Source organism: Diabrotica virgifera, chromosome 10 (genome assembly GCF_917563875.1).
Source record: "Diabrotica virgifera virgifera chromosome 10, PGI_DIABVI_V3a".
In the NCBI taxonomy this organism is placed as follows: Eukaryota; Metazoa; Arthropoda; class Insecta; order Coleoptera; family Chrysomelidae; genus Diabrotica; species Diabrotica virgifera.
In genome coordinates this window covers 47,682,346-47,826,524 of record NC_065452.1, presented here as the reverse complement: position 1 = coordinate 47,826,524, position 144,179 = coordinate 47,682,346, and the positions used below count along the sequence as shown (strand labels likewise).

At 33.5% G+C, this 144,179-nt stretch overlaps 2 protein-coding genes, 1 long non-coding RNA gene and 1 other non-coding gene across 5 annotated transcripts in view; all 4 read right to left on the bottom strand.

The window, feature by feature from the left end:
- LOC114330740 (antifreeze protein Maxi-like) overlaps nucleotides 1-13,265 on the bottom strand; it is a 14,036-nt gene extending 771 nt beyond the window's left edge. Inside the window, exons 1-4 of the mRNA XM_028280153.1 lie at nucleotides 13,170-13,265; nucleotides 9,773-9,814; nucleotides 2,183-2,430; nucleotides 470-586 (exon numbers count right to left, since the gene is read on the bottom strand). Coding sequence (XP_028135954.1) covers nucleotides 470-586; nucleotides 2,183-2,430; nucleotides 9,773-9,806 — 399 coding nt within the window. The 5' untranslated portion in view covers nucleotides 9,807-9,814; nucleotides 13,170-13,265. The remainder of the gene's footprint in view (nucleotides 1-469; nucleotides 587-2,182; nucleotides 2,431-9,772; nucleotides 9,815-13,169) is intronic.
- Nucleotides 13,266-68,590: 55,325 nt separating this feature from the next.
- On the bottom strand, nucleotides 68,591-128,023 carry LOC114330738 (lysine-specific demethylase 7B-like). Of its 2 annotated transcripts, none has more exons than XM_028280151.2 (12): nucleotides 127,570-128,023; nucleotides 127,428-127,513; nucleotides 108,672-109,092; nucleotides 107,996-108,284; nucleotides 100,954-101,099; nucleotides 88,537-88,738; nucleotides 88,276-88,485; nucleotides 78,629-78,885; nucleotides 78,285-78,569; nucleotides 75,769-75,929; nucleotides 75,464-75,684; nucleotides 68,591-68,817 (listed from the first exon to the last, which is right to left on the bottom strand). In XM_028280151.2, the coding sequence occupies exons 1-12, from the start codon at nucleotides 127,761-127,763 to the stop codon at nucleotides 68,608-68,610; spliced, it is 2,682 nt and encodes an 893-aa protein (XP_028135952.1). In that variant the 5' UTR covers nucleotides 127,764-128,023; the 3' UTR covers nucleotides 68,591-68,607. The 2 variants fall into 2 exon arrangements, with proteins under 2 accessions (XP_028135952.1, XP_028135953.1); XM_028280152.2 differs by having other exon boundaries at nucleotides 75,769-75,926.
- On the bottom strand, nucleotides 93,501-93,583 carry Trnal-uaa (transfer RNA leucine (anticodon UAA)). Its single transcript has one exon. It is a non-coding gene; the product is annotated as a tRNA-Leu (tRNA).
- Nucleotides 128,024-135,893: 7,870 nt separating the features above from the next.
- LOC114330734 (uncharacterized) lies at nucleotides 135,894-138,502 on the bottom strand. The gene is made up of 2 exons (XR_007701200.1): nucleotides 137,995-138,502; nucleotides 135,894-137,923 (listed from the first exon to the last, which is right to left on the bottom strand). It is a non-coding gene; the product is annotated as an uncharacterized LOC114330734 (long non-coding RNA).
- Between the last annotated feature and the right edge of the window lie 5,677 nt (nucleotides 138,503-144,179).

Here is a 144,179-nt window from a genome sequence, read left to right as displayed (position 1 = left end):
GGCATTAAAATAAGCTCAAACCAAACAAAATTTTTAGTCATAACCCACATCCAGATACAGACCTTCAATTGAGTGAATTCCAAGTTAAAACTTTCACAAAATGACATATTTGGAAACGGTCATAACAGGCCAAATAGATCCAGACATAGAAACAAAATGCAGAATACCAAGGACTAAAACTATTTTTATGAAAATGATAACATTTCTTTGCGATAATCATCTCATTTTAGAACTAAGACAAAGAATGGTTAAGTCCTATGTTTGATCTGTACTTTGTATGGTGTAGAAGTGTAAACACTAAAAGTATCAAGCATAAACAGAATTGAAGCATTCCATAGACGGATGCTGAAGACACTTCAACAAGACAGCAAGAAGAACTAATGAGGAAGTACTAAGGACGGTCAACAAAGATAGTGAACTGCTTAAGACTGTTAAACACAAAAATATTTGTAATATATCTTTATTATACCTGCATAAGTTGCTGTTTTTCTCCCATTAGAGCAGTTTGAGCATCCCTAAATTGTTGTTCCATTCCTTGAAGAAGAATTTGTTTTCCTGCTAGGGCGGCTTGAGCAGTAGCTGAGGCCTAAAGTGTTAATGACATATTACTATAAAAATTAATATTAGATTTTCTTGATAATTAGTATTAACTAAAATATATTATAATATGTAAATAGATGGAATATTTTTAACCAACTTGAGGACTTGGAATTTGCAGATGATATATGCCTTTAAACAGAAAAAAGACAACGCAAAACTGGAAAAGTAGCAGAGGCTAGGAAGAAAGTCGGACTTAACACAAACGTCAGAAAACTAAGATAATGAAAATAAATACACCAAGAAAAATGGGAATATCACTAGGAGGCACGGAATTAGAAACGGTAGAGAAATTTAACTACTTGGGCAGTATTTTCACAAACAAAAGGATTTAAAAGGATTTAAAAGGATCCACGGACCGAAGAAAAACAATATCAAGTGGAAAATTAGAATTAATTATAATTGTCAAAAGTTAATGGAAGAGAAAGATATAGATAGCTTTGCTAAGTGTAGTAGACTAGCTTGGTTTAGAACAGAAGAGATAGACCTATAAAGCAATGGTTGCAGAACGTGTAATACGATCTGACAGTGATACAGATCAGTCAGTGAAGAGATGTAAGTAAGAACAGATTATACTAGAGGCAAATAGCAACAGTTGTTGCACAAAAGATGATGATGATGATGCTGACAGTGTATCAAATATAAACTAACAGGAATGCAGGAGTAACTACGGGATCCCACTCTTATACATAATTTGAAAGTTTTGTTAAAAAGTTTGTAAACAACTAGTACAAAAACAGAAGGGAATTATGGAAATAGTACGATGGGAGCGCAACACATACTGAATAGGAAAAGTTATACAGATCCAGTATCAAAGTGTCATAGTGAGAGGCTTAAAGTAAAATTTAACCAAGACGATTACGGAAGTTTCTAAAGACAAAGAATATCCTCCTCCTCCCAAGTGCCTTCTTTATTTCTGATGTTTCGTAGCCAGGATTTTTTCTTTCTTCCTATACCCCTTCTACCTTTGATTTTGCCCTCTAGTATTACCTGGAGCTGCTCTAATTTCCTATGGCGCATTATGTTTTCTAGATATGACGTCTTTCTAATTTTGATTGTATTGCCCAGATGAGGACGTGTGTTCATTATTTCCAGTACTTCTTCATTCGTAGTTCTGCTGGTCCAGCTTATTCTTAGCATTCGGCGGTAGATCCAGATTTCGAATGAATTCAGTTTGTTGACATCATACAGTTTTAATGTCCAGGTATCACAGCCATATAGTAATAGAGACCACACATAACACTTTAGTGTTCTCAATCTTATTGTGACTGATAGCTTGGGGTTACAGAGCATTTTACGCTTGTTTATGAAGCCAGACCTTGCTATTTAAATGCGTCTTCTAATTTCTTACGAAAAGAATTCTTATTTCGTACGAATTCTAGTGCTTGAATAATAGGCATAAAAATAAAAGAAATGTTTTTATGAAATGGTATTTAGAAGTATATGGCTGAAACAGTTATCAATGATGATAGTCAACAGTACGACTAGGAGGCGATGAGAGAAACGAAAGAGAGTATTACAAAGAAATAAGGGTTGAGTGAAACTTCTTTAAATTACGATTGCTTATAATAAAAAATGTTCTTACTGCTGCTGCAGATTGAGCAAGTGTGTTTTTGGCAACATAGGCTGCTTGATGTCCAGCAGCGTCTTGATTATTGACGGCATCGTCAGCGGCGTTTGAAGAACCTTCTGCTATACTCCTCAAACTACTTCCAGCACTGAAACCTTGCTTCTTCTTGGGAGTTGCTTGGTTATCTGCTAGCTGTGCGAACTGTACATCGTAGTTTGTCAATATGTCTATGTCATCGTATTCCAGAGATTGTTGTATAGGAACTAAAAGAATTGAAATTATTATTAATATGAGACATTAATTTTCATTAAGTTTTATTGTTTTTTTATACCTTTTAACCACTTTTTAGAAGTTATTCACACTTTTTTCCCATTTTTCATACATCGCTCCCACTTTTTTACCATTTTTACAAGTTTTACCCACTTTTGCACACATTTCTCACAGTTTTTTTCCATTTTTATAATTGTACTTTACGTGTTTACCTTGTTCTCCCAACATGAAAAAAATATGCTAGACAACACTTAAAATCAGGGAAATATGCTGTATGACCCATTCAGGTAACTCATATGACTATGAGTTACCTATAAGGGGTGGGCCAAAGAAAACAGTCCACCTCGATATTTGGCAATTTGGTAGTAGTTATTAGATTTTAAGGATATGACGAAACAGGTCGATTTTTGTTCTAAGGGGGACACATTTTTACGATACATACATCTGTCATTTGTCAACCCCCTCACTTCCACTTTCCCAACCCATATTTTTTAATAGGGAATATACCATGTGCGGTAAATCATTAGAAAGGCATTAAGATGGAGTATTCAGGCATAACATCGTTCACGATTTTTTTTTAGATATTTGTACCGTCTTTGCAAAAAACTGTCAATTCATTTGATGTACAACACCTACTAAAAAAGTAACGTAACGTCTATGGTTTGCTAACATGTAGTCCTTCCTGTCACGTCATATTTACTTTTGATGTGACAGAAAAAATGACATATTAGCAAACCATAGGCGTTACGTTTCATTTTTAAGAGGTGTTGTACGTCAAATGAATTAACAGTTTTTTTTGCAAAACGGTGCAAATATCGAAAAAAATCTTGGATGCTCGTTATATCTGAATACTCCATCTAAATGCCTTTCTAATGACGGTCGCACATGGTATATTCCCTATTTAAAAATAAGGGGTTGGGGAAGTGGAAGGGAGGGGTTGACAAATGACAGATGTGTGGATCGTAAAAATGTGTTCCCCTTAGGACAAAAATCGACCTGTTTCGTCATTTCTTTGAACTCTGATAACTACTGCCAAATATCGATGTGAACTGTTTTCTTTGACTCACCTTGTATATGGCTTTTGGTGCCATGACTTTTGTAGAAAAGTCTCCAGATACAGTAAAACAATTAGAAGATAGAGATGAGAATTTATGGACAAAAATAATGTCGTCGAGGAAAGTAGAATTAGATGAGTGCATGGGCAGCAGTGGAGAAAATCCCAGAAAAGGTTTCCAGAAAAGAAAATTCAAGTTTGCAAGTAAACCACAGTTGGAAATCAATATACAATACTTTAAACTTTTAAACAGTTAGATGTAAACACATGATGTAAATCATGATGTAAAAACAATGAAGAGCTAAAAGAAAATGTATAAATTTATCCACAAGGGTAATGCAGTAGTTTAAAATTCTAATACGAATCTGAGGCATAGACTGGAATAGGCTGGTGTCTGATAAGCTATGATAAGCTGGTGTTTTCTCTATGGGGAAAGGGTACGGCAAAAGATAAGGGCTTGCTAGTCGAATACTCTATGGAAAATGGCATTTTAAAGGATCAAACAATATGTATATACCAATAATATAATTTTGTTTGCGGTACTTTAAATCAAAAAATATTATGGAACTTTGTAATATAAATACAAAATTTCAGTTTGCGGATTTATCAACAAAAGAGCTTCATAAAATAAAGTTTTGCAATAATAGAGATAAGTTAGGATTGTATTACCTAGTTCAGAGAGGCAAATTTTAAATTTGATTTATTATCGAATTGTAATGCTACTGTAGAGTAGTCCAGATAAAACATTTTCTACCCTGTGAACAATCAGCACAATAAACAAAAATCAACAATGCATAAGAAATATTATCCGTTAAATTTAAATATGACCACAAAACCATGGTTTCTTAGTTGTACTAAAGATGTAAGATAATCAGTCAGAGAAAAGTTAATGAACCATTTGATTATGTGATACTTTCAGAAATGCTCAATTGATTCGTATCACTTTTTACAACAGAAGTCAACTGTAAAATTAGACATTATATCACCGAACAATATTGTCTGAACTAATCAATTAGGACAGTACTCGAATAACAAATACTGAGATTAAAAAAAAGCAAGTAAACTCTCTGTTGGTAATAAATATTCCAATGAACTGTGAGAACTTTTTGCTCATCAATATGCGTGACAATATTGTACCAATACCATTATTACCAATAATACATGTCCAAATAATTTGACAATAAAAAGGACTTTTAACAATCTGTAGTTTTTTAGTCGATTAATATCATTCTTTTAAAAAGATAAAGGCAGTTTTTGTTTTCATTTCATTCAGAGTTGGACCACCATCTCCATATAGCTATTTCGGCATCTATGCATCCTCAGTGGAGTTATGTAGTCACAACTCTAAAGCAAAATCAAAAAACCCTGCCTATTTAAGGGAAAACATCGCGATGCAATGATTCCACCTTTTTGAGACGCAAAACAGCGACATCTCTCGTAATACGAGGAAGACGAAAAGCCCCAGATGCAAAGTTTACTACTTTTACACAATTAGAATAATTGAAATAAAAATAATAGACAATAATTTAAATCCAAGACTTTTCGTTAAGAAACTGCTTTCTGGTTGCATCCCGTATCTACGGCTTTCACAATATATAAGCACAAGAGACGACGAATATAGAAGAAAGCAAATAAAGATTATTTATTTGCTTTGCCACGTATTTACCTTCTTTTCCTAGACGAAAAAAAGGTAAATACGTGACCAAAGTGTCCTTTATTTGCTTTCTTCTATATTCGTCTTATGTTGTGCTCATACATATTGTAAAAGCCGGAGATACGGGATGCAGCCAGAAAGCAGTTTCTTAACGAAAAGTCTTGGATTTAAATTATTGTTTATTATTTTTCTTTCAATTATTCTAATTGTGTAAAAATAGTAAACTTTGCATCTGGAGCTTTTCGTCTTCCTCTCATCCTTTTAGTTTTTAAAATTTGTATTTGGAAAGCTTTTCATTTAGTTTATTTGTAAGTAATTCGCATTTTATTACGTATAACTAGAACAGCAACAGAGAGAATACAAAGAAATTAATAAACGAATTAAAGAAAAAATAAGAGATACCAAAAATAAATGGATTAAAAACTACGAGGAAGCAAAACAAAGATTATTGCTCTTTTAACTTCTATAAAAGAAACTCAAAGAAATAGCAAACACCTTCAGAACTATACAAACTCTGACAAACATATAGGTACTAGACCTATTATTATTATCTGACGATCGTAACTTTTATACTACGAATCAAAAATACAGACTTAACTGGCCGACCAATATTAAAATCATCAATGGAATCTGTGATCGCAGGTTTACAAAATAATAAAGCTATAAGACCTGACAACGTAAATGCGGAAATAGTTAAACTCTTCCTTATCTAGTACATAAGAAAACTCTTTAATAAACATATATCCATGGTGTTTTCAAAATCCTTTTATAGCACCACATCACAAATGCTTCCAACTTCTTTATATTATCTACTTTTAGTGTCCAGCTTTCCGTTCATCATCATCACGTAGCGCTACAACCCTGGGTGGGTTCTGGCTGACTGTACAACTTTCTTCCAATTTGTTTGGTCTTCAATCAACCTAGCGTCAAATGGAATGTTCATTTTCCGGAGATCTGCTTGTATGTTATCTCTCCATCGCATTCTGGGACGTCCGAGTGGTCTTTTGCCTGTAGGAATCTCCTCCCATACCAGTCTTACAAGTCTCTCGTTATGAAGTCTGTGCACGTAACCTGCCCATCTTAGTCGCTGTGATTTAATTTCTTAGACAATATCGGCGTCATTGTAGGGTGCTTTTAATTGGATATTGCTTCTGATCCTATACTGGTTTGTGGTGATGTCGTGGTGAGGTCTAAAAATTTTTCTAAGTATTTTTCGTTCAAAACGTCTGAGCTTTTCTTCGTTTGCTTTGGTCATTGTCCACAGGTTCACGTTTCGCATTCATATGTTAGTACAGGTCTGATGATGGATTTATATATTTTGATCTTTGAACTTCTTGTAAGATTTTTTGATTTTATAAGCTTATCCAGTGCGAATAGACAGCCATTTGCCGATTAGATTCTGTCCTTTATTTCTTCAGTAACATCGTTGTCAGCTGTGATTACCACGCCCAGATACTTGAAAATTTGCACTTTTTCGTAATTGAAGGTGTTAACCGTCACATTTTGTCCTATCCTGTCCCTTCGTGTCGTTATATTTATACACTTGTTGCTCCTACTTCACTTGTTGCTCCTTCCACCTTGTTGAAAATGTTTTTTATAGATAGGATGGAGTCTCCAATGGGAGCAATGTCATCTGCATATGCTAGTAATAGCTTGGGACCTTCAACTGATAGCAATTCTCTTTTTATTTCAGCCGACCTCATCGCTTTTTCTAATATGTACAAGGTTAAAAAGTAGTGGAGATAATGCATCACCCTGTTTGAGCCCACTGTTGATTTTAAAGCAGCCAGACAGTTTATCATTTACACGTATTTTAGATATTACACCTTCCACATAGACTTTGGTCATCCGAATGAGTTTCTTTGGTATTGAGAACTTCGCCATGGTATTCCATAGCTTTCCATTGCATTAAAAAAAGTCGAGAACACGTAGAGGAAGGCCTCGATTAACAATTATTTTTTCATTTTTATAAAAATGTTTGTCTTGCATCTTCAATTCGTGTCCTAATTTCTTTACCTTGGTCATTGACTTTATCAAGTGTATCCAAATATTGTGAATTACGTTACTTTTAGTCAGTGTCGGATTTACCACTAGGCCGACTAGGCCGCGGCCTAGGGCCGCAAGCAAAAGGGGACCGCAGCGTTTTGTAAAAAAGAAGTTTTTGGTAAAAAATTTTATTAATTGAATTGAAATCAGTAAACAATTTTTCAAATAAGAGAATGGCTATTCTGATAAACACGTGGTACGGTATTTTACAACGTTTTGACAAGAGTAGCAAAACATTAACTGCTACATACTTGAATGTGACTTGCAGCATACAAATCTCTAAAGGAGTATGCATTGAGTCTGAGAGACAACTTTGATTCCTATGAAAAAAGAGGAAAAGAGTTGTCTAAAAATGAAACCTATATTCTTGAAATAAAAAGACGTCCGAAAAGAAAGCTCTCCCTGGCTAAGACAAAGAAGATAAATCCACTGAACCCCACTTTAATGGCAACGAAAACTTAAAGATGCAATGTTGTAATATTTGACACGCTTTATTCAGAATTGAATGAAAGGTCCGAAGTTTATTTCACTCTTAACCCGGCATTGGTCGCTAGGTCGGTTGTTACGCGAGTGGTCGCACGTGAGATTTTCTCTCACATATCCAACTTTTGCCAACCTTTACAAAATTTTACAAAACGATGAGGTTTCGTCAACGATAAAGCCATTTGCTTTAAAAAGACACGACGTTTTTCTGTTTTATTATTATTATCTTTATATAAAATGTTACTATTGAAGCCGCCAATATTTAACATTGGAAAATATATGGTAAGTGACCATCTACAACTAACCCGTGTAACAGAATGTAGGATTTTCATATCATCGACCACATCCATGGAGCCTTTTATTACATCATAAAAGGATATTATTTTAAGTTTTAAGGGGAAAAATAAAATTAATTTTTATACACAGTTGGTGACGCCGGTGGTCGCTTGATGAGAGAATCTCTCACATGAAGGGTAGTGACTCAACAATATGGTGATACTAATTAAACTGAGTCACTATCTGAGCGGACGAGTCTATTAGATTGTCGAGGGAGGATAGTTAGGAGACTAGAAGGAACTACAAAGTTTATAATTTCCCAGAAAAAAAGTTGTGCGCCATTTTCTGAAACCGTGAGAGAAAATCTCATATAGCGACCACTGGCGGGTTAATGAAGAATATGGATTTAAAACAACTTATCATCAATTTCCAATGAAGAAATCGGGGTAAACGTTTCTATTTTAACTAAAAAGTATCGAATCGACATAGATGGCGACTTTGGAGAAGAGTTTGTACAGTGCAAAGGCTTTGTTGAAGGTATATGCGGACATATGCGTGGCACCACTGAGTCTTAGATCAATTTTCAGCTTGCCACAATGGATTGTCATGTGGATTGAATTGATAAGAATTGAAAATTATGGTGCAACGTATGTGACACTTAAATCGGCCCTATCTATAAGCTGAGCTGGGTTAAGCTGGAGCTTAATATTTGTTGGTGCAACCAGGCATTAATATTTTTATTTTTCAGTACCGTAGCCTATTACTAGTACAGTTCATATTATTTTGCTTGTTCTTTTACTTATAATGTCTTTTCAACTCGGCTTTTTTTTAGTTTTTTGTTGTCATCTGTACTTTTCCCCCGAATGAAACAAACGGTATTTAATTTTAGCAATTAACTACAATACTAATTATTTATAATATAATAATTTTAGCACTATTAATAATTTTACAAATAACTGCTGTTTGCTAAAATTTTGAATTATATATTTTCTATCTTCTTCTTAAGGTGCCTTCTCCATTACTGAAGGTTGGCTATAACTACAGCAAATTGTTCTCTATCTTGAGCAGTTCTTAGTATCGAATGTGTGTCCATACCTTTCCAGTCTCTCACGTTCTTCAGCCAGGAGCATTTTCTTCTTCCTGAACCTCTTCTTCCCTCCACTTTCCCTTCCATTATGGGTCGTAAAAATTTGTATCTTTCTTCTATGTAAATTATTTCCTAGATAACTAGTTTTTCTGTTTTTTACAACATTTAGGAATTCTCTCTCCGTCTCCATTGTTCTCAGCACCTCGTTGTTGTTCACGTGATCTGTCCAAGAGATCTTCAGCATCCTTCGAAAAACCAACATCTCAAAGGCTTCTATAAATATAAAATTCTTTCTATAAATTTTCTTTTTCGAAATTTCTATAAATATAGAAATTGTTAGAGCTGTTTTGGGGTTTTAGCCAAATTTGCAAACCAAGATTATTTAATTAGTAAATACATTTCAACCTATTTATGTCCGTCTTCAAATAGAACATTAGAGGCATTTCTATTCATTTATGTTATACTTTGTATTACGAATTTTAAAAAGTAAAATTAAAATAAACGTTTTAATTATTATTATTATTATTAAGTCTTTAAGCTTTAATTACATAATCGTGAAGTTATCGGGGGCCGCTCGGGGTAATTTGGCCTAGGACCGCAAATACCCTAAATCCGGCACTGCTTTTAGTATAACTATATAAGTGCAAAATTGAGTTATATGGTCCAGGAGAAATTACGAAGCGCTTATTTTTTAAGATCTTATGTTTCACATTATTTAAACAAACATGTACTTACGTAGAGCAGCAATCAAAAACAGCATCCATATCATGTCCTAAGCTGGAAAATATAAAATTTGTTAAAAAACAAAAAGATATCTGTATTATTTAAGTATTGTTTATATGGTATTGAACCACAGTTATTGGTGTAATGAAAATTACATTTTTAATGTTGCATTGTTACATTTCTAATGTTGACGTTTCGATTTCCACTCCACAAATCGTTCTTAAAAAAATTATTCTAAAAATTCTGGAAAGATTGTATAACCTAGATTTATTATGTTATGTATGTCTTTTCAAAAATTTACATACTTAACCTAGATCTTATAGGCCACAGTAAGTGTGTGGTTGAAAAATTGTTTGAGAGTAATGTAATTACCCTAGGTATATCAAACTGTTTTTTGTCTGATTTTGTTTTGATATATTTGTGTATCTAATGTGTATCATACATGTGGTTATGTGAATTAAGATTTTAAAATTTTTGTACATATAGTGTGTTAGTGTATTGTGTGTTGCATATGTATTGTGAATGATATAAAATGTTCTTCGATTTTCTTTACTTCCTGTGCATCAACATATGCAACACGCAACCCACGAACACACTTTGTAGAAAACTTAAAAAACTTAATTCACACCACCACATCTATGATATAGATTACATAAACACATTAACACGTCAGAATTTGATATACCTACGGTAATTACATCACTCTAAAACACTTTTTTCAACCACACAATTGCTGTGGCCTATAAGATCTAGGCCAAGTCTGTCAATTTTTTGAAAAGACATATGTAACCAAATAAATCAGGGTCATACAGTTTTCCCAGAATTTTTAGAATAATCTTTTTTGACGACTATTTCCGAAGTGGAAATCGAAACATCAAACATTCTTTAATTAAAATCTAATAATTATGTGGGAATATGCGCCCCACCTTCTCTGGATAGGTTGTATGGGAAAATTGCTAAAGAAAGGATGGATGAACAGCTACGGACTTTAGAAAAACATAGTGGTTTTCGTCCCGGACGCTCATGAACTAATTTTATTATTTTCTATAAAGCAGCTCGTAGAAAAAAAACATTAATTATATTCATCGCTGAACTACACATTGTATTCGTTGTTCTTTGAAAGGCCTATGATAGTGTCCCAGTCAACAACCTGTGTAAAGCAACTTAAAATCACGGAGTAAATAACATCTACATAAATGCCGTAAAATCAATTTACGGAGACAATGATGAATGTAGAATAAAAATCAGACAAATCTACTCAGAGCCGTTTAAGGTCGATAAAGGACTTCGACAAGGTTACTGCCTGTCACCAACCTCATTTAAACTTTATATAGATGAAACACTAAGGCTAAGGCTTCCCACGGGCGACAAATTTACGCTATCTATAGCCGTAAAACGAACTTAGGTTCCGCGGAACGGAATAGGAATAGCCGAACTGAACCGACTACGCACAAGTCCTGTAGTCGGTTCAGTTTGGCTATTCCTATTCCTTTCCGCGGAACCTTAAGTTCGTTTTACGGCTACTGCTAGCGTAAATTTGTCGCCCGTGGAGCCTTAGCCTTAGAAACTGAAACAAGAAATATGGGCAGATGGGAGTAAAAATTGACGACAACTTCATCCGTAGCCTTGTGGTTGCTGATGATCAAATAGTTTTAGCAGAAGACAAAGGCGACGTCGTCTACATGATAAAAAAGCTGGAAGAAGACTTTTCAAGCTGGGGTTTGGGAATTAATGATGATACAATACAATACATGATAATTGGAAACACCGCAGAAGATCAGGATCTGAATAACAACTAGACTGAATAGAAGAAGCAAATGAATATAAATACTGGGGGTGACTTTAACAAATACAGGATAAGATGGAGCGAATATATGTAATAAATAAAAAAAAAGAAAGACAACAACACGACAGTAATTACACTCGATTATATGGAGCGGCTATATTTCAAGCAAACCTTTAAACCATTAGTGGAAAGCTGCTCACTTTATGGCTGAGCTGCATGGATGACAAATAAAAATGGGAAATTCAATGGAAACGACGTTTTAGAGAAGAAGCTGCAGATTAATGCTAATGGACAAAGTGCGAAATTAACAAATTAGTGAACTTATGAATGTAAAGGAGACACTGAAAGACGAAATAAAAAAACGAAAATTAATCTGGTATGGACATACGAAAGATGAACTAGGCAATAATACCGCTAAGAACTTGAAAGTGCTAACAGAACGAGCAAAATAGGACGTCCTAGATTACACTGGAATGGACAAATAAAAACAAATGAAGAAGATATATAAACGGCAAACAGAATATGTTTTGTAAAGCTACGAATAGATAAAGTATTTTATAATATTTATTTAATTCATGGAAAATCGAAACCTACTACGATATAAAATCGAAATTGATTGGAAAATAATAAAGCGGGAAGCAAGGTTTAGATATCTGGGAATAGATATAACTAGTTACGGAGATGATGAAGAAGAAGTAGGACAACAAAGCTTAAAAGCAAGTAAGCTGGCGGAATCTCTTAATGACATTCTGAAAGAACAAACACCTAAGACAAGACACAAAAGCAAGAATGTATAAAGCAGCAATTAGACCTATATTGACATACACGGCGGAGACAAGACCTGACACATCTAAAACGAGACGACTACTAGAAACAACAGAGATGAAAATACTTCGACGAATATCAAAGAAAAGTCTGTTGGATAAGGAGAGAAGCGAAAATATAAGAAGAGCATGAAATGTAGAAGACATAAATGGATGGGTGACAAAAACGGAAACAGGAGTGGAACGATCACATTAGGAGAATGGCAGAGGATAGGATAGTACGAATAGTACGCGATAAGTCACCAAATGGACGGAAGAAGTATTGGCAGAAACAGGCTTTAAAGCCTACATACAAGAAAGAAGAAGAAGATTTAATTGATATCTGCAAAATATTTTATCTGAAGCACTAAGAAGTATCAATAATCCGAAAAGTAGAAAAACGTTAAACTCAGAACTGATTGAAAACAACAAAACTACGGGAAACATAAGATGACAATATAGAAAATAACTGAGAACGTATTATCCATCAGTCTCAAAGTTAAAATTGTCCAATATTAAGTGAAACTAACAGTAACATCTTCTGTCACATGTCACCACTTAAACACATCTCGGCACCAACAACGACATTTTCATTTCTAAAAATGATAAGAGCCGTTCACCGTGCTTCGGAGGATACGTTAAGCCGTCGATCCGTCTGGGCTAGTGTTTACATCGACACTAGTTACTTGAAACAGGATTAAAGATGCAGATGGCGCCGGAACCTGTCCGAAAGGATCTCCCCGGCAAAAATGCCATACGATATCATTATTATTACTTAAACACATTTTCACTAACACAATATTCCAATATGTCCACCTACCCGTTCGGAAATCCAACAGTCCTAAATAAAATAGCCACAAGTACCGACTGCACTGCCATTACCCATACTCAATGTTTTATACCGATTCAACGAGTAAAAGCTAAGAGGGGCAGATCTAATAAAATAAATAGTGATATACAAAATCAATCTCTTTAAAATTAAAATTATTTATAACATGTTTTTTACTCAAACCGCGAAATCGAACAGTTTATGTATCGAATCGATTGATTCCAATTTTTATTATTTCTAGTTACGCTGTATAGACAGATTTCTCTTTTAGAGAATTTATTTAATCTTCCGACTTTGAACAAAGTGCGAAAGATTGCCAATTTTATTACAAGTAGACCAGGACATTTAGCACTAAAAACACCCGAATAAATTGATTTTTAAATACAGCACCTAGAGACCGGCAACTTTTTGCATTGTGTTCAGGATGATGTCAGGAAAAGTCTACTATACAAAAATGGGTGAAAATGCATAATTTCACTTTAAAGCGCTTAAAATGCATCCAGAAGTCCATAAAATGTCAAAATCAGGATACTAAGGTCCAAATTTTGTTATTCGGGGCTTTTGAGGTCACTGAATAAGAATACGGTATCATAACCGACCCCTCATTGCCTGGTTGCCAGGGTCACTGCAAGGGACATCATTTTCTGGAGGGTTTTCAGCACTAAATTAATGCAAACGGATTACTCAAGGGTTTTGTAATGGCTAAACACGAATATGCCATCATAATTTACCTCCAGAGTACTTGGTGCTTAGGGTCGCTACCAAGGAACGTCGTCTGCTGGAATTTCGAGTGTTTTTGGCATTAAATTGATGCAAACTAATTACTCATAGGTTCTTGAGATTGTTGTACACGATTATACCATCAGAACTGATTTCCGGACTACTTGGTGCCCAGGATCACTATTGAGGCGCGTCATCTTCTGGAGTTTCAAGGAATTTCGGCATTAAATTGGTGCGCAAACAGATTACTCTTGGTTTTTGGGGTTGCTCTCTCCCGAAAACCCTCCACACTCCAGAAGATGACGTGTCTTAGTAGTGATCTTGTGTTCCAAGTACTTCGGAGGTCAATTCTGATGGCACATTCGTGTTTAGTGACCTTAAAAACCCATGTGTAATCCATTTGCATCAATTTATTGCCGAAAACCTTCAAAACTCAAGAAGATGAAATCCCTTGCAGTGACCCTGGGCACCAGTTTCTCTGAGGGGTCGGTTCTGATGATATATTAGTGTTTAGAGACCCCAAAAACCTTCGAGTAATCCTTTATGTATCAATTTAATGCCAAAAACCCTCGACGCTCCAGAAGATAACGTGTCTTAGTAGTGATATTGACTTCCAAGTACTCCGGAGCTCAATTCTAATGGCATACATTGGTGTTTAGTGACCTCAAAACCCCATGAGTAATCTATTCGCATAATTAATGCCGAAAACCCCCGAAACTCCAGAAGATGACGTGTCTTAGTAGAGATCTTGGGTTCCAAGTACTTCGGAGTTCAATTCTGATGGCACATTCGTATTTAGTGACCTTAAAACCCATAAGTAATTCATTTGCATTAATTTATTGCCGAAAACCTTCAGAACTCAAGAAGATGAAGTCCCTTGCAGTGACCCTGAGCACCAGTTTCTCTGGGGGTCGGTTCTGATGACATATTGGTATTTAGCGACCCCAAAAACCTTCGAGTAATCCTTTATGTATCAATTTAATGCCAAAAACCCTCGACACTCCAGAAGATGACGTGTCTTAGTAGTGATCTTGACTTCCAAGTATTCCGGAGGTCAATTCTGATGGCATACATTGATGTTTAGTGACCTCAAAACAAAAACCCATGAGTAATCCATTTGCATCAATTGAATGCCGAAAACCCCCGAAACTCCAGAAGATGACGTCCCTTGCAGTGACCCAGGTTCCAGGTCCTACGGAGGTTGGTTCTGATGTATTCGTGTTCAGTGACTCCAAAAACTCCCCGAATTACAGAATTTGGCTCTTAGTATACTGATTTTGACATGTTTATGCACATTTTTGGATGCATTTTATGCGCTTTAAAGTGAAATTATGCATTTCCGCTTATTTTTCTATAGTAGGCTTTTTTCCTGATGTCATCCATGAATACAATGCAAAAAGTTGCAGGTCTCTAGATGCAGTACCTATATAAAAATCGATTTATTTTGTGCTAAATGCCCTGGTCTAAAGTGACAATCTATCGATGCAGTAAGGTTTCGATAACACGAAACAATTTAATAAGTAAATGTCACAGATCAATCAAGCGTTACATATTTTCAATGATATTTAAGTAAACTGTAATTATATATCTGAAGATCTATCCATTTCTTCCGACTTTTTCTTCTAAAGATGCCTATCTTCTAGTAATGTTGGCGACCACATTGACTTATCTTATTTTAGACACAGCAGCTCGACATAGATCAGATGACGTTAGACCAGTCTATTTTCTAAGATTAACCAGCAAGGATATACGGCTGCGTCCAGGCCTTTTTTACACTAAAGCTTGCCTTATAGAATCAACTCTAGATGTCGGTATTTATGTACACACAATGTGGCCGAATAAGTAGACCAATTTTCTGTTATGTACGGGGTTAATAGTTTTTTTGTCTTTTCTTAGGCTCTAGAGAATAGTTATATTAACTGTGTGGTGTATATATGAGATTAGACTCAATAAAGCCACAATCGATTAAACTCAGGCATGTGCATGAATACAAAACCACCGGACAGACTTTTTAAAAATTTCGCAGGGACTAAATCAGGGCGATGGGCTGGTCCCAACTTTGGTTAACCTGGCACTGGAGTATGCGGTTAGGCAAATGCAAACTGGGCGAGGAAACCTACTGACCAACCGAACGGTTCAACTGGCCACTTATGCCGATGATATTAATATTATGAGTAGAACATCAGTAGGAGCACAGGAAATATACGCAGAGTTAAAAACGCAAACAAAAAGGCTAGGTCTGGAAACTAACACAGGAAAAACAAAAATAATGACTCAGACGAGAAGAAATATAGTCCCACAAAACATTATACATGAAGATGACATTGAAACGGTTGGAAATTTTACATACCTGGGAGTAGAACTATATATGCCGACAGATTAAAAGATTGAGAAATACGAAAGAGAATAACGCAGGCAAACAGACCTTATTTTGCCCTCTCCCATATATGTCGGTCTAAAAATGTCCACCGAAATACAGAGATGAGAGTCTATAAAACCTTAATTCGACCAATAGCATGCTCTGACAGTGAAGCATAGGTCCTGAAAGAAACATCCAAAAACAAACTCGACACATTCGAAAGGAAAGTACTGAGGAGAATACTAGGACCTGTGAGAGAAAACGGAATTTTCAGAAGTCGATGCAACAACGAGCTTCTTTCATAAATAAAAAATAAGTCTGGCTAATTGGTTCATGCCAAAGCCAATTATATAAAAAAAAACAACGAGCTTTATCAACTTTATAAGGAAACACCCGTCAGACTTTATTAGAATACAAAGATTGCAATGGGCCGGATATGTGATAAGAATGGGAGAGAATAGGCTACCAAAAAGAGCACTGAATGCTAGAATGCAGGGAAAGAGACCGGTTGGAAAGCCAAGATAGCGCTGGGAACACATATTTAGTAAACAGCGACGCACAAGCCCTTTTAGGAGTCCGTGTATGGAGAAAAGCAGCCACAGACAAGCAAGGGTGGAGGCAAAAAATGAAAAAAAGTGGAGCAAGGCTCAATTTGGGCTGTAGTGACGTAGAAGAAGAAGAATAAGTATATGTGAGACCTTTAATTAACATACTTCGTTAGCCTCACACTTCAAGTAGGCACCTCTAACCGTTTGAGGCATCTTCTGTAAAACTCCAGCTTTCTGCTCCGTAGAGGAGGACTTAAAGACGTAACATCTAAGAATTATTAAGCGTATGTTGATACTTTTATAGATAGGTACTATAATTCTGTTCCAATCGTCTGGTAATGTGTTTTGTGTCCATTTTGTTGTATTAGCTTGTTTATTTTTTATGTACCTACTTAAATATCTTTCTCCGTACTTTATTAATTCCACTGCTATTGCATCTTCTCTTGTTGCTTTTCCGTTTAGGTTTTAATTTCTTTTTGTACTTCTTCTGTGGGAACTTTTACTTCGTCGTTATCTTTACTTCTTCATTGCAGTATTTTTCCTTCGTAGTGAATAGCATTTTTTTGTAATATTATTCCCATAATACTCTTGTTTTAATGCTGGGCATATTTTTTGCTGTTCCGAGTTTTTTGGAAAATTGTTTTATTTTGTTTTTTTCTGTATTTTCAATATCCTCCAGTTTTTCATTTAACCAGTCGTAAGAGCGTTAAAAGAGTTTATTGTAATGTTTGCGTTTATGTTGGTGTTCTTACTAATAATTATTATTTTTGTTTTTTTACAATTTAGTTTTTGGCTGTATTTGTAGCGTGTTTCTACAACACTTTCCATGATCTTTTGGAGCCCTAGCGCACTATCTGCCAGCAATACGGCATCGTATGCATATCTAATATTGTGTTTAAGTTGGTCTGTTACTGGAATATATAAATATATAAAAATAAAAATAATTGTGGAAATTACCGAGGAATAGCTGTAACCGGATACCGGATCTAAGAGTCGAATATATGGAAAGGTTTTAAAGAACCGAATCGAGAGAGAAAACTTGGATTATGAAGCAGAAGAACAAGCAGGATTTCGTGCGGGTCGATCCACTATTGACCATATTTTCTCCTTAACCCAGATAATAGAAAAAAAGATGGCACGAAATCAAAAGATTCATATGTTGTTCGTCGACCTACGAAAAGCCTAGACAGCATTCCACTGAAGAAGCTGTGACAATCAATGAAAAGCACGAATATTAATATAGAATTAATAAAAGCCGTCAAAGTGCCATTCTTCTTCTTCTTGTAGTGCCTATCTGTTTCGGATGTTGGCGACCATCATGGCAATCTGTACTTTGCCCACTGCTGCTCTGAAAAGATTTGTGGTGGTTGTGTTGAACCACGTACGTAGATTTTTCAGCCACGAAATCCTTCGCCTTCCTGGTCCTCGCTTTCCCTCTACTTTTCCCTGTAAGACCAGTTGCAGCAGTCCATATCTTTCTCTGTTCCTCATGATGTGACCGAGGTATTCTATTTTGGCTGTTTTTATTTTGATTAACAGCTCTTTTTCTTTTTGCATTCTCAGCAAAACACCCTCATTAGTAATGTGGTCGGTATAAGATATCTTCAGGATTCGACGATAAAGCCACATCTCCACGACTCAACGTGAGAGTCCACGACTCAACTCCGTACAACAGTATAGGAAAGATATAACATCGTAGTAATCTGACTCTTATGGGTATCGACAAATCATGACATTTGAACAACTTTGACATTTTTTGAAATGCAGATCTTGCTTTCTCTATCCTACATTTGATTTCTATAGAATGGTCCCAATTTTCATTGACGTTCGTACCAAGGTAGGTATATGTTTTTACTCTTTCTATTTGTTGACCATTCACACTGATTCGTCCAAATTGCTGTTTGTTCTTAGAGATAATCATACATTTTGTTTTCTTAGTAGGGAGTTTTTGTTGCTACGTAACGTACGCATCTCCGTATACGTAAAGCCACTAACGTGTCGTAGAGGATGTACGTTAAAATAGGTAGTTTTTGTGACTGCCTTAACGTAACGTAAAGCAAATCGTAAAGTATTTTTAAATTCCGTTGACATTAAAAAAATAAAACAATGTTCACACAATATACAATTAATATACAATTAATATACAAATGTAAAAAAAGATAAATGAATGATGAAATTGTATGGTTTTTATTGCTTCTATTTAAATATAAAACTCCCTACTAGGGAGTTTTTGTGCACACAAATACGTAAACGTAACCCATCTTTTTGACATATACGCTTGCGCATTAATGGTTGAACTCCCGTATCTCGATGCGTATTACCTAAAGTAGCGCTCTGATACGTACGTGAGAACGCATCCCTATCGAGACGAAAGTCACCGAATGCACACGAGGATCTTGCCCGATTGGCGATTACCTACCAATGGCTACCAAATGAACATTTCATCAGCGTGTACTACCCGTTTATAAATATTCAAGGTTATATTGGTTATTGGTTTAGTCTAAAATTGAGTAAAATTATTCTGTTTGTAATTGGAAATTGGAACTTCATAATAGATTTAAAATTTTATTGTTTTCAAGTTGTCTATTAATAAAGCAAAACAAACAAATCTTGTATTAATTTAAGAAATACTGTGATCACCACAATTAATAACTTGATAAATAAATGACCTAATTTCTGTAAAATTTTCAAATAAATATGAACAAACTATTTACATTATACTGGAATTCTGATGTAGGTACAATAATTTACAACTAAAAAGTAGGTATAAACAAAAATAAAAAAATTTTAACCTAAGGAAAAATAATATTTTTATATTTAAATAGAAGCAATAAAAACCATACAATTTCATCATTCATTTATCTTTTTTTACATTTGTATATTAATTGTATATTAATTGTATATTGTGTGAACATTGTTTTATTTTTTTAATGTCAACGGAATTTAAAAATTACTTTACGATTTGCTTTACGTTACGTTAAGGCAGTCACAAAAACTACCTATTTTAACGTTCATCCTCTACGACACGTTAGTGGCTTTACGTATACGGAGATGCGTACGTTACGTAGCAACAAAAACTCCCTACTAAGAAAACAAAATGTATGATTATCTCTAAGAACAAACAGCAATTTGGACGAATCAGTGTGAATGGTCAACAAATAGAAAGAGTAAAAACATATACCTACCTTGGTACGAACGTCAATGAAAATTGGGACCATTCTATAGAAATCAAATGTAGGATAGAGAAAGCAAGATCTGCATTTCAAAAAATGTCAAAGTTGTTCAAATGTCATGATTTGTCGATACCCATGAAAGTCAGATTACTACGATGTTATATCTTTCCTATACTGTTGTACGGAGTTGAGTCGTGGACTCTCACGTTGAGTCGTGGAGATGTGGCTTTATCGTCGAAGTGTTTAGTGAAAGTCCGTATCTCTGACTGACCTCCGCGATTCTGTTCATTAACTCCTGCAGGGCTTCAGAACTGTCAGCGAATACCACAGTGTCATCTGCGTATCTTATGTTATTGATACATTTTCCGTTAATTCGAATTCCGGCCTCAACATCGTCCACTGCTTCTTGAAAGATTTCCTCAGAGTAGATGTTAAACAGCAGTGGGGATAGTATACATCCCTGACGGACCCCACGTTTGATTTTGAAATCGTCGGATTCTCCTGCCTCTGTCCGGATAGAGGATGTTTGATTCCAGTACAGATTGCTGATAATCCTTAAATCACAGGTGTTAATTCCAATATTGGTTAATATCTCCATCAGCTTGTCGTGCTTTACTGTATCGAACGCTTTATGGTAATCAATGAAACATGCATAAATATCGCAATTTACGTCTCTACATCGTTGAAATAGCACTTGTATACTAAATAGAGCATCTCTTGTACCCACTGCATTTCGAAAACCAAACTATGTTTGGCTGATTTTTTCTTCGCACAGTCTATATATCCTTTGATGTATAATTTTTAGAAATAGTTTTAAAATATGGCTCATTAAGCTGATGGTTCGGAAATCACTGCAGGATACGGACTTTGTTTTCTTTGGTAAAGCAACAAACGTCGACTTCAACCATGTTTTTGGTATTACTCCGCTTAAATATATGTCGGTAAATATTTTGGTTAGGCGTTGAGTACCGTCGGTGTTAAATAGTTTTATGAGTTCAGCATATGCATTGTCAGGTCCAGGAGCTTTGCCATCTTTTAGTTGTGATATTTCTCTTTCCACTTCGTCTGATGTGATTGGTAAGTGGTCATCACATATGTAGGATTGAGGTTGTTCGGATCTAGTATCATCAAAGAGTTCCCTTATGTATTTTGTCCATATGCTGATTTCTTGATTTCTGTCTGTGATGATATTCCCCTGTTGGTCTCTCAATTTGCTAGCTGTGTTGGATTTATGAAGACCAGCTGCTTGTTTCACCTTTTTATGCATGTTAAACGTATCATATTTTTGCTCTAACGACTCTATCTCTTTACACTGTGATTTTAACCAATTTTCTTTGGCCTTTCTTATTTCAGTTCTTATTTGTCTCTGAATCGTGTTGTACATTATTTTGTTGTTTTTTGATTTTCTTCTTTCTTCCATAAGTTGTAGTATATTGTCGTTCATCCAACTTTTTCTCATCTCTTTCTTTTCTATTAGATGTTCTTCTCTGATGCTGTTAAAGGTTTCACATATATTTTGGAGTGATTCTTCGGCATTATATATTTGCTCCATATTAATTAGCTTCTCTGAAAGAATCTGTGCGACTGTCTCTTTTGTTTTCTTATCTTTTAGTATTCTCATATCGCACTTTTTGTTGCTGTTCTTTTTTGCAACCTTCTTGAATCTAAACCTAAATTTACCAACAACAGGAACATGATCTGATGATACGTCAGCAGCGGGGTAACCCTCAACCGATAGGCATCCATTACGGAATCTCTTGTTCACCATTATGTAGTCAATTTGATTCCGTATTACGTTTCCTGGTTGATCTTGCGGGGAGACCCAGGTGTACAAGCGTCTTGGTGGTAGTTTGAAGAATGTGTTTAATATTGCAAATTCTTCTTCTTCTACAAACAGTTTTAATCTGTCTCCCCTTTCATTTTTCTGTCCTAGACCAAAATCACCTATGAATTCACCGCTTCTCCCTTCACCAATTTTCGCATTGAAGTCACCCATAATAATAGTTATATCTTCTTTTTTAAGTCGTTTAAGTGACTTTATCAACAACTCATAGAATTGCTCTAGATGTTCTTCTGGTTTATCGCTCGTGGGGGCATACACTTGTAATATATTTAATTTGACGGGGCTAGTATTCAGTTGGATTATTATTAATCTTTCAGAAATAGGTATATCATTTGTAACATATTGACGTAATTGGGGAGACACGATTATTCCAACCCCATATATATGTTGACCATCGTCATTTCCTGAGTGATATACCATGTGGTTGTCAACAATACAAGCACCACTATTTGGCCACCTCATTTCGCTTATGCCCATTATACCGATTCCGAGTCTGGTCATTTCTTGAATGGTATTATGAATTTTTCCAGCCTGATACATTGTCTTCACATTCCAGGTACATTCCAAAAAGAACTACTTAGAAAATATATGTTATGAAAAAAATTCAAATAAAACTTGGAATGCAATAAAAAATTTAAATGTTCGAACTAATAAAAACTACGATCTTCCCCCTAAATTAGCTGATCCCGAAGCTATTAATAAGTATTTTAAACAATATTTGTCCAATGTTTCTAATAAGGGTAAAAATAAAGTACAATTTTACAATAGTAACAAATTTAATAATAATCTAAATTTCGCTTTTTCGCTCATCTCACTGAATAGCATCAACTTGGCATTGCATTTCATTAAAACAAACTCTTGCGGAGTAGATAACATATCAGCTAAAATGCTTCAACTTTGTAGCCCCTTCATAGATATTTATATTCTCCATATAGTAAATTCTTGTATAGAAAAAACATATTTTCCCTATCTATGGAAAATGGCTATTGGTAAACCATTAGCCAAAAACAACAATCCTCAGACTTTCTATGATTTAAAAATTATAAGTATACTTCCAGCCCTTTCCAAGGTATTGGAAAGGATTCTATATGATCAAATATATCTTTACTTTCTTCTTCTTCTTCAGGTGCCATCTCCGCTACGGAGGTTGGCAATCATCATAGCTATTTTAATTTTTGAGGCAGTAGCTCTAAATAGTTGTTTTGAGCTGCATCCAAACCATTCTCTCAGGTTCTTCAGCCATGAAATTCGTCTTCTGCCGATGCTTCTTCTGCCATCTATCTTTCCCTGCATTATGAGTCGCAGGATGCCATACTTCTCGCCCCGCATCACATGTCCGAGGTACTGTAGTTTTCTTTCTTTAATTGTCAGTTCAACTTCCTTCTCTTTACCTATTCTTCTCAGTACTTCATTGTTCGTAACTCTATCTACCCAGGAAACCCTCATAATTCTTCTATACGTCCACATTTCAAAGGCGTTAAGTCGTCTCATTGTCTCTACATTTAACGTCCATGATTCCAGTCCATAGTATAGTACACTATATACGTAGCATTTTGTTAGGCGTACTTTAAGAGCTAATGTTAAATCTTTACTACATAGGACCTTTTTCATTTTCATAAAATTAGAACGTGCTTTCTCGATTCTGACTTTGATTTCTGCAGTGTAGTCATTATTTTCGGTTATAAGTGTCCCTAGGTAAGTGTACTTTTTTACTCTTTCGATCTGCTGGCCCTCTACTATCAAGATTTCGTTAGTATTATGGTTGTTTTTACTAATTTTCATAAACTTTGTCTTTTTGATATTGAGAGAGAGTCCGTACTCCCTACTACACCTTACTATTTTACTCATGAGTATTTGCAGGTCTTGTAAATTATCGGCTATTATTACTGTATCATCTGCATATCTGATGTTGTTAACTAAGACTCCATTTACTCTTATGCCGACTGTTTCATCTTCCAGAGTTTCTCGCATTACCTCTTCAGAATAAGCGTTAAATAATAGAGGTGATAGTATGCAGCCTTGCCTGACTCCTCTTTTTATTTCCATTTCTTCAGATGTTTCTGTTTTAATTCTTACTATTGCTCGCTGATTGTAATAGAGATGTGTTATTAGTCTTAAATCTCTTTCATCTAGGTTTTTAGTTTTTAGAATTTCCATGAGTCGGTCATGTTTTATTTTATCAAACGCTTTATTGTAGTCTATAAAACAGACGTAAAGAGAACGGTTAACATCCAAACATCTCTGTGTCAGCACGTTGAAGGAGAATAATGCCTCTCTGGTGCCCATTCCATTGCGGAACCCATATTGAGTGTCACTAATATCCAGCTCCAGTTTAGAGTGTACTCTGGCGTGGATAATTTTCAGCAGAATTTTCAAGGTATGTGACATTAAGCTTATGGTTCGGTAGTCACTGCATTCTTTGGCATTCACTTTTTTTGGCAAACACACAAATGCTGATGTCAACATTTCTCTAGGGATGATTCCCGTAGTATAGATAGCGTTGAACAGTTCTACTATTATGTCCAGGTTTTTCTCGTTGACCAACTTTATCAGCTCGCTAGGTAATTCATCTGGACCAGCAGATTTATTGGTTTTCATAGAGTTTATTGCCTGACTAACCTCTGATTTGGATATCTCTGGGCCTACATCTCCGGTTTGGCTATCTACGGATGTACTAGCTTCTCTCTGGTCATGAAATAGTTCCTCGATGTACTCTTTCCATCGTCGTAGTTTTCGTTCTGTCTCTATTATAGTATTTCCGTTTTTGTCGAGCAATATATTTGAGGTTCTTCTTTTTCCTATTCCGGCTAGTTCTTTGACTTTTTTATGTAGGTTGAAGTTGTCATATATGTTTTGAAGTTCTTCTATTTCTTTACATTTTTCAGAGAAGTAGGTTTCTTTAGCCTCCCTAATTTTTCTTCTTATTTGGTTTTGAAGCTGTTTATAGCGAGTCTTATTAATTGTTTTGTTTTTTCTTCTTTCATTCATCAACTCTAGAATTTCCTCCGTCATCCATTCTTCTTTCTTACATTTGGTTGTTGTAAGTACTTTCTTACTTGGCTCTAATATAGAGGTTTTGAAGAATTGCCACTGTTGTTCTACGTTGCAATTATTTCTTGGGTTTCTATCTAGATTTGTGTTGATTTCATGTTTCAAATTTTCTTTTGTTTCTTCTGACTTAAGTTTCTGTATGTTAAGTTTATTGTTGTTGCGGCTTTTTTGCGTCTTTTTTAGTTGAAGTTGAAACCTAGCAATAAGAAGACTGTGATCAGAAGATACGTCCGCTCCTGGATATGCCTTTACTGCCTGAATTGAGTTTCGATATCTGTGCTTTATTAGGATGTAGTCAATTTGATTTCTGACGATTTTGTTGTCTTTGTCAGCTGGCGATTTCCATGTATAAAGGCGTCGCTTAGGTAATTTAAAGAATGTATTTGCGACTACAACATTATGTTCCTGGCAAAATTCTATTAGGCGATCCCCTCTGTCATTTCGTTCGCCAAGTCCATATGGCCCTACATTAGGGTAGCATTTTCCTTCGCCAATTTTTGCATTGAAATCACCCATGATCACTGTTATGTCTCTAGATGCTGTGAGCTGTAATGTTTTTTGAAGTTCGCTATAAAAGTTCTCTATTTCTTCTTCATTTTTGTCAGCAGTTGGCGCATAAATCTGAATTAGGTTCATTTTTCCATGAGCTGTCAATAATTGCAACATTATAATTCTTTCGGACACCGGAACGAAGCCTGTTACTGATCTCGTTACTTTTTCACTGAGGATCATAGCAACTCCATATCTGTGTTGGGTGTCGCTGCTTCCAGAGTAATAGATTCGCCCATTGTCTGTATTGAGTTCGCCAGAACTGACCCATCTTGTATCGCTTATTCCTAATATATCGATATCTAGTCGCATCATCGCTTGCTGTATATTCCTAAGTTTTCCAGGTTCATACATACTTCTTACATTCCATGTAGCGATTTTGTAGGTGTATTTGTATATATTTAGGGAACAGGGATTTCGCTGACTAACGGCCTGGGAAGCCCTGTCGTTGCTGTTGTTTCTTCCCCTGCCGAATCTTGGCATCCGAGAACCATGATTAGTAGGTTGTTGATTGTCATTTCTGTAAGCCATGACGATTTCTAGGGATACTCCATGAGTCTTTAATGCAGTGGTTTCCCGTTGCCTTCTGCATTCTTATACCGTTGACCATTCTGTAGGGTTCATCCGCCTTCGAGACCGATTTCTCAGTCTCAGGACAAAAGAGTGCCCTGCCACTTACCAACTCATCCGCCCGAAGCCGTTGGTCAGTAAGTGGGGGATTGCTTATACCGGCAATCATTCGGTGAAGAGCAGGTAGGTTGTAGAAAGAAATATAGTGACCCGTCTGCCCTCGGAAACCTAATAGCCATTCGGGGTCGGAAGAAGAAGAGGTAGCCAAGAGAGGCCGATAGGAAAGATTAAAGACATTTCACTCAAGACTAGTTGAAAAAGAGTAAAATGTGAAGGCCCTTATGATCCGCCAGGTGCGTTTCATAAGCGTATGAGTATTAATACACTTTTTGTTCCCGCTCATACTTCGGGGTGTTGGACTACAGGCTGTATGGCTCGTCCAGCATGCCATAGCACGGAGGGTAGGGTGCATGCCATTTTACAATGTAAACACCCCAACTCCATGGCCTGACTGAATCTTTACTTTACAAACAATAAAATACTGTCTGATAAACAATGTGGATTCCGGAAAAACTATAGTACAGCTACTGCTTTGGTAACGATTATGGATGAGATCCTAAGAGCATCTGATAAAGGTCAAATAAGTCTGCTCGTTCTTTTAGATTTCTCCAAAGCGTTCGATACCGTAGATCATGAGTTGTTATGTTCAAAATTGCGATACTATGGGTTTGAGGCAGAGTCTGTAAACCTAATACAATCTTTTTTATTAAATAGAACACAAAAAATATCTGTAGATAACAAACAATCTACTCCAATAAATATTCTTTCAGGTGTACCCCAAGGGTCAATTCTTTCTCCATTATTGTTTTTAATTTACACTACTGATATTATTAACTCTTTACAATACTGCAGCATAGTTGCTTACGCTGACGACACTCAATTGTACCTTAGTTTCGATAAAGAAGATTTATTTAATGCTTTGGATAAAATTAATTCTGATCTTGAAATAATAAAAGAACTCTCTGACGAACACAACTTAAAACTTAATTCCACCAAATCAAAACTATTATGTATCGCAAATGAAGTCCAACGTCAACTTGTAAAAAACAATTCAAATATAAAAATCGATCATGTTAGTTTACCATTCACAGCCACAGCTAGAAACCTTGGAATTATATTTGACGAAAATCTAAGATTTCAGGAACATGTCAAAAACATTAACAAAAAAGCTTTTTCATCATTAAAACTCATTTTTATGAATCGTCACATTTTAAGTAAAGACTTAAAAAAGCTTCTTTGTGAGAGCCTTGTCCTGTCTCATTACTCTTATGGTGATTTTATTTTTATGCCATGTCTACTGGAGGCGGAGAAGAATAGGATACAGAAAATGCAAAACTCCTGTTGTAGATTGATTTACGGGATTAGAAAATATGACCACATTTCACATAAAATAAAAGAATGCGGTTGGCTTAATATGAAAAATAGAAGCACATATCATCTAGGTAACTTTATTCACAAGTTACTTCTGATGCCAAACACCTCCACTATCCTTAAACAAAAGCTCGTCCGAAGAAAGGAAATTCATATGCGAGACGTGAGATTGAAAGACACTTTCACAATGCCACAACATAGATCAGCTTGGTTCCAAAGGAGTTTTACCTACAACGCAGTAAAGCTGTATAATTGAATTCCTCATAATACTAAACTATATTCAATTAATCAATTCAAGTATAAATTTCGTTTATATCTTTTTGATAAGCAATAACATTGCTTAACAATTATGTTGTGCATTGAGCTGCATGGACATATTTTTGGTTGGGCTGTTTTGAAAGAATTTTTTTTTCTTAATGATGAGTTTGAAAAAAATATTTTTTTTGGGTACTTGGTTAATATTTAGTTTTTTCCCCACCTTTTTTTTGAAGTTACGTTTCTTTTTAAGTAGTTAGTTTAGGTTTATTTTTAGATTAATTAGAAGCGTCGGGGATTAACATTTGGTTAAGTAAGAGTAGCTTTAGCTAGACTTCGCCAGATGTTATCCCAATAGGGTTTAACTTTTTTTGCTTTTGTCCTATATTCTTCAATGTGCTGTAACTATATGCTTATTTGTTTTACATACCAAATGAATAAAAAGTCTTTATTATTATTATTATTATTATTATATTTTAATAATCAACTCTGCTGTCCTTAGAGACACTTTTCCAGTTCTGTCACAGGGGTTTCGCTGGGTTACGACCTGGGAGGCCCTGTGGTCTAAAGGTAGATCACCTCCCCTGCCGAATCTTGGCTTCCGTATTCCATGATTAGTAACTATTTCCACTTTAGTTGGATTTGCCATGATAGCTTTACTAGAGATGTCATCAGGGACCTTTAATGCAGTGGTTTCTCGTTGCCTTCTACATTCTGATGCCGTTGACCACTTTCTTGGTTCTTCCGCCTTTGAGACCAGTTTCCCAGTCTCAGGACAACAGAGTGCCCTTCCATTTACCAGCTCGTCCGTCCGCCCGAAGCCGTTGGCCAGTTAATGGTGGATTGCTTATCCCGGCAAACACTCGGACGTCAGAGCCTCGTTAGTTGTCTAGCAGGATGTACCAGATGACCATGATCTAGATCACCATACGAGCAGGTGAGGTTGACATTTGAACAGGAGAGGCTATATCTTACGCATCACTGCCCCTTAACATCCCAAAAGTGCTATACAATCAACCAATAACAAAAATAAAAGCAGGGACACAAATAACAACGGGATTTATAACATCAAAAGGATTAAAGCAAGGATGTTGTCTGTCCCCACTTTATTTAAAATATACCTCGAAAGTGCTTTAAAAAGATGGAAACAAAAATGTAGGACAATAGGGATACCGCTCACCAACACTATGGTAGATACGCTCAACTTTGCAGACGATCAAGTAATAATGGCTCAAGATTATGACGATTTAAACTATATGGCACGAAAATTAATTGAAGAGGGGGTCTAGAAGTACCTAAATAAAAATAAAACAGAAAACTTGTGCATTGGAGGAGAACAAGAAGATCTCATATTAGACGATAACACCACGATAAAGCACTGCTGTGACTACAAATATCTAGGTATCACTATTTTACACGATGGAACATTAGACAAAGCCATAAGAGAGAGAAATACGTCAGGGAGAAAAGCCATCACAATGTTAAACAGCATTTTATGGGACCAATCCATCAGGAAAGAAAATAAAAAGAGGATGTATGAGACTATAGTAGCTATAGTAAAAAGTATCGCTTTATACAACTGTGAGGTATGGCCATTGAAAGAATGAACACTGGCAACGCTGAGAGCAACGGAAATGGATTTTTGGAGAAGATGAGCCGCAGGAAGATCAAGAAGAGACAAGATTACCAACGAACGCATTAGAGAAATAATGGGAATCAAACGAACAATCACAGATGACCTAACAACAAGACAACTTATCTGGTTCGGACACATACAAAGAACGGATGAACAACGAATACCAAAAGAAATATTAAAATGGCAACCAGAAGGAAAGAGAAAACGAGGTAGACCGAGAAAAAGTTGGAGCGAAGGAATAAATAAAGAGCCGAGAGAGAGGGCCATAGAAGAGAACATATGGAACAACCGGACGAAGTGGCGGTTGGAAGTTGGAAAACGGCGTAGAACGTTATAAACATACAAGTAATAGTAGTAGTAGTTTTACTGGAATACTATCTTCTGATTCGTTCAAGGCTTCTTTAAAGATGTTAACATATTATGTTAAATAATGCTGGTGACAGCATGCATCCCTCTTCTTCTTCTTGAGTGACTTTACAACTTGAGGTGAGTCTTCGCCGCATCCACTATAGCCCTCCATCTTCTAAGATCTTGCGCTTCCATTTCCCATTTTTGTTCCCTAATCCTAAGATATGGCTTCAACATCATTTTTCCACCTTTTTCTGGGACGGCCTACTGATCTACTGTCTGGTCTCTCAAAAAAGACTATCTTTAACACTCTGTCTTCCTCTGATCTTACTACATGACCTGCCCATCTTATACGGTTAGCTTTTATGTGTCTGACGATCTCTTCAGTACTATACAGAGTCACCAATTTAGCATTACGGCGCCTTCTCCACTCTCCTGTCAATTAATCCCTTTGAGGGCCAAATACCATTCTGAGAACCTTCCTTTCAAATACCAGCAGTTTATTTATTTCCTGCTGATATAGAGTCCATTTTTCACTTCCATAGGTAACAACTGGGCAAATAATTGACATGTACAGTCTTAATTTTGATTTTCTGTTTAACAACTTAGATCTTAATAATGATGATAGGGAGTATAATGCTCTATTTCCCGCAGCTATCCTTGCTAAGACCTCTTTCTCTATGTGGTTGTCATCTATGATTACCGCCCCCAGATATTTAAACTCTTTTGCCACTTAGAAGTATGCAACCCTGTCAAACTCTTTTCCTGAGTGTGAAGATCTCCGACAGTTATTTTTCGAATCGCATTGTTGCTTTTTTTGAGATATAAGTTTGAAATTAGTCTTAGGTATATCCTAACCATCGAGTGCTAATGTTTTTAGAATATGGATTAGTTTTAGTTACATACACTTTTTCAGGCCCCGATGTTTTCATATCTTTAATTTCCTTAATGGCTATAGTTACTTCTTCGTTTGTTATTTCTAGGCCGTCTTCTTCTTTAAGTTCCATCTTCTATCGAAGGTTGGAAATCATCATGGCAATGCGGACCCTGTTGACTGCCGCTCTAAATAGCTCTGCACTACTGCATTCGAACCATTCCCGTAAGTTCTTAAGCCAGGATGTTCTTCGTCCTCCCACATTTCGCTTTCCTCGGATTTTGCCTTGCATAATAAGTTGTAATAATGAGTATTTTTGCCTTCTCATCACATGTCCCAAGTACTCAAGTTTTCGTCTTTTGATAGTATTATTTAGGGTTGATTTCCTATCCTTCTAGTTACTTCCACGTTTGACATTCTTTGAATGCATGATATTCGTAGGATTCTTCTGTAACACCAAAATTCAAAGACGGCCAACTTATTCAAATGAATTTGTTTCAATTTCCACGCTTCCAAGCCATAAAGAAGAGTAGAGAACACGTAAATCGAAGCATCCTTAAGCGTAGTTCTAACCTTATATCCCGACAACAAAGAAACCTTTTTAGTTTAATGAATGCTGCATGTGATATTTCAATATGTGTCTTAATTTCTTTGGTTTGGTCTACATTTGATGTTATCCATGTTACTATTATAAGTATTTGTATAGTTATCATCCGCACTCTCAATTATTACAGTATCTTCAATAGTTAATTGGATGTTTGCGTGTGCTGATTTAGTCATGATCATGCATTTAGTTTTCTTTAAATTCATCTTCAGTCGGTACTCATGACAGCGTTCATTAAGGCGTTGCATTACGTTCTGTAAATCAGTGTTGTTATTGTTATCCGTTATTACTGTATCGTCTGCAAAACGTAAGTTGTTCAAAACTTCTCCATCGATAGATATACCTTCTATTGAATCTGAGAACGCTTCTTGAAATACCGCTTCACCGTAGACATTGAAAAGTAGTGGAGACAGCAGACAGCACGCAACCCTGACGGACTCCTTTCTGTATTTTGATATCTTGGGTGTCCTGGTTGTCAACTCTTACCTTGACTGTTTGATTCCAATATAAGTAACAAAAATACAGGTCATAAATTAAATCACATATTCTGGGACCAAAAATAGTTCGAATGAACCTAACTTACTTTAGTACAAATATGCACATAAAAAAAGTTACAGCCCTTTGAAGTTACAAAATGAAAATCGATTTTTTCGAATATATCGAAAACTATTGAAGATTGTTTATTGAAAATGGACATGTGGCATTCTTATGGCAGGAATGTCTTAAAGAAAAATTATAGTAAAATTTGTGCACCCCATAAAAATTTTATGGGGATTTTGTTCCCTTAAACCCCCCCAAACTTTTGTGTACGTCTCAATCAAATTATTATTGTGGTACCATTAGTTAAATTCAATATTATTAAAACTTTTTTGCCTCTTACTATTTTTTCGATAAGGCAGTTTTTATCGAGTTGAGGCTTATTTTTCAATATGTTTACATAAAAATTTTATGGGGGTTTTGTTCTTTTAAACCCCCCAAATGTTTGTGTACGTTCCAATTAAAATATTACTGCGGTACCATTAGTTAAACACAGTGTTTTTAAAACTTTTTTGCCTCTTTGTATTTTTTCGAAAAGGCACCTTTTATCGAGATGTGACTTATTTTTTAAAATGGTTCAAAATATCCCTAAAAATGTAAATCATAAATAAATGTTCATATTATTACCGAGTCTCCAAAATCGTACTTAACCATATACAAATATGTGGTGGATTTGACAAATATTCGAAATATCTCGATAAAAACTGACTTTTCGAAAAAGTACTAAGAGGCAAAAAAGTTTTAAAAACATTGTGTTTAACTAATGGTACTACAATAATAATTTAATTGGAACGTACACAAAAGTTTGGGGGAGTTTAAAGGAACAAAACCCCCATAAAATTTTTATGGGGTGTCCAAATTTCACTATAATTTTTTCTTAAGATGCTACTGCCATAAGAATGCCACATGTCCATTTTCAATAAAAAATCTCCAATAGTTTTCGATACATTCGGAAAAATCGATTTTCATTTTGTAACTTAAATGGGCTGTAACTTTTTTTATGTGCACATTTCTATTTTTGGTCCCAGAATATGTGATTAAATTTATGACCTGTATTTTTGTTACACCCTGTATATTACATACAATTTTCATATCACGACTGTCAATATTTTTGCTTTTTAATATATCTACAAGCTTTTTATGTTCAACTTTATCAAATGCCTTTTCAAAGTCTACGAAACATAAGTACATATCCTGATTCATGTCCATGCATCTCTGACCCAGCACATTCAAGCCTAACAAAGCATCTCATCGTGTGCTCATACCATTTCCAAAGCCAAATTGTGTGTCACTGATTTCATATTCGAGAGTTTTGACAATTCTGCTGTGTATTATTTTCAAAAATGTTTTAAGTATGTAACTCATTAAAGATATTGTTCTGTGATCCGAGCAGGTTGTTGCACTTGACTTTTTGGGAGTTGCTACAAAGGTCGATTTCAGCCATTGTCTGGGGATTGTGGCAGTCTGATATATTAGATTAAAGAGTTCAACCATTACATCAATAAGTTTTAATAATTCGATGGGCACATCATCTGGTCCAGTAGCTTTGCCCTCTTTCATGTTTTTAATGGCATAGATGACTTCTCTTAATATTGGTGGTCCGGTATCCTCTGTGATTTCTAATGATAGTTCTCCTCTTTCATCATTAAATAGTTGTTGGATGTAAAGTGACACAATCTCTCCTTCACATCAGTAATAATATCCCCTTTATCAATTTCTGGGCCGTAGGGATTATCTATTTCGGTCGGCCTTCTTGCTGTATCTTGAAATAATTCTTGCATGTATTGTTTCTATCATCTTAATGTATTTTAAATTGTAGTCAAAATCTGGACTTCGGTGTCTACAACTATGCCTGTGTTGTGTTATTTTCTGGTATTCTGTACCTCTTTGCTCATTTTGTGCATATGGAAATCGTCATGTTTGCGTTGTAATGTCCCAAGTTCGGTACATTTCTGCATCAGCCATGCTTCTTTTGCTCTTTTTACTTCTTGTAGTATATTATTATGTAACTTTTTGTATTCACTGACATTTCTACCTTTTAAATTTCCTTCGCTCTTCCACCATCTGCAATATTTTAGCTGTCATTTATTCTTGCTACCTTTGGGTTAACGTAAGATTTTGCGACGTTCCGTTGTCGTAGCGTCGTTTTCATATAATTTTTAACGTGTTTTTTTGTTACTATTATTACGCCACCACCGAAATAACCGTAGAAAGTATAGATTCTGGATATCTCCTTTATTTATTTTTTACATAAAAAAGAAATTCTGAAAACTTATATGAAAACGACGCTGCGACAACGCAACGACCTATGGGGCCTCAAGCGCTGGTTTCCTCGAAAGCGGCACCGACAAACTGCGACCGTAGCACTGCGATGAATTACGTCAGATTACGATGAAAAATTCAAGGTTCTTCACTGGGGCAATGGAATGTGCAAACTCGGCAAGCGGTGGCTTCCAACGCATCCTTGGAAACCACCGCTATTATTTTGCATGGTACAGTTTTTTATGACGTCATTCATCGCAGTGTTACGGTCGCAGTTTGTCGGCACCGCTTTCGAGGAAACCAGCGCTTCACTCCAATGCTGTTACGTTGCGACGTCTCAACGCATCGCAGCGCAATGTGCCTCGCCTTTAGTTAATAGACAGCCTTCTCTACTTTTGCCCGTAAAACGGTTGGTTCTGCTCTGTGATAAACATGTTTTTAAGTCTTTGTATAATTATTTTTAGCAGTAATTTTTCAGGGCTCTGTAATGCTCTCTGTTGGATTTTACGTCTTCATTATGGTCTTGAACTCTCAGGGCAAATATTTAACTTATTTATACATATAGTTTATTACTCTCGTGGTTTTAGCGTTGATTGATAAATACGGAAAGATACGAAAGCCTATGCATTATTTTGTTGTCTTTAAAACCTGCCCGTATAGTGGCGCGCCTAGCTTAAATTTGTTGGAACTAGCCTTAGAGGGACGTGTAAAATTCCCCCTACTCAAGGAACTAGCCAAGAACACGCGGTTATTTTACATGGCCCGTATTCAAAATTTTAACGCAGCAGTCACTATCATATTAATCTGTATTAATTTTTTTTGTTTTTGTTTCTGCAAAAATGTTGGAAATATAAATTGACTATAGAGTTTTTTTCACTAGTCTTGACCTCACAAGTAAATACTTTTCGAGTTATTTGCGAGTGAATATATTCATTTCTCAAAAAATAGTACGTTCTTAGACGGATTTTCGCAAATAACTAAAAAAGGAAGTATTTCACCAAAAAAACATTCATAGCAAAAATACAGCTTATCAAAAAGTGAAAAAAATGTTTTATATAAATATGACATATTATGAAGTTGTAGACCCAGTAAAAGCAGAGTTGTAGCTAATGAAAAGTAGGTTCTTATTATTTGTCAAATTCAAAATTGAATATTTCTACATGAAATAACCAAAAAATTATGAACTTTTCGGGGAAAACTCATCATAACTTTTTTAAAAAGTTTAAAAACAGCTTTATTTTTTTTTTGAGTTTCTAGTATCAGAAGTAAACAAGTTGCGCACAAAATAAAGTTGATCCCTCTTTTTATAAAAAAATCTAAAAATCACCTCCTAATTAGCATCTCAAATGAAATTAATCAGTAGCGCTTCATAAGTTACTTTACGTATGTATGCTTATTATAGAGGATCTGTAAGTTTCATCGGTTCAAAGTGCTTATTTTTGAAAGGCTGTAGTTGAAAGGGCTTCAATGAGTCACTAATCACGAGTATATGCAAATTCGGAACAGCCATATCTTAACCAATTTTTGTATTACAGTAAAACAAAATATTCAGAAAACCAAAACCTTTACACTTTGGGATATTTCGTATCACTGATAATTGAAAAATTATTATTAAAAAACTTACAGATCATATGTATTATAAACAATACATAAGTAAAGTCACTTGTGAAGCGGTAACAATAATTTGATTTTATTCGTCTTGAGGGGCCAAACGAAAAACACAAACTACTTTTTTTCTTTTTAAATCGCGTTCTGTTGTGATTTATAGCAAATTTATATCATCTCTTTCGAAATAAAAATTTTATGCAAGTTCCCTTTTAGAGGGTGATTTTCACGCTTTTTTAAAACTATTTTTACAAAAAAGGACCAACTTTATTTTCAGCGTAACGTGCTTACTTTAATGCTAGAAACATTTTTAAAAACAAAAACAAAGCTTTTTAAACACTTTAAAAAAGTTGCGATGAGTTAGCAAATTTATAGCATCTCTTTCGAAATAAAAATGTTTTGCAAGTTCCTTTTTAGAGGGCGATTTTCAGGCTTTTTTAAAACTATCTTTTACAAAAAAGGGCAAACTTTATTTTCAGCGTAACGTGCTTACTTTAATGCTAGAAACTTTTTTAAAAACAAAAACAAAGCTTTTTTAAACACTTTAAAAAAGTTGCGATGAGTTTTCCCAGAAATGTGCTTTATTTTTTGGTTATTTCACGTTGAAATATTCGATTTGGAATTTGACGAATAAGAACTTACTTTTTTAGCTACAACTCTGCTTCTACTGAGTATAAAGACTTTACAGACATTTTTTTTTTAATTTTTATAAAGTATATTTTTATTGAATACTCTTTTCGATAAAATACTTACTTATTGTGTTATTTGCGTAAAACCGTCTAAAAACGTGTTTTTTTTTTGTTAAAAAACGAACATATTCACTCTCAAATAACTCGAAAAGTATTAGCTTAGTGAAAAAACTCAATGGAACAAAACTTGCTACAATTAGTCAGTTTATCCACTTGATAGATACTAGATAGTATTAAAATTATTGATATTATAGCTACCTAGCCTTATACAAAGTGGATTTAGAAAGTCCACATCTACATTAGCCAACCTAGTGGATATTGAATCTGTAATTCATGGGTCATTTGGATGTGATAAAGTATGTTTGGCTTATGGCTATCTTTTATTATATTTTATAACGCGTGCCATTTGGGGATTAGATATAAGAATTCTATTAAGTTGGTCAATTCCAGGAAATATAAAATTTATTAATAATTTCCTATATAGACGAAACTTATTCGAATAAATAACGTTTTTTTAGACTCAAAAATCCAATTAAACGACATTCCTCAATGGTCTACTCGTTGCACTTTTCCTTATTGCCATCAATGACATCGCTAAATCACTTAACCCACTAGTCATTTAGAAATTAGAGAATTGGTCAAACACTACTGGCCTACAATTTTCTCCCACTAAAACGAAAACAATAATCTTCAGTAAAACTCCAAAGAAGCACATTATACTACCAAAAATCTACCTAAAGAATTTCTTCTTTTACTTTTTCTTTTATATAGGCAGTACTGCCTGTTTTTCTTCAACAGTGCCTTTCATTCTGTCCCTAAATTGTCATTCCATCTTTTCCTTGGGTCTCCTATACTTCTTCGGCCTAACGGTGACTTGTCCCTGGCTATTCTTACTATCCTTGATTCAGACATCCTGCTTATGTGTTGATTCCACTCTTCTTTTCTATTCTTTACCCAGGTATTTATATTGTCTACCCCACATATGCATCTGATTTCCTCACTTCTTAACCTGTCCCGTAGTCCTTTTCCAGCAATCCTTCTTAAGATCTTCATTTTGTTGGTATCCAGACGTCTTTGTATTTTGCTTGCATCTGATCTTGTTTAGGCAGTGTAAGTCATAACTGGTCTAATAACTTCAGTCAAATGACTTATATAGTCGGTCCTTTGTTTCCACTCTAAGGTATTTGTTTTTCCAAATTGTGTCGTTTAGGCATCCGGCCGTTCTACTGGCTCTAATTATTAGTCTTTAACCTCTTCTTCGATATTATTGTCGGCTGATAGATTAATTCCCAGGTATTTACTTTTATTGTCTAAGTCCAATTTGCATCTTATTGGTTCTTTGGATATTACTAAGCTTTTTATTTTTTGGGCTGATATTTTCATATTCATTTCTTTTGCGTTAATGTTGAATTCGTGCAGTAATCTTTGTAGGTCGTCTTCGCACTCTGCTACTAACACGGTGTCATCAGCGTAACAGAGTATTTTTATCTCTTTATCACCCATTTTTTACCCTCTTTTTTTCTTCACTTGTTTTATTATTCCATCCAGCGTTATGTTAAAAAGTAGAGGGCTTAGTGAATCTCCTTGCTTGATTCCTGTGTTTGCTTCTATAATATGGGTTCTGTTATTATTCCATTGACTTTCATTTCTATTTTATTTCGTACATAAATGTTTTCTATCAGTTTTATAATATCCAGTGGTAAATTTTTGTCATATAGTAGGTGTATCACGTCTTTTAATTGTATTCTATCAAACGCTTTCTCTAGGTATATAAAACAGAAAAACCCTCGCTTGTTATACTCTAATGATTTCTCCGCTATTTGTCTTATCACAAAAACTGCATCGTTATGATCTTCCCCTTCTAAATCCTTGTTGTTCAACCGATATATTTATGCACGCCATTATTTTCTTCATCAGTATTTTTGTTGGGAGTTTCAGTATAGTGCTCTGTAAATTTATCCCTCTATAATTACTGGGGTCTGCCCTATCACTTTTCTTAATAACGCTATCATCTGAGTGGTACTCCATTCTTCTGGAATTCTTCCTGTATTTATTATTTTACTTATCAGGATATTCAGTTCTTTGTGACGTCTCTCTCCTCCGTATTTTAAAAGTTCATTAGCTATTCCATCTTTCCCTGGTGCTTTTCGATTTTTCATCTGTTTTAAGGCGTTCGTTATATCTTCCTCTTTAATTTCTGTTTGCTCATCCGAATTCTAATCCTGGTTTTCCAGTTCTTCATGATTAGCTGTTTGATACAGGTTTTCTAGGTAAGTTGTCCATGTATTTGTATCAATATGTTTTACTTCTATCAATTCCTTCATCTCTGCTGTTTGACCTCTTATCATTTTCCACATTCCCTTTTGCATCCCGTATAAGTCGTGATCCATCTCTTTTGAAAATGCTTACCAATGTTCTGTTTTCTTCCTTCTTACTATTGAGTTTAACTCATTTCAAACTCTTTTAGATTCTTCACATATGTTTGTCTCGTTCTTTTGAATTTGTATTCTAGCTAGATTTTCTTTTTTTCTTGGCATTTTATTTTTATTTCTTCACAGATCCATGGGGTGTTCTCCTTTTCTTTCGTATATGTTTACTTATCTTAAGTTCTCCAAGTGCGCCCGTTGCTGCCATTTTGATATTATCTCTAATCTTCCTCCAACTTTCTTCTGTCTTCATCTGGTGTTATGTAGTTTTCGTTCAGTACTTTTTGCAGTCTTGTCTGGTATAGATCTCGTGTTGACAAGTCTTGTAGCTGTTCTACTTTTATTCTTGTCTCACATTCAATAGGGTCTTTTTTCCTGTTTTTTGTAGATGTATTCTGATTTTTCCAAGTACTAGGTTGTGATCACTTCCGATATTAGCTGCACTTAAACATCTTATGTCTAGTACTTGAGAATGATGGATGTTTCTGTTTGTCAATATACATATAATCAATATCGGATATGTGTGCTCTTGTATTTTTGAATGTATATTTTTCTTGATCTTTGTGTCTGAAGAACGTATTGTTTATTCGAAATTCGTTCTGAGAGCAAAAGTTAATAAGTAGTTCCTAAAGAGTTTACAATAAATTATTCAGAATTGATTAACTTCTTGGGAATAAAACTGGATAATCGTCTATCTTGGTAAGACAATATACACTCACTCCGACTGTCAGCTCAAACGGGCTTAACTTAATGAAAAATATCTCTCATAAACAATGAGATGTCGACGTCCAGACTCTTATGACTGTTCACTGAAATTTGGGTTTCAACCTGAGATACAGTCGGAAAAATCAAAGAATACCCATGAACGAACATATAAAACACGCTGTATTTTCCTGTCAACATGTCGCAAAGAAAATTGCCCAGCGCAAGTACATGTAATAATAATTATTACATGTACCTGTGCTGGCCAATTTTTTGTGTGACACGGTGACAGGAAAATACAGCGTGTTTTATATGTTCGTTCATGGGTATTCTTTCATTTTTTCTACTGTACAATACGCTAAAGTGTTACGTTTGGCTTGTTCTCTTGTATGTAATGAAAGCATGGATAATAAAGACCAGCTCCACTAACAAACTTGAAGTCTTTGAAATAAGGTGCCTGCACCGAATGCTTAAAATATCATGGACATACTTAGGGACATATTGCGAGGAGAACGATATAGTTGTCGGCAACTGGAACTCGAAGGAAATATAGAGGGTAAGAGAGGTCTAGAAAAAGATGTCATGGCTGGGTAATATTCGCCAAATGATATTAATGAAATTACTCGTACTAGAATAATGCAATCGTGACTATCTAATATCTCACCTGACAATACAATGCACAGTGGACGCCTACGCAGAAATACACGGCACCTTTAAGAAGTAAAGTTAATAATAAATAATTCAATACTTAGTCACTATTTTCCCCCTAACTCGGAAAATATCGACGGCACGAAAAAACTTGGAAGAAATTGTTGGAAATCGCGATTGCAACAATTCATGAGTCCTTACCATTTTTCTCTCGAAGAGTTTAAAGTGGCCGAGCGGGTTACTAAGTCAATTTCATTTAAGTAAATACGTTTGCAATATCTCAAAACAAAATATACAATTATCAGAAGAGACTGAAATTAACGAAAATAACTACCTATTTTTTTATCGAGATTATGAGGCAAATAAGAAATGTACAATATCTAAAATCACCCAGTGAGTATTTTTCTCGTTAAATAAATTTTTTATTAAATAAACTTTATAATATTTAATGATTTGTTTCAAGAATTCAAATTAGAAGACAAATTACAACTACAAAATTATTCTTGCTAATTTAAAAACGAGTTTAGAAAGTAATACATAGGTACACTCCAATAATTATTTTAAAGATTGCCATTGTTATCGTTGAATGAGAACTCAAATTTAAATGCATCAAAAGAATTAAATAATTTTTATTATAATCCGATCGACCCGACCGACCCCAAATTCCGATAACCAAAGCTACCTGAATACGTCTCATCGTTGTCTCAGGTAAATTCAATCTCGCACCTAGAAAGCTGCTAACGCCATCTATTTCTAAAACCACTGGTGTCGTACATAAACGTTCATTTAGTTTCGTATCTTCCAGTATATTTATCAGTCAACGGTTTTAGTTTGCATGTTGCTCCAGTTCTTGACAAAGCTTATTTATAGGATTGTTTTTTCTCCGATGCACATACATTTTATGTTCCTACTTAGCTCCGCTATTTCTCGAGTATTTTTTCCTGTTATGTTGTACCGTAACTATTCTTTTAAGCGGTGTGCACTCTTTTCTCGATGAATGTATTCAGCTTTTTATTCAATTCCATATTTTATTTATGTCGTCTAATATTTGTGGTTTTTCCTTGTTTATGACTTTCCTCTGGAATTCTTCTACATTATTTACTCTTAGTTGTTTTGTCTGATGTATTTTTCTAGTAGTGTGTAGTTCATGTTTCGCAGCTTATGATCTGATCCACAGTATGCACCAGGCATAGCTTTTACGTTTATTACTGTGGTTTTGGACATTGGTATTGGGTATTGGACAAAGGTTAAGAAATAAAACGCCAATTTTAAGTGGAATGTTACTTAATAAAAACAATCAAAAATTAGATTACTAAAAGAATACTGAGATTTCGATAACAATAATAAATAAAATAGGCACACCTCTTTTCAAAGTAATGTTATCGTCATAGATATATATTAATTAATAAAAATATAACAAACAACTAAGTTTAGAATGTCGTTAACTTTGAACATAAAAAACATAGGGATAGACTTTAGTTTTTTACAAATAACATTACATGTAACATACATTCAGCTGTTCTATTTACATAAGAAGAGACACACAAGTATAGACCTACTATTATAAATATTCCTTGCATAACAAAATTTCAAAATTTTATAAAAATTATGTTAGCAAAGAGTAATGCAGATGAAACGTTCCTTCACGGCTTAAAATGCAGTTCTCTATTTCGATGAGAACCTTAAAGGGAGTGCTTAATTGAAAATCAAATGACTGAGTAAATACGAAGGTAATTCGTAAAAAAAGTTTCTTATGCCGCTGAGAAAGAGTGCGACATGTTAGGAGAAATCGGGCAACACTGCCTTACACATCAACTCTTCCTCTCTCTTGCGCCACCACTTCCGCCTTGCTGCATTGCTCAGTGTCAGACTAGCAGCCTTGGAAGAAGGAGGTCCCAGTCTCTGTTAGCGCCAATAAGAAATTCATGCTTTGATACATTTTTTAAATGGAAAATAGATTTCACCTATTGACATTCATCGTCAGTTGATCAAAGTTTATGGGTAAAAGTGCACATCTGTTCAACGTGCTCGCAAATGGTGTAGAGAATTCAGTGAAGCCCGAACGTAAGTTCACCATGAACCATGAAGGTAACAGCGACCGGGACCTTCATCTTCGTAGGCTGCTAGGCTGACACTGAGTAATGCAGCAAGGTGAAAATGGTGGGGTAAGAGAGAAGGAGAGTTGATGTGTAAGGCAGTGTTGCCAGATTTCTCCCAACTCGTCGCGCTCTTTCTAAGCAGCGTAGGGAACCTTTTTTATAAATGGCCCTCGTACAAACCATTTTTAATTTTGAAACAGTGCATCCAAATTCTACTCTTAAGGTATATACTTGTGGGAACTTATATATAATTCTAATCTTTATTTTCAAAGTTAAAAATACCCGTGGAAATAAAAATAGGTATTAAAATATAAAATATTTTAAACATTGTTCTAAATAATGCAAATTCCATCAAAGGAACTAACACTGTATGCCAGAAATCGCATATAGTTTTTTACTGCAAAACGACACTTGTTCAAGATTTTCTAACGTCAGATCATTGCCAAAACATTAGAATAAAATTTGTCATCATGGCCATGTTTCTTGTACAGCAAGAAGCTAGGCATCATTACTTGTCAGAGATATTTTTCTTTGTTGTTGTTTACTGTACAAATAATATTATAATTTTTTATTCTAATTAATTATGTCAATTGGTTTTCATTACTTGTCCAAATATATTAATTAACAACAATATTATCATAGTGTATAATCAATAAAATAGATCATTTTAAATCGCCGCCGCCTACGAAAAGTATAACTCCGAAAAATACCGTTAAGAGTATAACTTTCAATGAGCGCCGCGAAAAATATTATTTTCGATTATATGATCGTGAAAATTATAATCCCTAATAAAATATTAGCGAAAAAAATTATTTTTTGAGGAGTATCAGCAAAAAACATCATTTCTGTTTGTGGGTCCACGAAAATTATAATTACTAAAAAGTTCTCATTGAAAATAATTATTCTTCGATCAACAACATTGAAAAAAATTATTTCTAATTCTGTATTCATCAAGATTATAACTCCTAATAATGCGCGGTGAAAAGTATGATCCTGAATGAATGAGAGCGAAAAATATTTTTTCTGTTCTATACTTTCGAAGACCATAACTTCTAATACGGTGCGGTGATAAGAAAAAGTTCACAATAATTACTTGTAAAAAGAATTATTTCTGATTATGTTTCCACGAAAATTAATATTACTAAAAATTTCTCGGCCAAAATAATTACTATTCGATGAATGACAACAAAAAAATTATTTCTATTTCTATGTTGGCGAAGATTATAATGCGCGGCGAAAAGAATAATCCTAAATATGTAAGTGACGGCAAATTTTATTTTCGTAGCTACTCTACTGGAAAATTTTTGTTTCATGTAAATCTTCGAGGAATTATTTTTCCCGCAAGAACAGAAACGTAAATAATTATATTCGTCGTCATCTATTAAGAACTAGATGTTTTCGTCATTAATATTTTGGGAGTTATGATCTTCGTGGATGTACAGATAAAAATAATTAAAAGTCTACATCAGGAAATAAAATTCGAAATTATTTATCCTCAGCTTTTTAAGTTGGAAAAATAAAGCATAACAGAGTGGCGAAATACTCGACAAGGGAAATCTAAATTGCATTCCACGTCCTGTCATTCACCGTGATAATAATTTTAGCGAACTATTTCCTTTAATATCCACCAAAGGTGAATAAAGTATAAACTGAAAAAAAAGAAAAGATGGTTTAGATTTGATTACAGTACAGAGCCTCTACTATGTGCTTATACGTATTTCGGAATAACCGTTTCCTCATCGGAGCACCTGGGTAGAGGCACTGAACTGAAATCAAATCCTTTCATCCTTTCCTTTCCTTTCCTTTCATCCAAATAATTCATTAATTAAAATAATTAGCATCTTTGGTAATTATTTTGATAATTACCCGGAAAGGATGAAAGGGTTTGATTTCAGTTCAGTGCCTCTACCCAGGTGCTCCGATGAGGAAACGGTTATTTCGAAATACGTATAAGCACATAGTAGAGGCTCTGTACTGTAAACAAATCTGAACCATATTTTCTTTTCTTTTGATAAAAATAATTCTTTTTTGTTGTTCGTAGTAGAAAAATAATTCTTTTCGTCACAAATATTTTTAAACTTATAATCTTTAAGTCGCATATCACTTAAGGACAGAAAAACAAACACATGGATAAGACAGAAAACCAAAGTCACCGATGTGGTACTAAAATCACTAAAATTGAAATGGGAATACGCTGAACATGTAGCTAGGAGCGATCTTAACAAATGGCACAGAACAATTCTAACCTGGAGACCATACGAACACAAAAGACCCAGAGGCAGACCGCCTATGAGATGGACAGATGATCTGAAACGAACTGCCGGGGAAAATTGGCTACAAGTAGCGTACAACAAAAAACAATGGAAAGGAAGACTTGAAGAGGCTTATGTTCAGATGTGGACGTGAATGGCTAGACGAAGAAGAAGAATCTTTTTGGGCACGTAAATAGCAATTATCTTTTTCGCCGATATCTGTAGAGAAGTAATTTTTCCCCACAACCTTTTGAAAATTATAGTATTCGCCGGTGTATATTAACAAAATTATTTTTTTTTGTAGTCACTTATTGAAAAATTATTCCTTCGCTGTAAATCTTCCAGAAATTATTTTTTTCGCGAGAACAGAAAGGGGAATAATTCTTTTCGTCAGCATCTATTAAGAACTAAATCTTTTCGTCATAAATATTTTGGGAGTTATAATCTTCGCGGACACGCATACAAAAAAAAATTGTATCGCCAACACTTATCATAGAATCGACGATCGATATTTTCACTGAAAATGTATTAGGAATCACATAGTTACCAGCGTAATATTTTAAGGCTAAAAATGACAAATGCATAATATATGCTGAATAGCATTTAATACGAGTAAAATATGGTAGGTACACACGAGATTGTTTATAAAGGCTTTGAATTTTGTTATCTACATTATGTGTTCTCAGGTACTTTATTAATATTTATATTACTAACCTAATTTATATTTAATAATTTATATTATTAATATTATATTACTATAGTTATTGGAATAAAAATACGAAAATAAAGAATAAAATGCCTCAACTAGCCAATGAATTTTTTTTATTTGATTAGTATTATGAGACCTGCACTAAAAGAAACAATGGAGCCATGTCATTAGGGAGTGTGTAAGATTGATACACTGTGCTCAAGAGTTTACAGACAGGGCTTGCTCAGGCAGGACCATCTCTATCTGCTTTGATAGCCAGGCAGCGCTAAGGACTTTGGAAGCGCCCAAGATCAGCTCTAAGCTAGTTCTTGAGTGCAAAAGAGCGCTGGATGATGTTGTTCTGACCAACAGGGTTAGGTTGGTATGGGTACCGGGACACACAGGTGTGGAAGGTAACGAACGGACTGACGCCCTGGCAAGACGGGGCTCGTCCACTCTGCCTGTGGGACCCGAACTTGTGATTCGGGTGCCCTTCAGTACTGGTCGAGGTAGTCTCAGGGAGCTTCTGCGGAGGTTCCAGGACTCCTGGGCCAGTTGTGGAGGTTTGAGATAGACTAGGCTCCACATAGTGGGGCCATCCAAATGTCTCACAGCCCAACTGCTTCTTCTAGATCGTAGAAGATGCTCCCTGGTGGTCAGCATGCTCACCAGCCACTGTAGTTCCGACGGCACCTTCATCTGCTTGGACTGGCGGATAACTCACGATGACTTCTATGTAATGAGGAGGAGGAAATCAATCTCCTCACGTATCCTCAGGGAATACCCGGCATTGGCCATCAGAGGTGGCAGATCCTGGGATCGGCATCTAGGAAGCCGAGCCAGGTAAGGGAGTTGCCTCTAAGAGACTTTTTGCTTTCTGTGAGGCCATAAGGTTTCTGGAGGATTAGACGTTCGGAGTGGCAACGACAGATTTGCAGACCCTGTTGATTCTGACAGACATGGGAGCCCGGTGCAGCCTGAGCCCCAGAAACGCCGAAGACCAGGTTTTTATGGACCTGGTCCGTAAAATAGGGGTGATAAAATGGAGCCGCCGTAGGAGGTCTAAGTGTCTGAAGGGCTCACAAGTGGACCCTGCCCCGATGTACCATACCATACCAAGATTGATACACGCTATAAATCATTTAATAACAGTAAATATTATTTTATAACGGTTCCAAAGCCTTTATTTATTTATAAACAATCTCGTGCTACACCTATAATGCAATATTTTATTGCATTGAATTCTATTCAGTACATTTATCATTTTGGCCTTAAAATATTAAATTATCTATTCGTTATTCACTATAATGCTATAATATTGTTGTTCGGTAAGTAATATTTCGGTAAGTAATGAAAAGCGATTGACATAATTAATTCAAATATATAATCAGATATTATTTGTACACTAAGCAAGAACAAAGAAAAATATCTGTGGCAAAAGTAATGATGCCTAATTTCTCACTGTACGGGGAACGTGGCCACGATGAAAAGTCCTATTCTAATGTTTTGGCAACGGTCTGACGTTGAATAGGGCTTTTCAACGCTTCTCATTTGTTTCGGGCTTCTGTCATATGTCGTATATGAATAAGTGCGTTCGCAGAGTGGTCAGGAACTAGTCCCTTACCTAATATAAATAATACCGTTATTAGATAAATATACAAGGTATAATTACTATTAATTAATATTAATAATTAATCGAAACATGAATTAATAGATAAATAATATACCTTGTACATTTATCTATCAATGGTATTATTTATATTATTTTAAAGTGCACATGCGATTTTCTGATAATTTATCACTGACTAGTCGCCAACAGGGTCTGGGGACGCACTGAATATTATACACGGATTATACGACATATAGCAGAAGCCAGAAACAAAAGAGAAGCGTTGAAAAGCCCTATGACGTAAGCGTATTTTTGTAGTAAAGAAACCATAGTTAAGTATTGCAGTCCCTAGGATAATTTACAATAAAATTGGTTTCACCAAACTAGAACATAAACGCTTTGTATAAAATTATCATTAAAAATAAATGAATATAAAGGAGAATATTTAAACTATAAAATAAGTAATAAATACTGGTGATATATGACGATTCGCGTTCATATATTCATGAAATTCATGAACACCGATTAGTATTTAATATCACAACTATAGAAGAATATTAAACTACAGAAATAATCGTCAACGTTTTGTACTTCAGGGTGTTCTAAAAGTAGCGAGACGGTCGCATATTTCGCGAAATGAACATCCGATCGAAAAACTGAAAAATACGTGTTCAATATTTTTCAAAAATCTATCGAATGGTACCAAACACGTCTCCCCCACTCCACCCCCTGGAGTGGGGAGCCGTTTCCCTCAAAATTGTCTTAACTTTCATTTGAGACAATTTTTCGAATTGTGGATAATTGGCGCTATAATAGGAAAAAACGGTTTATCCTGATACACTAAGTAAATTATAGAAACGGTCTATTATCTCGAGAAATACACTTCACTTCCAAATAAAAATACCAAAAAACACGTGTTTAATATTTTTCAAAAACCTGTCGAATAACACTAAACACGACCCCCTACTCCATCCCCGTTTTTTATTGCAGATTTGTATTCCTCATGAAAAAATAAGGAGTACTTATTCGAAACATTTTTAGAATTGTTGATAGATGGCGCTGTAATTGGGAAAATACGATTTATTAGCGCCATCTATCAACAAATTTAAAAAATGTCTCGAATAAATGTTACTTTTTTATGAGGTATTTAAACAAGCAATAAAAAAAGAATGTGTGTACTTTGTACGCACGTAAGAAGTTATACTTCTATTATATGATTTCAACGAAATCAATATACTTTCTCTATTACTTTCCAAAAATTTTTATTAAAACAATACCAAAAATTAAAAAATAAAAGAATAAAACACACACAAACACATTGAAAAATGCCACAAATGATTTTTGAACAATAATTGTTGCCAAAAATTTTAATTAAATACGTATTTTCTGAAAAAAATTATATAATAATATACTTACAATCATAAAATCTATAAAAAAAAATGATATAACTTGCATTGGGCTTGAACCTACTTCCCGTGTATCCCGCCGTACGAGAGTCGAAGCGATTTCAAACTGCACTACCTTCGCGTATACGTCATGTGGGAATATACACAAACTGAACAACTTTTTGACATTTTGTTTATATGAATTTTTATTAGTTTGATTTTTGTCGAATTAAAATACATCAAAATATAGAGTAAGAAAACTTACTTTAGATGAAAATTTGTAGAAAGTTTGTTCGTAATCAGATTATGTAAATTAAAGCATTGCCTACTAGGGGTATAGCATAGCAAGTACTAGGTAAGTACATTATTTTTTTTACATTTTCCAAATAGGTATGAAGATATTTTTTTATTGGAATACAACTGAAACATTTAGAATTACGTACCTGTGGCTTTTCAAAACTATTTAAAAAGTCACTATAATTATAAATTTGATTTTATTTCTGTCCTCACAACAATAAAAATAATATATTATACAACATTTTTGTTTACCGATAACCTCCACATTTAACAATTATTGACAGATCATTTCAACACCCAATCAGAGCCCGTATAAAGACTAATACCAAACTGTCGGTGTGCGCATGCGCGCAGATCAATATAAATTCACCCTCAATCTCAATCGCGCCTAAAGAAGTATAACTTCAAAAATCGGAGTTCCTATTACAAATTTTAAAGTTACCCCCACCCCACCTCCATGGGCTGGACTAGGGAGGTCGTGCTTAGTGTTATTCGATAGGTTTTTGAAAAATATTAAACACGTGTTTTTTTATTTTTCATGTGGAAGGGTATTTCTCGAGATATTAGACAGTTTCTATAATTTACTTAATGTATCATAGACCAGGGCGCATCTGTAAAAATATTAGTACTTTTGGATGTTGAAAGATGACTCATATTTTTTGCAGAAATTGCTTGAAAATAACTCATATAACAATATTTGAGTTATCCTCCCACTCAAAAAGGTCCGGAACATTGTTTAAATAATCAAAATATCAAAAAAGAAGGAAAAATTCGATTTTTTTCTTCGTTTTTTGAGTATAACTTTAAAATTATTCATTTCCGAGAAAAGTTGTACTAACATAAAAGTTGCGTAATTAAATTTCCTACAATATAGGATTAGCTAAAAATTGTAAAAATTGTCACCCTTGTTGCAAAATAGCAATAATTGCGAAAAAACATAATAAAATAAGTATTCGCATTTTACGTTTTTCAACCATTTATGCTAAACTTAAAACCTTCATATTTCATCCAGAAAAACTATATGCTATAGTAAAACAATTTTGTAAATTTCATTAAGATCGGTTTAATAGATTTTGCAATCCAGCTTTCCCAAAAAAAATTCATTTTTTTAAATTTTGCAGGACTGAAAATAAAGCAGATAGCAAGTTGAATTTTTTTTACATATAGAAGAAGACCTTTCATTTGCAATTTGCAAAATTAAAATCGGTTAACTACCACGGCGTCAGGATTTTGTTTTAAATAAACATTAATTTTTGGTGCTACGCGCAGAACAGCGGATACGTTTGCTCTAATTGGGCATTCCAATGACCTTTGAGAATGATTGATAAATTTTAATTTTTAGTACATTTCGATATAAATAAATAAATTTATTTATTGCAAAATAAAAACATATACTTTGTCCTTTGAAATAACACTTTTTCTAGCAAAAACTTTCTTTGATCATATATATTTTAACTAATAAAAGTTTATTATTTTTAAACATATGTAATTGTTTAAACAATAGGCAAATTAGTTTCGATTTTTGTGGAATTAAAATATTAAAATATAACAAAATATAGAGTAAGAAAATAATATATTAGATAAAGATTGGAAGACATTTTGGTGGAAATCAACTTGTGTGAATCGAACACCGCTGTCCTGCGCGTAGCACCAAAAATTAATGTTTATTTAAAAAATTTCTGACGCCGTGTTAGTTAACCGATTTTAATTTTACAAATTCCAAATGAAAGGTACAGTATTCAGTAATATACATTTAATTTTTAGTACATTTCGATATAAATAAATAAATTTGTTTATTGCAAAATAAAAACACATACTCTGTCCTTTGGAATTAAACTTTTTTTAGCAAAAACTTTCTTTGTTCATATATATTTTAACTTAGAGAATAAAAGTTTAAACTGCTTTATTTTCAGTCCTGTAACATTTTGAAAAAATGACTTTTTTTGCTAAAGCTGGATTGCAAAATTTATTTTGCAAAATCTATTGAACCGATCTTAATGAAATTTGCTGTATTCTTTTATTATATTATATAGTTTTTCTGGGTAAAATATCAAGATCCTACGTATAGCAGAAATCGTTGAAAAACGTAAAATGCGAATACTTGTTTTTTTTTATGATTTTTTCGCAATTATTGCTATTTTGCAACAAGGGTGATAATTTTTTAAAATTTTAACCATTCCTGTATTGTAGGAAATTTAATTACGCAACTTTTATGTCAGTGCAACTTTTCTTGAAAGTGGATACTTTTAAAGTTATAATAAAAAAAAACGAAGAAAAAAATCGAATTTTTCCTTCATTTTTTGACATTTTGATTATTTAAACAATGTTCCGGACCTTTTTGAGTGGGAGGATAACTTAATTATTATTATATGAGTTAATTCCAAGCAATTTCTGCAAAAAAATATGAGTCACCTCTCAACGTCCATCTCAAAACAGATGCGCCCTGGACTATCAAGATAAATCGTGTTTTTCGATTATAGCGCCATCTATCAACAATTCGAAAAATTGTCTCGAATGAAAGTTACTTATTTGTACGTAAGGAATCCAAATCTGCAATAAAAAATGGGGATTCCTATTTAATATTTTAAAGTTACCCCCCACCCCACCTCCAGGGTGTGGAGGGGGTGTCGTGTTTGGGGTCATTCGATAGATTTTTGAAAAATATTGAAAACGTATTTTTCAGTTTTTTGATCCGATGTATATTCCGCGAGATATTCGAACGTCCCGCTACTTTTGGAACACCCTATATAACTGCGCTATAAGTAAGTAATCTATTTTGATTGTATGTACAGTGCCTTTGCCATACCAGAAATATTTCACTGGTATAATTCACAACGCTACTCAGACTAGGACCGATTGCATATAAACTTGATCTACAAAATTATAAATAGGCAAAAATTTTCATTGCTGTTAGTAGTTCACGCTTTTTGCTTGTTACAGCATGTAAATTTTTTATATTCATAATCTGTAGGCTGACAATTATAGTCAACTGAATCTATCTATAGTTCATCCGCTTTCAAGATGAGTAACTGATTCGTGGGTTTTTCGTGTCGTCGCAGCTTGTCGTTTGTTACAAATTAATTTATTCTATATTATAAATTAATTTCTAACCAATCACAAGCTGTGACGACACGAAAAATCCACGAACCAGGCATCTGAAACTGGCGTCGTTACTTATCTTGAAAGCTAATGAACTTTAATGTCAAATCCAAATACAATATACAGGGTGATCAAAAATATGGGTATTTCATGAAATCAGAATAAATAAGACAACATAATCGACAAAATGATGAGAAACAAGAGATATAAACAGAGGTGCTGACTGCATAGAAGGAGATATGGATACAATGAACAGCAATTGAGAAATAATGATGAAATTCTGTACGATAAACGATATGAAGATCAGAAATACATTCTGGAAACAATTAAGAGAAGAAAAATTTATTTTTATGGCAGAAGAAAGGGAAACGAAAATTATTATAGACTACATCGTCTACACGAAAGTAATGGAGTGACTAATGAAGAATATACAAACGGAGAAATAGGCATAAATCATAAATTAGTGAAAGCAGAGATAATATTAGACTTTGGAAAGAATGAAGAAGCAAAACAGGACGAAAGAATACGAAAGTTGATTGAAGTAGTAAGCAATCGTGGACTTGGCCAATCTAAGACGAAACAAATATTTATAAAATTGATAGAATCAGTAAAGGCGTGTAACCTAAAAGATAGAAAGGCGGAATTCAAAAAACAAATGTTATTGAAACGGCAAAGGAACAAAGCAATTAGAAGTGGAGAAGATGGTGGAACAATAATATAAAAACAGAAGCATGGAAAGACGATTATAAGCATACAAAAAATGAGCAGGATAAAAGAAAATAGCATGAACTCATAGACAAAGTTAAAAAAATTGTTAAAGAAGGTAAAAGGAAAGTTGAAGAAAGTTCGGTGAAGAATTTAACTAGAGCTTCAAGAAAAATGATAGATTATAGTGAATACAATTGAAAGTTTGGAATATGACACCACGGACATCAAATTCTCGTTAGAAACGGAAAGAAAAGGACTTTGTGAAGAAGACTGGAATGATAGGAAAGATGACGTATGGGGTGTATAGCCACAATGTACGTACAATCTTCTCGAAAGAGGGTGCATAATTTTTGAGTAACCTTGGCAAGGCCAATAAAAAATTGAATGTGTCTGTCTTTCTATCAGAATTGCTTCAAGTTAATAGTCCAAGAGGCAGTGCTGCAAAATCTCTTTGAATTTACTAAAGCTAGATTTTTCACAGTTGATTACTGTGATTGTGTAGAGAAACATACTGCGGTCGGTCAAGCGAAACGTAAAACAGGGGGTTACTGAGAGAGTATCAAAGTTGCTTTCCTACGAAGGTAATTAAATCCATTTACTAAGGCTGAACATCAGTGCACACATTCTAAATTAAATATAAATAAATGTTATTATAGTCGGTCAGCTGTATGACGGGACAGAGCCGGTCGGTCGGCCCCAGTGAATGTACAGGGTTATTCACTATATTTTGACCTCCTTGTAAACTGCTTTATTTACAGAATAAGAAAAAAATGTAAAATACAAAAGTTATTCAATTTTTAAATTATGATTTGTTGACATATATATCGTACTAGTGACGTCATCCATTTGGGCGTGATGACGTAATAGACTATTTTTTTAAATGGGAATAAGGGTCGAGTGCTAGCTCATTTGCAAGGTTATTCAATTCCCTATTCAGTAACATAAACATTAACATGATTAACTATATAGGGTGTCCAAAAAAAATTTTAATTAAATTGTTTAATTAATAATTAAAAAAAAATTTTTAAACACCCTGTATAAATAAAGATCTTAATGTATATAGTACTGTATAGAGAATTCAATAACCTTTCAAATGAGCTAGCACACGACCCCTATTCTCATTTAAAAAAATAGTCGATTACGTCATCACGCCCAGATGGATGACGTCACTAGTACGATATATATGTCAAAAAAATCATAATTAGAAAATCGAATAATTTTGTATTTTACATTTTTTTCTAATTCTGTAAATAAAGCAGTTTACAAGGGGGTCAAAATATAGTGAATAACACTGTACATTCATTGGGGCCGACCGACCGGCTCTGTCCAGTCATATAGCTGACCGACTATAATAACTTTTATTTATATTCAATTTATAATGTGTGTACTGATTTTCAGCCTTAGTAAATGGATTTAATTACCTTCGTAGGAAAGCAACTTTGATACCCTCTCAGTAACCCCTGCTTCTACGTTTCGCTTGACCGACCGCAGTATGTTTCTCTACACAATCACAGTAATCAACTGTGAAAAATTTAGCTTTAGTAAATTCAAAGAGATTTTTCAGCGCTGCCTCTCCGTCTATAAAGATATAGATACGCTGTTGTCAGTCGGCAATTTAATTCTTGTATCTGGCATTTACACTAGATCACTGTTTTAATTACACTTTGTTTCTAATTTGTTTATTTATTCTTCCATTCTACTCACTGTTGTCTTTATCTTTGGATATATCCCAGAAATGTTTGTTTTCCCCGACTGCCATTTTTCCTCTTCGTTAGTCTGGTCTTCGATAAAAAGTTGTGATCGTTTTGTCTATCAATTGTTATTGTCTTTTTTCTCCTTCTGTTGAATTTTGTATTATTCATATTTTTATTGAACTCATACAACATTTTGTTATTATGGCTTTTTTATGGCATTTTTTATTATTTACTATATTTAACGAGAATAAATCCGTTTTATTTGAAATTAAATGTAGTAGATAAGGTAGTATTCAATTTGAGCTAGTTAGTCTTTCCTCTTTTCCTGCTTTGTTTTAATGGAATGAAATGATCCCAATGGCAGATTGCTTGATGTCAATATACAGTGCACTGGAATAAGTGTTATCTCCCCCCCCCCCTTATTAACTAATTTATTTTTAGCACATAAGCAAAACGCTCGGACAGGTCGATTTTTAAAATAATCATAGTATATTATAGCATCAATGTTTCGAACTTTACGCGACCCCTCTTCAGGTGACAGGTATAACTTTGATTTTTTTAAATAGGAAAGTACATCATGTGACACCTCACTTAAAAGCTTTTGAAATACTGATTACAAAAATGTATATTCTGAGAATCCTGAGAAAACTAATAAGTATTTTTGAAAAATTTAAACGCAGAATGAAATATTACAGTATTGTCGATGGTTGAAAGTCGCTGAGAACTTCTATAATGTTTATTTTAATAAGTCACAGGGATGAAAAAAAAGAGCAAATTTAGTCTGATTTTTAATTTCAAATATATCATTCAAAAGAAAGTTTTTGTTTATTCTACGGGACTTTCTGTCCTCGGTAATAATGTAATCTTTCATTCTGCGTTTAAATTTTTCAAAAACACTTATTAGTTGTCTCAGGATTCGAAAAAAATAAATGCATTTAAAAACAATTCGACCGAAATTTTGCGGTTAAGCTCTCAAAAAGGATTAAAGTATTATACATTTTTGTAATCTGTATTTCAAAAGCTTTAAAATAAGGTGTCACACGATGTACTTTCCTATTAAAAAAAAATCAAAGTTATACCTGTCACCTGAAGAGGGGTCGCGTAAAGTTCGAAACATTGATGCTATAATATACTATGATTATTTTAAAAATCGACTTGTCCGAGCGTTTTGCTTATGTGCTAAAAATAAATTAGTTAATAAGGGGGGGGGTAACACTTATTCCAGCTCAGTGTATGTAAAACTCTACTTTTATAATTTGATTGATGAAAATTGTGTGATCGGTATGTATACCTCAAAATCTTGTTCGTGTTAAATTTCAAGCCATACCATAAATTTCCAATGCTTTCTGCCAATACTATTGGCATATGACTATATAATATGCCCTTTATTATTAGCTACAGATGTTTTAAAAATATTTCCGAAATATACTTCTAAAACACCACAGTAGAGTTTTCTAAATTAATATTGCAACTGCACGTTTATTGTCCATTCTTTCGTTGGCTGTTTGATTACAACACAGAATAAAGAACTAAAATTTTAATAGTACGACCCTGTTAATCTTAGTAATTACGATTTCTACATAAAAGTACGTCTTATTACAGTTTCTGGCTCCGCATTTAATTAATAAATAAAATAATTAATTAATTAAAAAATTCATACAGTGCTAGCCAAAAGTCCATTCCACCTTTAGCTCAGAAATTTTTTACTATGAACCGATTTACATGAAATTTTGGAATTAGGCTTATCCTACCCTTAACTTCAAAAGTGATATTGACCAGAACTCCGTTTTCACCCTGGGGTGATTGCCACCCCTTTTCAGTGGTGTATTTGTTTTTTCAAAATAACCTCAGATATCGATAGAAGACCTATTTTAAGCAAAAAATGTATAAAGTTTTTTTAAAAAACCCAATACTTTTCAAGTTATTGGCAATTGAAAATTCGGAATTTTCTCATGATTTTCAACAGTTTTTTTGCAAATATCTCCAAAAATATGCATTTTAACGATAATATTATACTGAACAAAATTGTAGCACGTAAAAAAATGAACAAATTGTTTTTTTTTAAAGAGTGTTCTAAGTACAATATTAAGCGAGATATTGAAGATCAAAACCGTTTTTTATTTTGTGTGAAATTTAATCGATGTATTCAATGCCATCTTAAGGTGGCTCCTGACTTCTGAGCCACCTTAGATAATTAGGGGTTGGTTACCCCCGACCATAAGGGTTGATGTAGTAAATAACTCTCACAGTTAATACATTTATTTATACGTGGAGTATTTAACGGTAAGTAGCTGGTGGTATATTATTTGCTTAATGTGATGTTACTCGCTGGAATCTCAACTACTAATTGATTTATCTGTTCCCCGTGAAAGTATAATTAAAGGTCGATTGTTTTGTTTTATGTTTTGGTAAGCAAAAGTGAGAGTGATTCAAAACTGCTGACTGCTAACAAACATACATTGATTATTATTGCAACTTGACCTTGTATCAAATACTAGCATGTATCGATGTGGTAATCTAGGTTAATCGTATTTATTAAAAACAAACATATTTGTTTTTACCACGGGCATTTAATTATTAAAGAGTTTGTCTTAAGAAGATGTTTACTGAGATGCTGTGTATCCCAACACATCTTCCTTTCCTTTCGAAAATTTTCTATTAGTACCACCACCTGCTTACTGCGTTTTAATAAATACAATATATACATTTTTTATTTCCTATAAATAATAATTAAATACAAAAAAAAATAAAAATGTTCGTTATCGACATTGTTCCCGTTTCACTTGTCACTCACTGTGTTCTCGGATTGTAAGCATATAATCTATTCTTATGTATTTCCCTGATTTTACTGTTTTCCAATCTGATCTTACAATTAACATTATTTACCTTTGTTATTGTGAAGGGGCCTACATAAAGACTATCAAACTTACCATTCTCTTCCCTTTTTACCAGGACTAGGTCTCCTATTTTAAAGTGTTGTGGTGTTGCTTTGAGCTTATTCTTTTCTTGTCGCTCTTTTTTGTGCTTTAGTAAGAAGGTTCTAGCTCTCTCGTGTGCGCTTTGTAGTTTGTAACGTAACTCATTGTAGTAAGCATCTATATTGTAACATGGTTGAGTCTCCTGTGTAAGGTCTTCTGGTAGGTTAACCTTCCTGCCATATAACAGTTCAAACGGTGTGTAACCATGATACGCGTTAGGGGTTGTATTGTAGCAGTATGTGAACATCCTGCAACACACATCCCAATTTTCTCTGTCTTCGTCTATGAATGCTCTTACGTACTCGTTTAATGTTCTGTGCAGTTTTTCGCAACTTCCAATGGACTGTGGATGGTATGCCGTTGAGAAGTTGTGCTCTATTTTTAGTAGCTTTGTTAGTTCCTGCATTACTTCATTTTTATATTCTGTGCCTTGGTCTGTTCTTATTTGCTTCATGAGTCCGTATGTGGGTATGAAATGATCAAAAATTCCTCGGGCTATTGTATCTGCTTCTTTATTGCACACGGGTATACTGACCGCGTATTTAGTAAGCTCACATAACATTGTTATACAGTATCTATTACCTTCGTTACTTTTAGTGAATGGACCTATCGTATCTATGTATACTATGTCCCATGGTTTGGAAGAAGTGTCCGATATCACGAATTCCTCGACATGTGTTCTTTTCGGTTTGTTAATTTGACATTTATGACATTGTTTAACGTATTTTCTTACGTCTTTTTCCAAATTTTTCCATCTAAATCTTGCTTTTAGCTTCTTTATGAGTCTGTTATTTCCTACGTGTCCTCCAAACATCGGATGATTATGATATTCTTCTATTAACCTGTGTTTTTCTTTGTCATCTATCGTTTCTGGTACTTCACATATGTACATTTCTACATTCTTCAATATTTCGTTTCCTTGTTTAATAAATTCCTCAATTGTGCACACTTTAAAAATAATATCGTTTACGTATATTTTTACTTTACGTACTGCATTCTGTACCGCCAGCTTATCAAGCTGTGCCAACATTTGGTTTAAATCAGAATGATTGAATCCTGTGGCTATGCTCTTGCTGCACTTTATTTTGTTTTGACCCTAATGCTCAGTCTTGGTGAGATTAGTTCTGCTCCAAAAGACAAAATTGGTAGTCTATGCGCCTCTAAATTATTTAGTACCTTTCTTACTGTCTGTTTGGGGGCTTCTGGCTGTAGTGCGAGTTCACTTTCTGCCTTCGTTTGCCTTGCTTCCTTCGTTTGCCTTGCTTCCTTCTTCTTTTCTCTTGCTTGAGCTCGTGTTATAGCTAATATATGGGTATTGTCTATGTATAGGTTCTTTAGTTGATGTAATGTTATTCTTGAAAGGCTGTCTGCGTTGTTATTTTTCCCTGTTATATACTCTATGTCGAAATCGTATTCCTCTAAATCTAATCTGATTCTTGTAAGTTTCGAAGTTGGTTCTTTCATTGCGAATAAATGTGTTAGTGGTTTGTGATCCGTTTTTACTAAAAATGTTGATGCTCCATATAAATAACATTTGAAATGATTAATTCCCCAATGAATCGCTAGTAATTCCTTAACGATTATAGGTTTATTACATTCTCCTTTATTGAAACTTCTTGATGCGTATGCTATTGGTAAGTCTATTCCGTTATAATCTTGACTTAAAATTGCTGAACAACTCTCGTTGGATGCGTCTGTTGTTAGGATGAATTGTTTATTGAAATCTGGATATTTTAGGATCGGTGGCTTCATCAGAGATGATTTAAGCTTATTGAATGCTTTTTCACATTCTTCTGACCAAAAAAATTCTACTCCTTTTCTTGATAATCTGTTGAGTGGTCTGCATATTTCAGCAAAATTTTGAATAAAACGTCTTTAATAGTTACAAAATGCTACGAATCTTTTTGTTTCTTCCGCTGTCTTAGGTGTCGGGTATTGTTCAATCGTTGCATATTTCGGTTTGTCTGGCGATACTCCTTCCTGAGAAAGATCATGTCCTAAATATGTTACTTCTCTTCTAAAAAATTGACATTTTCCTGGGTTAAGTTTCAAATTGAATTTTCGACATGTCTCGAATGTCTTTTTCAGGTTGTCTAGGTGATGTTTTTCGGATATTCCTTTCACTACTATATCGTCCATGTAAAGAAATGCTTTGTCTGGTGTTAATCCCGAAAATGCTATTGACATCATCCTTGAAACGCTATTTGGTCTTACATTTAATCCAAAAGGTAATCTGGTAAATTGAAATGCTCCATTTTCTGTGCTAAACGATGTGTATTTTCTCGATGATTTTTCTAATGGTATCTGGTGAAAACCTGACATTAAGTCTATAACTGAAAACCATTTTGCTCTTCCTAGTTGATCTAGTATCGAGTCTATCCTTGGCAAAGGAAATTTGTCTGTGACTATTTTCTTGTTCAGTTGTCTAAAATCTATGCATAATCTCCATGCTTTATTTCCATCTATCGCCTTTTTCGGTACCAGCACTACTGGGCTGTTGTATTCTGATGTAGACGGTTCTATTATTCTTTGGTCTCTCAGTTTTTGTACTTGCCGGTTTAATTCCTCTGTTTGTGCATGAGGTGTCCTATAGTTTTTAATATATACCGGAGTTTGGTCTTTAACTCTCAGTTTCTGCTCGTAGAAGTTGTTACATGTTAGCATGTCATGCCTTAGGGCGAATATATCTGAATAATCTTCACATAAAGATACTAACTTATCGCGTATGTATTCTGGAATGTCTAACTTCAATGATTCCCGTAATTCCTTTTTCCTATCCTTGCTGTCATTGATCAGTCTATATATGTTGAATAATTTAATGTCTAATGTTTTGATTGCGTTTGTCTCTACTTTTACTGTTTCGTAGGTTGTGTTCAAAATTTTGATGTACGGATTATTACTTGAAATAATTGCTCTCGCTATGAATATTCCTGGTTGTATTTCCTGTTGTTCCACTATCCTGTCATTCTCCAGCGTTTGAAAAATTTTTACGACTCTGTAAATTTCACATCTAGGCGGTATTATTATCGTGTCATTATCTATATTATCCAAAATGTTTGTACTAATGTAACAATCGTTGTCCTCTTTAATGTGCATTTTAAAGTTAGCGTAGTCTAGTATGCATTGAAAGTTTGAAATAAAGTCTCTCCCAATGATTCCGTCGGTTGGAATAGGAAAGCTAGGTTCCACTAATTGAAAGATATGCTCAAATCGAGATCCTTTTACTTCTAGCATTGTTTCAACTTCTCCCATTGTTTGTAATTCTCCTTTAGTTACTCCTTTTATTTTCGCTTTTGTGTTTGGTTTCACATGTTCCTTCATAAAATCTTGTGAACATTTCAGTATTGAAATATCAGCTCCTGTGTCTATGATAAAGTAATTGATGGATTCGACCGTTACTTGATGGAAGTTCATTTTATCTAACAATAAAACACGAAAACGTTTGTTTTCTATACTTCCACAAAATTTATTATATCTAAGTGACTACAGCTGTTTCGGCGGAGTGCCTTTCTCAAGTAATATAGTTTACAATGTGTTTGCCTTTTTAATCTTCAACTGAAGAGGTTGAGGAGTGGGGAGCTGTTTGTCTCGAGTTGGTCATTCAGAATTATATCTGTATTTTTCAGTTTATTAATTTCCATAGATTCTAAAAAAGATAGCTTAACACAAATTAGCAGCCTACCATAGCATGATACATAGACTGACAGAAATTCCCATGACAAAAAATAACTTCGAAATAGAACTAAACATCATTAAACAAATAGCAGTAAACAACGGCTATAACGAACAAACAGTTAACAAAATTTTAAACCAAAAACTCCATAAGAAAGCCCTGAAATTAGTGTATCCACCACCACAGAAAGAACCCAGTACCTTCTGCTCTCTCACATATACTGGCAAGATAACAACAACAATAGCCAGATACATAAAAAAGAAAGGAATAACACCAGCTTTCAGAACTAACAACAACTTAAGCAAATATATTAAGAACAATAAAAGCCGAAAGAGAAAGCAACTACAGAGTGGTGTGTACAAACTAACTTGTGGTGACTGTCCGAAAACGTACATCGGTCAAACTGGCAGAACTTTTGACAAACGGATAGCAGAACACAAAAGGGCATTCAACAATAGAAAAACAGACACTTCTACATACGCACTTCACCTTCTAGATCATAATCATTCTTTCAATGAAGAGTTTCAAATTCTACATATTCAAAATAAAGGCCTTAAGCTATCTTTTTTAGAATCTATGGAAATTAATAAACTGAAAAATACAGATATAATTCTGAATGACCAACTCGAGACAAACAGCTCCCCACTCCTCAACCTCTTCAGTTGAAGATTAAAAAGGCAAACACATTGTAAACTATATTACTTGAGAAAGGCACTCCGCCGAAACAGCTGTAGTCACTTAGATATAATAAATTTTGTGGAAGTATAGAAAACAAACGTTTTCGTGTTTTATTGTTAGATCTATGATAAAGGTATTTGTGTTTTCTAGGATTCCTGTTTTCATTCGTACAAAATTCGTTAGGTTTAAATCGAAGTTGTAAATATTATATTCCACTTCTGACTGTGTACTTTCCTTGTTTCGTCCATTCAAAACCCCAACTGCTGGTTTTCTCGTTCCTCTTGGCTGTCTTCTAACTCAAGTAGCCTTACGTTTCTGTTACGTCCTCCTCTCTGGTTCCCTCTGTACGTTTGGTTGTTGAATTGTCTATATCCTCTGTTGGAATAATTCCGTTGGTTTCCTGTTTCTTCTCCTTCGTTCCGTTGCCCGAAGTTATTTCTTCTTCCTCTGTCGTATTTGTTATGGTATCCTCTTCGGTATTGCTGTTGTCCTTTCCTATTTTCATAATTCGTCCTATAATTGAACACTCTTCCCTGTGTGTTCTCCTCTGTCGTATCAATCGATAAAAATTTAGATACTACTTCCTGCGGTGTTGTGAAATTACCTGCCTCCAGTATTAACTTAGCTCTATCCATATTAACATTTCGTTTCATTGTTGCTACGACTGTTTCCGTTGTGTATTTTTTCGCTAGCTCCAATGGCATTCCTTCCGCTATGTATGCTACCTTCCACTGTTCCGCTAATTCCTCTACTTCGGATGCGTACACTGCTGCATCTTTGTTTCCTTGCCTTTTCTTTGCTAACTTGTCTATTATCGTTTTCGGATTGTCGCCTCTTAATTCCTTCTTCAGTGCCGCTGCTATAAGTGGGATCGTATCCTCTGTGGTTATCAGGTTTCTAGCCTTATTAGTCAATCTTGTTTTTATTAATGTTATCGCTGTTTCTTCATGTCCTTCTGCTATTTTACCAAGTAACTCTAATGCGTCTAAAAATGGTTGTAATTTCCCTGCGCTTCCATCAAACTCGTTGGGCAATACCTTGCTTGCAATATTCAAAAATTCGTTGATTGTCAGAGCCATGTTTAATATTTTTATCTCTTGTTTTATGTCGCTTTTTCCCTCTCTTATTTCCTCGTCAATTTTTTCCTCTATCTCCTCGTCACTTTTTTCCTCTTCTACTTCTTCGTCGCTTTGTTCTTCCTCTATTTCCTTGTCGATTGGTTGGTGTATTGAACTTGGAACTACTGTCCTTAAGTTTACAGCTTGAAATGAGCGTATAACTTTGTCTCTTATTTTTCCGAAATATTTGTCGCACGCTTCTCTTTGTTTGTCCGATAGCGCTTCCCAATTTTTCTTCGTTAAATGTGTGAATTTGTTATACAATTTAATTAGCTGTGTCGTTACTTCTTCTTGTATATCCTTAGATTTAGGTACTTTCTTCTTCAAGACCCTTCTACTTTGTCTTGTTACTTCTTGCGTAATCTCCTCAACTATTTTGACGAAGTCTTCGCAAGTAACTTTGTTGCTACTCATTTATTCATAATTTTCCTTATTCCTGTACCCGTAACGAACGCATAAATTTGACAGTCTTACGAGGTATAGTAAATATACAAGGTGTCCAGAAACTCTACCGACAAACGAAGACAGGAGATTCCTCAGATAATTTTAAGACAATTTAACCCAATTCACCTAGTCCGAAAATGCTTCTTAAGGGAGCTAGAGCTCTTTGAAGATGGCGTCATGAAATTAGTTTTTCTTAAATACTTCCAGAACGCTTCTATTTAGAAAAACGAAAATTGGTATCCATATTTACTTTTCAGAGATGAATCGATTCCATCCATTGCAAATTTCTAGTACCGGTCATAGGCGTCCGTTTTGGGTAGAGCAACGGGTGTTTTATCGCATAACTTTTTTGTCCTTAACTTTTATGCATTTTTGGCACAGGATTATTAAATTGTGAGGAATTCTAGTACTAAAAGGTACTCTTGCTTTAAGTCGGTAGGACACCCCGTTTTCTAGAAAAATCGATTTGAAAGTTTTTCGTTATTGGAATTTGAAAAAAAATTGATAGAACTTTTCAACAAAAAACAGAGTATTTTACCAACATAAAGTAAGAGTAACTTTTAGTACTCGAATACCTCATAATTTAATATTCTAGTGACAAAAATGCTCAAAAATTCAAGACAAAAAAGTTATGCTATAAAATAACTGTTGACCTACCCAAAACGGACGCCTATGACCAGTACTAGAAATTCGCAATTAATGAAATCGATTTATCTCTTAAATATAAATAAATGTACCAGTTTTCGTCTTTCTAAACAGTTTTTTTTTTGAATTTTTTTTTTTTAATTCAAAAGGCGAAAAATTTTCAAATCGATTTTTCTAGAAAACGGTGTGTCCTACCGATTTAAAACAAGAGTACCTTTTAGCACTAGAATACTTCACAATTTAATAATCCAGTGTCAAAAATGCATAAAAGTTAAAGATAAAAAAGTTATGCGATAAAATAACCGTTGCCCTACCCAAAACGGACGCCTATGATCGGTTCTAGAAATTTGCAATAAATGGATTAGATTTATATCTTGAAAATAAATACGCGTACCAATTTTTGTTTTTCTAAATAGAAGCGTTCTGGAGGTATTTAAGAAAAACTAATTACAAGACGCCATCTTCAAAGAGCTCTAGCTCCCTTGGGAAGCATTTTCGGACTAAGTGAATTGGGTTAAATTATCTTAAAATTATCTGAAGAATCTTCTGCCTTCGTTTGTCTGTAGAGTTTCTGGACACCCTGTATATGTATGTAAAATGTTATGTCAAAAATAGTAAAAATATAGTAAATTGCAATAAAAAATCATTATATCAATCAATATAAATCACCATAAAAATCAGTAACCAATAAAAATGTAATAAAAATCAGTAGGTAAAATAATAAATGGATAAAAAGTCAGTAAAGATAAAAATATATGTTGGTAAATATATAAAAATCATATAAAAATTGTATCATTGCGTCCTATAATAACTAATATCAGGGTTAAAAAAAATTCCTTATAATACCAATAAGGTAATTAAAAATAGAATAGTTAAATAAAAATAGGTAAAACTTAAAAGGTTATGTGCATCTTAAATTACAATTACGTTAATATTACTTTATACTTTATACTTTATATTATACGAATCAGGAAATACCATAAAAATAGCTAATATGGACTTACCACTTTAAACGTTTGTGTTCGTATCACCAAAAGTCCTCGCTGCACGTTCCATAGCATTGTCCATTGTCCACACGAAGTTCCATCTCCATACCATAATCATCTCCGTCTCGGTCCTGATATCTCCATCCTTTTTATGTGGGCACCCCGCTGCTATCTAGGGTGGTCGAGGTGCAAGAACATTGACGTGTTTTCCCATTTCTCGTTCTAGACTGCTAGTTCCATACGTTCTCGCCTGGTCTTAGATCGCCATAAGGTGGCTCCTGACTTCTGAGCCACCTTAGATAATTAGGGGTTGGTTACCCCCGACCATAAGGGTTGATGTAGTAAATAACTCTCACAGTTAATACATTTATTTATACGTGGAGTATTTAACGGTAAGTAGCTGGTGGTATATTATTTGCTTAATGTGATGTTACTCGCTGGAATCTCAACTACTAATTGATTTATCTGTTCCCCGTGAAAGTATAATTAAAGGTCGATTGTTTTGTTTTATGTTTTGGTAAGCAAAAGTGAGAGTGATTCAAAACTGCTGACTGCTAACAAACATACATTGATTATTATTGCAACTTGACCTTGTATCAAATACTAGCATGTATCGATGTGGTAATCTAGGTTAATCGTATTTATTAAAAACAAACATATTTGTTTTTACCACGGGCATTTAATTATTAAAGAGTTTGTCTTAAGAAGATGTTTACTGAGATTGTCTGAGATGCTGTGTATCCCAACACAATCTAGCGGATAGCGAATAAATTGTATGCATGGTAATGAGAAAGGATGTTATAGTGCTTAAAATTAGCTTTAAAATGAGCACTGTTAGAAGTCTTTTGTACGTAAAATGAGTGAGCTGTAATGAAAAAAATGGGAACATCTAATGGTATTTTTTTAAAATCAATGGATTTCATAAGTGCCATTTCCACCAAAATTAAAATTAATCGTATTCCGGCTAGAATCAACTTTAATATAAAGAGTTTAATGGATTCTAGCAGTTTCGTTGCTTTGGAACACATATTTTTTGAAAAAATCACGATTTTAGGAAAAAAAAATTTTCGAATTTTTAAAAAAACCACCTTCTTTTCATAATATCTCAAAAATAATGAAAGATACGTAAAAAGGTGTAATAATAAAAAAATAGGTTTCTTTTGACAAAAATTTTGGTTTGTTTTCCTATCACACAAAAATTGACGAAGATATGATTGATTAAAGAGCGCGCGGTAGCGCAACCACAGTCTCTCTCGAGCCCTTTGACCCTTCACCGTTTCAAAATAAAAGGTTTTGCACTACATATTATACTGGAAAAAAATGCAGCTCTTTTAATTACCTTCAAAATGGTTGTTTATAAGTTGTGATAGCTTCAAAATTGAAGTAGTTATGGCCCAAAAACTAATCGTATTTTTTTCTACTTTAAAGAAGAAGACATTTTTTATACAATTGTTAATCGAGGGGTTGATTTTAAGGGTTGAAAGGGGTTAACAATTAAATAATTAAGATAGAGAACGTAAAATATTATTTACTCTATATTTAAGTCTTCTTGTCAAACCAAATTAATTTTTTGTAATTTTTTTCTATTTATGGGTTGTTTTTAAGGGTTGAAAAGGGGTCAACAATATGATAATTAAGATAGAGAACGTAAAATATCATTTACTTTATATTTACTTAAATCTTTTTATGTCATACTAAAATAATTTTTTGTAATTTTTTTCTATGTATGGGTTGTTTTTAAGGGTTGAAAGGGGGTAACAATATGATAATTAAGATAGAGAACGTAAAATATCATTTACTCTATATTCAAATCTTTTTATGTCATACTAAATTAATTTTTTGTAAATTTTTTCGATTTAGGGTTTGTTTGCAAGGGTTGTACGGTTTTCAAGGGGATGAAAATGAGTTTAACATAAGGTTATTGTGTTAGAAAACACTTCACAATGTCACTAATTATTATTAAACACGTTTTCTGGCGATAAAATGATTCAATGTCAATTTTTCCATTAAGGGGTTGTTTTCACCCCTTAAAAATAAAAACCGGAGTTCGGGTCAATATCACTTTTGAAGTTAAGGGTAAGATAAGCCTAATTCCAAAATCTCATGTAAATCGGTTAATAGTAAAAAATTTCGGAGGTAAAAACCTATTTTACGCTTCAATGACTGCACTATAATAATCAAGTCAAGACAGGTTGCAAAACTTAAATGGAACTCCGCCGGCCATACTCTGCGGCAAAAAGATGAAAGATGAAATAAGCTAATTCTACACTGGCGACCATGGGAAGAGAATGGAAAAAGAGAAAGACCACAGATGAGATTGACGGATGACCTTAAGAGAACGGCAGGAAAGGACCTGATGCAGATCGCTCAGAATAGAGACCAATGGAGATTAGCAGGGAAGGGAAACCAGAAGCCAGGTGCATGGTGCTGACAACAGAAAGCTAATTGAGGAGCTAAAAGCCGATATTGTGATGGGGCAGTCTATCGATGCAACGGCTACGAGATATAGCTTTAAAAATAAGTTCAAAATTAATATACCAGGCAGGGAAGACTGGAAGGAAGGTGTACCCATACAAGCTGCTGCTACCTGGTACACTGATGGCCCAAAAACACCGGAAGGTGTGGGAGCCGGCATAGTAGGCAGGTATAGAAGTCAGGAAAGGCAGGAAAGAACAGTTGCCATCTTCATAGATAGTCAGGCAGCGCTTCAGGCATTCAATTCTGTACAGGTCAATTATAAGCTAGTATGGGATTGTGTGTGCGCCCTAAATAAACTAGGAGACCATGCGGTACGGTAGCCTGGGTACCGGGGCACGAGGGTCATAAGGGCAATGAAAAAGCAGATGAAATGGTCAAACAAGGCTCATCAATGCCATTCGTTGGACCGGAACCCTTCTGCGGCGTTGCAAAGGCAGTTACAAGAACGGCTACAAGAAAGTGGGTAGCTCACAAATCTTTGGAAAGGTGGAGGAATTCACCAGGACAAAGACAGGCGAAACAGCCATTACAGAACATTCGCCAAAATTTACGGCACACCTAATAAGCAAAGACAGGAAAACATTCAAAGCCGTAGTAAGTCTGCTAACAAGGCACTGTAAGCTGAATTAGATTATCAGATGATGACCTGTGCAGATTCTGTCACCTGGAAGAAGAAACAGCAGCGTACATTCTATGTCAGCGTTACACCGCTAAATAGCTACATGGAAGGTTCAGTCTCAAAGTTATTAAACTTGTTAAAAAGGGTCAGTCTAGAGAATGTTATCTAGAACTAGAGGACCACAATAGATCTGAATAGGTCGAAGTAGAATAGGCCAGAAGGCCACCTATTTAAATCTATATATCTAACAGGAAGGGCTATGCCCAGGAATGGGCGTTTAAGGCTGATTAGATAGATAGGTACTTATAGTAGTAAAATTTGGATCTCGCCATTGCTTTAGAAATTCGCGTCTTACAGTGAATCATTTGCACAAGATGGTGCTCCTGCACAGTATTATTGTACAATAAGACGTTACCTAGATGAAGAATATCGTGATAGATGGATTAGACGAGAAGTTTGGATGGAATGACCAGCTTGGTCACCTGATCTCACACCATTAGATTTTTTTATGTGGGGTTACTTGAAGTCTAAGTTTTACGTAACAGCATTCGACAGTATTGACATTCTGAAACAACAAATCGTTGAAAAATGTATAGCAATTTTCACCGACATAGTTGAACGAGTACAAGAGTTTAGCAATAGGATGCATTACTGTCAGGAAGTAAATGAAGAACATTTTGAACACTTAATAATTGAAGATTTATGATTGAAGATGTATTTTCAATACTTTTCAACGAGATATCACTTGCCATAAGGTCCCAGTTAAAATTATCGGTCAAAGTGATTGTGTAACGTTATCTATCACTATTACGTCACCTGCTGTTTAGTTGAGAAGCCTGCGTCTTTTTCTTCCCTCCAAACTTCACTATTGTAAGTATAACCGTTCAAAAGATACGAGCGAATGAGGCGATTTTTGGCTAGCATTGTATATCCAAATCATCTGGTAATTTCTGTAGTTTGATATTGAAAATAAATATTTGTAAATAGTTCTACACCGAGACAAACACTTTAATGAATAAAAACACGAAGACAAAACCTGTCATGAGTGCCGAAAGTTGCTCATATACTAAACAGTTATATATAAAACATCTAGTTCAACAGTAGAAAATAGGTGTACCCAAAAAAATATAACAGAATTTACAGAATATATTAGTGTATCATCTTATGAATCTTCAAGATTTTACCTAGTCGTTGTTTGACAGTCTTCATACCTTTACGAGGTTTAGGTGTTGTGATAGTGCTAGTGGGAGTGGTGGGGGTAGACGTTGAAGGACCGGCAGCAGTGGTGGTATTGCTTGGTTGTAAACGAGCTTCAACTTTTGGTTTTATCTTCCTACGCCTGTACTGTCTTTTAGGAATCTGAAAACAAGGAACTTAAAATAGGCTTTGGACTTTATATGAGAAATATGAGTTTACTCATAAGTAAGCAGTTTAAATGATATCATTTCTTACTCTGTGTTTTGGTTACAATTGGGTTACCATGAACAGTTCGGGTTCCGTCAAGGGTTAGACATCAGAAAGGCCCTCTTTAGTCTTACAGTGTTATTAAATGTAGAAAGTACCCCGCACAAACCTTATGGAAATTAGGTCCCAGTGGATTTAGTTCATACTTTGGGAAAATACTCTTTGAAGCAGTGTGATGAAAAGTTCTTATGGACACAACTCGATCGTATGGAGGATTTTCAAGATATAGAGGCACAAACTCGGAAAATTATAAGATTTACTGGGTATTCCAATTCCCTGAGTTACTGGTTATCTGGCAACATGTAGAAGTTTGGATCGAAGAAAAGTACTAGTAGTCTAGGATTTTTTTCTGGCTATCCAATGGCGACCTTTACTTAGACCTTGACCTTCAACGGACGTCATCTTCTAGAGTTTCGAGGGTTTTTGGCATTAAATTGATATAAACAGATTACTCATGGGCTTTTGGGATCGCTAAACACGAATATGCCAGCAGAATTGACCACCGGAGCACGTGGTAGCCAGGGTCACTACAAGGGACGTCATCTTCTAGAGTTTCGATGGTTTTCGGCATTTAATTGATGCAAATGAATTACTGGAGGTTTTTTGAGGTCGCTAAACACGAATATGCCACCAGACCGACTCCAGGAGCACCTGGTTTCCAAGGTGTATGAAAGGGGCTCCTGGAGTTTCGAGGTTCATCGGTACTACATTAATGCAAACGGATTAGTTATAGGCTTTTGAGGTTGCTGAACACGAATACGTGATCAGCACAGACACAGAAGCCCTTTGTGCCTAAGACAGGATATCTTCTGGAGTTTCGGAGGAATCAAATGGATTACTCTTAGGTATTTGGGGTTGCTGAACATGCATACAATATCAGATCCGACCCACGAATCACATTGTGCCGACGGCACGTAATCTTCTGGAGTTTCGAGGGTTTTAGGCATTAAATTAATAAAAACAGATTACTCATGGCTTTTTGGGGTCGCCCAACGCTAATACGCCATCAGATCCGACCCACGGAGAACCTGTTGCCTAAGGTTATTCATCTTCTCGAGTTTCAAGAGTTTTCGGTATTAAATTGATACAAATAGATTACTCATGGCTTTTTGAAGTTGCTGAACACGAATACGCCATCATAACAGACACCGGAGCACCACCTTACGCCTAAGGCACGTCATCTTCTGGAGTTTCGAGAGTTTTCGGTAATAAATGGATGCAAACGGATTGGTACACACCGAGTACTCGGAGGTTTTCTGAGTTGCTGTTCAAAGAAAGCGTACCAATTTGTTGAAACATTTTTTTTTGCTATTTGTAGAATTTTATTAAAATAACTATGTTGTGCTATTCAATTGTTTTAATTACTTATAAATATAAACTCAATTTATATCTTACAATGTTTTTCGTTCATTTATTTTAAGATCGATTTATTATATTCTATTTTGATAGAAATACTCCAGAGTCTTTTATCTCAGTCATATTCGTGTTCAGCAACCCCAAAAACACAAGAGTAATCCGCTTACATCAATGTAGTACCGAAAACTCTCGAAACCCCAGAAGATGACGTGCCTTAGGTACCAGGTACCCCGGTGTCTGTTCTGATGGCGTATTTGTGTTCAGCAGCCCCAAAAACCCATGAGTAATACCCATCTGCATCAATGTAATGCCGAAACCTGTCGAAACTCCAGAAGAAGACCTGCCATAGGCACCAGGTGCTCCATGGGTGGGCGTATTCACGTTCAGCAACCCCAAAAACCTGTGAGTAATCAGTTTACATTAATTTAGTACCGCAAGTTCTCCATTCTCCAAAGCATGACGTGCCTTAGGCACCAGATACTCTGATGTCTGTTCTGATGGAGTATTCGTGTTCAGCAACTCCAAAAACCTATGAGTAATCCATTTACATCAATGTAGTACCGAAGACCCTCGAAACTCCAGGAGCCCCTTTCATTGACCTTGGAAATCAGGTGCTCCGGGAGTCGGTTCTGGTGGCATTTTCGTGTTTAACTACCTCAAAAACCCTTCAGTAATTCACTTGCATCAATTAAATGCCGAAAACCATCGAAACGTTCCACCAACCACGTCCTCAGGACGTCAATTCTGATGGCATATTTGTTCTTAGCGATTCCAGAAACCCATAAGTAATCTGTTTATATCAATTTAATACAGAAAACCCTCGAAACTCTAAAAGATGACATCCGTTGAAGGTCAAGATCAAAGTAAAGGTCGCGATTGGATAGCCAGGAAAAAATCCTAGACTACTAGTACTCTTATTTAATCCAAACTTCTACATGTTGCCGGATAACCAGTAACTCAGGGTTGGAATACCCGGTAAATCTTGTAATTTTCCGAGTTTGTGCCTATCTTGAAAATCCTCCATACGATCGAGTCGTGCCCACGAGAACTTTTCATCAGGATGCTTCGAAGAGTATTTTCCCAAAGTATGAACGAAATCCACTGGGACCTAATTTCCATAAGGTTTGTGCAGGGTACTTTATTAAAAACTCATTTAAAAATGTAGAAATTAGACAAAAGACGATTATAAGTGTTACATAGATTATAAAAAGGCGTTTGACTGAGTAAAACAAACCAAACTCAATGATCTGCTCACTAGACAAAAGTTAGACCAACGAGATATCAATTTTATTAAATATCTCTTGGAAACATATGACCTCAGTCAAAATAGGCGAAAACTTGTCCAGTAGTGTCCCCATAACAAAAAGAGTGCGCCAGGGATATGTTCGGTCACCTCGTCTCTTCAACTAATATTTAGAAAAGTCTTCCAGAGCGCACTGGAAAACATCAAAGTAAGCCTTAAAGTTAACAGAAGGCTGATGAACAGCATAAGTTATGCCGATGATACTGTCATCCTAGCGGATATCCCGGAAGGGTTTTAATGGTTCTACTCATATTTTGAATACACGGAATCAACTTTTGTTGGAATTTTTTCTAGACGAATAGACGGAATTTGACTGCATATTGTAGAGTCCCTTTCGTTTCCTTTATTCGTCGTCTCCTTGCCTTATAAACTGCAAAACTCAGATATTAACGATGTTATCAAAAAGTGTTCCAGGAGAATTTTCAGATTTATTTTTTAGATCTGCGCCTTCTCATTTCTCTCTAATAGATGTCGCTACCGCTACAGCGTCCGACACGCAGAACTATTTTTATCTTCTTCTTCTTTACGTGCCATCTCCGTGACGAAGGTTGCCAATCATCATTGCTATTCTCACTTTTGATACTACAGCCCGAAAGAGTTCAGTTGAGCTGCATCCAAACCATTCTTTGCGATTTCTCAGCCAGGACATTTTTCTCCTATCTATGCTGCGCCTTCCTTGAATCTTTCCCTGCATAATTAATTTTAGGAGTTCATATCTGTCACCACGTGTTATATGACCCAAGTATTGAGTTTTCTTATTTTGATGGAATCCAGTATTTCCCTACTGTTCTGTATTCTCCTTAGTACTTCCTCATTGGTTATTCTGTCTGTCCAGGAGATTCTCAGCATTCTTCGATACGTCCACATCTCAAATGCTTCCAATCTATTGTTTATTAAGAGTCCATGTCTCCACACCATACAAAAGAACAGAAAATACATAACATTTTAGTACTCGCTTTCTAAGATTTAGGCTGAGGTCTCTACTACATAATATTTGTTTCATATTAGTGAATGCACTTCTAGCCTTTTCTATTCTAATTCGTATCTCTTTGGTATAATCGTTTGTTTCACTAATGTTTATCCCTAAATAATTATAATTCTGAACTCGTTCTATCGTCTTATTATTTACGTGTAGATTGATGTTTCTAATATTTTTCTTTGACATAACCATGAATTTTGTTTTTTTTTTTATGTTTAGTGACAGACCAAATTCTTCACTCGTTGCAACAACCTTATCTAAAATTCTTTGTAGATTTGTAATAGTTTCTGCTATTAGTATTGTGTCATCGGCGTATCTAATTTCACATATGGGTAGGCCATTTATTTGTATGCCTGCTACTTCATCTTCTAATGCTTTTTTGAATATTTCTTCTGAGTATGCATTAAACAGTGATGGCGACAAGATGCAGCCCTGTCTAACTCCTCTTTTGATTTTTATTTTATTGGTGTTTTAATTATTTATTCTTACGACAGCTTCTTGTTCATAATACAGATTATTTATTATTCTTATATCCCGTGTGTCGATATTCTTTGTTCTCAATAGTTTTATTAACGGATTATGTTTCACCGCATCGAATGCCTTGTTATAATCTACGAAGCAGACATAGATGTCCTGGTTTACATCTAAACATCTCTGTATTAGCACATTTAATGCAAATAATGCTTCTCTGGTTCCTTGAGCATTTCTAAATCCGAACCGAGTTTGTCCAATTTCTTGTTCTAACTTTTTGTATATTCTACGATGAATATTCTTTAGAAATACTTGAGTATGTGGCACATTAGATTGATGGTACGGTGTTCGCAACGTTGTCTGGCATTTCTCTTTTTCGGTATAGTCAAGAATGTTGATAGAAGCCATTCTTTAGGTAATATACCTGTTCTGTATATGATATTAAATAATTCGACAAATACATGTATATTGCAGTCGGCTATAAGTAGCAATATTTCTGTCGGTATTTCGTCCGGTCCTACAGGTTTCCCAGTTTTTATTTCTTTAATGGTGTGTTTTAATTCACTTTCTGTTACTTCTAGTCCACTATTTTTTATAATTCTGCTTAAATAGGCAGCTTGGGTTCGTTTCGATTCAGATGTGTTCATGTGTCTGCACTGAAGACGTCTGGAGACACAGAAACATACGTGTGGGGATGGTGGATCATTTCTGAACCGAAATGAAACATAAGCCATAATTTATTTCAATTATTCTAATTGTTTAAAAAGTAGTAAACTTTGTATCTAGGGCTTTTCGTTGTTTCCTCGTAATACGAGAGATGTCGCTAGATTGCGTCTCAAAAGGTGGAATCATTGTATCACGATGGTTTCCCTTAAATAGGCAGATTGTTGATATTTCTTTCAGAGTTGTGACTGCATAGCTTCACTGAAGATGCATGAGGATGCTGAAATAGCTATATGGAGATGGTGGTCCAACTCTGAATCAAATATAAACAAAAACTGCCTTTGTCTTTTTCATTTTTACTCAGTTTTGAGTATTTAGAAACTGTCTTTCGGTCCTTTTCCTAGACGAAGAGAAGGTAAATGCGTGGCCTAAGTGTCCTCTATTTGCTTTCTCCTATTTTCGTCGTCTCTGTGTTTATATATTGTAAAAGCCGGAGATACAGGATGCAGCCAGAAAGCAGTTTATTAACGAAAAGTCTTAGATTTAAAATATTGTTTATTATATTTTTATTTCAATTATCAAAATGTAAAGACTGAAAAAGTTTTGTACACACTTATGACAACAGGTAAAAGGGGGAGAAGTGTACTTTTGAAGTGTGTAAAATTAATAATTCTTAGCTGAGCGCTTTCGGCTTATAAAGCCATCTTCGGAGCTATGGTCAAAAAGGTCAAAATACCACTATGAAGAGAGATGGGTTCCATTTATGATATGAAATACTTCTGTTTCTTATGCAGTTTTTTATTGGTTGGAAAAACCTTGTCTGTCTGTTTAAAAAATTGTTCAATTTGCTGCTGGTTGTTTTTGTATCCAGAAAAGTTAAACATCAAGAACGAGCACAAAGGACTTTCACACGAAAATTACATTATATATAAAACGATTGTTGATTGTTTTAAACGATCTAATTGTTTAAAAAGTAGTAAACTTTGTATCTAGGGCTTTTCGTTGTTTTCCTCGTAATACGAGAGATGTCGCTAGATTGCGTCTCAAAAGGTGGAATCATTGTATCGCGATGGTTTCCCTTAAATAGGCATATTGTTGATATTTCTCTCAGAGTTGTGACTGCATAGCTTCACTGAGGATGCATGAGGATGCTGAAATAGCTATATGGAGATGGTGGTCCAACTCTGAATCAAATATAAACAAAAACTGCCTTTATCTTTTTCATTTTTACTCAGTTTTGAGTATTTAGAAACTGTCTTTCGGTCCTTTTCCTAGAAGAAGAGAAGGTAAATGCGTGGCCTAAGTGTCCTCTATTTCCTTTCTCCTATTTTCGTCGTCTCTGTGCTTATATATTGTAAAAGCCGGAGATACAGGATGCAGCCAGAAAGCAGTTTATTAACGAAAAGTCTTAGATTTAAAATATTGTTTATTATATTTTTATTTCAATTATTCTAATTGTTTAAAAAGTAGTAAACTTTGTATCTAGGGCTTTTCGTTGTTTTCCTCGTAATACGAGAGATGTCGCTAGATTGCGTCTCAAAAGGTGGAATCATTGTATCGCGATGGTTTCCCTTAAATAGGCAGATTGTTGATATTTCTCTCAGAGTTGTGACTGCATAGCTTCACTGAGGATGCATGAGGATGCTGAAATAGCTATATGGAGATGGTGGTCCAACTCTGAATCAAATATAAACAAAAACTGCCTTTATCTTTTTTAAACATAAGCTGTTTGTAACACAAGCTGTTTTTAAAAAATTAATGATACATACTTTGATTCTCTCTGGAATATCTAGTATTCTTCTAGCTGCCGCTGCTTCAAGAACTTTTTCAACGGATTGCTTTTTAGTTCCTTCTCTCGCAGGTCGATTCATTTTAGGAAGTAACGGTCCAACTCGTGCTTTTGGATTCCATGCTTCGTCTACTTTGGACCTACCTCTCGGTTTGAAGATGTGCACATCTTCATCATCTGAGTTATCTAAAGAAGGATAAACTGAAAGAAAAAATGCATTATTAAAGGAAAACCAAAATATTGTCTGTATTTGTTATTAATATTTTGAAAAAAGTATTTCCTTACTATAATCCTCGTCTTGATGTACATTACTAACATTTTCTTCAATTGGGCTTTGTATATATTTTTTTCTTTGGGATTTATTTATTGGCCACGTCTGACTAATAGAGAGCATACCGGCAATGGCTTCTTGGGTTGAAGGGGATGCTCCGCCAACTGGCGGCCTGCTAAAACAGTATACACAATTTTTTTACAAATATAAATACATGGTACATTGTAGCAATAGATATCGACGTAGTCTGTATTAAAGTTTTTTTTGCAGATTTCATAACATTCTTCCAAGAACTGTATCATACGCCTTGGGCAGATCAACCAACATATGGTAAGGTACACCATCCCTGACACAGAGGTTGGTTTTTTTGTAGCTTCCATAGCATTTTTTAAGAACTGTATCATACGCATTGTACAGATCAACCAACAGAAGGTGAATTCCCATATTGGTATTTGATAGTTATTCAACCCAGAGTTGTTTCAAGCGAAAGATATCATACTCTGATACTTTTTTGTCTTCAAGAAAAGTATTTGAAACTTGGTACAGAGTTTCGTCTTGATGTCTTTTTGAGTAAGTCTTCTGCTCCTATTCTTCTAGTTTTTTTTCTTACAGGAGAGGTTCTATATTCTTGAAAATTGATGCACAGGTTCCTCATATGTGGAAGGAACTTTATAACGCGTGCTGCAAAAACTGCAAAATTCCAAAATTATGGAGAAAATCTAAAGTAATAGCCTTGTTAAAACCAGGAAAGGACCCAGAAAATCCCAGTAGCTACAGACCTATTTCGCTGTTGTGTCGCTTTTTCAAACTATATGAGAGACTCATCCTCGCAAGAATAGAAAAAAATGTCGACAAGCACCTCATCCCACAACAAAGAGGATTCAGATTGGTATCTCTTGCAAATCTTGCACCGGTCAAGTACTCGCACTAACAGAACACACTGAAGAGGGCTTTGAAGAAAAACTTATAACAGGTGCTGCTTTCGTAGATTTGACACCAGCCTATGACACAGTAAGGCAGCCATCTGGTTAATGTCGTATATTTCTTACTGCAAAACAGACGTTTTTCGTTATGCTGGAGGGCAAAGTAAGTAGGTGGAGTTCAAAAGAACGGCCTCCCACAGGGACGTGTTTTAGCGCCAATGCTCTTCAATATATACACAAACGACAAACCTACGCCGACTGAAACCAAGCATTTCCTCTATGCTGACGATCTCGCAATATGTGCTCAAGGAAATAGCCTTGAAGAAGTGGAGGAGAAAAGCGAAACTGCCTTAAAAACAATGACACAGCACTATCTGCAGAATTTGCTGAGACCCAATCCCTCTAAAACCCTAGTCGACACCTTCCACCTTGCGAAAACTCCAAATTTTGTTGAATGGTAAAACACCCGAACACACAGACCAACCTATATATCTGGGAGTAACTCTGGACCGGTCAACCCTAGAGATATATCTCGTATATCTGAATTTCCAGTTCAGTTCAAAGTTGACCTTCGTACGGAACAGAAGCGCAGTTAAGAATAACGAATATTTTATACGCACAGTATTGTGCGTGTATCTCGAAAAAGAAGTGCGCAAATTCAAGTCTGCAAAATGGAGGATATTCGTGGAGCCATATTTAATAATAGCCGATGATATCAAAATATGTGTATATGTGTTATATTTAGTAGATTTTAAGTTGAAATTAAGTAATAAGAAAGTAAATATTTTGAAAAAATTAAATTTTCAGATTGCCAAATAGTTGCGATGTATTCCATCGAATTCCAAGATGTTACTGCAATCATCTTTTAGCTTATATTTCTCTCTTTAAGATTCAAAAAAAATTAGCTGCCACTATCTGTCCCTTTGGTTTTGCGAGAATTTTTTGTACAAGCGCTCTGCGCTATGATTTTCAATATGAAACGTTAACAACGCAGAATAAACAGATCGTGCCGCAGCATTCAGGTAGTTGTTATGACTGTAGATCTTTAGTTATTTCAGTATTATAGGGTAAAATCTTAGATAAAAGGGTCAGGTACAGTATTTTTGAAAAATAAAGTAAAAATTAATTTTGACTTTCATATAATTAATAATCGAATTTAACGTTGGAATAAAAAAATGACGCATTGCATCCGCCATTTTGTTTTTTGAAATTTCGATTTCGGATTCGTAATCAGCAACCTCAAAATTCACCGGATATCAAATTTCGACGGTATTACATATATTTTAAAATACATAAACCCGCCATATTACATCCGCAATTTTTTTGCAATTTAGACTTCGGATTACTAATTAGCGACCTTAAAATCCCCTGGATGCCTAATTTCATGCAAATCAAAAAACGCTTTCATATTTTGGCCATCTTTTCGGGTTTTTGGACCACTGTGCGATGGTTTGTATGAACTCTCATTCTGAATTTTGTAATACAAAAATGTGAAAAACTCGGAAGTTGATGATTATCGGCAAATATTCGAGCTAAATGTTTCTCAGAATTACTACTAATGGACAAAATATTATATTGAAATCAGATATAGAGAAAAAAGTACTTACGGTACCGATAAGGCAGAAGCCTGTATAAGAGATTCTATTCCATTCGATCCATCTCCATCTGAGGTAACTGTTGTAGGATGCTTGTTCTTTTTAGAACCCGGGGCCCGCGCCTTTCCTTTCTTAGGATTTTTCTGTGGAGTTTCATCAATCATGAAATTAAAGCAGTCTTCATCTCTATCACTATCATCGTGAAAGTCATAAATATCCTGAGCACCAGGATCATCTCTAAACATAAAATCTGTAGGTGGTGCCGCAGAAACAGGTTGGGGGATCATGTCTTTTGCACTGTAAGAACAATATCAATGACAATCGAAATATTTCTCAAAAATAATTAAACATATTACCCTAATTTAAATTTTAATACAGTTCCACCTCTATGTATGGCCACAGTTTCTATCGGCCTCGTCCTAGACACATTTAACCATTCTTCATTATTCAAGGTCTTTGTTGGATCGATCACAGGAATCTCTTCTGAAGAAGTTCCAGAAGATCTTTCATATGGATACATAGCTACTTTGGGGAGGGTTAATTTTAAAGGGCTTTGACGGGAATACTTTGGGGCCGACGTAGGGGTTTGTGGCAGTTCACTAAGTGGCATAAACTAAAACAGATGAGAAAATAAAATCAATGGGAAAACCCCAATAGATGGCTGTATACCATAGTTTAAAAAACTCATACAGAAGTAAAAACTTCAAATTGTATTCTGGTATAAAATCGTTTATTAAAAACTATCTAAAATGTCATCCAAATGGATTGCAAAACGTTTTCGTTCTAATTCAGAACATCTTCAGTGCCTAGAATGAAGTATTTCCACGTTAGATTAAAGCAAAAAAGTTAAAATTGTGACTGTTAGAAAGAAAAAACATGTGGGAATACTTACATTCTGCTGAGTAGTTTGAAACTAGCACACTATTTAAAGTGGTAACGCCATAATATATGGTTTACGTATTATATATTAATAGAATATGGTGACTACAAGTCAATGTTGTTAGATTTAATATAATACATGCTCAAAGGGCAACATGCTTTCGAGCAGGGAAGCATGTTGCCCTTTGAGCATGTATTATATTAAATCTAACAACATCGACTTGTAGTCACCATATTCTATTAATATATAATATGTAAACCATATATTATGGGGTTACCACTTTAAATAGTGTGCTAGTTTCAAACTACGCAGCAGAATGTAAGTATTCCCACATGTTTTTTCTTTCTAACAGTCACAATTTTAACTTTTTTGCTTTAATCTAACGTGGAAATACTTCATTCTAGGCACTGAAGATGTTCTGAATTAGAACGAAAACGTTTTGCAATCCATTTGGATGACATTTTAGATAGTTTTTAATAAACGATTTTATACCAGAAAACAATTTGAAGTTTTTACTTCTGTATGAGATGAGAAAATCTAATCATATCGATGGTTAAGAGCACAGATATAGTATGTCCACTTTTTGCTGATTTTAAGATAACATAAAAATATTCAGTAGGGTCATATGAATGTTCTGCATAATTATTGTAAGTCCAGAATGATTGTAAATGGGTTAAACGGCCTTGCCAAAATATAGTATTTCCCATTTGTACTAAAAACCGACTTGCACAGATATTTTATGTCCGTTTGGAAGTGCACAAACATAGTATGTTTTGGGACATACAATGTTAGTGCTCACGCGATCAAACTTATCATGGCTGTAAATATTATTTGACCGGACATGCAGTAACATGCGCCTTATGTTGTATGTCCATACACATTTTCAAAAAAAATATTTTTCAACCCAATAGTACATAATATTTTAAAAAATATCAACATTAAGCTAATAATGATACCCGAACTTATTACCCAAACATAATAGGTTTGTTCCAACATGAACTTTTGGACGGCCCAGAAACCGTCACGAAACTACTTGTACCGTTTGTTGTGCGCATGTTCGTAATTGTATCGCCCAGTTATCGTCCCATGACGGTAATCATATATTTGTCATTTTTGTTGGTGACAGCTTGTGTGCTTTTAGTCGATCAAAGGCTCAAAAAATTTAAAGAATTAAATCCTAGTGCTTAAGTCAGTCCAACCAGCACATTATGCATTTGCCCGATTACTGAAATGATCATCACGAAACCGTCACCGAAAGATCACAATTCTTGTTGGAACAGTGGGAAGGACGATCCGATGACGATCATATTTTTGTTGGGACGGATTTTCTTTACTGCGCAGGAGAGTTACCGTTTCGTGACGGTTCTCGGTCGTGTTGGAACAAACCTTATGATATATCGGTATATCAGCAGTATCAAACAAAAAGTAACGCGAAAACTTCAAAACGTTCTCCTCAACAATTAAGATATTTGGACATACTATATCTGCGCTCTTAACCATCGATATATACTGAGTGGACCAGAAGTCTGGCAGAGCCTAATTATCTCTTAAATGGATGGTACGAATTGTACAAAAACCGGGACATGCCTATCCTTTTTGAGGAAACTAGACGAGTAAAATATGGCATTCAAACAGGTAGAGCAAAAACTGTTATAAATTAGAATAGTATTTAGAGCAGAGTTTCGTTGAAGATACATTTATATTCATTACTAGCTGACCCGGCAGACTTCGTACTGCCTCAATAGATAAAAACAAACTTTTGTATACACTAAACTTAAAATAAACAAGAGGAATTCGTAATTAATAAACCAAAAATGCTCGATGTGAATGAGGTTTTATTATTATTTTTAATTAAATACACATATTTAGTTAGAAGTAACAAAATAAAGTTTGTAGTGCAACAGTTAAAGTTTTACATTTCTTTATCTTATAATGAATATTTTATCTACATTGATTTTATCACATTCAAAACAACCCTGTATTTGTAATTGGGTTCGGGGTTGTCCAACTATATAGGTGTTGATTAATCAAAAAATTAAATTTAAATTAAATATCATTAAATAAAATGAAATAAAATTAAATAAAACTGAATAAAATATAAAAATAATAAATTTAAAAAAATGATAAAAGTAAATAAAATGAAACAAAATAAAATAAACGAAAATAAATAAAATACTTAAATTAAAAAAAAATGAAACAAAATTAATTAAAATTAAATAAAATTTTATAATTTGCTGCTTGTTCTTATCGTGTGCTCAGAACTTTTCTCCGGTTTGCCGTTCGTCACAAAAGTTCGGTTTAGAGATATTTTTTGAAAATTTCGAAAAATTTAAAAATTCGCATTTTCCCAATTTAAGTCCAAAAGTTAAACAGTTGCACTTTTCTTCGATGAAATTTGTTGCTCGTTCTTCTTCTGTCCTCAGAATATTTCTGCAGCTTAAGATATTGTAATTCGGAGGACACAGATTGCGCTAGAGTGCTAGAGAAAAAATGTACGGTTCTGCTCGGAATTCAGCAAGGAGTATGCTTACTTAATTTCGTACTTTTCACGTGATTATTGTGAGAGTATGAAGTCATGGGTAACCCCCTTATGAGGTACGGGTATGAAATATAGATAACAACCTGCTCCCAGTCTGGTCGAATATACCTGCCAAATTTCATAAAAATCGGTCAAGTCGCTTCGGAGAAGCATGGCAACAAACACTGTAAAAAGAGCATTTTATACATATATAGATGTAAAATTTTTGGTGGCTACTAAAATGACTATATAAAACCGTATAAACCTGCCCTGAATTTCCACAAATAATTCAACATCAAAATTAGCCAAATCGGTCCAGCCATTCTCGAGTTTTAGCGAGACTAACGAACAACAATTGATTTTTATATACAAGATTTCGTTACACTCACCGGCACGAAAAATGGGCACCCCGCAAAATGGGGGGCCGCTTTTGATGACTCGTATTTCCTAAACCTGTTGTTCGATTTAAGTGATTTTTTTTAATATGTTATAGCCTTGTTCTTTATCAATATAGCTGTAATAATATTGTTGCTAGACAGGTAAATTTTCATTGTATACCGGGTGTACCAATCAAACTGTGTTTTTTCTAAAAGTTCGGAACACCCTGTGGAATATTCTAGCAATTATAAAATTCTGAAATTAAAACCCAACTATAGCCTCAGATTTTCTTAACATTTTGCTTTTTGATTTATTCGCTTGTGTGGAATGATAAAAAAGTTAGGTACTTTAACAACTAGCCATGTTCTTCATCAATACAGGGTGTTTCTAAATAAGTGCGACAAACTTTAAGGGGTAATTCTACATGAAAAAATAATGACCGTTTGCTTTGTAAATATATGTTCGTAAATGCTTGGTTTCCGAGATACGGGTTGTTGAATTTTTTCTTACAAACTGACGATTTGTTTATTGCTTTAAAACCGGTTGAGATATGCAAATGAAATTTGGTATGTTTTAAGAGGTAGTTATTGCGCATTTTTGGGCGCACAATTAAAAATTTTATATTCACCATTGGCGTGCATACGGGTAACATGACTGGGTAGTATAACCCGTATGCACGCCAATGGTGAATATAAAATTTTTAATTGTATGTCAAAAAGTGCTTAATAACTACCTCTTAAAACATGCAAAAACCAAATTTCATTTGTATACCTCAACCGGTTTTAGAATAAATAAATCGTCAATTTGTACGAAAAAATTAAACATCCCGTATCTCGGAAACGAAGCATTTGCGTACATATGTTTATAAAGCAAACGGTCATTATTTTTTCATGCAGAATTACCCCTTAAAGTTTGTCGCACTTATTTAGAAACACCCTGAATTGATGAAGTACAGGGCTAGTTGTTAAAGTACCTAACTTTTTTATCATCCCACATAAGCGAATGAATCAAAAAACAGAATTTTAGGAAAACCTGAGGCTATAGTTGGGTTTTAATTTCAGAATTTTATAAATGCTAGAATATTCCACAGGGTGTTCCGAACTTTTAGAAAAAAACACAGTTTGATTGGTACACCCGGTATACAATGAAAATTTACCTGTCGAGCAAAAATATTATCACAGCGATATTGTTAAAGAACAAGGCTATAATATATTAAAAAAATCACTTAAATTGGACACCAGAACAGGTTTAGGAAATACTAGCCATCAAAAATGACCCATTTTGTGGGGTGCCCGTTTTTCGTGCCGGTGAGTGTATATTCTCATGCAGAGCTGTACAAGTAAATGATGTAGGGCATTCTTCAATCGTGTTTGTATAACATGAGAATTCATTTACACCCTACAAAATCTAGTTGTTGCATGAATTAAATGAAGATAACTACGACCGATGATTACAATTTAGTGAGGTAATGATAAATAAAATTGTAACTGACGAGAACTGCATTAACAAGATATTGAAAATTAAAGGTATTGAATAGGCACCGAATACGTAAAAACGGTTATATTGGGTACTCGGTTAATTGGGCCTTTTCTTATAGAATGGAATTTAACAAGCGATAATTATGAAATCCTACTTCGAAATGAGTGATACCTGCCTTAAAAAGCAAGTTTGGAGCCAATTTTAATGAGATATGGTTTCAACAAGACGAAGCTCCAACTCAATTTGGTGGAAATGTTTGGCGTTATGTAGATCAGACATTTCCTCGGACAATATATCGATAGAATAGGTAGTACTAAATGGCCTCCTCGTTTACCCGATTTGAATCCTAAAGATTATTTTTATTGGGGATACTTGAAAAGTAGAGTTTGTAAAACTAAACGAGCGGAAAGTGTTGCAGAGCTAGGTCAAATAATTATCGATGAATCCATATTGATTTTTAGAGAAACATGGAGAAGTGTAATAGACGCATTCTATCATCGTTTAAGATACTATCAAATTAACAACGGAAGACATTTTGAACACTTGATTAGGTAAACATTAATTTAGTAATGTAGCAAACTTCTAATTATTATGTTCAAATGTAGTTGTACAAGTAGGTATGTAGTATGTAGTACATAGTATGTAGTTTGAATCAAATAATTTATTGAAACTATTAGGCGTTTCTAAGCTTTTGTTTTATCTTTTTACGATGTTCCTGACTACATAAAAAGAATGAGTGTGTACTTTGTACGCACGTAAGAAGTTATACTTCTATTATATGATTATATAATTATAAACGAAATTAATATATTTTTTATTTATATTTTATTTAAATATAAAACTAATTTATACTTACTACTCTCAAACATTTTTATTAAAACAGTGCCAAAAATTAAAATAATAAAAGAATAAAACACACACAAACACATTAAAAATGCCACAAATGATTTCTGAACATTAATTGTCGGAAAAATTTTTAACTAAATACGTATTTTCTGAAAATAAAATTATATAATAAATATACTTACAATCATAAAATGTATAAAAAAAATAAAAAAAATAAAAGTTTCTATTGGGATTTGAACCAACTTACCAGCACGGCTGGTATTGGCGTTGTATTGGGGTTGACTCGCATTTTACGCTTCGCCACGGAGACAGTGTGTCATTATGTGCGAAGATCGACTAACTAAACGGATTAAACTTTTGACATTTTTGCATTATGTAAATCAAATTATTTTGATTTTGAATTGAAATGATTTAGAATTGAAAAAATACAACAAAACATAGAGTAAGAAAACAATATATTAGGTGAATATTGATAGAAATTTTGATGGTAATCAAATTATGTAAATAAAAGTATTACATACTATGTATTTTGGTAGGTTCAAATGATAGTTCCAATGATATTACATACGATGTATTTTGGTAGGTACCTATGATACATTTACAATTATTACGTACCTGTTGCTTTAAAAACTATTTAAAAATCACTACAATTATAAACTTTTTTGTTTTGCCATATTGGATAATTTTTGTCATGTCATTTGAACATCCAATCAGAACAAAGTTGTAATGCGACTGCGCCGGGATCAAAGGTTTTAATCCTATTAAAATTCACCCTCTATCGCGCGTAAAGAAGTATAACTTCAAAACATTTCTCATTAGATCTGATAAACGTGAAAAAACATAAACTAGTGCTTTTATTACACTTTTTTAAAAATATGGAGATATGACTAAAAAAATTAAACAAATTTCCAGTGAAATAAAACTTGTCTCTTAAAAACCCCTTAAACTAAAATAAAACAAATGTTGGTACAAGATAACTATTTGTTACTCTTAGCCAGCCACTTCCACTTTGGTTCTGACACATAACATAATTGAGCTCGATGTTCTAAACACTACGATGTTATAAACAATTTTTCCCAGTATACTGACGATGTTTCTTTGCGAGGTATTGGGTTGTGTTTGTTCATCTTCATTATCGTCATCACTTTGTTCGTTATCAGTGTCAGACTGATGTTCAGGAACATATTCATCGTCTTCATCTGATGAGTCTCCAAAATTATCTTTGATGGTCTCAGGTTCATCTTCATTCACCCACAGGTTTTCAGCTTCCCACTCTTATTCCTTTGTTATCAATGGACGCTAATATTTTCTCTTAGAATCTGCCATACTAGCAAATAACAAAAAATCACCTCAAAATTTTAACACCCTTTAACTGCACACTGGGGTCCGAAGTACCCACAGCTCCACTAAAAGCGTCACAGCAAATTATACAACAAACTTACGCGGCGCAGCAACTGTCTCTCAACATAGTCGGTTCTGAACCGAATATACATTATATGATTTAAACGAAATTAATATACATTTTATTTGTATTTTATTTAATTAAACTAATTTATACTTACTACTTCTCAAACATTTTTATTAAAACAGTGCCAAAAATTAAAATAATACAAGAATAAAACACACAGAAACACATTAAAAATGCCACAAATGATTTCTGAACATTAATGGTCGGAAATTTTTTTAACTAAATACGTATTTTCTGAAAATAAAATTATATAATAAATATACTTACAATCATAACATGTATAAAAAAAATAAAAAAATAAAAGTTTCCATTGGGATTCGAACCAGCTTTTATCAGCGCGGTTGGTATTGGGGTTCATTCGCCTTGAACGCTTCGCCACGGAGGCAATGCGTCATTATTTGCGAAGATCGACTAACTAAACGGATTAAACTTTTGACATTTTGAATTAAATCAAATTATTTTGATTTTGAATTGAAATGATTTATAATTGAAAAAATACAACAAAACATAGAGTAAGAAAACAATATATTAGGTGAATATTGATAGAATTTTTGATGGTAGGTAATCAAATTATGTAAATAAAAGTATTACATACTAATCATAGATACTATGTATTTTGGTAGGTTCAAATAGGTATAGGTACCTACCTATGGAATTTTTTATTAGGATACTGATACATTTAACAATTATTATTACGTACCTGTTGCTTTTAAAAACTATTTAAAAGTCACTACAGTTATAAAACTTTTTTGTTTCTGTCCTCACAACAATAAAACTAATATATTATACATTTGTTTACCTCCATATTGAACAATTATTTATTATTGACAGATCATTTCAACATCCAATCAGAGCCCGTATAACGACTAATACAATACCATACTGTCGGTGTGCGCATGCGCGCATATCAACAATAAATTCACCCTTAATCTCAATCGCGCCTAAAGGGGTATAACTTCAAAAATCTACAAAGGCTGTTAGATAAGGTTGTTTTGTTGCAACGAATGAAGAATTTGGTCTGTCACTAAATATAAAGAAAACAAAATTCGTGGTTATATTAAAGAAAAATATTAAAAACATCAATCTGCACGTAAATAATAAGACGATAGAACGAATTCAGAAATATAACTATTTAGGGACAAACATTAATGAAACAAACGATTATACCAAAGAAATCAGAGTTAGAATAGAAAAGGCTAGAAGTGCATTCAATAATATGAAACAAATATTATGTAGTAGAGACCTCAGCGTAAATCTTAGAAAACGAGTGCTAAAGTGATATGTATTTTCTGTTCTTTTGTATGGTGCAGAGATATGGACTCTTAATAAACAATGTCTCAATAGATTGGAAGCATTTGAAATGTAGACATATCGAAGAGTGCTGAGAATCTCCTGGACGGACAGAAGAACCAATGAAGAAGTACTAAGAAGAATAGAGAACAGCAGGGAGATACTAGATTCTATCAAAATAAGAAAACTACAATATTTGGGTCATATAACACGTGGTGACAAATATGAACTCCTAAAATTAGTAATACAGGGAAAGATTCAAGAAAGAAGCCGCATAGGTACAGTTACGGCCAGTGAATAGTTTAGGAGCCGATTTTTTAAATTTTTACCTCGTTTAAACGCACCTCTTGCGTCAAAGTGACGTTGCCAGTGGTGTACCTAGAATAAGTTGATTAAAATTAAAAATTCAAAATAATAAAAATAAATTTTACAAAATTTATCAAAATGAAAAATATAGAAAGAAGTTTTTTTGAATAAAATGGATTATGGTCTTAATATGGTTTAGTTTCTTATTTTATTTTTCAACACTCACGAAATTTTTGACAAGCATTGACTTTTTGAGATTTTTTGACTTTGACATTTATCAAATCCGTACGACACTGCAATTTTACAGCATTACAATATAAAAATTAAAGTGTAAACTATTCAGTGACCGTAACTGTACAAGAAAAATGTCCTGGCTGAGAAACCTCAGAGAATGCTTTGGATGCAGCTCAACTGATCTCTTTCGGCTGCAGTGTCAAAAGTTAAAATAGCAATAATGATTGCCAACCTTTCTCGCGGAGACGGCACGTAAAGAAGAAGACTAGGTAAATAAAATCGAAAGTTTGAACTTGTATTGAAGTAAAGATTTCAATAAAGGTACAATATACAGGGTGTTGTATTTAAAAAACCTGTGACTAATAATATCTGAAAAATGGTAAGTCTGACAACATGACAAATATCATATGGGAAATCTCCATATTGCAGAATAGGTTTATCACTGTTTTTGCATAATTCAAACCATCATTTTAAGAAATAATTGGCATTTTCAGACTTTCGCTTCAATCTGTATAACTAAATATAAAACACTCCTAAAAAATACATAAATCATCACAATTATGAAGCAAACTATTGAACTCTCAGATAATAAATTTACACTTACATCTTGGGATGTGGATTTAGGTAACAACGAATAATCAACAAAATCTTTATTAACTGGTTTTTTTCTTTTTCTTTTAGATTCTCTTTCAGGTTTCGGAGGATTCAACTGTATAATATACCTCTCAGCATGGCGAATTTCTTTACCTACATCTTTCAAAAGTTTGGGTATATTTAACGTCACTGGCAACTGATCTCGTACTACCATATTATACTAAAAATAACATTATTACACCATGTAAAGAACGCGCAATAATATATTTACATCTTTTTCTGTGTTCCAGTGTTTCAGAGCTTGCAACAAAGCTTTTATTCCCAATAGAAAGTATTCAGGACATCTTGTTTCCTGTGCGTTAATTTCTGTAAGTTTTTCCAGTAAATATGCAGCAGCAAACCAATTTATCATCTCAAAATTAGGATATAGGAATTTTTTTTCGGTTTTTATTTTCTTTTCTATCTCATAAACGCTAAAAAATTAATACATAGAATATATTTTTTGGAAACTTCCAATAATATTAAAAAATGAATTTAAATGAAACATAATGAATTTGAATGAATTTAAATGAAGTTAGTGATGACAAATCAAAACATCACAATCGACTTAAATGGAAGTGAGATCGAAAGTGTCGAAAAATATACCTAGGTCACACGATCAAACTAAGCAAACAGAATTAAACGGCAAAGATAACTAGAAGAGTCCGAATGACTTGGGCAACAGTACACGGTTCCCGGGAAGGGGGGTTATCGTGGGAGGTCTTGTCACTGGGAATTTTCCGGCGTCAACTTATTTCTTAATGATTCTTTAGCCAAAATTCACTGAGAGCGAAATCGCAGCACGTTCTTTTTTTAACTAAACGCGAAATGCATTTTTTCTGCACAAAGCTCTACTATTCCGTAAGCATTTTACATCGTTTGAAATTCATATTGTATTACCAATATTTTTTTTCTTTCAAAATCTCTCAGAAGTAGTTTTGGTGACATTAATACATTAGCCTGAATTTTTTCAGATTTTTCTGACTACTCTAAGACCACTTTTTGAGGCTTTGAAAATGATTTTTTCACTTTTTTAACAGTTTTAAACGCTTTTCAGATGGTGCTCTTTGTCCGGGTGTGAATATATAAATATACTTTATTAAATTTAATGATATTATTAGTATATTTATATAAAGACAAAATACAAGCTTAAATTATGCGCCAATTTAAAAAATTAACTATAAGAGAGGTATGTATTTTTGCATTACAGGTGTTACAGGTAGAAATTCAATAACCATGCCGAATTCGACAAAAAATTAGTGCCGTACAAAGGTATAATGGAACGCATATTTAAAATGGCATTATAATGTCATAATAATATTATTATTTAAAAAAAATGTTTTCTTTTTCAGTACAAAAAATGTTGTAACACTTTGCCAATTTATACATCTAATATCTCTAATAATTGTTAATATTTTGCGGTCAACATATATCTGCATATTTATTTATATAATAAATAAATAATATAATATAATTATGTATGTTATCGAATTTCTACCTGTAACATCTATAGTGCAAAAATACGTATCTCACTTATATACTCTCGGACAAAAATATTGCATATGCATGTGGAATGAAATTTTTTGTGCTGTTATCCTTAGCCCTCCTGTATCATACGAATAGGATTTATTTTCCGAATGCCATTTTTTAAAGTATCACATAAATACTATAATCGGATTTAAATCTGATCTGGGCTATATACTGGCCAATATAATTTTTAAATTGAATCTCTTCAAGATAAGTATTCAATAGCTAACGACAAGAAGTGCATTAGCACCAATATGTCATATCCAATATGGCTTTCAAATGGCAAAACATGATCTTCTAAAATGTTATCAATGTACATATCAGTTGGCATTCTCCTAATCACCTTCACGTGTTCGGTATGTCCTTTCAAAGCAATACCGCTCCATAGCACTATGTCGCCAGCACCAAAACTAACGTTCTGTATGAAGTTACAACTGACATACTGTTCGCCAACTCTTCTGTAGACGAAGTTTTGTAAATATTGCTTCCATATGGTGAACGGTATGCCAGATGTAACCACATACAGAGGGTTAATTTTGGTGGTGGCGGCATAGTGCTATGGAGTGGTATTTCTTGGTAAGGAGATACTGAACTTGTGGAGGTGATTGGGTGAATGACAGCTGATATGTACATTAAAACATTTTAGAAGATCATGTTTTGCCATTTACCAGCCATATTCTATAACAAATTCGTGTACCATGACGCAGGTCTTAATGTCGGTAGAATAGTGAATACTTACCTTGATGAGATTCAATTTAAAAATTATATTGGCCACCATATAGTCCACATTAAATTTAAATCCGATTACACCATTTATGAAACATTAAAACATCGGATTCTGAAAAGAAATCCTATTTCTATGACACTGAGGGCAGCACAATATTTTTTATTTCACACGTTAATTTCAAAATATGCAAAATTTTTGTCCGTGAGTGTATATTAGTTTATTTTTCAAATTGGCGCCTAATTTAAGCTTGTATTTTGTGTTTATATATATATATACTAATAATATCATTAAATTTAATCAAGTATATTTATATACTTACCCCCTGAAAAAGAGCACTATCTCAAAAGCGTTTAAAAGTGTCAAAAAAGTGAAAAAATCATTTTCAAAGCCTCAAAAAGTGGTCTTACAGCAGTCAGAAAAATCTGAAAAAAATTCAAGCTAATGTATTAATGTCCCCAAAACTACTTCTGATAGATTGGGAAAGAAAAAAAATATTGGATATACAATATGAATTTCAAACGATGTAAAATACTTACGGAATAGTAGAGCTTTGTGCAGAAAAAATGCATTTCGCGCTTAGTTAAAAAAAGAACGTGCTGCGATTTCGCTCTCAGTGAATTTTGACTAAAGAATCATTAAGAAATAAGTTGACGCCGGAAAATTTCCAGTGACAAGACCTCCCACGATAACCCCCCTTCCCGGGAACCGTGAGCAGGAAGGCTCAGTGATGTGTTAAAAAACAAAAAGATACAAATAAATCTAAAAAGGGTATTTAACAGTTCAGTGGTCGTTTGCCAAAAGCAGATATGTCCATCATTTTTGGTACTTTTCAGGAGAGCAAATTCAAATTTCCACGACGGCTATAAAATTACAGTTTCCTCTTATATGTTAACTCACATAAATAGCTGTATAAACATTAAACTCAAAACCAAATATGATATTTCTAAAACTATGATTTTATGAACATCGAGGACCTTTGAATTTGCTCTTCTGAAAAATATTGAAAGTGGAATTATCAGCTTTTGGCAAACGGCCACTCAGTTGTATTTTATGAGTTATGACCTCCTATGAAATGGACACCAGAGTTATTAGCCAATAATAGTAATAATATCGTATGGAATTTTTTCCTGGGAGATCCTTTCGGATTGTTCCAGCGCGCCAATTACATCTTTAACCCTGTTTCAAGTAACTAGTGTCGATGTACAGTAGCCCAGGGGGGCCAGCGGCTTAACGTGCTCTCCGAGACACGGTGAACAGCTCGTATAATTTTTAGAAATGGATTGTCTGAGCCGGGGCTCGAACCCGGGCGCTCTGGCTTATGAGGCCAGTATCATGCCGCTGCGCTACAGCTGTTCACCAAGAGATTAATATCAGCCAATAGATTAAGAACGACACAAGAGAACCATCGAACTAGCTATGTTAGGAATATCTCTGAGAGAACATAAACGAAATTAGGATGTGCGAAGCGGGACGTAACGACAGCCTGCAAGAAGAGTAGTAGTAGAGAAAGTAACGACAGCCTGTAGGGAATTTGGAATGAAATTGAATACAAAGAAGACAAAAATGATAATCATCAGCAAGCACCAAAACAGAAGGGTGAAGGTCAATGTCGACGACACAGATCTGGAAAGAGTAACAAGAATAACGTACCTTGCAGTCGCTGAAGTTACCGTAAACTCAATAGCAAAAGAGGACCAGGGAGAAGACGCAACTCTTGGCTTAAAAACTTACGACAATGGACGAATATGACCTTCATAGAACTATTTAGGGCGGCTACAAATAAGATAAGATGGGCAAATGTAATGGCCAACGTCTTTAAGGATAATACACCGTAAGAAGAAGAAGAAGCAGGACGAAGGTGAAAGATGTAATTGGGAGAATTGTGCAAATGAAATGGAACTGGGTAGGAAACGTGGCAAAGCAAAACAACGAAAGTTGGACTAGAAACATTGTACATTGGAGACCACGCGAGCACAGTCGTAGTAGAGGAGGACAGCAAAAACGATGGCTAGACGACATTAATGCAAAAGTGGGGAGAAACTGGCACCAAATAGCACAAAACAGAGTAAAGTAGAGAACTCATGGGAAGGCCTTTGTCCAAAAGTTGATACAAACAGGCTGCAAAAGAAACATTTTGACAGCTGACTGTGTAAGGTTAATAAAAAATTTAGTGTTAGTAGATAGACAACCTTCATCTGAGCACAACCCCTAAGAACGCACCCCTTAAATCGCAATACCCGCTCGTAAATGCGAAACATCGGAGACTGCCCCTTAAGAACTCACCACTTAAATCGCAATACCCGCTCGTAAATGCCAACCACCCCCTAAGAACGCACCCCTTAAATCGCAATACCCGCTCGTAAATGTGCCAAAAGGACATTACGTCATATCTTCGTTTCTATTGGTCCGATCGTGACGTAAGAGGACTCGTTGGAACGAGGAGGGGGAATACGCTAAGACAAAAAACAAAGATGGCGGCATTGCCAAAACGACATTACAGCATATCTTCGTTTCTATTGGCCCGATCGTGACGTACGAGGACTCATTGGAATGGGGAGGGGAAATACGCTAAGGCAAAAAACAAAGATGGCAGCATTGCCACAACGGCATTACATCATATCTTCGTTGCTATTAGTCCGAAGAACTCGTTGGAACGGGGAATGGCGGCCAAAACGACATTACATCATATCTGCGTTGCTATTGGTCCGACGTTGACGTTGGAGATGAAACCACGTGACAACTTCTGGGATACTGCGACATGTAAGAGCATCGTTGATTTTGAAAAGACAAGAGGCAATAGTGACATGCGAAGCACAAGTCTACTGATAGGCTAGATGCTACGTTCACCGTTAGACATGTAACCTACAAGATTGTTGATGTTGAAAAGACAAGAGGTAATGTACCATGCGAAGCACATACCCATTCTACTCATCTATAAAATGTGTCAGGTGAGGGGTTCGAACCCTCGCACCCTTTGGGTATCGAAGCTTAAATCCGACGCCTTAGACCACTCGGCCAACCTGACTTGTAAAGAAAACACTAATACATAACATTAATTATTATTTTAAAACTGTGTATTCATGTACATTACTTGTAATGCTAAACGATCATTATTTATGACTGAAAGCATAAACCATGGTCAAATTCTCAATATTTTTGTTCGTATCATACATGTATAAAATGAATAATCGAAGATTGAAATTATTTTTATAGAAATATTTAAAAATATGTTTAAACACCGTGATACTTGGATTTACCAGATGTAGTCAACTGATAAGGATTGAGGTTGCAGACGTATATTTTTGTAAAATAACGGGGAACGTAGATACGATGTAATGTCGTTGTGTAATTCCCCCTCCCCGTTCCAACGAGTCCTTCGGACCAATAGCAACGAAGATATGCTGTAATGCCGTTGTGGCAATGCTGCCATCTTTGTTTTTTTGTCTCAACGTATAACCCCTCCCCATTCCCACGAGTCCTCGTAGGTCACGATCGGATCAATAGAAACGAAGATATGCTGTAATGCCGTTTTGGCAATGCCGCCATCTTTGTTTTTTGTCTTAGCGTATTCCCTCTCCCCGTTCCAACGAGTCACCTTACGTCACGATCGGACCAATAGAAACGAAGATATGATGTTAATGTCCTTTTGGCACATTCACGAGCGTGTATTGCGATTTAAGGGGTGCGTTCTTAGGGGGTGGTTGGCATTTACGAGCGCGTATTGCGATTTAAGAGGTGCGTTCTTAGGGGGCGGTCTCCGATGTTTCGCATTTACGAGCAAGTATTGCGATTTAAGGGGTGCGTTCTTAGGGGTTGTGCTCAGATGAAAGTTGTCTATCTACTAGTGTTACATGAAAGAACAGTGCATTTTCATTGTTGAACAATATTTGGACTGGGACAAAGGTGACATCCTGAGTCCCAGTTCTAACACACAATTCAGAAACTTAGACTTTAACAAAAAGTAATGAACACATGTTTTGAAAAGTAATGAAACGCTGTTTCGAGAGAGAAGAAATACGGAGAACTTAGGCAGACGTGAATGACAATGCTGTATTGAAAGACGTACAACTTCGTACAATACAGAATATACCAAGAACCACATATGGTTCAAATAAGACGCCTGGTATGGAAAGAACGTGTAAATGAGATGGAGCAAAATGATCCAGTATGGAAACCGCTTGGTCAGATGAAAAAAGGATAACATTATGTGATAACAAAAAATCATGGAAATACATGAGTGGCTGACGAAGATGATAGATACGGACAAGCAGAATAGGACCCAGATAGTGTTGTATAGCTAAAATAATGATAGTAATGGTCTAAGAGCTAGCGACGTTTTCGAGAAACTATTTTAAGACAGCTGATTCTTTCATATATTTTTCCCTATGCTTCCTCGAACACCGTACCGGCCATCTGGCTGCTGATACAGGTTGCGTTCATTACTGCGCAGCACACCTGTACAGGTAAATACAAAATCAGGGTGATTGATTAGTGTGATAAAGCTTAGTAGATCCGCTATAGTAATAGATAGCAATAAAAGTTAATAACAAAACTTGTAGCCAACTTTGAGCTTCACATTACAAAATTAGTTAGAATGTTACAGGATGTTCGATATCATAGTGGCAGAGCAAACTTGTTTTTTTTTTAATGGAACACCCTATATTTTAATTTAAATTCGAAATCCTGTTAACTTCTCCATCATAAAAATATAAGGGTTTGTTATGTTATACAGGGTGTTTACAAAGTTATAACCAATGTTCTACGAAAATCGTAATAAGTTGAGCTCCCTGTATAAATAAAAATAAGCACAACAGCAATCGTTTATGTGTGACATATTTTTTTGTTGATTATCAAAATTTATAAAAATGGTTGATATTGCTAATTTTCTTTATATCTAATGCAGGATGAGTCAAAACGCAACTACATTATTTTCTCAGTAATTTTAAATAGAACACCTTAATTAATAACTTGTTCTGAAAAATGAAAATATCTCGAAAACTAACAAATTTAGGCATAGGGAATATACAAAAATTAAAGTACGGTAATCATACTATTCGATGATGATATAAAATACGGGGTCTTCCATTTAATTTCTGAGAAAAGAATGTACTTGCGTTTTGACTCACCCTGTATTCAATATAAGGAAAATTAGCAATATCAACCATTTTTATAAATTTTGACAATCAATAAAAAAACATACCAATAAAATAAACCATTGCTGTTGTGCTTATTTTTATTTATAGAGGGAGCTGAACTTGTTACGTTTTCCATAAAAAATTGGTTATAACTTTGTAAAAGCCATATATAACATAACAAACCTTTATATTTTTGTGATGGGAAAGTTAAGAGAATTTCGAATATAAAATAAAATATAGGGTGTTCCATTTAAAAAAACATAAGTTTGGTTTTCCACTATGGTATCGAACACCCTGTAACATTCTAATTTCGTAATGTTAAGCTGAAAGTTGGCTACAATTTTTGTTATCAACTTTTATTGCTATCTATTACTATGGCGGATCTACTGAGCTTTATCACACTCATCAATCACCCTGTATATTGAATTTAAATTATTTTAGGACGAAATATTTTTTTTGTCATTACTTTTTAAACCACAAAAATATCTGGAAATTATAGTTCATATTTCTAATAATGTTTAAAAAGTAATGACAAAATAATTTTTCGTCTCACAATAATTTTAAATTCGATATAATTACCTGCACAGGTGTGCTGCGCAGTAATAAACGCAACCTGTATCAGCAGCCAGATGGCCGGTACGGTGTTCGAGGAAGCATAGGGAATAATATATTAAAGAACCAGTTGTCTTAAAATAATTTTTTTCCGACATTGCTAGCTTTTGGTCCATAAGTTTATTTAAGTAAAAAAAATACATTTATTTGTTCTATCCAAGTGGAATACCCTGTATATTCGAAAATAATTTAAAAGTTTATTAGTATTCTCTGTAAATTGATGGATTCGACCGTTACTTGATGAAAATTCATTTTATCTAATAATAAAATACTGAAAACTTTTATTTTCAATATTTCCATAAAATTTATTACAATAATTTAATGTCCCTACAGCTATTTCAGCAGAGTGCTTTTCTCTGTATTTGTAATAAAATAATAAAATAATTTTAATCAAGTTATTAAATAATTATTGTAATAAATGTGGAAATATTGAAAACAAAAGTTTTCAATGCTTTACTGTTATAGATATTCTGTGTATAGCTATAAAATATTTGTTTTCATTATACAACATGAAACATACATGAATCATTTGTTTGTATCAGTTGTCATATAAAAGGAATTCGATTATTAAAACGCATATTAGACATACCTATTAAATGAAACCATGTGCATAGTTAGGATAGCAATTTAAAATATCTTTAAATAAGAATTATAATTTTGATGAACTCTAACAAAAAGATTTTTAAAATAAATAACAAAAAGATATTATTTCAGATTTTTTGGATCGTTCTAAACAAAAATGAGCTGTTTTAATTCTCTAACGTTGATCGTTTTCGAGTTATAAACAATTTAAAATTGAAAAATGAACAAAAAATGACGATTTTAAAGGCTCAAAAACACAAGTAAAAAATATTATTTTTGTAATTATCAAGTACCTAAATTCAAGTTCAAACCTTTTGTCAGATCCCGATAAGAATTTTTGCCATGTTTTATTCTAAAATATATTTTTTTATATAATGAGGAGGGTTCCTTTTGGGAAGACAGGCACTCACAACTAAAAACAATGTTTTAAAATGAAATATGTAAGTCCAAAACACTTAGCAAGAAATTATAGAATAAAGTTTGAGCTTGAATTTGGGTACTTCGTTATCCCAAAAATAATACTTTTTACTTATATTTTTAGCCTTGAAAATTGTTATCTATCGTTATTTTTTCAGTTTTAAATTGTTTATAACTCGAAAACGATCAAACGACAAAAATTACAAAAGAACTTTTTTTGTTTAGAATTATCCAAAAAAAATCTGAAATAATATCTGCCCGGGTCGAATTTGTTTTAGATTTGTAAAAAAAGTAATTTTTTAATTATTAATGAATTAGCCAGAACAAAGTTATATCGGACACTCCTTGTTTTTTTTTATAATTGTTAACATACTAAATTATACAGGGTGTCCCGAAAAGATTGGTCATAAATTATACCACAGATTCTGGGGTTAAAAATAGGTTGATTGAACCTCACTTACCTATATACAATAGTGCACACAAAAAAAGTTACAGCCCTTTGAAGTTACAAAATGAAAATCGATTTTTTCCGTATATCGAAAACTCTTAGAGATTTTTTATGGAAAATGGACATGTGCCATTCTTATGGCAACAACATCTTAAATAAAAATTAAAGTGAAATTTGTGCACCCCATAAAGATTTTATGGGGGTTTTGCTCCCTTAAACCCCCCAAACTTTTGTGTACGTTCCAATTAAATTATTATTGTGACACCATTAGCCAAACACAATGTTTTTAAAACTTTTTTGCCTCTTAGTACTTTTTCGATAAGCCACTGTTTATCGAGATATTTTGAATATTTTTCGAATCCACCACATATTTGTATATGGTTAAGTACGATCATAGAGACCTGTTAATAATCTGAAAATTTATTTATAATTTACATTTTTAGGTATATTTTGAAAAAGAAGCCACATCTCGATAAAAGGTGACTTATCAAAAAAAGACAAAGAGGCAAAAAAGTTTTAAAAACACTGTGTTTAACTAATGGTATCAAAATAATAGTTCAATTGGAACGTACACAAACATTTGGGGGGTTTAAAGGAACAAAACTCCCATAAATTTTTTATGTAAATATATTAAAAAATAAGCCGCATCTCGATAAAAACTGACTTATCGAAAAAATACTAGGAGGCAACAAAGTTTTAAAAACGTTGTGATTAACTAATGGTACCACAATAATAAATTAATTGGAACGTACACAAAAGTTTGGGGGGTTTAAGGGAACAAAATCCCCATAAAATTTGTATGGGGTGGACAAATTTCACTAAAATTTTTGTTTAAGATGTTCCTGCCATAATAATGAGACATGTCCGTTTTCAATAAAAAATCTCTAATAGTTTTCGATATATTGAAAAAAATCGATTTTCATTTTGTAACTTCAAAGGGCTGTAACTTTTTTTATGAGCACATTTATACCAAGGTAAGTTAGGTTCAATCAAACTATTTTTGACCCTAGAATGTGTGCTATAATTTATGACCAATCTTTTCGGGACACCCTGTATATCCAATAATTTTTATCCATTAAACAGATCGGTTCAGATCGACCTTATATCGTATTTGACGTGAATAAGTCTTTTTGTCTCTGTTTGGGTTACAATTTATTGTGCTCCTGGGCTGTCTTCAATTCTATTTGTGCATTTCGCTGCCTAAGAATTACAAGGTTGTATGATACAAAATGGTGAAACTGAGAAAAATAACTTTAAATATTTTGACCCTTAGATTTCATAGAAAACAAATTATATTTGCTTTTGCTTTAAACGTAATAGTTTGAAGTCAACTACAAGAGCACATTTAAAAAAAAAACGAAGAAAAAATATTTAATTGTTCCCATATTTTTATTGAAAAAATAAAATAACATAGAACTTTGTGTAACTCTAACAAAAAACGAAAAATGCAAAAACATGGAACATAAGTCTTTGTAACAGTATCTTTTGATCAGCAATCTTAGTTTTACTGTTTATGTTTAAACATGTTGAAAAACATGTGAACATAAAAGTATCTGTCTACTTCTGGCATCCACCTGTACATAGATTTCAGAGCTTCTACCTTGTTTGGTGTCAAGGTGATTTAATATCATTTTTGTGTATTGATATGAGTATTTCGTCATTTTCAGTAGTATGTTTCAGTATAATTCAGTTTTGATGAATAGGTTGAAAAATCCAGAAAATCTTGCTCTTTCAATTGAAGTATGGTGTCAGGCTTTCTTGTATTTACTTTCAAAAGGACATATTTTTAATAACGAAAATGGAGAAAAGTATTCAGATTTTCTCAAACTGGGTTCAATTGCACTGTGAACTCAATCGACTTCTTGTATGCAGGAATGTCAAACTTCATTTGAATTTTCTTTTAAATTCGTGTTAGTTTTTAAAATATGTACAATGGCAAAACTCAAACTTATTGAGATTTTGCGAAACGCAATTATCGCTCCACAAGTCAAATCCTCCAATAACGGATAGTCTTCTACAACCCTTTTTAGGATTCTGTATACAGCACTGGCAATATCATTCCCAGCCCCACCACGCATGGCCACTGAACATATCGCGCAATAAACAGTCCGGTTTATAGAAAGGTGGGCTGTCAGCTGTCATGTTATACACATTTAGCTTACTTTTATAAAAGAAATTTTTGACGTCTCGTTTTGGACATGTCAATATATTTTCTAAGTCAAAACCCAGTACTGCCTTACCATTTTCAATATCCGTCTTTTTCTCTTCTATCATTAAAAGTTCAAGTATTTTTCATATTCCTTTTTCTTTTCTCCATTAAGGGTGTTTTCTTTATTCATGCAGTCTATTTCAGCACATAGGTCACATAGATATTTTGGAGGTTTATTAAATGAATAATTGAATTCAGTGCAAAATATTTTGCGATAAACTTTAATTTTTACTGGAGTCAAGTCTTTCTCCTTTATGAAATCCTCGTACATAGGACCATGTTATACTGAGTTTTGAAAGTTCACTAACATTTTGCGAAAAATAAAGTCCTTTGTTTAACAGAGAACTATGTTGCGCTCTTTACATATTTTCACAACATACACCAATGATTTTCGATTAATTTTAAAGCATTGCATGCATATATTTTAGATTTACAAAGTTCTATGGGCGCCTTATGATACATAGAACATTGTTATATTAAAATTGCTTATTTTTTAATTTTGTTACATACACCCTTGTAATACTTAGGCAGCGATTTGCCTTTCCGTTGTTTTATTTTCGTCATTTTCCATGTCATATTTCCATTTTATTCTTGGTCTCCCTTGGTTTTTGGTTGGGTTGGGGTCCATCTCATAACTTTTTTGATCATCTCGATTTTCAGTCTTCTGGTGATGTGTCCCATCCCTTCCAAGCATACTGATTAAGTACACTCACTATGTGTAGTGTAAGGAACCCCACAATTCACAGGGGGAGATTATGAGAAGATTTCAAATATGAGAAAATATACAGGGTGTCCGACTTAAAAAATTGTATGTTTGCTTTACCACGTTATTAACCACCCTTTAGATTCAACATATTTTCCAAGCGTGGAGAATATCATTGCCTACATTTTTTAAATAACTATTTCGGATATTCCGTTCCATAATGGAATTATCGACCAATGTCGTACTAAAAACTCACCCTCTATAATTATATATAATATGAAAGACTTACCTCAATTGCATTCCAATATTAAGACCATGAAGGAAATTTCCTCCAAAAACTAAAGAATCAACTGGAGTATATACAGCATGAATCCACCCTGTTGGAACCAGCATAGTTTGACCCTGTTTTAATACACATTTTACACACTGATCCACCTGAAACAATAATATTAGATAAACTAGTATTCTTGCATATTATTCTTTATACAGTGAGGACGTTTAGGTTGGAATAAATTCATTTTTTCGATATTGGGTTGACTTTGGAGAGAAATCCTGGAACATGTCGATTTTTATTTATAAATTGTGATTTTTTGGCAGGCATATCATACTAGTGACGTCATCCATCTGGACGTGATGACGTAATCGATGATTTTTTTTAATCAGAATAGGGGTCGTGTGACAGCTCATTTGAAAGGTTATTTAATTCTCTATGCAGTAATATAAACATTAACATAATTATTTATACAGGGTGTCAAAAAAAATTTAATTAAATTAATTGAGACAAAAAGAAGAATGTATGTAATTCATTTAATTCAAAATACATCTTAGTGCTATCACAAAACAGAAATAAATGTTTATTTGACAATTAAATATGGTTTTTCGCTTAAATTCAATGTTAAAGCTGCCACCCACCTGTCTTTTAGCAGTTTGAACATTGAAGTTAAGCGAAAATCAATGTTTATTTGTGAAATAAACATTTTTACCTGTTTTCTGACAGCAGTAGAATGTATTTTGAATTAAATAAATTGCTTACATTCTTCTTTTTGTGTAAATTAACTAAATAAAAAAAATTTGGACACCCTGTATAAATAATTATGTTAATGTTTGTGAATAGAAAATTGAATACCCTTTCAAATAAGCTAGCACACGACTACTATTCTCATTTAAAAAATCATAGATTACGTCATCACGCACAAATTGATGACGTCACTAATATCTATCACATGTATGCCAAAAAATCACACTTAAACAATAAAAGTCGACCTGTTTCAACATTTATCTCCAAACTCGCCCATTTTCAAGAAAATGAATTTATTTCAACCTAAACGTCCTTACTGTATGTGTATAAAATATGCCACAAAAAAATTTGTGAGTGAATTGTCAACAGAAAACACTGTAACTAGGCAATAGTGTGATTACTCGTATATTTACAAAAAAAATTCAAAAGAAGTTTATTCATAATAGTGATAATAGATATACATAATTATAATGTAGTGGAATGGATGTCAAGCTCAAGAAACCATCCAACATCTTACAGGGGGCTGCCAGGCCCCTGGATGCAACTGAATACAAGGAACGGTATGACAGTAGGAAAGAGAGGCTGTGAGAGGCTATGAGAGGCTCTCTTCACACATCAGTGAAATATCTAATCAAATGTGTAATCTTTCCAACAAACTACCTACTATACCAACGAAAAAAGAGGTATCGAAGAAAAACATAGTATATGCCACTTCAAGTACCCAAACTGAAGACACCCAGCATTTCGAAACCAGTACAGTCAAAAAAACAAAAATTGCAGAAGATAAATGTCACTTTGTCGTCATTAGCAACTTAACCCCAATATACACACCTATACAAGTAGTTCATTACATTAAAGAGAAGCTAGGTATCAAGGAATTTATAAGATGTTACGCCCTCCTTAAAGATGCCAACTCAGATACTGGCTCCTCATTCAAAATAGGTATTAAGTCTAAAACATCTATTGACTTATTATTTAATAAAGAAATTTGGCCACCGGGTGTAAACGTTAAGTGGTCTACAGAATCCTTATACTCCGAACCAACGACTTCATCTGAGACAAATATAAATCGGAAGAACATCAGAAGCACGGTTAACTTGGAAAATCCAATTACCATTCCAAGTAACAACAAGAATGAAGTTGATACCACAAATATACTGACAGACAAGCAGGCCATTGCAATTTGCAAATCTAAAGATCCTTTCCGTTCTCATATTAATTTCATTAAGAAGGATACTTTAGAACCATCGATAAATCTGGATCCTTTGACCCCACCAAGAGTTAGATTGACCAATAACTCGAATAGTCGATATCTTTTAGCCAGATTAAGGGAACCGGATATCTTGAAGGCCATTAAACTTCATCTTGCTTTTCTACACGACCAACCTGCATCAGTATTTTATGATGGGTATACCAACACAAGTGTTAAACTGTTTCTGGCTTCCGAAGGACTTCCGACTAAGAGTGAAGATCTAAGAAAAATTCTTCTAGAATTCAACGATGCTTATGGAATTGGTGCAGATGAGGTAGACGCTGATCTTGCTGCTTTTAGGTCTTTTCTCACTTCGGAAAGAATTATTCACCTGCAAAAATCAAGGGAATGTCACCGAAATTATTATTCCACTAGCTCTCCAAGACGAAATTTTTAAATAATACGACATGTTCTGAGGAACTAGAAACCTCGAATAATTTTAGTGATGACAACTTTAGTATGGTTCTGATTAATATTCGTTCTATAAGAAATAAAACTGACGAATTATTTTTGTTTCTAGAGGAATTAGGATTTCCCCAGATAGTTGCTGTTACAGAACACTGGCTTGAAGTCAACGAGCCTTTTTTTGTAGAGAAATATACCACAATTGCTAGGTATGATCGTCCCAACTCAGCTCATGGAGGCACCCTAATTCTTTCTGCAAACAATGATTTTTCTCTGATAACAAAATATGACTTTTTGTTGAATGAAGCCTTCTTTGAATTTTTCTTAGTTTTTAATAAAAATCTTAATCTTTACATTATTTGCATCTATAGATCACCTGACTCTTCCGTGGAACTATTTTTTCAGAACCTGCTAAATTTGTTAGATGACTTGCCTCACAAAAGCAGAAAAATTATATGCGGAGACTTCAACATAAATTATGCTGCTGCTTGTGCTACCCAAATGTTCTTGGTCAACATATTTGAATCATATGGTCTCTCAATGCACGTTAATTCTCCTACAAGGATTACAAAAACTACATCTACCATAATTGAATATATTGTCTCCGATTTCTCACCCCTTGATGTCTTCTCTACAGTTATTAATGCGGAACTATCGGATCATGAAGCAGTATATACGAAATTTAACATCTTCAGCAAACCCTCCTCGAAAACCCGACGTTTAGGTAGGATTTTTTCCGCTCGGAATTTTCATAAATTCCAAAATTTATGTTTAACTTCTGACTGGCATTTTCCTTCTACGGACGTGGACTATAATTTCAGTGATTTTTTGGAGAAGCTTGTCTGTATCTTCAATAAGGCATTTCCTTTAATTACGATTAAGCCACAACGTCGCAAACCCTGGACTACCAAAGATATCCGCATATCAGCAAAAAATATGCGTTCACTACTTTATATCAAGAAATTTACTACCAACGTCTCTGTCACTCAATATATCACCAATTACAGAGTCACATACCTAAAACTCATCAAATCAGCTAAAAAAGCCTACTATCAAAATCGTCTGGGAAGCTCCAAAAGTGTTGCAAAAGAAACTTGGTCCATAATAAACGATCTTCGAAATAAAACCCACGCAGCTCAAACATTTGCCCTTCCAAACCCTGAAAATCTAAACGAATATCATTAACGTGAGTAAAAATATAACATCAACTATTCAGTCTCAACAAGATCCCATTTCCTATCTCCCTAATTCAGAAATTGTCTCGAATTCATTCTTTATAAGACCAATCTATAAATCTGAATTGATCCAAACGATCAATAGTATCAAAAGCAAATCATCTTGTAGTACAGATGGACTATCCATAAAAATCTTCTCAAATCTCACAGATAATGTGTTAGAACTCCTCGTGTCACTAATTAATGATTCCTTTGAAAACGGTAAATTTCCAGAGTGCCTAAAGACAGCCATTATTATTCCTCTTCATAAAGGTGGCGAAAAATCTAATGCCTGCAACTATAGACCTATTGCCCTACTACCGGTACTCTCCAAAATTATTGAGAGGCTCATAAAAACCCGACTTATGTCCTTTCTCTTTGATAACAATATTTTATCACAAAATCAGTTCGGCTTCTTAACTAATAAATGTACAACTGACGCCATGTTTTCTGTACTTCACGAGGTTTACCAAGCACTAAACAATAATCTTTATACTGCCACTGTTTTCTGTGACTATTCCAAAGATTTTGATTGTGTAAATCACATTTTGATTAAAAAACTTAATTTCTATGGAATTCGAGGTATTTCTTTGAATCGGTTCAAATCTTACCTAGATAATAGGAAACAACTGGTTAGAGCAAATGATACTGACTCTAGTCTCAAAAACATTGTATGTGGAGTACCACAAGGTTCAGTATTGGGTCCTCTTATTTTCCTTATCTTTATAAATGACATCACTAATTTAAAAATCGATGGAAATTTTTTTCTTTTTGCTGATGATACCAGTATCACTTGGAGCAACTCAACTATTGCAACTCTTCATGCAACTATAACTTCTGATCTTCTTACGATAAAAACCTGGTCTGACTCTAATTTACTCTCCTTTAACGTGGATAAAACGGTAGCATTATCATATAAAGGTGCTCTTCAACCCCTGCTTGTGAATAGCAGCCAGATCTCTAATGTTGATTCTGTAAAATTTCTTGGTATTCTTTTAGACAGCAACCTCAAATGGTCCCTTCATATCGATTTGTTAAGTAAGAAACTCACCTCAGCCTACTATGCCATAAGATCTGTTTCGAAGGAACTCAATTTAGCATCTTCTAAAATAACATATTTTTCTTTATTCGAGTCTCATCTTCGATATGGTCTTCCTTTTTGGGGGTCTAGTACAGCTGCCCAATTTGATGTTATTTTCAAATTACAAAAAAGAGCAATAAGATATCTGTTTGGCCTCAGAAGAACAACCCATTGCAGAAGTTACTTTAAAGATCACGAAATTTTAACCCTTCCATCTCTGTATATTTTAGAAACTGTTTGCTTAATTCGTAAACACATGCATGTCTTTCCAGCAAGGCCTCATCATGACTACTCCACCAGAAATTCAACTTTTGATGTCTATTTACCGATCCCGTCTTCTGAGTTAGTAAAGAAATCTATACTATATTCCGCAAAAAAACTATACAACCATCTCCCTTTACAACTCAAATCTGCAACATCCTTTCTCAAGTTCCGTAAAATGACAAAAGCTCATTTATCTAAAAGACCATATTTTCAGTAGAAGAGTTTCTTAATGACTAACTAAGAAATCACAGTAATGTACAAGTAACTAAAGTGTATTTATCTATATTTGGGTGTCACATACAGCAGCTTAAACTTATTAGTTCCTTTGTTTGTGTTTTATTATATTATGTTGTATTGTATGTGTTGGTTTTTGTTTTTTTACTTCACTTTTTTAACTTGTTTATATTTTTTTTATTGACGATTTATCAAATTTTATAAAATTGTATTTGTTATTGTTATGTATATCTTTTTCGTGACTCTATGTTAAGCTTTGTCCATAAAATTGTATAATTTTCAGTGACAATAAAGCATATAAAAAAAAAGATCCTTACCAAGAAAATACCAAGAAAGATAACTACCAAGCTGGGACTTCTCGAAAGGGACCAGTTCCCTTATTATCAATACGTCCCTGAGAGTATGATTGAGAATTACAACTACAAACTATATTGGGACCGCACTGTACTCACAGATCAAACAGTAGCATAATATGATAGACCAGATCTCGTACTAGTTAATAAATTAAAAAGACAAACCACTCTAATTGATGTGGCTATACTTAACAATAATCTGTGTACTAAATTTACTGAAAAGATCGCCAAGTACAGAGATCTGGAAATTAAAATACGAAGACAATGGAAAATGCAAAGTACCCAGACTATACCTATTATTATGTGTACTACTGGGGTCATTCCAAAGAACCTCCTCGAAAGCATACAAAAGCTGGGTCTAAATGAGCATCTTTACAAGACCATGCAGAAAGCTGTACTACTTTCGACGGCCAGATGTGTACGAAAAATTTTGGGAGATACTCCAGCATACCAAGTCACCTAGGGCTTCGACAACACGGAAAGAGTCCCACCAGAACTCAATCCTTTTGATACCGTAGGTATCTGGGATGAGTCTATTTTCCCCTTAGAGAGAGTGTTAGCCGTATGACTAAATCTGGATAGAGTGGCAAAAAATAAAACCATTCATTAAAAATTAAAAAGGTTTTTTTTCTGTTCATATAATTAATTAAATAGATATTCAAATGATGAATCAAATAGACATTATTAAGAATCACATTGGCACTTTCTATTTCCCCTGACATTCCTCAATAAAATATATTGTCACAATTCCTAAGGCAAGCCGCACACCAAAGAAACATGAAACGTAAAACATGAAACGTAAAACACGTTTCATGAAAATAAAACACAGGTAAACAAATCTTGAAGTCCGCCTACCAATGAAACGAGTGTGATTCATGCTCATAAAACATTTTTATTTTCGAAAAGTTTCATAAATAGCCGGACGTCTATTTGTTTAGCAGTGTTTTATTTTCATGAAACGTGATTTACGTTTCATGTTTCTTTGATGTGCAGGCGAACAGCACACAGGCCGGCCCTGATTCACTAGAGCCTTCGGAAGAATCGAATCAAGTAGCAGAGAACTGGTTTTGAACCTTTTCTGCAATGAAAAAGTCACTAGGCTGGTTAGGCGTCTTCTTGTCTGAATGTGTTCAATTCAATTTTATTCTATTTGTTTTAGGCCCGGTCTAGAATATTGTGAAGCAAAGTTGAAGAGTACTTAAATGGAAGATCAAATTGTAGACAATCATTCTGAGGTTAAGTGCGCGTCTTATATTGTCGAAAATAAATTGTAAAATAATAATTAATTGTAGATATAAATTCTATGTTTTAATGTAAATAAGTGAATGTAATAAATTAAATGAAGCCTAGTATATTAAATGTTTAGATTAACCCATTCGCGGACACGACTACATATGCAGACGGTCACTTCCCTTTGTGTCTGCATATGCATTCGTGTCTGTGAATGGGTTAAAATAATAAATAAAGTAAACACGTAACAATACTGTAATATTTAGATATAAAAACTCACCTGATCACCAAAAAATGTCTCACTTTGGTTAGTAGACGTCATCCACTGAGAATAGAGAGTCAAATTGGCAGGAGTTGGCTTAATAAGATAAAATATTTTTTCACCTTTTAACACATGATACCACACTGTTGTCCCACCGAAATCTATATGGAAATCGGTATAAGAACCTTTAACACTAAGCAAACAATATTTTTGAACTTGAGGCTTCCCTGGATAGTTTAAGGGCCAAACTCGATTAACCCAGTCCAATGTACGAGCTATGAAGGGTGCTTCAATAAAGGGGCTTAGCCTGCAAACCAATAATTTAAATATACAGTGTGAGTCTTATGTATGGAACGCCTAAATTGTCTCAGAAACGGCCTGTGAGATTTTTATAGATTTTGGTACATGTAAAGGTCTTGTGATGCAGCCGATATTATGGTCATATTTACATTATTGTCAGATCTTCCATTTTTCTGGAAATCTATTGAACTCTCTTATGTCAAATGGAACACCCCGTACTTATATTTTTTGCCTTTTGAAGTCCTTAAGAAATACTGACTATTTTTCATACAATGTTCCCTATCACACCCTACACAAAATCTATAAATATCGTGCAAGCTGTTTCTGAGATAATTGAGACTTTCCATACTTAAAACTGACTGTATTTGTTACAATAATACAAGGTATAACGTACCCAGTGCCTGAAAATTCTAAGCTGACAACATTTAACACTCGTGTACGATTTAAACTGTTGAAATATTCTACATATTCGCTCAGCCTCATCCTAATGTTACTTTGACGGCAAACATCTATAACATCAATTTCCATCTCACCTCCAATGTATGATTCTACATCATAAACACTGAAGTTGTCAGGCGGAATTGTCAAGTCTAATCCATCTTTTGCATCTACGGTGATAGGATTATTGAATCCATGTGTAGTTAAGAACATTTCGTTTAATTGTTGTCCTCTCATATGCACTACTACTTCTTCTTCAGGAGTGAAATGTCTAGCACACAATTCTTTAATGAAAACTGGTGTGCCAGTTTGGACTGGTTTATTTGATGCATTATCATCCCAATAGTCATGGCGATGCCAGTTGCACACGGGTTTTGCTGGAAGAAAGAAGAACGAAGAGTTAAAGTATAGTTGTTTACAACTGGCAGCTCATTACAAATGTAAATCTTCAAATAGAGGTTAGTAAAAAAATAGGTAGAAAATTGTGGACTGTTGATAAATAGCATTGAAGAACTTTGTCAATCTATAATCATTCCAATCGGGAGAGGACCACAAAAAATCAAGTGGTGGATGCTAAAAGATGAGAAAGAAGGTCTATTCAGGAGAAGAATAGTAGAAAAAATATGTTGGAACATGAAAGGAAGCCCTAATACAATTTGGAGAAAAATGGCCAGTAGTATCAGGAAAAAAGTTTGAGGATAAAGAGACTTGGTGGTGGTCAAACGAAGTACAAGGAAAAATAAAAGAGAAGAGAAAATTATATAAAAAGTGGCAAGAAACCAGATTCGACACGGATCTTAAAAACTATATGTTGGCGAAAAAGGAAGCGAAAGTAGCAGTAGCAAAAGCTAAAGCAAAAGCGTATTCAAACATATACGATCAACTTGATACCAGGGAAGGCGAAACGAAGATATATAAAACAGCCAAACAGAGAGCAAAGAAAGCAAAAGATTTAAATCAAATTAGATGTATCCGAGATGAAAATAATAAAATACTAGTTCGCGAAAGGGATGTCAAAAAGAGATGGAGAAAGTACTTTGACAGCTTATTAAATGAAGAATTTGACAGACAGCCTGTAGAATCAACGGAGACAGTAGCAGCAATGGTCACCAAAATAACAAGCGAGGAAGTGGCTCAAGCGCTTCAAAAAATAAAGAAAGGAAAAGCGGTAGGACCAGATGTTATTCCTGGGAAAGTTGGAGAGCAGAGAGCATTGGGAGAGACAGGAACAAGGTGAATAGCAGGCCTATTTAATAGAATTATGGAAGTTGGACAAATGCCAGACGAATGGAGAAGCAGTATACTGGTACCTGTTTACAAAAACAAGGGAGCTATACAACAATGTACAAACTACAGGGCTATAAAACTGCTTAGCCACACCATGAAAATATGGGAAAGAGTAATTGATAGACGGATACGTGAAGAGACCGAAATATCCGAGAATCAATTTGGCTTTATGAAGGGCAGATCAACAAAGGATGCAATTTTCATTATAAGACAGTTGATGGAAAAATACAGGAGTAGAGAAACAAACGCTCATATGGTATTCATTGATCTTGAGAAAGCATATGATAGAGTTCCTCGAGAGATTCTGTGGTGGGCACTCAATAAGAAAGGAGTCCCTGATGAATATGTAAAGATTGTGAGGAATATGTATGATGGAGTAACGACTAGTGTTAGGACAGGTGTGGGAGAGACTGATAAATTTCATGTGAAAGTAGGATTGCACCAAGGCTCTGTGCTTAGTCCGTATTTATTCTCATTACTTTTGGACCAGATAACAACGAAACTACAGGGTAACATTCCATGGTGATTAATGTATGCTGATGATGTAGTGTTAGTAGGAAATAGTGAAAGAGACTTAGAACAAAAACTGGAACAGTGGAGGCAAGCTCTGGAGCAAAAAGGTTTAAAACTTAGTAGGACAAAAACAGAGTATTTGTAATGTTCATTTAAAGATGGAGTTACTACAAATAAAATGGTATCTTTGGATGGTGACCTGATTGTAAAAAGCAATAGTTTTAAGTACATGCGATCGGTATTACAGAGTAATGGAGAAATAGATGGAGATGCATGCAGTAGAATTAGGGCTGGATGGATGAAGTGGAAAGAAGCGAGTGGTGTGTTGTGTGACAGAAAAATTCTAATGAAGCTGAAGGGAAAATTCTATAAAACAGCCATAAGACCGGCTATGATGTACAGAACTGAATGTTGGGCATTGAAAAAGAAAGAGGAATAACGAATGCATGTGGCGGAAATGAGAATGCTTAGATGGATGAGTGGAGTGACAAAAAAGGATAAAATTAGAAATGAGTATATTAGGGGAAGTCTAGGTGTGGCACCAATTGATACCAAAATGAGAGAGCATAGGTTAAGATGGTTTGGTCATGTTCAACGCCGACACGTTAATCACCCAATACGAAGAATAGCTGAAGTGCAGATTCCTGGAAGGAGTAGTAGAGGAAGACCAAAGAAGACCTGGGGGGAGACGATAAGGCAGGACATGTTGGTAAAGGGGATTGACATTGTTATGACCCAAGATAGAATTGTGTGGAGAAATGCAATTAGGGAAACCGACCCAGCATAGGGATAAGGCAAAGAGAATGATGATGATGAATCATTCCAATCGGGCCAGACAAGGGACAACTAATCTGACACAGACGAAGAGAAAGGGATGGAAATCCATAATTTATAAGTAAATCAGTAAGTTTTTTAATTCATGGATATTGCTTAAATGTTAGATATCAATACGATGTATCCGCTTTAAAATTAATTTTATTTAACATATAAACCTGTTCCTTTTTGATTCTCCAACACTGACCTACGATTTTCATACATTTGAGGTATATACTCCATGGGTTTGTATTATTATTTATATGTGAACAGGGTGGACTCTTTGGAAAATATTATCGAACCATCTCCAGAAAAATCTTCGGAGGAATACCGACGGCACAGAATATTTAGAAAAGACGAATAAATAAAGAAATAATTACGCGCAATGAAAAATGTATGAACAATATTCATACATTTCATGTATGAAAAATCAATATGAAAAATCAATAATTACGGCAAAAATACAGAGCTAGATAGTGGTGATGGGGACAATCTAATAATTCTTTAGAGGATGGAGAACAGTTATTCATTTTAAAGTTGAGTTAAAAAAATTGTTTAAAATTCTTTAACTATTGACTAGGTTGTTTATTGTTTATATTATAGGTTAATGACACACACACTAAAATATGTTTACAGAAATGCGATCGGCTAAATTGGCCATTTTGCTGATCTTGACAATCATGAAACTTGAGAATAAACCCATATCTTATCTGTTTCATAGTTATTAACCCACTACAATCAATGAAAAGAATATTTTTCAAAAATAGCTCCGGGAAATCAGATTTCTCACGGTAGGTACATATCTAGAAAAAAGTTATAGAACAATGTTTGCAAAAAAATAGGGGAAATGTAAAAAAAATGGTGTGAGTGGGGAAATTTGAAAAATCGTATCTCTAAATCCAAAAGACTGCTTTCAAACGTCATTTTGAAGAAGAGGGAAGTGTTTTTCTGTAAAGCAATGCCTATACCTATACCCCCGTGGAAAAAAGTTTCGAGACAAAAACAAAAATCTCGTTTTCTTCGTGTTTTTTTGCTTCGATTTTTGAATATATGTATTTTTGTCAAAAAAAGATATTTTTGACATTACGTGACATTTCGATAAGGAAATTTAATTAGTGCATAGAAATTTAGTTACAAGATAAAACAACTAAAATGGAATAATTCATCCCTTTCTCAAAAATAAACTCCTTTAAATGGTAGCACTCCGCGGTTTTTTCGTATTTAGATTCAGTTTACCATATAAAAGAATAAAACCCCTTTAATGTTGTAGTTTCTTTCTAAAGAACATAATCAATAGACCATAAAAAGAGATAGGGAAACTACAATTCATCTGAGGGAGTGTACTTGCAAAAATTAAAATTTGGGTAGTAGGTATAAGGTTTTCATCAATTGTAATCGTATTTAAATTGTAGAATGCAGTTAAAACCGTTGTAGATGTAAAAAATTACGCATTCTTCGCAGTTGCAAATGTCATAAAACTTGGCCTTGCAAAAACAAATTATCTTTTATGCTCTAAATTTCTATTTTCATTTGATTTTCCAGATTATTATGATCTTGGATTAACTGGTTTGCATTTTAATGTTTGATTGATCTTATAAAATTAATTATTTTGTGTTATTCTATCAGAATGCCAAACATTTTAATAAGGTTCGCGAAAAGATTGCAATATTTTGATTTACAGTGATACTTTATCTTAAATTTAGCTAAAACTACACTTCATGATTAATTGTAAATGTGTGTAAATTTTTATTTTATCCAGATATTAATTTTAATTCACCTGGTTTGTTCTTAAAACATTATTTTGATTTTATAAAAGAAATTTTGATTATGTTTGTGCTATTGTGTTGCTTTAATTAAAAAAAATTAAATTAAAAAAAAAATTATTGATAATATCCTGTAACTTTTCTCAATATTAATCAAAGATTCCAGTCATTATATTATTTATTATTAACACTATCGAATAATTAGTAATAATAACTATAATTTATTCTCATATACTGTTCCCCATGCTGTTTGGTGACTAGTGTAACTCTTGAAGCATATCGTCAAGAATAAGACAATATTGATTTAATTACTAATTTATGCGCCTTCTAACTTTTTTCAAATAAATTGTATTCCCAATAATTGAAAGAGAATAAGAAATAAAACACAGGTACTTGCAAGAAGAATTAAAAACGAGCACTGGGAATCAGGGCCTATTTTACCACTAGGCCCGTGAGGCACCTGCCTCGGGCCCGTATTTGTATGGAGCTCGGAAAGATCACCAAACAAAACATGTTTATTACAATAACAAAATAAATTTTCAAAATTCTTTCATTTTACGAACAGGCAATGATAAATGATAACCATAAGAGTTATAATTCAGTGGATAGGCGCAAACTTTCGGCTTCAATGTTCTTTAAATGCATTCATTTTTTTGAATCCTCAAAAAACTAATAAATATTTAAAAAAAAATTTAGACGCAGAATGAAAGATTACATATTATTACCGAGGGCCGAATGTCCTTTAGAATAGATAAAAAGTTTCTTTTGAATACTCTTTTTTTTCACCCCTGTAACTTATTAAACTAAACATTATCGAAGATTTCACGAACTTTCGGCCCTCGGTAGTAACGTAATCTTTCATTCTGCGTTTAAAGTTTTCAAAAATACTTACTAGTTTTCTCAGGCTCCGAAAAAAATGAATGCATTTAAATAGCATTGAAGCCGAAAGCTTGCGCCTCTCCCCTTAAACAATGTTTAATTGTTTAAATATAAATTTTATTTATTGTTAATAAAAATTTTATTTTCTTGTGCTTATATTTCTATTAAATAATTAATACATTTAAAAAAGTTATTATTACATATTATTAAATTATATTTAGGGGCCCCAAAGTTGTGTACTGCCTCGGGCCTGATTTGAAGTAATTATGGTATAATATATATAATAATTATAATAGGGAACTTGCACATTTTTTTTATTACATAATAATGTTTTGTATAAAAATGAGATTTCCAAAATTTCACGCTTCAAAAACTCATAATAACTTAGAAGTACAAATTTAAAGTCTTCGGTATCTTAAAATAGGTCAAACGGCCCGTGACGTCACTCAGTTTAACTATATGGTTCCGTTTATGGTTATAATTAGGTATATTCTTCTTCTTCTTCTTCTTTAGTTTATTGGCTTCCACCTATTTTGGTATACCTTGTCGCGAAATAAAGGAAAAATATTTCATTGATGGATTCGACCGTTACTTGATGGAAGTTCATTTTATCTCACAATAAAACACTGAAAACTTTTGTTTTCTATACTTCCACAAAATTTATTATTTACAACTATGTGACTACAGCTGTTTCGGCAGAGTGCCTTTCTCAAGTGATATAATTTACAATGTGTTTGCCTTTTTAAGTCTCTAACTGAAGAGGTTGAGGAGTGGGGAGCTGTTTGTCTCGAGTTGGTCATTCAGAATTATATCTGTATTTTTTAGTTTATTAATTTCCATAGATTCTAAAAAAGATAGCTTAAGGCCTTTATTTTTTATATGCAGAATTTGAAACTCTTCATTGAAAGAATGATTATGATCTAGAAGGTGAAGTGCGTATGTAGAAGTGTCTGTTCTATTGTTAAAAGCCTTTTTGTGTTCTGCTATCCGTTTGTCAAAAGTTCTGCCAGTTTGACCGATGTACGTTTTCGGACAGTCACCACAAGTTAGTTTGTACACACTAGCAACTACAGAGTGGTGTGTACAAACTAACTTGTGGTGACTGTCCGAAAACGTACATCGGTCAAACTGGCAGAACTTTTGACAAACGGATAGCAGAACACAAAAGGACTTTCAACAATAGAAAAACAGACACTTCTACATACGCACTTCACCTTCTAGATCATAATCATTCTTAGAGTTTCAAATTCTGCATATTCAAAATAAAGGCCTTAAGCTATCTTTTTTAGAATCTATGGAAATTAATAAACTGAAAAATACAGATATAATTCTGAATGACCAACTTGAGACAAACAGCTCCCCACTCCTCAACCTCTTCAGTTAGAGACTTAAAAAGGCAAACACATTGTAAATTATATCACTTGAGAAAGGCACGCTGCCGAAACAGCTGTAGTGACATATTTGTAAATAATAAATTTTGTGGAAGTATAGAAAACAAAAGTTTTCAGTGTTTTATTGTGAGAAAAATATTTATATTCTATTAACATTTATCGTATGTCATTGTAATAATATATACCAGTTTATTGACATTGGAGTTTGATATAGTTATTGAAGGAAAGGAAAGAAGGTTTACTACGGAAAATAAAACCATTTTGTAAAAGTACAGTTTTCGATGAATAGTTCAAACGATCAAAACACTTGTAACGTCAAATAAATGTATTTTCTACTGACGTCGTCTAATTTAAAATTCTGTTTACTTTGTTGGAAAAATGTAAATGTACAAACGAATGACGTCACGACGCGTTTTAGGCCACCTGTTTTAATTTGAATTTTTAATCGCCTTTGGGGGCCAAACGAAAGACCTACAAAATTTTTTTATCTTTGATACATGTTTTAAATTATGTTCTGTTGTGATTTATAACATTTTTTTCGAATTTAAAAATTTATGCAAGTTCCCTATTATTAATTATAGTAATTACATAAATAGGCTCTGCTGGGAATGCTTCTCAAATAAACTGGAGCATGATTTTTATGGTTTACAAAACGAAATATATTATAAGAGGTCAAAAAATAGGATGTAAAGGAATTAAGAGAGCCAAAACATTAAAAAAGATTAATTACTTTTTTTGTGTAGACATGACTCTGTATATTTTTCAATAGGCCTCCAGTAAGTTGTCATTTCATCGTTTTTGTGGTCTTCTCACTGATCGTCTTCAGATTGCGGAACCATCTTTTGCTGTATTTACTACTTTATTTGTTGTCATTCCTCCGTTGTTAATCTGTAGATCTGCTCTGTTCCATAGTGTTTTACCATCGATTTTTTAAGAGTTTTTATCTCTACTGTTTCTAGCATTCCTGTTGTCCTCTCTGTGTCAGGTCATGTTTTTCGCGCGTATGTCGTTATTGTTCTGATGACTGTTTTGTAAATTCTGCCTTTCATTTTTTTACCTGATGTTTTTATTTCTCCATATTGTTTCATTCAGGCATCCTGCAGCTCTGTTTGCTCTATTCACTTGATCTTCCACTTCTGTTTTCAGCTTTCCGTAGTTATACAGGGTGAGTCACCACTAACGGGACGGAAGATTACAGCGAAATGGTAAAATATTTGAAAAAAATTTTAAATCAATAGTTTGTAAGTTGATCAAAGCTACATTTTGAAATTATTTTGAAATATGCAGGGTGTCCTAATAAATGGCGGCGTATCAAAGTTATATTTTTTCTTATGGAACACCCTATATTTTATTGCATTTTTTAATTGTCCGTAAAAAATAAGGTATAGTTTCATAAGGCTTCCCTATACCTATGTACAGAGTGTTCCGAGTTATGTTGACTTTTCTTAACACGTTAATCGCCATGACACCCGACATTTGGGTTTCAGATCATGTGGTCGTGGACACCCATAGGGCAACCTTCACTACTAGCGGTAACATCAAAGCCTGTAACCCAACTGCAGTGCTTCAAAACACATTTATCTATATGAAAGTTTTTACAGAAGGGCCTGGCAGGCAATACTAGTGAATGAGCTCGGCACTTTTTATGTGTTTACTATTATTAAAAATTGTTCAAAAAAGTTATAAGGATTTATGAAAAATATTTTTATTTTACTTAAACAATACAAACAGTTTCTATTAATAATTATACAGAATAATGGTGAACATAAAAAAACATAACAAACAATAAAACTTATTACATGCATCACATGAAAATTTTGATTTTGGTCCCTTCTTCTGAGCGGTTTTTCTGCCTTCTTCAGCGCTTATTTTCGCGTAACATTCTACACATTTTCGACGATCTTTTGAAGCAACTTTATGTGAAATATTATGCTTTCTGTTATCATTTTCCGGCACTTTCCGGACATCTACTTCATCGATTTGTAACATACTTAGTAGTGCTCTGTCTAAAATCCGTAATTGATATTTTTGCCTTTGTCACCGTTTTGTATATTATAAAAGCGTTTACTACTGCCGAACCAAGTAATATTTCAAATGCAAGTTAATATTTATAGCCAACTGTAAGAGATGGATTTTCTGGGTCTATTCCTCTTCTTGTATATTTAGTGGTTCTGTCAGTATGAATAGTGCTTAGACAAAGAATATCATCTTTATCCTGCCATTTTAAACCACCTACCCCTGTATTACTTTTCTTTGCGTAAATGTGTCCTTTATTTAATTTTTGGGCCTCTACATCCTTTGGATTGTTTTTTCTACTTTTCTTTAAAGTACCGACAAGTTTCAACGAATGGATTGTAGACTAAACAAAACATCTACAATATTAGCACAAACGGACTTGTTAGAACTCGAAAAAAATGACAACCGATATTCGGGTTTCGCGGCGCTCGGTCGTCAGAGGATCTGAAACCCATACGTAGGGTGTCATTTTCAAAATACATTTTTAGAGAATTGTTTTAACCTAGCACTTTATAACAGTCTGTACATCATATCTAGTATAAAAACCTAATGATTTACTAGAAAAACTAGGTTGGGCCTGGGGATGGGATATTTTTCGCTTCATTTGGGCGATTAACGTGTTAAAATGAAGAGTTTTAAAAAAAAGCTTATTCTCAAGTTATTTAAGAAATTTAAAAAAAAAATACTTTTACATCCAAATAGTTGGTTATTGGTTGAATGTACTCCATGATTGATTATTGCACATTTATTTACAGGGTGTTCAAAATTTACAGTTTCATTATTGGATTATTCACTGTGTCATATGATGCTTATTTTAAATAGAATATCATGTATATTAATACAACATTATACTAAACGGAGTCACTTCTTTCGAATGGTATATGGATGTCCTATACCTAGGTCTAATAGTTTTTGTAATTTACAATTATTTAAATTCTTAATCTGTAAATCGATTTTAAAACAAAATATGTAGTTAATTAATGTCATTGTATCGCATTGTCATTTTATGACAGTACGGTTTCGTAATTATCTTATAATTAATGTATTCCATGATTGATTATTACCCATTTATTTACAGGGTGTTCAAAATTTACAGTTTCATTATTGGATTATTCAATGTGTCATATGATGCTTATTTTAAATAGAACACCGTATATTAACAAATTATTATACTAAGCACAGGTTCCTCTTTCGAATGGTATATGGATGTTCTAAAATTAGGAGTCATAGTTTTTGCGTAACTTACAATTTTCGTAAAAATCGATTTTAAAATTCTTGGCATAGTTGGTATAAACGAGTGTAGTTGTAAATAAAAATGTAAACTTTTAGTTGCTGATTTGTAAAATAATTTTTTTCGTTATTGAAAATAATTAACTACATAACGAAACAAAGAATTTTATTAAAACAAATAAATAAATAATACAAAATAAACCACAACTTACTATGTATAAGTAAAAAATTATCAGTTATGTAAGCGATTTTATCGTCAAATGATTTGCTTACATTATTTAACATAGGTGGTGTTATAGACGCAAAAGCGTTCGAAATTCTTAATTTCATATCATCTGGAGTAGTAGGAAGTGTAGCATATACAATATTTCTAATATAAGCCCATTTAAAAAACCAATCTTTGTCAATCCTGGGGACCTAGGTGGCTTTCGTAGATAGCGTGATTGTTCATTTTTAGGAACAATTAAATTTGAATATCATACACGGATGTTTATATTTCTGATAATGACCAGACCGTACTCTCATAAAATGACAATGTCATACAATGACATTAATTAACTACCTACATCTTTTGTTTTAAAATCGATTTACAGATTAAGAATTTAAATAATTGCAAATTACGCAAAAACTATGAGACCTAGGTATAGGACATCCATACATCATTCGAAAGAGGTAAATCTGTTTAGTATAATTATTTATTAATATACATGGTGTTCCATTTAAAATAAGCATAATATGACATTGAATAATCCAATAATGAAGCTGTAAATTTTGAACACTCTGTAAATAAATGCGTAATAATCAATAATGGAATACATTCAATCAGTATCCAACTATTTAAATGTAAAAGTAATTTTTTATAATTTTTTAAATAACTTGAGAATAAGCCTTCTTTTAAAACTTTAAATTTTAAGAAATGTCAGCATAACTCAAAACACTCTGTACATAGGTAAAGGGAAGCCTTATAAAACTATACCTTATTTTTTGCGGACAATTAAAAAATGCAATAAAATACAGGGTGTTCTATAAGAAAAAATATAACTTTGATACGTCGCCATTTATTGGGACACCCTGTATATTTCAAAATAATTTTAAAATGTAGCTTTTATCAACTTACAAACTATTAATTTAAAAATTTTTACATATCTTTTACCATTTCGCTGTAATCTTCCGTCCCGTTAGTGGTGACTCACCCTGTATAGTGTGATGTCTAGGTATTGAAACTCCATCACTGGTTCTATTATCTGAGTCTCCAGCTCCAATTTACATCTTAAATAGATTTGCTGTTATAGCCATCTATCTTGTCTTTTTAAGAAAAACTAATATGGTAAATTTTCTGATATTTATATTAAATTGGGGCAATAAATTTTATACATCATCTTCACATTGAGAGGTTAGTATTGAGTCGGTAGTTGGTATATATGTTTGATCCTTTTGATTATTCCTAGCTGTAGGTGTGTTGCGTACAATAAGTGGATAAAATCCCAGAATTTGATCCTATTTTGGGCTCAATCTCCTTTTAAACACATTGCGTGCCACGCTTTAATCGGGATACTACTCTCAGGGGCCATTGATATCCACGGCCTTGAAAGTTAGTCATATGCGTATGTATATCAAAAATTGGCAAAATATCTGTGTCTCTCGTATATGAGTGACATGGCACGCAATGTGTTAAACCCTCAATTATATCATAGAATACAAAGATAAATCTCTACAAAACAATAATATGTCCATTTCTAACATATGGTTCAGAAACCCGGACTCTACAAGTAATGAAAACATGTTAGGATGTTTAGAAACAAAAGTACTAAGGCTGTGAATGTGTAAGTAAGTACTATGGAGCGGTGAATGACAATGGAGTGTGGAGAAGACGATAGAACTTCAACTTTATAGAATATACCAGAAACCAGATATTATAAAATATAATATAGCTCTTGAGGAAAAAGATTTAAAACTTAGTATAACAAAAACAGAGTATTTGGAATGTTCATTTAATAATTGAGTTACTACAAATAAAATGATATCTTTTTGTTGGTGAAATGATTGTGAAAAGTAATAGTTTTAAGTACCTATGTTCGATATCATACAATAATGGGGAAATAGATTTTTTTTTTATATGTTTATTAGGCAATCTGTTATAACATATAACAATAGGCACATTTTATCTGAGAAATAATGACATGAAGAGAGATTGTGACCAGCGCCACACATCTCTATAAGGGGAAATAGATGGACATGCATGCAGTAGATTCAGGGTTGGAAAATTCTAATAAAATGGAAGGGAAAATTCTATAAGACATCGGCTATGATGTACAGAGCTGATTGTTGGGCAGTTAAAAAGGAAGAGGAACAACGAATGCATGTGGCATAAATGAGAATGCTCAGATATATGAGTGGAGTGACATAAAAGTACATAAAAGACATAAAATTAAGAATTTTATTCACCGAATATGAAGGATTGCTGATCTGCGGGTCCGTGCAGGGAATAGGAAAGAAAGACCAAAGACCTGGGCGGAGACACTTAAGCAAGACATGTCAGTAAAAGGGATTGATATGACCCAAGATAGAAACTGATGCAAAAAAGTAATTAGGGAAGCCGACCCTGCATGGAGATAAATGCAAAGAGAATGATTATGATTATACTCTCATAATTGTTTGTTTCTTACAATGGTTACAAATCGGCAAATTACCTAGCTTCTTCAGGGATTCCACAAGGTTCTAATCTAGGTCCATTATTGGTCTTGTTATTTATTAACGATCTGTGTGAATCTATTTCTGCACCATGTTTATGTTATGCCGATGATTTAAAGATTTATTCATTGATAAGCGACCTTAACAATTGTCATTTTCTGCAGAGTGAACTGAACCGCGTACATGAATGGTGTAAGGAAAATCATCTGAATCTTAATGCCAATAAGTGCAAAGTAGTTAGTTATTCCAGGAAACAGGCTACTATATACCATCCTTATATTATTGATGACAATGAACTGGAACATTTGAATATAATTGAAGACCTTGGAGTTATATTTGATCACAAACTCACTTTTGTTGAACATGTTAATATAAAAGTTAGAGAAGCACTTAAATCTTATGGATTTATAATTAGAAATAGTCGAAATCTCACTAATACTAAGGCTATCAAATTATTGTTTTACACTTTTGTATGCTGTAAACTGGAATATGCCTCTATCATTTGGTCACCATTTTATGATGTACATATCCAAATTATAGAACGGGTACAGCGTAAATTTTTAAAATTTTTGTCTTACAAAATTAATGGTATATATCCTAGGAGGGGTATCAGCAATAATGAGTTATGTAGAGGTTTGGACGTAGTATCATTAGAATCTATATGAATTAATGCCTCCCTGGTATTCCTGTACAAGCTACTACATAATCTTATTGACAGCCCTGATATCCTTCGACAAATAAATTTTAACGGTCCGTCTTATCCAGTAAGAAATTCGATTACATTCAGAAATACACAAACTAGAACTAACCTTATGTTGAATTCTCCTCTATTCTTCATGTGCAGCTATTATAATGCCTTAAGTATTTACTGCGATATATTTAACTGCAGTTTAAATCAACTTATTTCTATGGCCAAGATCTACCTAGGTGATTAATAATTTATTTCTTTACGTTCAAATTTAGTTTTGTAAAATTTTTGATGTGTTATTGGTACCTATGAATTACTAATATTTCATTTAATTTTTTTTTTGTGTAATATTTTTTCCTGTAAATGGATTCTGTTGGACAATAAACACTATTATTATTATAATTGTAACTGTTTTATTCATTATTTTTCGATATTTATGCATTTACAAATGTTGACACCAATTGTTATTGGGCATTGTACATTGATAAATAAATAAATAGAGAAACAATATTGGACCATTGGTCTATCTAAGACCACAGATAAGGTATTGTCGCTTGTTTGTAAGGTAACAAAAGGGACAAATCGGAACTTAAAGTGAAGAAATTAGACAATACATAAACTAAGAATGCCTACTAGAAAAAATTAGGAGGAAGCAGTTGGGCTGAATGAAACATCCATCTAATGAGGAAAAGCATTTTCACTAGCTTGTCATAATTCTTTCCTGTTTATTATTAACATTTTCATGCCTACTCTAGTTTTCCTGGTTCATGATTTTCTGTTGGCATTAAATAAAATGATGCATATCAATGGGGTAGTATGAAAACCTCTTATCTCATTTTATAGACAATTTTACATAAGAGACAAAAAACTAAATTTCTGCTTATTCTAACCTAAAATATTTGTGAAAAATTTATGCATAGACATATAATACCTCGACTACGCGCTGCTATCTAATACTATCTGATGATTGCGATAGAGAAAACTGAGGCTATTAGGTTGGAAGTCTTTCTATGGGGTTTATCCAATGACGTTGGGTTTATTGATGTCACTTTCCCATTGTCGCTGATTTGATAAACTCCTCCGATTAGAAAGAGACTTCAGACCTAATAGCCTCAGTGTTCTCTGTCACAATCGTCAGATAGTATTAGATAGCAGAGTGCAGTCTACGTATTATATGAATTTATGTGTAATAATCTAAATGTGCTTACAATCAAAAATATGTAAAGATAGTTTTTTGTTGTTAAGTTAGAGTATGCAGAAATTCAGTTTTCTGTCTCTCCTATAAAATTGTCTGTAAAATGAGATATGAGGTTTTCATACTAAGCCATTGATATTGTTTATTATCGTTAATGGGAATAATTACAATTTCAGTTAAAAATATTAAAAAATTGTAATTCGTTCAAATTAAAAAAGTAATAAAGAAAAAGAAAATAGCTTTCGAACAATATTAAAATGTTTCGTAGCTTAGCTGAAGATGAGTTTAATAAATTTAATAAACAAGAGTGAGAGTTGTTATTTTTATTAAAAGAATTTTTAGAATAGGGTTTCTCATAGTACAGCAGACTCCCTTTATAACGAGAACTGAAATGGCAGACTAATTACCTCGTTATAAGCAGATCTCGTTATATCAGACAATAATATTGAAATGTTTTGATGCCTCTTACATAATTCATTAGGTGTCGATGGTCGACCTGAACAATGAGATGTAAATTGTAAATTTTCTACAATATTCAATATCGGTTCATAAAGGAAGAAGTTTATTACAGTACTGGTCTCGATAATAACACAGATGTTGGGCATTTCTATATACATGCAGTTGAGGTATTTATTTATAGTCATTACTGTGTGCTAGAAACAGGTAAAAAACATATTCTTCGATTTCATTTTTCCTTGTTATAACCAAATATGCCTCGTTAGAGAGGTGTTATAATTCAATAGGAATTTCATGGGACATATAGTGTACCTCGTTATAAACGAAACCTCGTAATATATGTGTTTGTTATAGAGAGAGCCCACTGTATATCAAATCAATGGTTTATTATGAAAACTTCGTATCTCATTTTACAGACAGTTTTACAGGACAGACTTTAAACTGAAATTCTGCATACTCTAACCTAAAATATATGTGAAAAATGCATGTGTAACGATATAAATGTATTCGGAATCAAAAATATGTAAGGATAGTTTTTTGTTTTTAGGTTAGAATATGCAGAAATTCAGTTTTTTGTCTATCCTGTAAAATTGTCTGTAAAATGAGATACAAGATTTTTGTACTAAGACATAGAAATGTTAATTCAAACAGTGGTTTTAAAGTAAATTTTACAGTTATAGTACTGTAAAATGAGATATGAGGTTTTTATACTAAGGGATTGATATTATTTATTATCGTTATTGGGGAAAAATGTTAATTTTAATAAAATTGAACTGAAATTGTGATTCATTCAAATTAAAATGAATAAAGAGAAAGAAAATAGCTTCTGAACAATATTAAAATGTTTCATTGCTTAGCTGCAGATGCACATGAGCTTAATACATAAGAGTGAGTTGTTATTTTATTAAAAGAGAATTTCTTGAATAAGATTTCTCACAAATTGATAGCTTAATATGAAGGCCTTGTATCTCACTTTACAGACAATTTTACAGGAGAGACTTTAAACTGAAATTCTGCACACTCTAACCAAAAACATAGGTGAAAAATTTATGCGTAACAATTAGCGTTGCCAGGTGTCCCGATTTACGCGGGACGTCCCGATTTTCAGGGGTCCGGGGACGCGTACCGATTTGTACCTGATCGGGACACTAAATGTCCCGATTTTCACCCACAAAAACCAATTTCAGGACTTGCAGTAAATTTTATAACTATGTTATAAAAACAAGGCACTCCTAAAGGCGGCAAAAATCAAATGAAAAATATAATTTTAATAAAACATAAATAATTTACTTAATCTACGATTTTTTTTGTAATTTCGTCTGATTATTATTATTATTATTATGTAGGATTAAATGCAGATTATAGAAACACCTTGTAGTCCAGTAAATGAACGGAAAATACGGCGATACCGTGTAATTTTCAGGATCAACTCCGAACTGCATGAAAATTTGGACGGCTTGTGCCGTTGGTTGCTTTTACTCGGGGGGGTGACAGTCACCCCTAGTTGGGGGTGAAAAGCCGCGCGTTTAAATAAGTCCGGAGATGGATAAATTGACTAATTCTAAGCAATTTTAGTTCTATAGAATTAATTTTAACTTAGTTAATACTTTTCGAGTTATTTACGATTGAAAATGTTTATTTTTAGAAAAAAAATTACGTTTTCAGGCGATTTTCACAAATAACTCAAAGATTAAGTATACTTTGATCGAAAAAAATATTCTTAGCAAAAATGTAGCATAATATAAAAAAATGGAAAAAAATTGTGAACTCATAAAGTCTATAGACCCAGCAAAAGAAAAGTTGTAGCTCATGAAAAATATGTTCTTATTCATCAAATTCCAAATCAAATATTTCAACGTGAAACAACCAAGAAATGAAGCACTTTTCGGGAAAAACCAATTAAAACTTTTTAATAAAGCTTTATTTTTATGTTTTAAAAAAGTTTCTAGCATCAAAAACTAAGCGCGTTATGCTCAAAATCAAGTTGACGCCTTTTTTTTTTGGTAAAAAAAATCGTGAAAATCTCCCCCTACTTAGCACCTCAAATGAAATTAATCGTTACCCCTTTACAAACAATTTACTTTACCTATGTATTTTTAACATGATTGAAAGGGCCTGAACGAGTCACTAATCACGAGTGTATGCAAAATATGAACAGCCATATTTGAACCAATTTTTGTCTTACAGAAAAACAAAATGAATCTATCATACATATTTATAAAAGCAAAACCTACTTACTTTTTACTCCTTAAGATTTTTAGTAACCCTAATACTTCTTAAGTTATTTTGAAAAAATTGCATTTTCAATATTTTAGGATTTTTTTTGCTATAAAAACCATTTTTTTCAAAACTAAGCACTCCCAACCAGTAAACTTTACAGGTCGTATAAATAATACACATATATAAAGTAAATGGTAAAGCGGTAACGATTAATTTTATTTACGGCGCTAAATAGGGGGAGATTTTCACGATTTTTTTTACCAAAAAGAGGGGCCAACTTTATTTTGAGCGTAACTCGCTTAGTTTTAATGCTTACTCGCTTTAAAGAGACTTTTATATAAAACAAAATTAAAGATTTTTTAAACACTTTAAAAAATTTTAATAGGTTTTGCCCGAAAATTGCTTAATTTTTTGGTTATTTGAAGAATAAGAACGTATTTTTGATGAGCTACAACTTTGCTTTTACTGGTTGTATAGACTTTCTGAACATACAATTTTTTTGCTTTTTTAAAAGCTACATTTTTGCTAAGAATATTTTCTTCGATAAAATTATTCGAAAAGTATTGACTTAGTTTAAAAACTATATAGAACAAAAGTTTTTTAGGGTTAGTCAGTTGATCCATTTTGGGACTTAATTTAAACGCGCGTTTTTTTACCCTCGAGAAGGGGGTAACTGTCACCCCCCAAGTAAAAGCAACCAATGGTACAAGTTTAACTTTGAAATAGACAGTAAGTAGAACCTAAAATCAGATTTTCATGCAATTCAGAGTTGACTCTGAAAATTACACTCCAAAACGGTCATTTACTGAACTATTGTTGTTTATTTGTCCCGATCTACAACCCTAAATCCCGATTTGTTTTTGCTTATGTACCGATTAAGAACAAATCGGACCTGGCAACACTAGTAACAATCCAAATTTGTTCGGAATCAAAAATATGTAAGGATAGTTTTTTGTTTTTAGGTTAGAATATGCAGAAATTCAGTTTTTTGTCTATCTTGTAAAATTGCCTGTAAAATGAGAGACGAAGTTTTCATATTAAACCATCGAAATGTAAACTGAAACGATGTTTTTAAACATTTTACAGTCAAATGATATCAGTAAGGAATTATAATAGAAATCACAAATTGCAATATTATAGCAGTCTACAATAATTATTTGTACCAAATTGTAGCATTTGCTTTAAATTATATAAAACAGCAGATGTGATGAATGACTTATACAAATTTATACCATTTTGTGATGTGGTGACACAGGTATAGCGGAGACAAAAGTGAGAGAAATCACAAAGCAACTAATGAGTGGACGAATTAAGATTGTATTATGTTAAAATGAGCAGGTAGAAACATTCTAACACATACACAACAACAACAAATAGGGTAATCATTGTAAACTAACATAGTAGTATTATTAAAACTGTTTCATACATTTCCCTCAAGAAATCCAAATGACACCTTAGTTATAGTATAAGTAGCAGCTATTAAACAATTTAAATGATAACTTCACAAAGCTGGGGGGTCTATTACAATTGTGTTTAGATATAATATAATGTAAAATAAAATGGTACTTACTTATAGAGGGACCAAATGTTGGGACACATCTGGGGCAATGAAATTTGTCTATTTCTATAGCTGTATACTCCGGGAAATTGCAGCAACTAAAATTACAGTCACATTAGGGACTTTGCAATGGTAAATATGAAAAAAAACTTACAAGCTGTGGAACCAATCTTTACAAGCATCGCACTGGATCATGAAGATGTTAGGGTCATATGGCTGGCCACAGAGGCAATAAGAATTGTCCATGGTATAAGTACTAAGCGAAAAAAAATCCGGACGCTCGGAAAATTCGAGTTGTGCTTTAAACATTTTTGACATTGTTTTGTTTGTCACTGGAGTGAGTGCCATACCAACTTTGAATTAATGTTTATTACACCTTCTTCTTCTTCTTCTTCTTCCAAAACACACTACCATCACTACCTAGTGACAGCTACAGTACCTTACGTACTTGCGCTTGTCTCTGCACTCTACTCTCACTACTCTGCACTTTTCAGCCAAACTGACATCACTGGTCTGGGCCCTGATTCTAATTCATTTCGACAGTCGCAATTTCATTTCGACACCGCCATGACAGCCGCGATTCTTATTCATTTCGATATTAGTTACAACTGGGGATATTAACCTTATCATGTTGAGACTGCTCAGAATTTGGGTTGGCGCTCCCGTTTATTGGAACTTGTTGATAGTCTGGGAAAATTATCGAAAAAATGCCATTTTTGGGAAAAATTATTTACCAGCTATTTTATTGCTAAAATCGAATCTTAAGATTGCATATACAGTGCGTCCATAAAGTAACGCATAAATTCATTATTTCGTAAACCAGCGACATTAATGAAAAATCCTGAAACGGGTCGATTTTTATTTTTAGATTCAGATTTTTTGGCATATATATCATACTAGTGACGTCATCCATCTGGGCGCGATGACGTAATCGATGATTTTTTTAAATGAGAATGGTCATGTGATAGCTCATTTGAAAGGGTATTCAATTCTCTATTCACTAATATAAACATTTACCTAATTATTTATACAAGGTGTTCAAAAAACATTTTTTTAATTAAAATAATTGAAACAAAAAGAAGAATGTACGTAATTTATTTAATTCAAAATACGTTTTACTGTTGTCAGAAAACAGGAAAAAAATGTTTATTTGAGAAATAAATATTGTTTTTTGCTTAAATTCAATGTTAAAGCTGCCACCCACCTGTCGCTTGGCAGTTTGAAACATTTCGTTTAAGCGAAAATCAATGTTTATTTGTCAAATAAAATTTTTTTCTGTTTACTGACAGTAGTAAAATGTATTTTGAATTAAATAATTACATTATATTCTTCTTTTTTGTCTCACTTATTTTAATTAAAAAATGTTTTTTGAACACACTGTATAAATAATTATGTTAATGTTTATATTCTTGGATAGAGAATTGAATACCCTTTTAAATGAGCTATCATATGACCCCTATTCTCATTTAAAAAAATCATCGATTACGTCATCACGCCCAGATGGATGACTTCACTAGTATGATATATATGCCAAAAAACCGTAATTTAAAAATAAAAATCGACGTGTTTCGGGAATTTTCCTTAAAGTAACCAGTTTACGAAATAACGAATTTATGCGTTACTTTATTAGTAATATGGGGTATGACAAGTCCGCAGAAAGTGTGTTATTTTATTTATAAACAAATTAGCACTTCTAAATCCTCTTTATTTTTCAATTAGTGGTCTGTAACTCCTAAAATTTTTCCTTTGAGCCAAAAACACTCAAATAAAAATTCACCGTAATTTAGTTCTGCACAAAGTTATTTTTTTTCCGATTTCCTTCAACAAAAATTTTACTCAGAAAATCCGAGTTTTCCCAAAAAATCTGCAATTTTCAATTAAAATTTTAGGGAAGTACCTAATTATTTATCAATAATTAAATAATTGATGACATGAAAGATTTATTATAGTAGATTATACAGAGGGGCTAAATTATGGAATAAATTCATTTCTTTAAAACGGACGATTTTGGAGCAAAATCCCGAAAGAGGTCGATTTTTATTTTTAAATTACAATTTTTTGGCATATATTTCTTACTAGTGACGTCATCCATCTGAGCGTGATGACGTAATCGATAATTTTGTTAATGGGAATAGGGGTCGTGTGGTAGGTCATTTGAAAGGGCGTTCAATTCTCTATTCAGTAATATAAACATTATTATCATTAGGTATTTATACAGGGTTGCCAAAAAAATTTTTGAATTAAATTAATTGGCGCAAAAAGAAGAATGTATGTAATTTATTTAACTCAAAATACATTGTACTGCTGTCAGAAAATAGAAGAAAAGGTTTATTTCACAAATAAGCATTTCTTTTCGCTTAAATTAAATCACAAACAGCCTCCCTCCTACCTATTGGCAGTTTGAACATTTAATTTAAGCTAAAAGCAATGTTTATTTGCAAAATAAACATTTTTTCTATTTTCTGACAGCAATAGAATGTATTTTGAGTTAAATAAATTACATGGATTCTTCTTCTTGCGTCAATTAATTTAATTCAAAAATTTTTTTGGCCTCACTGTATAAATAATGATATTAATGTTTATAATACTGAATAGAGAATTGAACGCCTTTGTAAATGAGCTAAAACACGAACCCCTATTCCTATTTAAAAAAATAATCGATTACGTCATCACGCTCGGATGGATGACGTCACTAGTTTGAAATATATGCCAAGAAATTTAATTTAAAAATAAAAATCGACCTGTTTCGGGATTTTTCTCTAAAATCGTCCATTTTAGAGAAAATGAATTTATTCCATAATTTAGCCCCTCTCTGTATATCAGGAGACCGGCGACAATCTAACCAATAGTTTAGCAATAATTAAAATGTTAATTAAAAAATTTCGGTCGAAATAATAACCAGAAAGATTATGACACACCAGAATAACTATGATTTTCGTATAAAAAAGCACTATACCTATTCAACGTACCTTACAGGATTGAAATTGGACCATTTGAGCGGTCTCAGGAATGTTATAAAAAACAATTTTTTGGCTTATAAACAAATAGAACCCCTCAGAAAATATTAGATTTAATTAAGTTAAGTTAACGCTGTTGAAAAGGGCACGGCTTCTGTGTCCTTTTCGAAGAAAAACAAATTGAATTGCGAGGAGTGATTCCAGGTATAACCGGTCAAATTTGACCGGCATTTGCGACAGAGTTATAAACAACAGGATTTTAATCTTTGAACCATTAGATACCTTTTAATTCCGGTCCTCTTTGTACATACAAATTTTCATATCTTCAAGACACTTATAACAAAAAAGATTTATGTCACTGTCACCAAATAATTTAATTATTGATAAATAATTACTTCCCTCAAATTTTAGTTGAAAATTAAAGATTTTGTTTGGAAAACCCGAATTTTCCGAGGAAAATTTCCGTCGAAGGAAATTGGAATAAATTATCAATGTGCAGAATTACTGTCAATTTTTATGTGAGTGTTTTGGTTTAAAGTTAAAATTTTCGGAGTTATAGAGCAATAATAAAAAAAAGATTTCGGAGCGCTAATTTGTTTATAAACAACATAGCACACTTTCTGTGGACTTTGCACAGCTATATTACTAATATAGGAAATCTTAAGATTTGATTTCAGCATGTCCAGCAATAAAATAGCTGGTAATTAATTTTTCTTGTTTTTTACTAATTTTCCCAGATTATTACCTTACATCTTTCATTGAGTTGATGATTCATGTTGTGGACATTCTCAATTATTATATTTCTAATTTAATACTATTCTATCTAATTCCTCAAAACAAGCAAATTTCAATTAAACCCAGAGCTATATTATAATACCTTTTGCTTTAGTTTTCCTTGCAAGAAATAAACAAAACACATCTAAACTAAACCTAACCTCGCTTTTGGCCATTCATTCATCTCCGTGTCAAATAATTTCGACAGTCGAAATTATAATATCAACACCCTTTTTAAAGTCGCTATTAATTTCGATAGTCGCTATTTCATGACGTCACTTCGTTAGTTCAACTAAAATCCACAAGGCTCGCACAATCGCATTTCAACCGTCGCCATATTGAAAGCGACTTGTTTAGTGTCGAAATTTGATTTAGAATCAGGCCCCAGGGCCCTGATTCTAAATCAAATTTCGACCAAAAACAAGTCGCTTTCAATATGGCGACTGTCGAAATTATTTGACACGGAGATGAATGAATGGCCAAAAGCGAGGTTAGGTTTAGTTTAGATGTGTTTTGTTTATTTCTTGCAAGGAAAACTAAATCAAAAGGTATTATAATATAGCTGGGTTTAATTGAAATTTGCTTGTTTTGAGGAATTAGATAGAATAGTATTAAATTAGAAATATAATAATTGAGAATGTCCACAACATGAATCATCAACTCAATGAAAGATGTGAGGTAATAATCTGGGAAAATTAGTAAAAAACAAGGAAAATTAATTACCAGCTATTTTATTGCTGGACATGCTGAAATCAAATCTTAAGATTTCCTATATTAGTAATATAGCTGTGCAAAGTCCACAGAAAGTGTGCTATTTTGTTTATAAACAAATTAGCACTCCGAAATCTTTTTTTTATTATTGCTCTATAACTCCGAAAATTTTAACTTTAAACCAAAACACTCACATAAAAATTGACAGTAATTTAATTCTGCACATTGATAATTTATTCCAATTTCCTTCGACGGAAATTTTCTTCGGAAAATTCGGGTTTTCCAAACAAAATCTTTAATTTTCAACTAAAATTTGAGGGAAGTAATTATTTATCAATAATTAAATAATTTGGTGACAGTGACATAAATCTTTTTTGTTATGAGTGTCTTGAAGATATGAAAATTTGTATGTACAAAGAGGACCGGAATTAAAAGGTATCTAATGGTTCAAAGATTAAAATCCTGTTGTTTATAACTCTGTCGCAAATGCCGGTCAAATTTGACCGGTTATACCTGGAATCACTCCTCGCAATTCAATTTGTTTTTCTTCGAAAAGGACACAGAAGCCGTGCTCTTTTCAACAGCGTTAACTTAATTTAATCTAATATTTTCTGAGGGGTTCTATTTGTTTATAAGCCAAAAAATTGTTTCTTTATAACATTCCTGAGACCGCTCAAATGGTCCAATTTCAATCCTGTAAGGTACGTTGAATAGGTATAGTGCTTTTTTATATGAAAATCATAGTTATTCTGGTGTATCATAATCTTTCTGGTTATTATTTCGACCGAAATTTTTTAATTAACATTTTAATTATTGCTAAACTATTGGTTAGATTGTCGCCGGTCTCCTGATATACAGAGAGGGGCTAAATTATGGAATAAATTCATTTTCTCTAAAATGGACGATTTTAGAGAAAAATCCCGAAACAGGTCGATTTTTATTTTTAAATTAAATTTCTTGGCATATATTTCAAACTAGTGACGTCATCCATCCGAGCGTGATGACGTAATTATTTTTTTAAATAGGAATATGGGTTCGTGTTGTAGCTCATTTACAAAGGCGTTCAATGCTCTATTCAGTATTTATTATAAACATTAATATCATTATTTATACAGGGAGGCCAAAAAAAATTTTGAATTAAATTAATTGACGCAAGAAGAAGAATGCATGTAATTTATTTAACTCAAAATACATTCTATTGCTGTCAGAAAATAGAAAAAAATGTTTATTTTGCAAATAAACATTGCTTTTAGCTTAAATTAAAAGTTCAAACTGCCAATAGGTAGGAGGGAGGCTGTTTGTGATTTAATTTAAGCGAAAAGAAATGTTTATTTGTGAAATAAACCTTTTTTTCTATTTTCTGACAGCAGTACAATGTATTTTGAGTTAAATAAATTACATACATTCTTCTTTTTGCGCCAATTAATTTAATTCAAAATTTGGCAACCCTGTATAAATACCTAATGATATTAATGTTTATATTACTGAATAGAGAATTAAACGCCCTTTCAAATGACCTACCACACGACCCCTATTCCCATTAACAAAATTATCGATTACGTCATCACGCTCAGATGGATGACGTCACTAGTATGAAATATATGCCAAAAAATTGTAATTTAAAAATAAAAATCGACCTCTTTCGGGATTTTGCTCCAAAATCGTCCGTTTTAAAGAAATGAATTTATTCCATAATTTAGCCCCTCTGTATAATCTACTATAATAAATCTTCCATGTCTTCAATTATTTAATTATTGATAAATAATTAGGTACTTCCCTAAAATTTTAATTGAAAATGGCAGATTTTTTGGGAAAACTCGGATTTTCTGAGTAAAATTTTTGTTGAAGGAAATCGGAAAAAAAATAACTGTGCAGAACTAAATTACGGTGAATTTTTATTTGAGTGTTTTTGGCTCAAAGGAAAAATTATAGGAGTTACAGACCACTAATTGAAAAAAAAAGAAGATTTAGGAGTGCTAATTTGTTTATAAATAAAATAACACACTTTCTGCGGACTTGTCATACCCCATATTACTAATATATGCAATCTTAAGATTCGATTTTAGCAATAAAATAGCTGGTAAATAATTTTTCCCAAAAATGGTATTTTTTCGATAATTTTCCCAGACTATCAACAAAATCCAAGAAACCGAAGCGCCAACCCAAATTCTGAGCAGTCTCAACATGATAAGGTTAATATCCCCAAGAATCTCCGGCTGTCATGGCGGTGTCGAAATGAAATTGCGACTGTCGAAATGAATTAGAATCAGGCCTGGTATATGTACAAAACTACTGATGTGAAGTTAACACCGAAACTGGGTCATTTCCGAACCCAACCGAAGTGTCACTAATGAAGATGATATATTTTAGTAAAAACTAAAAAACTGGACACTTTTATATTTGCAACTTTAATGCTAATAACATATAGAAGTATAAAATTATAATAACTAAATAGTAAAAACTGAATTTAATTTAATTAACTTATTTGGAATGTATTAGTTACGCCAAATATAGGCAACTCACAATACCATAATGAAGTCAGTGTTGGCTTAGTTTCAAACTGGGCGGAATCAAAATAATGATATATTAACACGTCGACTGCCATATCATATATCATTAAAAAAATAGGTCGCTCAAACTTACAAAAACAGGTTTAAAAATTTACAGTCGTTTTAACGTAAAATTAAGAAATATTGACATACGAACATGAACAGAATAGTACATCTCACAATAAAACACTGAAAAACGTTTGTTTTCTATACTTCCACAAAATTTATTACAAATATGTTATTACTACAGCTGTTTCGGCAAAGTGCCTTTCTCAAGTGATATATTTTACAATGTGTTTGCCTTTTTAAGTCTTTAACTGAAGAGGTTGAGGAGTGGGGAGCTGTTTGTCTCAAGTTGGTCATTCAGAATTATATCTGTATTTTTCAATTTATTAATTTCCATTGATTCTAAAAGTGATAGCTTAAGGCCTTTATTTTGAATATGTAGAATTTGAAACTCTTCATTGAAAGAATGATTATGATCTAGAAGGTGAAGTGCGTATGTATGTAGAACGTGTGTAGTGCGTAACTTCGAGACAGAACTAAATATCATTAGACAAATAGCAGTAAACAATTGTTCGAGCCATTTAAATATTTAATTAATTGTTTGTCTGGTTTAAAGCACAACCCTGTATTCAAAAATCGTTATAATATTAGGAGTTTCAAAAACCCTGAATATACACATTCTTCTGCTCAGACATATACGTTTTGTTTTGATAATATTTATCTACTTCGAAGAAATCACGTCATGCTAAGTTTGCAGATCTTTGACACATATGTTCGTAACAAGAATTTCAGAATGAGAGTGTTGTAAATAGTTTTCAGTGTTGAAATGTGAATTTATAAGTCAAGACACGGTGATCGAGATTTTTCCGAGCCGCGTAATAAAAAACACATTTTAGCATTCAAAGAACATTTCCGGAAAATCGGGAACCTTTTTAAGATATCGTGTAGTGATAATAATAGGTTCGACAAGAAATACTGTAATGCACGTGGGACATTCCGGGTTATGGTATTTACTAACATTTTAATTATAGTGTTTAATTATAGTGTAATATTATATCACATCCAAAATAAACAACTGGAATGGTATGGACATATAAGAATGAAACCAGAAAGGATGGCCAGGAAAATTCTGGAAATGGGAAACACAACAAAAAGGAGAAGAGGATATCCCCGAAAGAATTGGAGGGATCAAATAGAGGATATAGTACATGTACGAGGGAAAACGAAAGAAGAAATGAAAAGCCTAGCCAAAAACAGAAAAGCGTAGAAAAATGGGTGAAAGAAACAACGGACCATAATCCGATACCGTAATAGGCATAAGGAAAAAAGACAAGAAGAATAGATAAACTGAACAAACATTCATGAAAAATTCTTGTTTTATGTAAATTCTATCTATAAAATTTACATTTATATTGAATTTAAATATATGGATTTGTTGATACTTTTTTCAAAAAAAAAGAAGTTTGATAAAGAAACAACAGTTCAGAATAATTATAATTATTTTATTTGTTCTTAAAAATATTACAAAACTAAAATAAAAATAAAATATACAAAACTACAACCACCCATTTAAGATGAATATACCTTGGGCCGCCCTTTAATGGTAAATTTATTTACAAATGCTTGCATGTAAGAACAATGTAAAATTAGTATGGCAGAGTATCACCAGGAAATAATACGAAATTAAATAGCATTTCAACTTATTTTTGTAACTCCACACAGAAAGCAAACATTTTGTTTTTTTTTTAACTAAAACTTTGGTTTAATAGTAAAGTTTTTAGGAATAAAAATTAAGAGGGACACCACTATCTGAACATAATCAGTTGCATTTATTTTGTATATCTGATGAAACGCATTTTTTTAATACTTAAAAACTTAAGTAACATCAATTTTTTGGTGGATTCGGTCTACCTGGGGTAAAAACTGAACATACTTTTTTATGAGAAAATGGTGGAGAGTCTAAATTTGGGATTTAATATTGAAACAATGAAAAAGTGAAGCTGAAAGTTTCAAAATTTTATGTCTATTTTGTATAACAAAGTATAATAATATGCCCTTATACTACTTGTTAAAAATATTTAATATACTACATACAATACTGGAAGTATAACATTTAAAATGAAAATAAACCAATAATTTTATTGCATCTATAAGTAAGAGTCCTATGATGGCCACATCTACACTAAATTTAAAATTAAGATGCAGTAGAAATAAACAAATCAAGACAAGTTAAATGCTACTATTAGGAGCACTCCCGAATCATAATTTAGAATGTATAAACTTTGGAAATCATGATTTGGGATTTACAATGTATATACATTGTAAATTATGATTCGGGAGTGCTCATAGTAGCATTTAACGTGTCTTGGTTTATTTATTTCTACTGCATCTTGAATTTAGTATAGTATATTTCTATAAATATTTAGGTAAATTTAAATACCAAAACAAAATATAATATGTTATTACCACTGAATTTAAAAAATATTTAACGACGTTCTACACCTTTGTTGTGGGGTATGCCTCTCAGAGGAAAGGGGGGAAACTTATATGCAAGCGAAAGTTGGTAACAATGCATTTATAGCAGAATACTCAAATCATATGTTTTAGTATTGAATACTTTATAAAAATAAATTATAATAAATTACGGAAATTATGGAATAAATTATAATAAATAAATTAAAAATAAATGGTACGGTAAACAATCCTCATTTTTTAATATGTTATTCCTTACAAAAAAAACCTTTAACTTAAGCACAAATAATTAAAAATCGTAAATTTGGGTCAAAAGTTATTAACTTTTTAAGAATTCCCATAAGAGCCCATGTTAAAACTTAACTTTGACCCTTAATAGTAATTAAACGGCACAGTAAAACAATTTTTAAAAAATCAAGTCTTAGTTTTTTGAAGTAAACTATAACATACTAAAATTTCATGCAAATCCTTAATTCTTTGCCGAATGTGTAGAATGTCGTTAAGTACAGTGAAAACTATTAAAACTCTGTCTATTTTGTGAAAAGTTACTATTCACAAACTTTATTTAGCAATAATGTATCAAACCCGGTATTACCACATCTGCAAAAGACAGTACCTCCGTAGACTAGGGTAGGTTTGTGACTATGGCCACTAATGTAGACACAATGCAATTCCAGGCTAATGTATGTAAGTGTAAATAATATGAAATGGAGATTTATTATTTTTATAACAATACAATAATTTCGATGGTTAAACAGATTAGGTTAATCTTCATTGTACAGATCTATTTATTCTTAGGAGATCTTTCCTTGGAACACTTAGAAATGAAATGCACATTGTTTCTCACTGGCCCTGGGAATAAAAATTATGGTTACTATTGATTTGTACACCAAGTTACTTCAGGCAGGTAATATTTTATATTAACCATATACTTTGTTTCTATAAATGTTTAGATCAATTAAAAATGGTCTTCATTTGTCAATCTGTTAACATTTTTTTCAACTCATGTACTGAATGTTCCATTAATTTCACATCTTCCCTAAAACAATATCAATGTAAAATCAAAAATATTCCTTTCATGATTGCATTTATTTTTGGAACTTTACATACCTTATACTTATGTACATTTAACAAGAGTAGAGACATGTTTACATTTTCCATTATTTTCTGCTTTACAAGAACATAACATTTGGCTAATGCTTATGCCATTTGTGAAAGATAGGTTTCCTTTAATTTCGTAGGGATTGGACCTTAATGAAGGAATAAACCATATATTTTGATGGTATGCTCAGAACTTTCCTCTATTTTTCCAGCCAAAATAAGATGACCAGAGTTTAAAACTTGTTTTCCTTCTAAAACTTCTTGAATTTTCAGAACCCAAGAACTTCAAATATCCCACGATACTACTTAACTTCATGACTAAAAAATAGAACCAAATAGAAAATAGAACAATTTTGAAAAAAAACCAAACAAATTTGTTTTTGACAGAATGACTTGAATGACAGACGATTTGTGACGGAACGGAACAGTAAATTAGGCAACATTGTATTCCATCAGGGCGAGTATCCCGCATCATCAGGGCACCCGCATCGTACGCAACGGATTTTAGTTTGACAATCGATAATGCGATCCGTACGATGCGGATCAGTGGACGCTGTTACATAAGTTTCTGTACAAGGCAAACTAAAATCCGTTGCGTACGATGCGTCCGATGCGTACGATGCGGGTCTGTGGACGCTTGCCTTTAACCGCAGCTGCCAACATGGTATCTATCTGCATTGTTGCCAAGTATACGTGATTTACTTCTGATAGCCGACAAAACTAAATTTTCGTAGTTCTAGGCCAAAGTTATTTATTCAAAAATATATAAATGGCCAAAACTACAACAGTACTATTTATTATAGTAGATTCTATTCTTGTCATCTCTGATTCTGATAAAATTTATAATATAAGATTTTGTTTACACACTACAAATATTTTGTGAAACACTGTGACAAAATTGTTAGTCAGTCTATATTTTTATGATAAGTACCATTTTGATAGTAACTTTAAGTAATATACGGTATTATATAAACTAAATAAAATATTTAAAAATAAATATTGAGTATAGTTTGAAATTCCTTTCTAAGCAAGGAACGCTAAATTAAGTATCGGTTCCCTTGTTCCCTTCAAGCTAAACTTCGAGCCTTTGAGGATAGATGGCGATGTATACAATCCATGTATATATTTGATGATAGAATACAAAATATTTAAACTATGTGACAGGACTACAATTGAATGATCTCGTTTTTCTGTTATCCTGATACTGAACGTGGCAGATATGAAATTCCTGTTCATGTTTGGAATGCAGGAAATAAAGGAAAAGATGGTTGAAGTCGCTTTAAACATCTTTTGTTTTAAAGATCTTTTGTTGAAAGAAAAAAAAAACAATTTCCAAAGTTTTTTGCATGAAGTACTTAAGAACACTTGAGAAAAACGAAGACTATATACATTGTTCATCAAAATTTCGAATGTTTAAGAAGGTTCCTATCATTTGTAAAGTTCACTTCCACTTTTGTTCCAAATTCAAAGTTCGGGGTCATTTTTGTTCCTTCCTCCCAAATTTTGTACGATTTAATATATACATATTTCCTACTGTTGTCCCCACCTCTCTATCCCCAACAGACGTCTATTCGCTCCGAGCGTTAACAAAGTGTCAAAGCAAAATCGACCGACCTGCTCATGGTGGCGGTTTTTTTAAATTTTATAAGGACGCTTTGTGTATGTTTAAATCAAGGTCCCTATACCATAGGTTGTATGGTAACTTTGACATTGACAAATGAAATATTGTCATCGTGACGTCACCCAGACGATCAATTTTACGAATTGCTTGTAAACATAATAGGATACGTGGTTTGGAGGCTATATTTTGTTATTAAATATCGTTAGTGTTTTAATTTGTGTTTATATCTTGAGATATAATGTATCTATAGATATCATTAAGCGTTTTTAGTATAATAACTTAAACCCAAAACTCTTTTACAAGTGTTCAGATACATTTTAATGTGGTTGCGTTAAGTACCTACTTACTTACTGGATTGCAGCCATCTGAAGATCGTTTGAATAAACAATTATAAACTAAATGAATATATAAAGTGGGGAAAATTCCCTTTATTGCACTGAAATTGTATTTTTTTTATAATTTATTGTTAACGTAAAACTTCACAGGTACCTATTGAATGGAATCATAATGTTTTCATAGTTTTAGGTATTATAATCCAGTACCTAACGTAATTAGATGCTCTTAAGGGAAAAACTACTAATTTTGATACATAAATCTTTAGTTTAATCTCTTTTTCACCATGTTTTACATGTTAGGAGGAATTTATAATAATGTACTACATGCATTATCCCCAATTCAAAATTATTATATACCTACTCAAAATCATTTAAAAAAGTAAATTGTATTCAACCCATTATTAATATACCTAGGATATTTTAATGATTTAGTCCCATATATACACAAGAAAGAATCTACTTCTGCTTTAATTAAGTATGTAGTAATGCTATTCCACTGCATATATTTAATTGCAATTATATTCTATGATTTTTGTAACTCTACAGGCATCTACCGCATTTTTTAAAGAATATATGAAATAAATAGTCATTAAAAATCCAAACGTATTTTTTTTTAATATACATATTTTCAATACATTCCTACTTTCCGAGATCATTTCAATGAGTGAAGTGAATGAATTTGAATGCAGCATTCTGGGTGACGTCACTCCCGCCATTAGATTCTCGACGCTGATTGGTGGAAAGTTACCATACAACCTTGTGTTTAAATGAGACATTTAAAAAAATGTCGTGTCACGCTAGTGATATTATGTATTAATATAAACAGAAAATAAAAACGCACTATAAATTCTTCACTTTCCAATATTGATTATCAGTTTGATTTTGTATGCATAACCTCACTATCGCAGTTTATATCAATAAATATTTATTAACGAAAAAGAAAATATGTTGTTGCACTGTAAATTACAGTATAAATTAATAACTAATGAATTCTAACAATTTAATTCGGTTATTATCACTACAAAATAAAATATTCAAGTTTAACAAAATAATCCCATAAGACTCAATGTTAAAACGTCCTTACAAAATCTGACAGCGTATCACGTGACTGTACGTAGAGGGGAGACGCACGGAGCCAATTCGCTCTGAGCGTTAACAAAGTCTCAAAGCAAAATCGACCGACCTGCTCATGGTGGCGGTTTTTTGAAATTTTATCAGGACGCTTTGTGTATGTTTAAATCAGACATTTAAAAAAATGCCGTGTCCCGCTAGTGATATGTATTCATATAAACAGAAAATAAAAACGCACTTAATCTGATATAAATTCTTCTATTTCCAATATTGATTATCAGTTTGATTTTGTATACATAACCTCACTATCGCAGTTTATGTCAATAAATCTTTATTAACGAAAAAGAAAATATTTTTGTTGCACTATAAATTACAGTATAAATTAATAACTAATGATTTCTAACAATTGTATTCGGTTATTATTACTACAAAATAAAATATTCAAGTTTAACAAAATAATCCCATAAGACTCAATGTTAAAACGTCCTGACAAAATCTGACAGCGTGTCACGTGACTGTAAGTAGAGGGGAGACGCACGGAGCCAATACATAGACGTCTATGTTTTTCTCTCATAAGCTAATTCCTTTTGCAAGTTCCTTGCAATCACTGCATCTTTAAGGGCCGCTTTCTTTCTTCAGGAGGTATCCACTCCAATAACTTCGGAAGTCATCTGTCTCTTTACAGATGGTAAACTATTTGACATAATTTCACGAGACAGGTTAAAATTAAGAACGACCAAAAATAAGAAAGGAAAGAATGGATGGGGAGATCATTGCACCCCTAGAAAAGGGCAGTATGGTGGTAACTGGATATTTACTATACTGGAATGGGGTTTGTTTAACAGGAACGCACTATGTACTCATAACTCCTTTATTTAGTTAAACTAATACCATATAAATGTATTCAGTTGATAGGTGATTACATGATTCTGCTCTAACGGCAGCAACCTCCCAAACCTAACTAACTAATTCGACTGACCCACTAATGACTCTAATCTGATCGTGTTCCCATATTTATCAAATACTTCGTTTTGTAAATATGTTTGTATATATTCTCGTTAGTGTGTCAAAATGAATAATCACAACCTTGTTGAGTAAGCAAAACGTGGACTTTAGCTAAGGTGTTCTACTTTGCAATTATTATAACAAATATGTGTAATGTTTATTGTTTTATAAATAAATATCTGATGAATACTTTAAGGTAATTTAAGGATTTCTAAAATATCTAAATAATGAGATAAATCCCATTATATCATCCCCCTTAGAAAAGAAAATTTTCTGAGCCATGTACCGTGCTTCCTTTTTCCTCCCCGAAGAGAAGAAAATTTTCTTACTATCATCATCAACTGATCAACTGACTACGTTATATGTATAGATTTGTACAAATTTTTACAAAAAAAAGTATATAAACAAAATTTACAAATATATACAATTTATTTCACTAATTATCAAACATCGTCTATTCTTAGTTATTTCTTTTCTTATGACTCGCGAAAATCTATACTCAGAAATTGTATATTACACTTTACTTTGATTTCAGAGGTTTAAAAAAAATTACAACTCCTTCATTTGAACTTACTTGTTAATTCTACTTCTTTACTAGACCATTAAGACAAATCTTTTGATGTTCTCAAATTTTACATATTCTTCTATTAGAAATTATCTCTTTTTTTCTTCTTCTTCTTCTTCTTCTTGTCTGGTACTTCACAATAATTACATATTTCTTCATTTTGTTTATACTTAGTACTTTCTTCATAGTGTACTATTAAATATAATTCTTCTTCTTCTTCTTATTTCTTCATTATTTCTTTATCACTTACTTTATAAATTCTTCATTTTCTAGCCCTTACCTACTCGGTGGGTAGTTTTTCGCAACTTTATATCCTTGCATTTGCTTCCGGTCCTTTTGCACGTCGTTAGTCGTGAGAAGGTTAGTTCCAAAAAGACAAAATGGATAGTTGTGCGCTTCTAAAATCTTTTTCTACTTCTCGCATCCCTAAATTCCTGTCTGATCTGATATACTCAGTCTAGGTGAGATCCAGTTAGTTTCAAAACACGAAATGGGTATGCTAATATCTTTTAATTTTCATTTTGTACCTTTTCATTGACAAGAGTTGGTTTTTATTGTCTAAATTGTCTTTAATTGTACTTTATTATAAAATATTTATACTAAAATTCGACCGATATTTAAAAAATTTAAATAAAAAGTCGGTATCAAAAAAAAATTCAGCATTCAATTATGAAAAAAAAAATCGAAAGAAAGTGTGAATAAAAATAGACCATATTCTGTTAAAAATATATCATGAAAATCTCCTACTAATGAAAATCTCATGAAATATCATGAAAATTTCCTATAAGAAAATTTCAGCTTGCAATTGCTGAGTACCTAATTAATATTAAGTCTGGACGTCCATCAAAATATTTACATAAAAGCTACTAATGAGAAAAACCTACAATAGCTAAATAGTTAATCTAAATTTTTGTTACTAGTTAAATAGAAGTTCAGTTTCTTCACGCGTATAGTCACTTTTACGTCACAAAAATAATCTCTATTTCTCTAATTGAAATACAGTCTTACATGACCTCATTCGAATAAAATAAGTATATATATATGTATATTATAGAAATTTAAAGTTATTTTATATATTATACTAATAATTATGTTACTTGAAGCCATACAAAGTATTCTTCTTAAATAGTACTTTTTACTGTAGGTACTGTAACTTTTTGTACTGTAGGTACAAAATTCTCTTCAATTATTCTATTTTTCCAGATATTTTGACATTAATCTTCTTCAAATTATCCTTAATACTTGTCTTTCTCTAGGGTAACTTTTTAAATCTTAATATTTAATCTTCTTTTGTCTTTTTCCACAGATGGGATTTTCTTTTCCTTTATAAACTCCGTTACTTCAACATATTTTTATAACTTGTTTTGTCTTTATTTTTCTTCTTATATCAGTTCATCATCATTTCTTAACTGACTTTCTTTTCGTCACAAAATCATTGTATATAAATAATTCACTCTCTCACGAGGAAATTCGTTTACTCAATAAAAATTCCATATGCCATTATGGTAGTAGTTGTGGGCTCTCTCACGAGGACGAATTTTATTTGTCCTATGTACGTGGTGTAATCATACTCCTTGTATATAAAAAAATTTATTTC

Excerpts from the sequence above, each read along its gene's own strand:
- LOC114330738 (XM_028280151.2), bottom strand. The coding sequence starts at position 127,763 with ATGGCACTCACTCCAGTGACAAACAAAACAATGTCAAAAATGTTTAAA. Across the intron at positions 101,100-107,995 it reads AGACATTTTTTGGTGATCAG|GTGGATCAGTGTGTAAAATG; the intron begins GTGAGTTTTTAT and ends TTATTGTTTCAG. Across the intron at positions 68,818-75,463 it reads ATATTCCAGAGAGAATCAAA|ATTCCTAAAAGACAGTACAG; the intron begins GTATGTATCATT and ends CCTTGTTTTCAG.